The sequence below is a fragment of the Sorex araneus genome, chromosome 10, assembly GCF_027595985.1.
Source record: "Sorex araneus isolate mSorAra2 chromosome 10, mSorAra2.pri, whole genome shotgun sequence".
Classification (NCBI taxonomy): Eukaryota; Metazoa; Chordata; class Mammalia; order Eulipotyphla; family Soricidae; genus Sorex; species Sorex araneus.
This window is the reverse complement of record NC_073311.1, coordinates 46,343,871-46,488,049: the sequence shown is the minus strand read 5'-3', so window position 1 is coordinate 46,488,049 and position 144,179 is coordinate 46,343,871. Positions and strand designations below refer to the sequence as shown.

The 144,179-nt window shown below is 46.7% G+C and overlaps 1 protein-coding gene across 1 annotated transcript; it reads left to right on the top strand.

Moving 5' to 3' along the window:
• Positions 1-87,347: 87,347 nt before the first annotated feature.
• On the top strand, positions 87,348-139,228 carry APPL2 (adaptor protein, phosphotyrosine interacting with PH domain and leucine zipper 2). Its single transcript, XM_055118409.1, has 21 exons — positions 87,348-87,551; positions 96,618-96,716; positions 114,326-114,385; positions 114,870-114,941; positions 117,143-117,230; positions 119,333-119,374; positions 119,488-119,546; positions 121,346-121,492; positions 123,767-123,849; positions 125,941-126,099; positions 127,141-127,329; positions 128,398-128,440; positions 128,535-128,591; positions 128,700-128,788; positions 130,357-130,515; positions 130,654-130,706; positions 132,229-132,403; positions 135,130-135,166; positions 135,380-135,520; positions 136,759-136,806; positions 138,074-139,228. The coding sequence occupies exons 1-21, from the start codon at positions 87,498-87,500 to the stop codon at positions 138,206-138,208; spliced, it is 1,989 nt and encodes a 662-aa protein (XP_054974384.1). The 5' UTR covers positions 87,348-87,497; the 3' UTR covers positions 138,209-139,228.
• The last annotated feature ends 4,951 nt before the right edge of the window (positions 139,229-144,179 follow it).

The following is a 144,179-nucleotide window of genomic DNA, read 5'->3' as shown; positions in this document are numbered from 1 at the left end:
ATCTTCCCATTACTCCTCCCTCTGTCTACTCATCATGAGTATTTGTTGAGTGCCTTCCTGGGCTGAAGCGATAGCACACTTGGGTAGGGCGTTGGCCTTGCACATGGCCAACCAATGTTCGATTCCTCTGTCCCTCTCGGAGAGCCGGGCAAGCTACCGAGAGTATCTCACCTGCACTGGCAAGCCACCCGTGGTGTATTCAATATGCCAAAAACAGTAACAATAAGTCTCACAATGAGAGACGTTACTGGTGCCCACTCAAGCAAATCGATGAGCAATGGAATGACAGTGACAGTGACAGTGACAAGTCTTCCTGGACCACCAACCTTTGGGTTTCTGTAAGGTCACCAGACAAGTAATATCTCGCCTCTTCATCATTCCATTAGGTACTGCTTCTTACTGTTAAATTATCCTAATTGACAAAATATATGGTGTAGGGTGTGCAAGAGTAAACTGCTCAAGTTTATGTCTGCATTTCTTTTCCTTCTTGTCATAAAAACTTCCTTCTGGGTAACTTTCCATCTTTCCCATTCCGTGTGGCCCTGATGAAACTGAGAACCATGAGAGCTAACCCTAGGAAAGACTTGGTTAAATTTCCATTTAACCAACTTGGCGGGGGGCACATAGAGATAGTGCATGAAGCAAGGCACTTGCCTTTGTATGTGGCTGCTTTTGCCATGACCTTGCTTCAATCCCAATACCCCAGGGGGCCCCCGCAAGCATCACCAGAAGTGATGACTTAGCACAGAGCCAGGAAGAAGACCTAGACACTGCTGGGTTCCTTCCCCCACCCCTCTCCTGCCCCCAAAACCAACTGAACAAACACAAAATATTTTTTAACACCTAAATTTAAAAAAAAATAGAAAGGATAAACTGAAGGGCTAGAGTCCAAGTTTGGACAATCCAGCTCTTTCCCAGGAGTTTAAATCTTGAGCAGAGTGACATAGGGAGAAATCAACTTGGAGCTAAGTCATCCTCATGACACTTAAATGCCCAACAGTGCCTGCCATGGAATCCCCAGAGCTTCCTTGGTTACTTTTATCCTGAGATCTGCTGTCAGATAAAAGAGTTAGGCAATTCAGCAAGAACCAAGTCCAAGATAAAGATGATTCGCATACAAGAGCATGCTTGTATCTTAAAATAGCCCATTTCATTTCAAATACTTTACCATTATTTGTTCATGTATGACAAACACTCCCTTTGATTCTGTAATGCTGGTATTTTTAACTTTTAATGAATCTATAATGCTTCATATATTCCAGTTTTTAAGTTAACCTGACTTGATCGCTAGCTGTAACCAAATGAACATAACACATAGGGATTAGTAAATTAAAAAACCAGCTAGAAGCAATCTAGAGCTGGACTCATAATTAAAGTCTGAAAATTCCTCTGGGCTTGGGCCATTGAGAATGTACATTGTTTTTCTTTACTTGTCCTAGTCGCAAAAAAACAGTACAAGGAAGATGACATATAGGCTGAAGCCCTTTTCTGAAGTGGTTATATTTACAAACTGGTTTGAGTGTAGTGCTTTGGATGTTTGAGGCCCTGAGTTTGATTCCTGGCACAGAACACTGTGTGTGTGTGTGTGTGTGTGTGTGTGTGTGTCTGTGTGTCTGTGTGTGAGAGAGAGAGAGAGACAGAGACAGAGACAGAGAGACAGAGAGACAGAGAGACAGGGACAGAGAGAGAGAGAGAGAGAGAGAGAGAGAGAGAGAGAGAGAGAGAGAGAGAGAGAGAGAGAGATTCCTGGCACAGAAAAACTCTGTGTGTGTATGTGTACACACACATACCTCAGAGGACTAGCCCATAAGAAACTTAACTGTTCCTGGCCCCTCTTTCATGAGTAACCATCATAACCACCCTGATACCCTCCCCACCCGCCTGCAATTTACCCTTCTTGAAAAGAGACTTTTCCTATATAAGCTGCTTCTTAGGAGCATGCAGGCAAGATGGTTGCCAGCATGTAAATCCACAGACTTCCAACCTGCTGGCTTACGTGAATTGAGCTCTTTTCAAAATATCATCTTGCCTCTCCGTTGATTGCCCCCCTAGAGTGGCAGCATAATGGAACCTTTGCAGCCACAAATATATTAATTCTTATTGAGAAACCAATCTACAAGTACAAATCTAAATCTGCAATTCTAGTTATCATGGTCTTAATATGCATTCTCACGCAGTTTGACTTCTTAAAGTGATCATTTCTGAAACAGAATGGTCCAAGGGCTGATAAAATTCAAATTGGCATGTATGAGAACATTTCTTGAGAGGGTTCGGCTTCTGTATAGAAAGGGTAAGAAATATGTAAGTTAAAAGATCTCTTGAGTTATGTTTGATTTGTTGTGTTGTTGTTGTTGCTCAGGGCTTTACCTGGCTCTGCACTCAGGAATCACCCTTGGTGGTGCGTAGGGGGCAATATGAGATGCCTGGGATTGAACCCAGGTCAGCCTTGCCCACTGTACTATCACTCTGGGCCTGGGTTATTTTGTCGCTGTTGTTTGGAAAATATCTGTCACTGTCACTGTCAGCCTGTTGCTCATCAATTTGCTCGTGCAGGCACCAGTAACATCTCCATTGTGAGACTTGTCGTTACCGTTTTTGGCATATTGAATATGCCACGGATAGCTTGCCAGGCTCTGCCGTGAGGATGGGATGCTCTCAGTAGCTTGCCGGGCTCTCCAAGAGGGATGGAGGGATCTAACCTGGGTTGGCCACATGCAAGGCAAACGCCCTACAGGCTGTGCTATCGCTCCAGCCCTTGGAAAATATGATGAAGTTAAAGCTATGGAGGGAGTTTACAAAATTGGGCACAGAGGCTCACCTGCAATTATATACATCCTTACTCGAGGCGATTCTTCTACTTCCCGGGGTTCCTCTTTCTCTCTTTTCTTCTTGCACACTTCTCTTTCATACTTCCAAACTAAAACTATTTTTATTATATACACACACACACACAAGCATGTGCACTGGATAAAAAAAAAAGATGAGCTTATTTCTCTGGACTTAGTTACTAAAATACTAAAATACAGAAATCCAAAACCGTGCGGCTGCTAGTGTGGCCTCTCGACCTCATATCTCTTCATTCTCAGCAATGGAAAACAAATTATCAAATGCTTTCTTTTCAGCAGATCGACTTTAAGGAGGAGAAACTCCAAATCAATAATAGTGAGTTTTTTGTTGAAATATTGAATGTAATCAAAGTAAAGTGAAAGTAAAGTGAAATTTACCAGTTACACATGCGGGGTGGGGGGCTGGGGAGGTGGGGGGAAGGTGGGAGGTATACTGTGATTCTTGGTGGTGGAATATGTGCACTGGTGAAGGGATGGGTGTTCGAGCATTGTATAACTGAGACTTAAACCTGAAAGCTTTGTAACTTTCCACATGGTGATTCAATAAAATAATAAATTAATAAAAAAAGATGACTATGCAGAGGTCTTTAGCTAGCCATAGAGATTAAAATAAAATATCTTGTGCTGACTATAAGTGCCCTATAGTTCCAGCTGATCTGCTTTCCGGCTCCCACGCAGAAACAACCTGTGAAGACCAGAGTCAGATGCCACCTACCCACCAATTCCACAAAAAAGAAAAATCATAGCATAGGTTTCAGTCTCTTAATTTGCATTTTCTCAAACCTTAGCAGGTTTTCTGCCTCAAAGATATTTATCTCCTGATTTCAAAATATGCATTTTCTAGTTCAGCCTGGATGTGAAGAATCAGCGTATGTCCCCAATTACCATATGTCAGTTACTTTATTTATTTTTCAAATTTTATTTTAGCAACATGATTTACAATATTGTGGCAGGGTTTCGTGCATAAAAACATTCCAACACCACACCCTCCAGACTGTCAGCTTCCTCCCAACACTCCCCATGCCCCTAATTCCTGTCGCCCACCCCACCCACAGTTAGACGCTTCCTGTTGAAGGCTGGTTCTCAGTTTCTGTTGCCTTTAATCACTTGCTGTTTCTTTACTATGTTACTTTATATACCACACATGAGGGAGATGTACCTGCCCACTCCTCTGACTAAGTTCATCAGGCAAAATATTCTCCAGACCTATCCACGTAGCTGCAAATCACATAACTTTTTTTTCTTTTAGCTGAGTAGTTTTTCATTGCGTGTATGTACCATGGGTTCTGTATCCAGTCATCTGTTATTCTGCACTTGGGTTGCTTCCAGATTTGAGCTATGGTGAATAGTGCTGCAATGAACATAGGAGTGCAAATGTCTTTTTTGGAAGAGAGCGTTTGGGGTAAATGCCAAGTGGAATTGCTGGATCACATGGGAAATTAATTCCTCATTTTTTGAGAAGTATTCATATTATTTTTCGAAAAATGCTGGACCTTTCCCCGAAAGCTGAATACATATTCTTCTCCAGTGCACATGGGACATTCTCTAAGGTAGACCACATGCTGGGTCACAAAATATACCTTCATAAAGTCAAGAGGATTGAAATGGTATCAACTATCTTTTCAGACTATGATGCACTGAAAGCAGAAGTTAATCACAAACAGAAATGGAGAAATAACACATAACTCCTGGAAATTAAATACCTCACCACTGAACAACTAGTGGGTCAGAAAGGAAATCAAAAGATTCTGGAAACAAACAAGAATGAAGACACCAGCTTCCAGAACTTATGGGACACAGAAAAAGCAGTGTTAAGAAGAAAGTTCACAGCTATGAAACATCACAGCTATTAAACAGCTATGAAAGGAAGAAAGGGCCCATATAAATAACCTAATTGCACAGCTTACAAAACTGGAAAATGACCAGCAAGAGGACCCCAAAGCAGATAAAAGGAAGGAAACAATAAAACTTAGAGCAAAAAATTAATGAGTTTGAATCTCCCCCCCCTTAAAAAAAGAAAAATTCAAGAGATTAATGAAAATAAAAACAAGAATGATAGATCACTAGCAAGACTCATAAAGATATATATAGAGAGATAGAGATAACTATAATTAACTGAATCAGAAATGAAAAGGGGGGGTGGATCATCAGAACAGATACCACAGAAATTTAAAAGATCATCAGGGATTACTTTAAACATCTTTATGCCACACAACAAGAGAACCTAGATGAAATGGATAAATTCTTGGACTCTAATAACCTCCCAAGGTTGAACCAAGAAGATATGGAATCCCTGAACAGACCTATCACTAATGAGGAAATAGCAATGATAATCAAAAGTCTTCCCCCAAACAAAAGCCCATGCCCAACTGGATTCACTAGTGAGTTCTTCCAAACCTTTGAAAGGGGACCTACTGCCAAATCCTTTCCAGGCTCTCTCAGGAAACTGAAAAAAATACAAACACTCCCAAGTAGTTTCTATGAAGCAAATATTGCCCTGATAATAAAAGCAGATAGACAGCACAAAAAAGGGAGAACTACATACCAACACCCCTAATGAACAGTGATGCAAAGATCCTCACCAAAATACTAGCAAATTGAATCCAACAACTGATCAAAAGGATCATATACTATGACCAAGTAGGATTCATCCGGGTAATGCAAGGATGGTTCAACATTCACAAGTCAATCAACATAATACACCGTATCAATAAAAGAAAAAATAAATACTTTGATCTTATCAATAGATGCAGGGAAAGTATTTGAAAAGATCCAGCACCCATTCGTGAAGAAAACTCTCCAAAAACTGGGAGTTGGAGGAACTTTCCTGAACATAATCAGTCATTTACCACAAGCCCACAGCAAACATACTAAATGGGAGAAAAAAATAAAAGCCTTCCCCTCTGAGATCAGGCACAAGACAAGGTCGTTTACTCTCGCCACACTCCCATTCAATATAGTACTTGAATAGTTAGAAAGAAAACATAGTCAGAACTCTTCATGACATTGAAGCTAAAGACATCTCCAAGGAGGAAATACCACTGACCAGGCAGTGGAAGCAAAGATAAATAAATGGGTCTACATTAAATTTGGAAGACTCTGCACATCAATGAAATGAAGACCAGAGTACAAAGACAACCCACAGACTGGAAGAAATTATTTGCCCACTACTCGTCTGACATAGGGCTAATTCAATATATATATAAAGCACACACAACCTTATTTCTTGGTTTTCAGGCCACATCTCAAGGTGCTCAGAGATTATTACTGGCTCTGAACTCAGAGATTACTCCTGATGGGCTCAGGGCACCATAGGGGTGTAGAACTGGGTATAGAATTCGGGTTGGCTGAGTGCAGGCAAGTGCCCTACCCACTATACTATTGCTCCAGCCCTACATCCCCAGTGTTTGATGTGAGAAGAGATGAAGAGCAACTTCCTCAAAGAAGAAATACAGGGTCTGGGCTAATAGTACAATAGGTAGGGCTTTTGCCTTGCACGCAGCCCAACCCGGGTTCAATTTCCAGCATCCCATATCGTCCCCTGAGCACCACCAGGGGTAATTCCTGAGTACAGAGCCAGGAGTAATGCCTGTGCTTCGCTGGGTGTGACCTGAAAAGCCAAAAATAAAAAATAAAAACAAAGAGGAAATACAAATGACAAAAAATTTTTTTAAATGCTCTAAGATCATTAATCATCAGGGAAATGCAAATCAAAACAACAATGAGCTATCACCTCACACCACAGAGACTTATCAGAAAAGAACAACAACCAGCGTTGGCATGGACAGAGAAGGAAAAAAGACACTCATTTACTGAAGGTGGGTATGTTTGGAAGACAATATGGACATTCCTCAAAAAACCTAGGAGTTGAGCTTCCATATGACCCAGCAATTCCACTCTTGGGAATATATCCTAGGGGCCCAGAAATATGATGCAGAAAAGACCTCTGAACTCCTACAAGTCAATCAATATAATATAGCATATCTATAAAAGAAAAAATAAAAACTCTGCAGTACTGTGCTTATTGCAGCACTATTCATACGAGCTAAACTCTGGAAACCACCCAAGTGCCCTAGAACAGGTGACTGGGTGAAGAAACTATGGTGCATCTACACAACAAATGCTGCTCATCCATAAGAAAAGATGAAGTTATGGAATTTACTGATACATGGATGTATCTGGAGAGTACCATGCTAAGTGAAATGATTCAGAGAAAGGGGCACTGACAACAGAATAACCCCTCTCATACTGCAGATATAAAAGAAACATAGTTTTAAAAAAGTCTTTTTAAAACATAGTTTAAAAATTGTTTTTAATTAAAACAAACACAATAGAAGCAAAAAACCAAGAGAAGTGCTCCTTACTAGAAAGCTTGCCACTGGAAGTGTAGGGAGGAGGTACAATGGGTCAGGAAAGGGACCAGGATGATAATAATAGAAGGAAGTGGTCACTCTGGACCAGGACTAGGTGTCGACATGCATGATCCCCTATCAGTAACAATATATTAAACAACAGTGCCTAAAAGGGGTCCCCCTGGAGCCATAGCACAGCAGGTAGGGCGTTTTGCCTTGCACACGGATTTGACCTGGCTTCGATTCCTCTGTCCCTCTCGGAGAGCCCGGCAAGCTACCAAGAGTATCCCGCCCGCACGGCAGAGCCTGGCAAGCTACCTGTGGCGTAATCAATATGCCAAAAACAGTAACAACAAGTCTCACAATGGAGACGTTACTGGTGCCTGCTCGAGCAAATCGATGAACAATGGGATGACAGTGCTACAGTGCTATAATGCCTAAAAGGGGTGGTGGGAAAGGGGAGAAGGCTGGACCAGTCGAAATTCCCACCTGCAGTAGTTGAGGATGCCTTTCCCCCACATCACCACCAGCACTGGTTGTTTATAATCTTTGTGATATGTGCCAATTTCACTGGTGTGAGGTGATAGCTCATTGTTTTGATTTGCATTTCCCTGATGATGTGTGATGCCAAGTATTTCTCTCATATGCCTTTCAGTCATCCTTATGTTTTTATCTTTTTCGGTCACACCAGTGATGCACAGGGATTACTCCTGGCTCATGCACTCAGTAATTACACCTGGCAGTGCTCAGGGGACTATATGGGATGCTGGGAATCGAACCCAGGTCAGCCTTGTGAAAGACAAACACCCTACCCGCTGTGCTATTGCTCCAGCCCCTCTTCTGTATGTTTTCTTTGAGGAAGTTTCTGTTCATCTCTTGTCCCCCATTTTTTATGGAGTTGTTCATATTTTTCTTGTAAAATTCTACCAGTGCCTTATATATTGTCAGTTACTTTAAGTGATTGCCTTTGTGTTAATATCTCCTCTATGGAGAACAGCCCAAGTGTTCTAAGTATCTAAGCTCTCTCTCTCTCTCCCTCTCTCTCTCTCTTTCTCTCTCTCTCTTTCTCTCTCTCTCTCTCCCTCCCTCCCTCCCCCACCCCCAGACTTTGGCTCTGAAATGTTAAGTTCTTCCTTTTCTTCATGCAGCTTGTGATTTTTGTCTTGAAATCAGCAAAGTAAATAATCACCAGCCCCAGAGCTCACCATTTCTGCTGCTTTTTCATAAGCTGGGGAGATGTACAGGGAGGAGGGGGGGGACTTCCACTACGGTAATAAATGTAGTAATAGGCCAAATGTTCTCCAAGCCCCTTGTTCACACCTTCATAACCCTTCCTAAGGGAGACCACGAACTCTCACTTCAATTACTACAATTAGTATTCTTGGAAAGTCTTAATGAAACTGGCCAAGATTCATCCTGCAAGAAACAAAACAAAACACAAACGCGTTTCCCAGCTTGTGGATGACAGGCTGCTGATGCCAGGGAGCCCCAGAGAAGCGCCTTGGCAGGCTTACTGACTTTTAATTGTTTCTTAGAAAACTATTCAAACCCTCCACCCACGCCGTTGGATCGTATTGTAAAAAGTGAAAAATTTCCCGAATAGCAGGAAGAAATAAGGCAATTAAACCTCATTAAGTTTAAGGTAAAGATGATTTTGATAGAAGAGAATACTTCTAGTTTTGAAAGGAAAAGCGGAAGGGGGATACAAAAGGGAGTGGTGGTACTTAACATCAAGTACTTTACTATTATTCATCTCTAGCTTCTACCTGAAGACCTGTAAGTACCCTGTTCAGATTGCTTCACTCTGACACTCTCAGTTGTCTTATTCTTATGATAAATTCCATCAATTATCTTTCATATTTACCACTAGTTGCCAAGGAAACTTCTCGTCTTCGTGTATATAAGAGAATGTTATTGTCTATTTTTTAAAAAATATTCTCTTTGGGGGAGAACTGTATACTGCATTGCTCATTCATATTAGGCAATGAAAAGGAAGATGTCATTTCTAATCCTAACAAGGAGAAGATGAATTTTGGTATGGAAATGGAGTGTCCTAAAATGTATTTTGCCACAGGAGCCAAGACTGTTCTAAATGCTAACTCATAGACCAGCTTGCATCAAAAATAAAGGAAGCACTTCTATAAAAAGCACAAATCCAGTGGCCTCACCTGATCCAATGAATCAAACTCATCTTAATGGAAAACATGTCCATTTGAGAAGCTTAAGTGAACCTCCGTATGCTGCATTAAAAGGTTTGCAATTGACAGTGGACTGGAAAAGTGAGTCACAGAATTGGAGATACAGAATAGCCAGGTTTGTGACAAGAGCATTTAACTGTGCACGTGACAGGATTATATGCAAAAGTTTGGGGGAAGGCATTAAATACAATGAGATGTTTCCAGTGGGGCTGTTCAAAGAAGTACACAGGGACAAAAGGGAACTTATGTTCTACTATTTTTTTATCCATCAACACATTTTGAATTATTCTAGTCATAAACACAGGCTAGTTTTATAACTGAAATTAATTAATCACCATTGAAATTTTCATTAAAAGTTTCCCAAGGCATTCTGATCATCAGCCAGTTCTTGGGGCCATTGCACCAGGCAAATAAAAAGCTCGTTAGTTTAATTTCTCAATTAGAGGAATTGAGCTTTCTCTCAAAATGCAAATTCTTCCAATTATCCTCTAAGTACCAGACCTCAAAGCAATGTTGACACCTGCTAGCACCCATCTACACAGAAAGTAATAAAAATGATGGGGAACAAAACAACTCATGTTGAAATTCAAAAAGGGGGAATATTCAAAGCCAGAAGGAAAAAGGTCTTTAAACAATGTTTGGGGCTTTGTTTGTTTGTATATTCGGGGGCCACATCCACAGTGTACAAAAGGTTTTGCTTATTTCAGAGATTTAAAAAATAATCAAGGTGGAATATTCTGATAAAGCTTTAAAATAATTATTGAGATCTTCCAGCACTTTCCACTTTTTAATTTATTGTCCTGTGGAAATTATCTCTTTGATGTCACCTAATATATGGGTACAAATCAGAAAAATAATTGCACTGTAGCACTGTTGTCCCGTTGTTCATCAATTTGCTCTAGTGGGCACCAGTAACGTCTCCATTGTGAGACTTGTTGTTATTGTTTTTGGCCTATCGAATACACTACGGGTTGCTTGCCAGGCTCTGCCATGCAGGTGGGATACTCTCGGTAGCTTGCTAGGCTCTCTGAGAGGGACAGAGGAATTGAACCCTGGTGGGCCGAGTGCAAGGCAAAGCCCTACCCGCTGTGCTATGGCTCCATTTCTGGAGCTCCGCAAGCTACAGAGAGCATCCCGCCCGTATGGCAGAGCCTGGCAAGTTACCTGTGGCGTATTCGATATGCCATAAACAGTAACTACAAGTCTCACAATGGAGACGTTATTGGTGCCCGCTGAGCAAATCGATGAACAACTGTATGACAGTGCTACAGAAAAATAATTAAAGGAATTAATTAAGCTCTGTGGTCAGACGGAATCACTTCTTTTTTATTTTTTATTTTTTCACGACTTTATTTAAACACCATGATTTACAAAGTTGTTCATGATGATTTGTTACAGGCATTCGTATTTCAATATCAATCTCACCACCACTGTCACCTGCCCTTCACCTCTGTCTTCATTTTCCTAACCACCCTCAAGCCTGTCCCCAATATAATATAAAATATAATATATTTTATATTATTTGTTACAACTAACTGGTTAATGCAATTATTAAAAAATATTTTTACAGCACGGGAAGGAGAAAAATAATATTTTCACAGAAGAAAATTTGTGAAAGTTATATCTCACCATGGGGACACTAAGTCCTTGGTGAAGGGTCACTTCAGATGGTGCTTGGGGGACCATATATGGTGTCAGGGATACAACCAGGGTCAGTGGCCTGCAAGGCAAAAGCTTACCCTCTGTAGTATCTCTTGGTTCCCCTAAACTATATTTAATAGGTGGAAAGTGGGAAATTAAATTCCAGCCATCATCTTATTTACCCCCTACATAAAGTTCTTGATCTAAAGCCCTTTAATCAAATAATCCATAAATCAAATTAAACTTTTAAACTTTTTTTTTCTGGTTTTAAGTCAGCTGTGTTGAGTGTCTATTCTTGGCAATGCACTGGGGATCGTACGTGGGGATTGAACCCAGGTGGCCTTTGCGAGGTCAGTACCTTATCTATTGTGCTATCTCTTTAGTCCTCCAACTGAAAATATTTAAAAAAATTTATTGAGTCACCATGAGTTACAAAGTTGCTCAGTATTTATGATTGAGTTTAGGTGAATATTGTTCCAACACCAATCCCTTCACCAGTTCCCACTACCCTCCACCAATGTTCCCTGTTTCCCTCCTGCCCCCCTCCCCAGCCTGCCTCTGTGGCAGACACTTTTCCCCTCCCCCATTTTGCTAGTGCTACCTTCCCTAACTTACCCCCACACTTCTCTCCCAGAGACAAGTTTCCTACAGAAAACCAGTTCTCCTGCTCTTTGTTTCTATTGCCACTGGGCATTTGTTATTCCCCTACAAAGTTTCTTCATATTCCACATACGAGAGATATCATTCTTAATCTGTTCTTCTCCCTCTGACCGATTACACCCAACATGAAACTCTCCAGATTCATCCACGTTGCCGAAAATTGAATGACTTTATCTTTTCTTATGGTTGAGCCTAAGAAACAGTAACAGGTCTCACAATGGAGACGTTACTGGTGCCCACTTGAGCAAATCGATGAACAACGGGACGACAGTGCTACAGTGCTACATGGTTGAGCAGTATTCCATTGTGTATATGTACAATAGTTTCTTTATCCAGTCATCTGTTTGTGGGCATTTGGGTTATTTACATATTTCAGCTGTTGTACATAGTGCTGCAATGAGCATAGGAGTACAGATGTTTTGTCTGATTTGTGCTTTTGGGCTCTTGGAGTATATTCCCAGGAGTGGAATTTCTGGGTCATGTGGCAGCCTAATTTCTAGGTTTTGAAGACTATTCATCTTGTCCCCAAAAAGGCTGGGCCAGTCAATATTCTTACTAGTGAATGAGGGTTCCTTTCTCCTACATCTTTATGAACACTGGTTGTTGATGTTCTTTTTGAAATAATAATCTTTCTTTTTGACAATAATTCTATTCCATTAATCTGAGTCTCTCTTTGTTCTAGTACCACACTGTTTTAACTATTAGCACTTTGTACAACTGTTTGAAGCTGCAGAGAGATACCTCCCATCTTCGTTTTCCTAAAGATTGCTTCAGCTATTTGGGGGGTGTTTAATGTTCCATATCAATTTCAAGAGTGTTGATCTATTTATTTGAAAAATGTAGTATATATCTTCATAGGGACTGCACTTAATGTATATAATGTTTGGAGGAGTATTGCCATTTTGATATTAATCATCCCAATCCATGAACAGAGAATGTATTTTCATTTCTTGTGTTCTCTTTTATTGATTGAAGTAGTCTGTCAGCAGCACTGTTATCCCGTTTTTCATCAATTTGCTCAAGCGGGCACCAGTATAACGTCTCCATTGTGAGACTTGTTGTTACTAGAATTGAAGTAGTGTTTTGTAATTTTCTTTGTTAGGTCTTTCACCTCTTTAGTGAAACCAATTCCTAGCTACTCGATTTTTGAAGTGCAATTATGAATGGAATTTTTAAAATATCTCTCTCTCTCATTTCATTATTTGCATATAGGAAAGTCATCGAGTTTTGTGTGTTAATTATGTAGCCTGCCACTTTACTGTATGAATCTCTGCCAAAGCTAAAATTTTTAGTGCTTTAGTGGCCTCCTGAGAAGTTTGATGATCAGTAGTCAACATATTAATTGCTGTTAAGAACTATTATCATTTACTGTACTGATGAGGTCTTAATAAAATAGATTAAGTCAATTCCAAATGGGACAGTCTTTCGTATTCATGAATGGTAAAATCTGATTGCTGTTAGCCACAACACTGGAAGTTTAGATTCTAGTTTTGAAACACAGGCTTTTACTGTCCTCTGTTTTCCTGCATTCCCTCCATGCCTCACTCTCCACCCAGCATTCTGCCATTCAGTGAGCAAAGAAACTTCTTTACAAGCATGAAGTAGAAATCTCAGGACATTAATTCCTGCAAGTAGGAAATCAGAAAACTAGAAATGATTTTCAACCCAGGTCCTCCATCAAAATGAAACAAGATGGCTGTTCTGTATTTCACTCCCCATGGTCATATCTGGACGTTTGGATTCATCAAGTTCCACACGGGGCCAGCCAATTTGAATTCTAGCCATTGCTCCCCTTCAAGTGACTTTGCTGTGACCATGTGGGAACCATTGTAAAGATGAGAGTTGTAAACTGAGTGGAAGTAGTAAGATTATGTAGTTGAAGTCTGGAGCAATCTGGGTTATTTTGGGTAAGTCATATTCCTTTAATATGCCTTTGTTTATTCTATGCTGAATAAAAGATTCAATTATAATGACCTCTGAGGTCTCAGCAACCTGGAAACTTTTATGATTCTATAAATTAACAGAAGAATCAAACCTCTACGGAAACTCTCTTTGGTCCTTCCTACTCTCTCCATTACTTTTTTGGAGGGTGCTTCCCAAACCACACTAGGGAGCTTCAGTGATCATTGGCCAATTTGCCAGGAATTCACTGCAAGGGTGCAAGGAGGCAGTGCTACTCAAGAATTGCAGTTCTTGGTTACCAGACCATCCTTGAAGGAGATGGAGTCTCTGGGACTGTACCCATTAGTGCTTGAGGGACTTCCAGGGTGGCTGTACCCTGTCATGCTCAGGGGACTATGTGATATATGAATGGAACTAGGATAGGTGCACGCAACGTAACTATTGTACTATCTCCCGGTCCCTCTCTTGTTACCTTTATAATGCAAGAACATTGCATGGATTTTTGTTGTTGTCGTTTTGGTAAACAAGGAATCAACACCCTTTCCTTTCTTTTTTTTTTAATTATCGTAGGCATTGTGGTTTATAATGGAGTTAATGATAGGACTCCAAATGTAATGCACTACATATTCTAGCACCACTGGGGCCATACCCATCAGTGCTTGAGGGGTTTCCAGGGCTGCTCTGCCATGCTCAGGGGATCTCACCAGTGTCCACTTCCCTTCACCATTGTCCCAGTGCACACACCTTCCATCCAATTCCTCCCCCTTCCCGCCGGTTCTCAGTTTATTATTGCCTTTGGGCATTTGTTATAGCCCTATTTTGTTCCTCCACTTATTAGAGAGAGCATTCTGTGTCTGTCCCTCTCCTGCTAACTTCATTCAACATGATACTCTCCAGATCCATCTACATCACAGCAAATTGCATTATTTCATCTTTTCTTTAAGCCAAGTCATATTCCACTGTGTCTATTTACCATAGTTTCTTAATCCACTCAATCTTCGATGTCCTTCTCACTAAGTATCTCTAAATGTTGCTTTTATTAAGGGCCTGCACAGGGACTATTTCTGGCTCTGTGTTCAAGAGTGACCCCTGACAGTGATGCTGGGGAAAACTGGGGTGAGTTGCATGCAAGGCAAGTGACTTAGCTTCTGTACGATCTCTCTGGTGCCAATTACTTTTAAAGTCAGGCCATACTAGACCGCAGCACTGCCCTGGAATGTTGATCAGAAATTCCCAAAGGCCCGCCCTGGTTGTGGAAATCTCCTTGAACTAGTAGGTCTCCTCTGACTTGGCTGGTCACGTGGGTAAATTCCACGGATTAGCTGCTCTAACCAGGTTTCTTTCATCATCTGCTAGTGCTCTAGTAGATAGTAGTAGACTAGCTAACACTCCCAGTCCTACTTCTTTTTTTTATAATGTAGGAGCACTACTATTTACTCAGCCATTGACTAAGCTGATTCAATTGGGTATGGACTCCACATTATTTTTTAAAAATTTTATAAGTTCACAATGTTTGATTACATTCAATATTCAAACATCAATCTCACCACCATTACACCTTCTCACCTCCAAATTCTGGATGTTTCCATTCCAAGCACCAATCCCTATCCCACAACACAACCAAAATAATACATTTCATATTGTCTGTTATGAAGAACTACGAACATGCTTACAAAATGTGTTCATATAGGAAACAGTGTGAAGATTGTTCTATTTTGGCAGGAGTCATTAAGACATTCTATAGGAGAAACCTAAAAGCTCTAGTAAGAAACTCTTAGAAACAATTGACCTATACAGTAAAGTCGCAGGCTATAAAATCAATACCCAAAAATCCATGGCCTTCCTATATGCAAACAATGAGACAGAGGAAAGGGACATGAAAAAAGCAATCCCGTTCACAATTGTGCCCCAGAAAATCAAATACCTTGGAATCAGCTTAACTAAAGAAGTAAAGGACCTCTACAAAGAAAACTATAAAACACTACTCCATGAAATAAAAGAGGACATGAGGAAATGGAAACATATCCCCTGCTCATGGATAGGGAGAATAAACATTGTCAAAATGGCAATACTCCCCAAAGCATTATACAGATTTAACGCGATCCCTATAGAGATACCCATGGCATTCTTCAAAGAAACGGAGCAAGCAATCCTGAAATTTATATGGAACAATAAACGCCCACGGATAGCTAAAACAATCCTTGGGAAAAAGATGATGGGAGGCATCACTCTCCCCAACCTTAAACTCTACTACAAAGCGGTAACAATTAAAACAGCATGGTACTGGAACAAAAGCAGAACGGCAGACCAATGGAACAGGGTGGAATATCCCCACACACAACCTCAAATATATGATCATCTAATCTTTGATAAAGGTGCAAGAGATGTGAAGTGGAGCAAGGAAAGTCTCTTTAACAAATGGTGCTGGCACAACTGGACAACCACATGCAAAAAAATGGGCTTAGAACTCAACCTGACACCATGCACAAAAGTCAGATCAAAATGGATTAAAGACCTCAACATCAGACCACAAACCATAAGGTTCATTGAAGACAAGGTAGGCAAAACCCTCCACGGTATTGAAAATAAAGGTATCTTCAAAGATGACACGGAACTAAGCAACCTAGTAAAAACAGAGATCAACAAATGGGACTACATTAAACTAAGAAGCTTCTGCACCGCAAAAGATACAGTGACCAGAATACAAAGACTATCTACAGAATGGGAAAGTATATTTACACAATACCCATCAGATAAGGGGTTGATATCAATGGTATATAAAGCACTGGTTGAACTCTACAAGAAGAAAACATCCAACCCCATCAAAAAATGGAGCGAAGAAATGAACAGAAACTTTACCAAGGAAGAGATACGAATGGCCAAAAGGCACATGAAAAAGTGCTCTACATCACTAATCATCAGAGAGATGCAGATCAAAACAACCATGAGATACCACCTCACACCACAGAGGCTAGCACACATCCAAAAGAACAAAAGCAACTGCTGTTGGAGAAGATGTGGGGAGAAAGGGACCCTTCTACACTGCTGGTGGGAATGCCAGCTAGTTCAGCCCTTTTGGAAAACAATATGGACGATTCTCAAAAAACTAGAGGTTGAGCTCCCATTTGACTCAGCAATACCACTCCTGGGAATATATCCCAGAAAAGCCAAAAAGTATAGTCGAAATGACATCTGCACTTATATGTTCATCGCAGCACTGTTTACAATAGCCAGAATCTGGAAAAAACCCAAGTGCCCTAGAACAGATGACTGGTTGAAGAAACTCTGGTACGTCTATACAATGGAATACTATGCAGCTGTTAGAAAGAATGAGGTCATGACGTTTGCATATAAGTGGATCAGCATGGAAAGTATTATGCTAAGTGAAATGAGTCAGAAAGAGAGAGACAGACATAGAAAGATTGCACTCATCTGTGCAATATAGAATAATAGACTATAAGACTAACACCCAAGAATAGTAGAAATAAGTACCAGGAGGCTGTCTCCATGGCTTGGAGGGGCTGGTCTCTCATTCTGGGCAACTCAGAGAAGGGATCACCAAGTAAAATGTGGTTGGAGGTCATGTGGCGGAAAGATGATGCGGGCCGAATATAGACTAGAGTCTGAACACAATGGCCACTCAACACCTTTATTGCAAACCACAACACCTAATCAGAGAGAGAGAACAAAAGGGAATACCCTGCCATAGTGGCAGTGTGGGGTGGGGGGAGACGGGACTGGGGAGCGGGGGAGGGATGTTGGGTTTACTGGTGGTGGAGAATGGGCACTGGTGAAGGGATGGGTTATCAAACTTTGTAAGGGAGAAACATGAGCACAAAAATGTATAAATCTGTAACTGTAAAAAAAATAAATAAAATAAAATAAAATAAAAAGACATTCTATAGGATATCACTAACATGTTGTTAAAGTTTGGGTGATGTAAGCCTTGGTATATATATCTGAAAATATGTATATGTACATATATATATTTCCCTCTATGATTTGTTATCTACTATCTGAACCCCATCAAATGTGGTGTGGTGATTATGGGGAATGGGTAGGGAGTATTTTATGATGTGTCGTGTGGCCGCAAAAGCAGCTGCATGGTTCAGGAGTATGTTTCCTCATGCGTGAGACTCGGCCAAGCTCGTGGGGAGTGGCCTTGAGCGTGGAGGTGGTGGAGATTGTGGAGGTTTTAGGCTGTTGGAGCTGGGTCCCTTGTTGCAGGGAGGGCTGTCACCCACCCCCCTCTCATCTACCCCCAGCCCTACTTCTTATCGTTACTCAGAGAAGCTCCATTCTTCTCTTAGTACATTCAAGAGCATTCCATTTCCCAGTTTGCTTTGCAGTGAAAATCAATCACATGACACTTCTGCCCAATGAGAGTGGGACCAGAATCATCCTGAGAAGTAATATTTTTTTATGAATTTGATATTTTTTTAAAAAAGAATAACTCCTGTGCCCTTTTGTACTTGTGCCTTTTTCTTCTTTTACTCAAGTTTAGGTGTGAGGTCCAGAGGCATAGTAGTTATATCGCCACCCCAAATGAAGTGCCTGAAGATGAAGACTTATGTTCTTGGGGCAGGAAAATGTTAGGATTAATATCTGACGGTATAGGTGAACCATCAGAACACTCCCACACTGCTTCCTACCATGAGACAAATGCACTTCGATGTGGAAGCTACAAATGGGGTTTTCTGTGACATGTGGCAGCCACAAAATGCACACACATTCTCACAAATCAAGATCTCTCTAACCTTTAGCAAGTGTCAAACCCGCTAATCACCAATTTCTCTAAAAAGCTTCCTGTCCTTTCTTCTCCCCCCTTCCCCTAAGACTTCTCACCTGCACATTTGTAATTGGAAGGAGCCATCTCTGCTAACTTCGAGAAACTGGTTCCAACTTTTCCTGCCACTGATATTTTCAAAATGTAACTACAACTGAATAAGGTATGTCGACTGAAAGACGGCCTTCTTGTAAAAGAAAGTATAACATAATCCATAATAAATTGAAGAGGTTTTCAAACAATCTCAAAGTTGTTAAGCTTTTAGAATTAAGTCACTAAATTATTCATTCACATAGCCAATGTTTATTGCATGTCTATTAACTGCAAAATGATGTGTAAAGCACTGAAGTATATTCAAAGAGAACAAACGACACCTTCTTCCCTAGAATTAGGGGATGAAAGTCTACAAGAGTTATGTGATAATGCAAAGACAGCAGGTGGTCAAGTGGTTCTAAAAAGAGCTAATGTAGGAAATATACTGCTACTTAGAGAGCCGGGAATTACACTGAAACCAATTTTTAGACAGTTAGGTACTTTTTCAAAATAAAATGTTTGCCTCAGCAAACCACAGTTTTCTGGACCAATTTTTTTTTCAAGTGCAAATAGTCTATTTTGGACAAGGAGAGTTATTTATAAACACCAGAGAGTCAGAAAATATTTGTAGAAAAAAAAGCAAATGTTTCCATGTCCAGCCCTCAGTTCCAAATATTTTCTTATTTTCCCCGAGGGAGTCATTAAGTCTTCAAGTAAATCTGAAGCTGAATTTCAAAACATTATCTGCAAACTGGAAGTGCAAACTGTCAGAGGCAATGATTTCCTTACCCTCCCCTGTCTGTGGAGGGCCGAGCTACCTGCATGGAGCCTGCAATCGCTTGGAAAGAGGAGGGGCTGCTTCCTCCACCCTGTTTCCATGCTCCCTGCTCCGTCTGAAGAGGGAGAAACTTTTTTAATTAAATTATTGAGAGAAACATGTATGGGCCGTGCTGGGGGATGACTCAACTAGAGAGTACCTGGCCCTCAAGCAAGAAGCTGCTGGTTGGCTCCCTGGCATAGATCCGCGTGCCGGGTACTACCCCAGCACAACCGTTGAGGATCCCCAGTGCCACCACCAAGTGTGCCATTGCTGGTGCCCCGTGACCAAGTGTGCCTAAGCCAGCTAAAGACCCAGCGGAGCACTATGGCTTAAGAGGTAAGCAAGAACCGCTACCAAGTGTGTGTGATCACTGGTCATCTAAGAGCAACAAGGGGAAGAGAGGGGAGAGGGGCTAAGAGAAACAGAATATATGTGAAAGTAGAGGCAAGTTAGATAGGGAACACGGGCAGTGGAAAAAACACCAAATGTCAGCCCCATCGCTGGGCAGACATACCCCTCCCAGACATTTTTTGCACTCAGTGGCCAGAATAGCCCTTCCTATCTCACAACCTGCACACACCAATTAAGACCAGCCCAGAGTCACCTGCCACCAACTCACCATTCTGTACCTGTCCCGTCTCTGGCTTGTTCTGTTCAACATGATACCTTCACTTTCGTCCAAGTTGCCAGGAACTTCATGACTTAATGTTTTTTTGTGTGTATGACTGCATAATATTCTATTGTGGACATATGACACAATTCTTTAACCATTTGTCTGTTGTTGAACATTTGTGCTGCTTCCATATCCTGGATATTGGACTAAAAGCTGCAATAACCATACATGTGCACATATTTTTAATTAATATTTTTAGATTGAGGGGGGACACCCAGAAGTATGATTTGTGAGTCAAATTTGAGCTCTGTTCTTATCTTTTTTTCTTTTTTGAGAAATCTCCATACTTTTTTCCACAGAGTCTGAACCAGATGACATTCCCAACAACAGTTTTTTTTTTCTACATCCCTGCCAACACTTATTTTCAATTCCAGTTGAAAATAAGGGTCAAAGTGATGGTACAGCAGGTAGGGCGCTTGCCTTGCATGTGGCCAGTCTAGGTTTGATCCCTGGCATCCCATATGGTCCTCTGAGTACTGCCAGGAGTGTTTCATTAGCTCAGAGCCAGGAGTAAGCCCTGAGCAGCACTGGGTGTGGCCTCAAAACATAAAAAAATAAACAATTGAAAAAGTATGTGAAGAGAAAAATTCTAGATATTCTTTCATCCATGTATCTGGTCACTATTAAAAGGCATTTTCACAAACAATAGTGTTGTTTTTATTTGGCTCTTATTTTCTTTCATTGAAAGTAGACAGTTCATGATTTTCAGGCCTGACCATATATGGTCATTAAATATTTGGAAGACATTTTGTCTGGATTGTAGCTTACATTCTAATGGTGAATTAAATTTTGCCTCTTGAAATCTTAAGAAAATCCTTTACTGAAGTAAAATCCTTTACATGAAGCCAGGATGTTGGCTCCATGGCATGGAAGCTGGCCTCACATGCTGGGGGAAAAGGCAATTCAGATAGAAAAGGGAACATCAAGTAAACTGTGGTTGGAGGACCCGCTTGGGAGGGCAGATGCATGCTGAAAGCAGACTATAGATTGAACACAATGGCCACTCTATACCCCTATTACAGACCACAACACCCCAAAGGAGAGAGTGAACGAAAGGGAATGCCCTGCCACAGAGGCGGGGGGTGAGGGGAGGGGAGGGGGGATGGGATTGGGGGGGTGGGAGGGATACTGGGTTCACTGGTGGTGGAGAATGGACACTGGTGGAGGGATGGGTGCTCGAACATTGTATGAGGGAAACACAAGTACGAAAATGTGTAAATCTGTTACTGTAAATTTTGATTAATTTCACTAATCAAAAAATTAAAAATTAAAATAAAAAAAAGAAAATCCTTTACTTTTTGTAAAATTTGTGGTAAAAGTGTGCATACAACTGCCTACCCTATTGTTGGCCACACAAAGTGGTGTTCAGAGGTATCCCTGGCTTTACACTCAGGGATCACCCCTGGTGGTGCTTAGGGGACTAGATTGGATGTCAGGGATTGAAACGGGGGGCCTCATGCAAGGCAAATGTCCTACTCACTGTTATATCTCTTGAGCCCCATGGCTTTCTGTCTTTGCCAGTTTTAAGTTTTCAATTCAAAAGGCCTTAATTATATTCACATTCTACCCAAATAATCTCCAGAACTATTTCATCTTGCAAAGTTTTGTACCCATTAAACAGCTCACAATTTTCTCCTATTCCCATCCCCTGCAACCACCATTCTACTTTCTATTCCTATGAATTTACCTTCCCTTTACATTTTTTTCTGTTGGGGTGGTTTGGGTTACACCCTACATTGCTCAGGGGCTACTTCAAGCTGAGAGCTCTGGTTGCTCTTGGCTCCTTAGGGGACCATGTGATGCTGGAGATCAAATCTAGATTTGCTGCATGCTAAGTATGTGCTCCGGCCGTTGAACTATTTGCCTTGCAGCCTCCTGAACATTTTAAACTACGTTTCCCCTCATCAAAGCATTAAATGCTCTACAAAGAATTCAGACAATTCAGGGCTGGAGTGATAGCACAGCGGGTAGGGCGTTTGCCTTGCACGCAGCCGACCCGGGTTCGATTCCCAGCATCCCATATGGTCCCCTGAGCACCACCAGGGGTAATTCCTGAGTGCAGAGGCAGGAGTGACCCCTGTGCATCGCTGGGTGTGACCCCCCCCAAAAAAAAAGAGAATTCAGACAATTTGTAGATACGCAAAGTAGAATATTATAGTCCACTGATAACACCTATTAATCGTTTTGTGATAGAATATGTATTTTTTCCATGCCTTGATTCAGGAAAGATTGAGACTGGGAGTTGGATCATACCCTGTTCTGAGTGATCCCCTGACCACCACATCTCTAAATTTCATGGCCAGCCCCTGATCTTCCCTTACTGTGTGTTTATTTTGTGCTCCCACAGATCAGAATTCATGGATACCTTTGTCTCTCTTGACCTATAAGAAATGACCACACCTACAATCCATCCCTCTTGAAGGGACCAGGAAGTACCTAAAGAGAGGAAGGTTCACTTTAGGATCTTAGCATGCTCTCAAAGGTTTAAAGCAAAGTAGCATGCTTTACTTGAGAGAAGCATGAAAGATTTAAAAGAGCTTATAATAAATAGAATAATTTGAAATACCTTATCTACTAAGTAATTCTTTCCCCACTCACCAAAAGTAAAGCGGCCCAGGTGATAGACACATTCTTAGAAGCTCCCCCAAAATTCACTCTACTTTTAATCTTGTCCCTTTCCACCATCATTTCTAGGACATTACTTTTCCCAAGCCTCCACTAAGAGATGATCAGGAAATCACACTCCCTTGCTGACACAGTTATTCTCACTTACACTCTCTCACCCACGCCAGAGTACATGGCCATGATCTAACTTATTCCATACAAAATAATATTCCAGGGAATCTCATAGGATGGTTCCTGGGGGTTTCCCATTCCAGGTTTTCCTGAGCTTAGTTACAAATACATTTCAGTGTTCTTCTAAACCTCTAGTTGGATCAGACACTGCCCATAAAGTACACCCTCCGATATCTCCCTCCCACAAGGTCTCATCATTACCAACATGTACATCCTTTCACAACTACCTACAGTAACATTCACTGGTACAATGAATCGTTCTCAAACTGGTCATCCGGGACTCAGGTCCTGTCCTCCTATGGCTTGTCAGTCTTTCAATTCTCAAAATCCCTAGAGACTCTCTAGACCCCTCTATGGGCCATGAGCAGATACAGGAAAAGAAGTGGAAGTCTGTGTAGGAGTGTGAAGGCTCACATCAGGAAGAGGCATGAATACATCTCTTCTTCTGCTCACATGCCCTGTTCAGAACTCAGCCTCAAGGCCCTGACCACAGTAAAATGGCGGTGTTAGCCTCGTTCTGTGCCCAGAAGGTGAAAAAATGCATTTTGTGAAAACAGTCATTTCTGCCACAACCACCATCATTTCATAGGGAAGCAGTCCACCTCTTCCTGGTAAGCACTGCTGTATTTCCAACTCACTAGGTATCAGGTACAACGGTGCCTTGAACCCTCTGGTTCCGCTGACCCACTGACCCCATCATCTTTACATTCTCCTGACCACTTCCATGTCTTATCTTGCCTTTTCATTTGCTTGGATGCTAAATGCCACTATTTCCATCACCCACTTTGCACACCTCTAACTCTCTCCATTCTTTCACCCTCTGTCTTAGAGTGTCTACTGGATGCTGAAAATCATCTCCATGAAGCTTGAGCCTGTCTGCTTACCTCAAATCACATGAGCTCAAACCTTTTCCCCATATCTTTCTTATGCTCTGCTTGTGGGTGTCACACACTTGCCAGCTCACCTGTCTGGACACATGACCTTTCTTTCCTGATACTCAATCTTCAACTCTATCAACTATTGGCTTAATTAATTAGTAATTTTTGCTTACTCCCTTAAACTTAATGTAAATATGATTTTTAAAACTACGTGCTTTTACTTTGGGCTTACACCTGGTGATACTCAGAACTTACTCCTGGCTCTGCACTCAGAAATCACTCCTAGTGGTACTCAGGGGACCATATCGAATGCCAGGGACTGAATCTGGGTTGGCTGCATGTAAGACATGCACCTTGCCCTCTGTACTATCTCTCCCAATCCCAAATATTATCTCTTTATCATCTTTGTGCCCCAAATCTCCTTAACCAACTCTACTTGTCTTTGTTTTTACCTCTTCAGCTCAGACTGACGATATACAACAAATATACACCATGAAGCTTGTATTTCAACAGATATACAATTAACTAAGGACCATAGTCCACATGACCAGTGAAATGGGGCAAGAAAGCTGATGAGAAGTTTTCAAATTAAAATAATGAGTCTAGGATCCAGAAAGAGAGAGCACAAGGGTTAATGCTTTGAATCCTTGGCACCATATATGGTTCTTCAGTTGCCTCTAAGGATCACTCCTGAGCACGGTGTCAGGAATAGTCCCTGAACACCACTGGATGTGGCCCAAACTCCCCTCCCAGAATGAAAAAGATCCAACAGTGATTAAGTTAGTTAAATGAGGGAGGCATTGTTTTAGGAACAACCACACTGTTGGCTCTGTGTGGTTGAAAACTGTTTATAATGGTAGTTAAAAACCTTCATAATAACTTTCTGAGAGATGTTCAGATGTATTATAAAGTCACAATCACTGTATATCACTGTCATCCCGTTGCTCATCGATTTGCTCGAGCAGGCACCAGTAACATCTCCATCCTGAGACTTGTTACTGTTTTGGGCATATTGAATACACCACGGGGAGCTTGCTGGGCTCTGCCGTGTGGGACGAAGGATTCGAACCCAGGTCAGCTGCATGCAAGGCAAATGCCCTACCCACTGGGCTATCACTCCAGCCCCTATTCCAATGATATTATTTATTATTACTATTGATGCAGCATGAAGGTACCGGCAGAGGAACCCCAGTGTGTGGGACCTGGAGCTGAGACCTCCAAGCCTGCTCGGATAGGGACTGGGCCTCCTCTGCCCAGATTTTCTTCCATTTCCCAGTAGTTAGGCTATCAAACTCAGGGACTGCCCCCAGCGCCATGTAATCCCATCAACAGCCAGCATCCAGAGACTTAAAGGCAAGCTCCTGGAAGAGCTTCTGGGAGAACCTGACAAACTACCGAGAGTTTCCTGTCCTCATGGGAGAGCCTTGCAAGGTCCCATGGTGTATTAATATGCCAAAACCAGTAACAATCTGAGTCTCATTCCCCTGACCCTGAAAGAGCCTCCAATATGGCATCATTGGGAAGGATGAGTAGAGAAAGGCTTCTAAAATCTCAGGGCTAGGGGGCTGGAGCGATAGCACAGCAGGTAGGGCATTTGCCTTGCACGCGGCCGACCCGGGTTCGATTCCCAGCATCCCATATGGTCCTCTAAGTACTGCCAGGGGTGATTCTTGAGTGCAGAGCCAGGAGGAACCCCTGTACATTGCCAGGTGTGACCCAAAAAGCAAATAAATAAATAAATAAATAAAATTTCAGGACTAGGACGAATGGAGACGTTACTGAGACCACCTGAGAAATTCAAATATCAATGGAATGATGATGATGATAATGATGATGATGATTGATGCAGCTGTGTATTGGTACTACTCAAGTAGAAGAACAAAAAGGTTAAGGTAGTACCAAAGCTACAGGTTAGCAGGGCTGGGTTTTTTAAACCGTATTTATAATTCAATATAATTCATATTATAATTTATTAAAGTCACAATAATTTTAAAAAATAGTGTGACCACACATACTGCTTAATATATGGTAGTTAGAGTAACTGAATAGGGAAATGCAATGGTTTAAAGGGAGGATGTCACTAACGTTGGCCCCAGAGCATAGAGAGGGGAAGGAACAAGACCACTCTCTACATGTTCAGACGAGCCTCAGGCATGAAGGAACAAGCAGAGGAACACAGGTGTGTGGGACTCGGGTCAGAGATCTCCAAGGCTGCTCGAATCAGGACTGGGCCTCTTCCACCCAGATTCCCCATTTTCCAGTAGCTAGGCAGTCACACCCAGAAACTGCCCCCGGTGCCATGTAATTCCATCAACGGCCAACATCCAGAGTCTATAAATCCAAGCTCCTGGAAGCACGCAGCCACAACATCTAACAGCCTCGTTCTTCCTCTTGGAGCACCTGACAAGCTACCAATCATCTATTGCCCACACAGGAGAGCCTGGAAAGCTCCCCATGGCATATTCAGATCCCAAATATAGTTAAAGATATATACATGCCTCTCAGAGAGCCGGGCAAGCTACCGTGAGTATCCTGCCCACATGGCAGAGCCTGGCAAGCTACCTGTGGCATATCTGACATGCCAAAAACAGTAACGATAGGTCTCATTTCCCTGACCCTGAAAGAGCCTCCAATCATTGGGAAAGACGAGTAAAGGAGGCTGCTAAAATCTCAGGGCTAAGTGTAATAGAGACGTTACTGGTGCCCGCTCAAGTAAATTGAAGAACAACGGGATGACAGTGATACAGTGTTACAGAAAAGCAGATGACAAAAAAAAGGAAATACACATTACGCCAATATCATGTTATATTATGATACAATATGCTGTTCTAGTATACTACTATTTGAAAACAGGATGGATAAAAATCAAAGGGTGGAATAAGGTCTTGCTTTAATTGGGTGTTACACAAAATATTTTAATGCCATTTTCCTTGGTTTTGAGGAGATGATGTGCTAATGCCAGATACTATCATCAAGGGAAGTTAGGGAACGCCACAGGAACTATCAGTTTTATAGATTCTTGTGATATGAAATCATTTTACAAAAGGAATTTGGGACTGGAAAGATAGTAAACGAGGGAATGTTCATACAGACATTCCAGATTTCCAGCACCACAGATGGTCTCCTGAGCATTGCCAGGAGTGGTCCATGAGTACAGAGCCAGGCATCAGCCCTGAGCACTGTTGGGGGTGGTCTAATCAATCTCTTTTAAAAATAATATAAAAATGAATTGATTTATGTCACACATATCTATTTATTTGTATGAGAATACATAAAATATTGGCAGGAGGACACACAAACAGCTGAAAGCTGGAAAGAATTTAGTCACTAGAGGAAAGAAGAGAAATTTCAGGGCTGGAGTGATAGTATAGTGGGAAGGGAAGTTGTTTTGCAGGGCGGCCAATCTGAGTTCAATGCCCGGCATCCCATATGGTCCCCCACACATCGTCATGAGTAATTCCTGAGTTCAGAGCCAGGATAACCCCTGAGCATCGCTGTATGTGACCCAAAAAGCGAAGAAGAAGAAGAAGAAGAAGAAGAAGAAGAAGAAGAAGAAGAAGAAGAAGAAGAAGAAGAAGAAGAAGAAGAAGAAGAAGAAGAAGAAGAAGAAGAAGAAGAAGAAGAAGAAGAAGAAGAAGAAGAAGAAGAAGAAGAAGGAGGAGAAGGAGGAGAAGGAGGAGGAGGAGGAGGAGGAGGAGGAGGAGGAAGAAGGAGGAGGAGGAGGAGGAGGAAGAAGAAGAAGAAGAAGAAGAAGAAGAAGAAGAAGAAGAAGAAGAAGAAGAAGAAGAAGAAGAAGGAGGAGGAGGAGGAGGAGGAGGAGGAGGAGGAGGAGGAGGAGGAGGAGGAGGAGGAGGAGGAGGAGGAAGAAGAAGAAGAAGAAGAAGAAGAAGAAGAAGAAGAAGAAGAAGAAGAAGAAGAAGAAGAAGAAGAAGAAGAAGAAGAAGAAGAAGAAAAGAAGAAGAAGGAGAAGAGAAGAAGAAGGAAGAGGAGGGGAGGAGAAGGAGGAGGAGGAGGAGAGAGAGATTTCTCTGCAGGTTTTTTGCTCCTTATTATTTTATAATCTTATTTAAAAGTACACATTTTCAATGAACGTTCTGAGTAGCAAATGACAAAAATGAAGGAAGATCCTAGAGAGATAGTACGATAGTACAAAGGTTAAGGTGGTTGCCTCACATGACACCTGATCCCTGGCACCACACACAGTCCCCTAAGCACCTCCAGGAGTGATCCCTGGCTGCTGAGCGAAGAATAAGCCCTGTGCATCACTGGATGTGGTACTAAGTAAACAAATAAATAAAGGCAAAGCAGAAATAGAAATCACCAATGGACCCGCGGTCTCAACCTCAGGATTCTCTGCATGAGTCTAGCAGCAGGGAGGGCAGGACTGACCGAGATCTCAGAGAAGAGGCCACCTGTTCTACTGCTTGTGTGGCTCTTGCTTGAAAACAGATTTGCTGAAATGAGCTTTATATACATATATATAAGCTCATTGATATAAAATATAATGTATATTATATAATAATTATATAGAATTATGTGTAGTTATATAGCTTATTATATATGGTATATCCTTTGATGTAATTTATTTTATATATATAATAAGCTATATCAAAGGAGTACAACTTATTATACATATATAAGTTATGTCAAAGTAGTACCTAGAACTAGAATTGAAGTTGGAGAAATTTCCAGCATGGTCTAAAAATAGCTTGTTCTCCTTTTCAGGAATGCTGACTGCTTCTACATTGTTCTTTAGATTTTGTCACATGATTTTGTTCTTCAGATTTTGTTATCAGGAAAGCATTGGTGATTATTCCAAATTTCTTTTTAGCTTTTGAAACTAATCATTTCATCTTCTGCTCCTTCTCTCTATTATATAGACTAATGGGTTTCAGAAACAAGATGTCTGCAGTGTTTAAAAGTTGGGGACACTTTTGACAATGTCAGAGTAATTTCAAGAATGTGGGAGGGGAGTTGTTCTTTAAATGTCTTTTCCAAATTAAAGATTATCATAAAGGTTAATTTTCCATTTTCTAGTTGAGCTTCATTTTAATCATATTTTATTTCATGCCTTATCTTTGCTAACTTATTTACAGCAAATACTTCTAAAAAAATTCACACAATTGAACCTATACATGGGAGTCTAATTTACCCAAAGCAACATATGCCAGTTGCTATTTTCTCAAGGAAAATTAATAGATGGCTGCTGGCAGCCAAGAGTACTTCTTAATAAATTAGAAATGACTTCCCGAGAAGCCAGTAACTGATACTGCAAGGCCAATCTGAGAGTTAATATTTACCCTTTTACATTTTAATAACATACCCTATTTATAACTTGTGAGTTAATTATAGGGCATTTACAATGGGTCTTGGCAGGGGGGGCGGGGAATTCATCTCTGTTCACTGATGCCCAAGTGTCTTAGCTCATTTGCCTCTTCCGTTGAGGAGATTCCAAAGAAGCCTGAGCAGCTGTGAAGCTGAAATTTTCTTCGGTCTGTCCCTACCCCGCAGTCTCCCACATTCCAGCCTGCTGCCTCATCTCAGCCTCCATCCACCCTCATGCACAGGTGGGCCGTAGCCCTGCAACCACCTTCTGTATCCAACACCTTCAGTATCCAAGCAACCGCCAAGGGCCTGCTCAGTCTCATTCCTAATCCTGTTCTCTCTACCGGATGCTCCTGCTTCCTTGCTTCCTTTTCAGTATTCCAAGTGGTCCAGCTGGGTTGTCATCTCTACCACCCTTCTGTGATTAAGGTCATAGTGCCCTCCACCTAGACAAACCAGCGGTCCCTTCCTGCAGCATTGACCGTGCCCTCATTCCCTGAGTCTTAAGGTCATCTGAAATTTCTCCTGAGGACCAGTTATTTTAACTCTCTCTTGCTTCTCCCCTCTCCAAGATCTTTCTATTTTATCTCTAATCCCTTGACTTCAAATACCTTCTCCTCTGTGTTCATCATTCTCAGTTCCAACTCCCAAGACTAAGAACCAGATATCTACCTAAAGGTCCAACAGGCATCCCAAAATTTCCATAGCCATTAACTAGACTTGTTACAGCTTCTATCCAACTGAACCCCTATCTGCTTACGATTCCCACTCTCAGTGACCCGTACTATAATTCCAACCTCAACTGCCATGGCTAAACATCCCAGCAGTGGCCCTGATTTGGGCCTCTCTGTAAAATCTTGCCTTTAACCCAGTGCTGGATGTTGGCAGCTGTACTTCTACACTCAGAACACAACCCTTTCTCACCCTCCGCTTGCGCCACCCAAGTGGAAGGCATGATTTGATTGATGTCTCCTAACTAGTCTGCCTGACTTTCACCCACTTCCTTCTGCTCACAGTGACCCGAGCTAAGATCAGATATCTTGACTCGAAGGACCCATTTCTGCTTTTAAGTTAGGTGAAGAACCATGGTCCTAATTATGATTTCCAGGGCCTGCAAAGCTCCACCTTCCCTCCCCGTGCTCCTTCCTTCCTTCCTTCCTTCCTTCCTTCCTTCCTTCCTTCCTTCCTTCCTTCCTTCCTTCCTTCCTTCCTTCCTTCCTTCCTTCCTTCCTTCCTTCCTTCCTTCCTTCCTTCCTTCCTTCCTTCCTTCCTTCCTTCCTTCCTTCCTTCCTGCTATTCCTCAGGTTAGAGCCTGCAAGGTCTTTCTACTCGAGACTCTGTGTTTGCTATTCCCTCGGTCTTGAACTCCATTTGACATGTCTTCACACTAAACCCTTGCCAACACTCATATCTTAATTTGGATTTTTCTTCCAGTCCCCCCTCTATTTAAAAGCAGCATTTCTATTACCCCTGATCTCTAGTAGGCCAAGTATTTTGTTTTCATTGCCGGCGACCATCTCATTTTTAAGACACGATTTTGGCTGATCTTTCTCAGCTAGAAACCATCTTCCTGTAGGCAGAGATGTCTGCCTGCCTTCCTGCACTCACCTCTCCAAAGGGCTCAGAGTCAGTTGCCCAACTGACTCACGGTCAGAATCTGTCCCAGGCAGGTGGTGAAGAGGAATATAGAAATAGAACCCCAGACTCTTCCTGTCACACTTGCTCCCATTGGCTCATGGACAGGGATGGACTTAGCCTAGGAAGGCCAGGATATGAGGAGTGAAAGTCGGGAAGAGCAAGACACTGGCAGTGGAGACATCCAGGAACATGCGGTAAGGACTTTAGTGGTAACATCACAACTAAAGTAGAGTGGTAACACTAGAGTGGTAACATCGTGTATGGAATGTGTTTTGCTGGTGAACATGATGCACACTGCTTTTGTAAAGTAACTCACTAGATGTTCATGGCTTCCCTGAGGGATTAGTACTAATATTTTAAATTATGGCAAGTTACCGAGAGTATCTCGCCCACATGGCAGAGCCTGGCAAGCTACTCGTGACGTATTCGATATGCCAAAAACAGTAACAAGAAGTCTCACATGGAGACATTACTGGTGCCTGCTCAAGTAAATTGATGAGCAACAGGATGACAATAATACAGTGATATGGTAAAATGCACATGACAAAAGGATGCCCTTTCAGCCACTTCTAGGTGTGCCTTACAGATCCTGGTGGACACGTTTGGTGACCATCTCTACCATGCATCCCCACAACTCCTCTTCTCGAAGACTCCGTACCTTCTTCCTCAAACTCCTCAGCTCCCAGAACACAAGAATTACTCTCTGTCTATTAGTTCAACCGTTTTGGGTACCTCAGAAATTGGGATTATATGATGTTGTCCTGGTTTATTTAACTTTACATCTTTACAAGGTTGCCCACATTATAATGGATATCAGTGTTTCTTTTCTATCAGTGTTTAAGGTTGACTATCTTCGAGTCACTGTATCTTAAGACCACATGCATCTGGCCATTCTTCCCAGTAGAGGACACAGGTTATTTCTATCTTTAACAATAACGGATAATATTACTATGGCTTTGGGTAGACAAATATCTTTTCTCCCCGCTTTCAATTTTGAGGGTAGATACCCAGAGTGGAGTTGTCGATTCATACAGTAACTATTTTATTTTGAGGAACTTCTAGATTGCCTTCCACAGGGGCCACACAATTTCACATTCTCCCTACCAGTGCACACAGGAATAAGAATTTCTCTCCATTCTTACCAATACTGCTTGTGGCCATTTATCAAGTCACAGAGCGTTGATTATAGAGAAATCATGAAGGGTTGAGGGGGTAGCAATTACACATAGTTGTGGTTGAACATTGACATAAATAATGAACAGATGTAAAGCCCTTCCTTCAGGGCAAGTTCTCCTAGGAGACCCACCCAAGGATGGAACCTTATCCAGGGGCTCAACACTGTAGATTCCTGCTAGGAGATCTGCCCAGGGGTGGGATTCCATTTAAGGTTGTGCTGCTTTCTCCTCCTTCGCTAGTAATCTATTTAAAGAATCATCTTAAATTTACTTCTTTCTAATATTTCTAGTCATTTTGCGTGGACACAGTAAGAGATATTATTAAGCATAAAGGGTGGTTCTTCCTGGAAACATCTCACTATATCTCCCAAACTACAGTCCTCAGCCAGGTTAGTCTTTCCTAACCCCAAACAGAGTCCTTATTCAATTGTTTCTTTTTGGGTCACGACAGAGTTTGTTCTATGACTGTTCTCTTTGTATGCTTCTTATGGCACTTAGATGGTCCCTTTTCAATGCCAGGGTAGCTTGTGGCTTTTATGGCTTGCCCTGGTTCATCCAAGTCCCTCACTGGGATCCCCTCTTTTGAGGCATTAGGAATTAGGGGTAACTGAGGCTTAAGTCAAGTAAATATGACAGATGCCCAGGAATAAATATTATTTGGAGTCAATTAACTCCCATAACAAAAGCAGAGCATTAAGTTTCTTTAGAGCAAAAAGGACGTTGCTCTAAAATAAACTATGTGAAGGACATAAAGGAAAGAGAAAAACAATTCAGAGCCCTCAGAACAATTTGACTTACAGCTTACAGGGCCTGATTTTGGGATATTTGTGACTAACAGATAGGGAAGAAGAGCACAAGGGAGAGGTTAACGAAAAACAAGTAGGATTGGGAGTATCTGATGGAATTGGGTGTGCCTCAGGAGCACTGTGGTGGGTGTAACTCTACAAACCTAAACTCCCTGCAGAGACCTGGGTGGAGGAGAGAAAGGACAGCCCAAAGTGAGAGCTGTAGTCCAACACTACTGTAAACGTAATTTTCCCCCTAATTTCCTTTTCAGGTTAAAATGAGTGTAAAATGAGACCCCCATAGCCATGCCACCAAACTCTGTGCCAGGTTGTTTACACTCGGGGCACCCCAGAGGAGGGAGGGTGAGACCCCTCCTCAACCCAAGGGACCCAGACCGGCAGCCAACCTCCACTACCCAACCGCTGCCACACTCCAGGCCACTTTCTGGACCGTGTGGCCTCAAAGTGGCTGCGTAATACATTATAAGACACTTTCTACCCATTTTTCATAATTACCACATCATATTTGATGCAGTTTAGACAGCAGGCAACATATCATAGAGAGCAATATATATGTATATATATGTATGCATATATACACATATATATATATATATATACACATATACCTCTCGGAGAGCCCGGCAAGCTACCGAGAGTATCCCGCCCACACAGGCAGAGCCTGGCAAGCTACCCAATGGTGTATTCGATATGCCAAAAACAGTAACGATAGGTCTCATTCCTCTGACCCTGAAAGAGCCTCCAATCTTTGGGAAAGATGAGTAAGGAGAGGCTGCTAAAATCTCAGGGCTGGGAGAAATAGAGACATTACTTGTGCCTACTCAAGTAAATTGATGAACAACAGGATGACAGTGACAGTGACAGTTCCTTTTCAGGTTATTCATTGTTAGTATAAAGCAACACAATTGACTTATGCATGTAGCTTCTGTATTCTGCATTTTGCTGAACTCATTTGTCATTTTTAACAGGATTTTCTCCTGGACCTTTTAGAGGCTTTTAGAGTCAGCATAGAAGACCATGTTAATGGGCAAACAGAGATCATTTTACTTCTTCCTTTTCAGCTAGTACTATTGATGTCCTCCCTGTACAAATGAGAAACTGAGAGTTTCAGATGGAAATGTATTGATCTGAAACAAAATTTACTAAGCCTTGACAGATGAATGTTTATTTTTTCCTCACTGAATGTGAAGTTCAAAGTCCAAAACTAGTATCAAGGCTCCATAAAACCATTCAACAATGAGACTCTTTCTATTTTCCACTTCTCTCTTCTTATCTTATTGACTTTCCTTTTCCAACCACAAAATCATTATCACCCTCCAGGATCATGTCAGCATCTGGGCAGGAAGGAAAGAGTTTTTTTCCTCTTAAGAATTTGTTTGGGGGGCTGGAGCGATAGCACAGCGAGTAGGGCGTTTGCCTTGCACGCGGCCGATCCAGGTTCGATTCCCAGCATCCCATATGGTCCCCTGCGCACCGCCAGGGGTGGTTCCTGAGTGTAGAGTCAGGAGTAACCCCTGTGCATCGCCGGGTGTGACTCAAAAAGCAAGAAAAAAAAAAGAATTTGTTTGGGATGGATTCAACTTCCAGTTACACCCATTAGCCAACCTGCCCTTCTAGCTCACTAACCATAACTGAGTTGTGAGCCCACCTTTAGGTGAATCCCTGCACAAAGGAAAGAAACGTTTCTGGTTGTTTTGAGCAACCACAGGGAGGGAAAGTGTATAGGGGCATCTGAGGTCAAGGGATACCGTGCCAACAGCTGAACAGATCCAGACTCTGTTAGCAGGAAGGAGGAAAGGGATGATTTCTGGCGATTGATTGGATTCATGGAACTGAGGTTACGTGATGTGCCAAGATTCTAATCCAAGCAGGCTAACCCTGCAGTCTGCTCTCCAAACCACAAGAACAGCAACAGGAGCCCCAGTGCCCCACAAGCCAAACCGAGTTCATTGCTGTGTCTCATTATGGTTCACACTCAAACGGGAACAGAAAAAGCAGGCGATCTAAAGCCTGGTTGGCTGTTTCGCCAGGATTTTTATGATCTCCAAGAGTCCACTGCCACCCTCAGCGGAATCAGAGTATTTGTGAACCATTGTTATTGACTCTTGACGAAGAGGAAAAGGTTAAGAACACATTGTGCTAGGAATAAGCAAAATATGTATACATTCAATTTGGGTTGGGGGCAGGGGGAGAGCTGTGGAAGTTTGCGCCCACACCCAGCCCACACCCAGCCATGCTCAGGGGTTATTACTGGTTCTCTGCTTTAGGAGTGGATCCTGGTGGTGCTCAGGGGACTGATCATATAAGGTACAGGGGATTAGAACTGGGGTCAGGAGGGCCAGAGCAATAGTAAAAGGGGGAGGGCGTTGCCTTGCACATGGCAGATGCAGAACCGCTCCCTGGTATCCCTTTGGTCGCCCTAATACTGCCAGGAGTAATTCTTGATTGCAGAGCCACCTGAGCACCACCAGGTGTGGCCCCCAAACAAAAACAAACAAAAGAACTGGGTCAACGCCAGGCAAGGCACACACTATACTTCCTGCCCTCTCTCTCCAGCCCTGCACACCTTCAGTTTGATGCCTTTCACTCATTTTGAGAAACTTTTTGCTTTTTTTTTTCACTTAGTATTCCAATATCACAATTTTTCTGAATCTCAGTTGAAATAAGTGAGAAAGGGGTTTGTCTCTACTAAAGTTTTTAGGAAGACACCTGAACACTGACTACTTGAGATCCTTTTTGGAATATGATAAAGAATTTTTGAAAGAATATACAGCTATACCTACACTTAACATTGTTGAAATGTAGTTCATGTAATTCAAATCAACAAATCCTAAGTGTCTTGCTACCGGCATTATACCATGAACAAAGATGAAATGTTCAATTAAAAAAATTAAGTTAGGGACTGGGAGATAGGTCAAAGAATTGGAGTACTGGGTTTGTTCCCAGTTTCCAACACTGCACAGTCACCTGAGCACTTTAGGAGTGATATGCTGAGCACTAAGCTGGGAATTAGCACTGAGCACCATGAGGTCACTGTCACTGTCATCCCGTTGCTCATCAATTTGCTCGAGCGGGCACCCGCAACGTCTCCATTGTGAGACTTGTTACTGTTTTTGGCATATCAATTATGTCACAGGTAGCTTGCCAGGCTCTGTCATGTGGGCAGGATACTCTCAGTAGCTTGTCGGGCTCTCCAAGAGGGGCGGAGGAATTAAACCTGGGTCGGCCATGTGCAAGGCAAAAAAATACCCTACCTGCTGTGCTATCACTCCAGCCCTTGAGCACCATGAGGCATGGCCCAAAAACTGAAAAGAAAAACATCCTGAGAGGAGCTGGGGCAAAAATACAGTAGTAAGTAGGGCAATGGCCTTGCACGCGACCAACCTGGATTAGATCCTCAGCATCAGCATCCCACATGGTCCCCTGAGACCACCAGAAGTGATCCTTAAGTCCAGAGCCAGGAGTAACCCTAAACTTTGCTGGGTGTACCCCCACTGCCCCCCCCACATACACATACACACACACACCACAAAATTCTGACAGCAGTTCGGAACTATGCAATGCCATGATACATATACTCTGAAGAGGTAGTTTTAGCCTTCTTCAGATTCTTGGTATATCAGAGTATTTTGATAATATGCAGAGTTGAATGGCCCATAGCTGTTACTATTGGGAAGCAGAAGTCACAGGGGGCTTTGGGCATCAAAAAGGTATTCCACAAGTAGGTAGCATTATTAGGGTCCCAAGAGACACTACACTAGGCTAAAGGAAAGTTCCAGCCAGTGGGCCAGTGGGCAGAGATGAGAATATGAAGAAGGCTGACAAATGTTCCAGTCATGCAAGGCATGATTTAGCTCTGCCAGGCCAATCAAACACAGCGTAGGTGAGAGAGGAGGCTAGAGTTGGTGGTTCTGTGTGTCAGGTGTGAGTTCAAGTGTGAGACGTGTTTGCTGCCTCCTCAGGCTTCACTAAAGGAGAAACAGAGACAAGGACTCACAAATAGATGGTAAATATGACCCATTTAATGCAGAGCTGTTAACAGCATACTTATAGAACATCTGAGGGGATTTGAGGGGATTACACATAGATGTGATTAATCATTTACAGAAATAAAGTGTTTGATGGAGACAATTCTCTTGGTGGGAGCTAACTCAAGGAGACAGTGTGTCTCCCAGGGGCTATACGAAGAGATTCACCCAGGGGCAACAAACATTATATTGCTTTTCTCTTTCCCTTGCTACTAGTACATATTAAACAATTAAGTTACTTCTTATTGATACTTGTAGTTATTTGGATAAACATGGTAAGATATATAGGTTCCAAAACTTAGTTTTCTGGGCTTCAATGGCAAGCAAGGCTTTTTATTGTAAATCTCAGACTAAGTCCTCAGGCCAATTTAGTTTTTTCCTTCCCCAAGGGGGGTCCTGTCTCTTAAGTCATAATGGCTTGCATCAAGGTCATGCTTTTATGCTTTCTAGACTGTCCCATTTCAATACTGGGTTAGCATTGTTGTTGTCCTGAGTCCATCCAAGTCCCACGGAGGAACACCCCTTTTTGGAGTGTTAGGAACTATTGCAACCAAAGCCTGAGTCAAGTAATTATGATGGATGCCCAGGAGTAGATATGTTTCAGAGTCAAACAAGTCTCAAATATTAGGAGCATATCATTAATGGTCCTTCTGTGTTTAAAGAACACAGAAGTTTAAAAAGAACATTGCTCTATAGTAAAATATGAAAAGGTTATAAGGGAAATCGGAAAGCAAGTAATACACTACAAGTACAAAGTCTAGAGTCACTAGAAAGTTTGACTTATAAGTAATCAAGCCTGACTTGGAGAATGTAGTAACTAACACAAAGGAAAAGTTAAATATAAACTCGGGAGATTAAGGACTGTCATAAGAGCACTGTAAGCTTCTCTGGGGAGAGGAAAATTTTACTGATGAAGCCTAAAGCACTTAGGGTTAACATCCAACATCAGGTCTAACACTCGTCACAGGGAGCAACAGAAACTCCAATGCCTATTTGCTGTACAAACCATTTATTCCTTGTGTTCTAAGACTTGGGGAACTAATATGGACTTGAGAATATACCCGATGAGACTCTTCCGTAGTGTTACTTTAATCGCATGTGTTTTTTTAAAACATCTTAGTAGTTCATTTTAATCTATTATGTTCTCCTTCTTTTCCTTTTGTTGTTGTGTGGTTGGTGTCTAGGAGTTGCGTGCTTGGCTATATGCATTGAGGGTCAAACACATTTATTTGTACTCCCCCGCCCCTCTTAGGCAATGCAATTTGCTATGACTTAGGGATTCTGCTGTCTTAGGAATTGCATTTGGCCATGTGAGGCTGTACTGGGGATCCAACTTTCAGCCTCTAACATGCAAGGCAGACACCCTACTACTAAGACCAGGTCCTCCATTCATGGACTTTTAGAAATGGCTCATTTGTAGTATGGGTTGTTATTCAGAAAATCAAATAATTCCATGGCAAGTAATAACTATACCTCTGGTGAGAGAAGTAAAGAGGGTAAATGTGCAGAAAAACCAGGGGAGAGAAGAGGGAGGAGTTGATGAGTTTAGTTTCATGATCTAAGCAGATTTCTAAGCCTTTTCCATAGACAGACATTGCAGCAAAGTGAAGATCCAAGTGGGTAATAATTGATACTAAGAGACCATAACCAGCATGAACTTCTGAGCAAGGCTGCGTGGGGTCAAGTCCTAGCTTGCCACCTACTGGTCACTGAATTCAGGCCAGTTATGGAACTCCTCAGTGCCTCCGTTACTTCGTGTATAAAATGAGGGCATAACAGTACTTAGCGCAAAGGATTGCTGTGATGATTAAATGAGTTCATCTTTGAAAGGCGCCAGCACACTGTCATATTAAAACTTCAGTATTGTTAAGTGTTGGGTGAGAGCCACCAAATGTGAATTAAGGGACGTGTCATCTGGGTCAAGGAAAAAAATAAAATGAAGCTGTGAAGATTAGAGAGAGAAATGCCTTGGAGGAAAAGATGACCTTGATGAAGATAGAATAAGAGGAGAAGTAGACTCCTGAGACCCTTTTGGGCATGTTGGAGAACATCTGTATCTGGAGAGGGTCCACTGGAGAAACAGCAAGTCTCAAAAGAAATCAGGGAAGCGGAGTTGGTGTCCAGGATCGGAGATGACCGTTACTGGAGCAGAAGGACTGAGGCTTGAGAATCCAGGAGCTCAGGGATGTTTAGTGACTGACCTGAGAGCTTTTCTGAAAAGTGGTGGTGGGTGCAGTGTTGGAATTATGTGCATGATAAACCATTACTGCAAACCACAGAATCTCAGTCAATTACAATTTTAATAATAAAAATATGTAGAATCCCAAAAATAAAATTACAAGTCCCAGACAGTACAATTAAAGCCAGTTGCCAGAGTTTGGGGGGGATCTAGCCTGCTTTCACCCCCCACATGTGCCCTCCTCTCTGACCTTTCCCCATTTCTAAGCCCCCAAGAATCATGCAGGTGGTGTGTTGGCAGCTCATAGGCTTTGGAGTCAGAGCTCCTCTGCAGGCTGACATGGTGATTTGTTTCTTCTCTTTTTCTCAGTAGTACTGTAGCACTGTCATCCTGTTGTTCATCAATTTGTTCGAGCAGGTACCAGTAAAGTCTCCATTGTGAGAATTATGTTACTGTTTTTGGCATATCGAATATGCCACAGATAGCTTGCCAGGCTTGGTGGTGCGGGCGGGATACTCTCAGTAGCTTGCCGGGCTCTCTTAGAGGGACGGAAGAAATGAACCTGGGTCGGCCACGTGCAAGGCAAATGCCCTACCTGCTTTGCTATCTCTCCAGTCCAAACAGAATAATAATAATAATTTTAAAAAATTTTAATACCAGACCGCCTGCCTCCATGCAGTGAAGACAGTGCCCAGCGGGAGGGAGCAGCATTCCCTGCCACTGCGTGTGCCACGAGGCACCGTAGGAGAATGCAGTGTGCAGGGTGGCTGGCCTGGGCCCAGGGAGTCACCCACAGGTGCCAGTGTGAGTCAGCGATCCCAGTGCCAAGAGTGGGAGTGCCCGTGCACGCTCCCTCCCTCCCTCACCCCATCATATTCACCACTGCTGCTCAGACAGTGGCCGACTTGGAAGATAAGCCTGGGAGGAGAGCCAGGAGAGACAGCAGACTGGTAGGTACTTAGTCAAAGTCCTCAAATTCCAAGTCGGTTCCCTCTACAGATGGACCTTGGTTGTCTGAGGAAGAGGAGGAAGTAAAAGACTGGAGCCAGTTCTGCTGGTAGCGCATGGAGCACTGGCGGATGCTGTCTCTGCGAGAGAGACACGGGATCATCCTCTGGGCATAGTATGCAGCAGGAGACAATCTTGCAGGGCCTGGGTACTTTTTCTCAGTAGTAACATGAAACTCACAATGTCTGCTTTCTAGAGGTGCTGGGGATTAAATAAACTCTGTAACGCACTTTGTGCATCATTAGGGCAGAGGAAGCAGCCCTGAGCACCCAGGGCCTGCCTGATGCTCACTGACAGGACACGCGCGTCTCCTTTGAACGCAAACTCTCAGAAGACACTGACACCAGCAAAGGTGTCTGAGGGCTCAGCCTTCCAGATACCAAACATGCCCGCTCTCTATAACAGTGACCGCTTGCTGCCTCTTTACCAGTTACAGCTTGGTTTTGTAGATCTAACCTAGGATCCCGCATGTGCAAACCAGTCTCTTCACCATAAAGTCACATGACCACCCTCCAGCTACCATTTCGCCCCTTACCCCAGTCTGTACTTGCTCGACATAAGCTTAACTGAGATGCTTCATTTTTCAGGGGCATTGCCATACTGTGGTGTTATTCTATATCTGTGAGAAACTGTGGAGAACCAGAAAATTGAGACTCGAACTTGCATATGACCCAGCAATTCCACGTCTTGGCCTCTACCTCAAGAGCTCAGCAATTATAGCTCGAAAGGATATTTGTACTCTCTGTTCACTGCAGCACTCTTCACAGTAGCCAAGATCCGGGAACAATCCAAACGCCCAAGAGCACATGAAATGGGTAAAGAAATTATGGTGTATATATACACCACGGAATGCTACTCAGTTATAAGGGAAAAAAATGTAATCTTCTAGTTCGCTGCGATGTGGGATAGAAGAAGAGGCACAAATCCGGAATCATTTGTCTTGTGCATGGAATATAAAGAAACATATTAAAGAAAATTAAATATGGCCAAAGGTAACCTAAGAGTCAGCCTGCAGAACTGAGTTTGCCAAAGGGGATTTGGGAGAATGGAAGGGAACTTGGGGACCTCTGTGGAAGATGCTGGAACTCTGGTGGTATATGTGGTATTGTAACTTATGTGCCTGAATCACTATTAACAGTATTGTAAATCATGGTTCCCAAATTAAAAATGGAAAAAGAAGAAAAAACTTATTGAGATGCCCAATGTACAAAGAACTCTTGTTTCACTACCACCTCACCAATTAACCAACGAGTGCGCGGATCATGATCTTTCAACTGGTTCTTTCTGACACCCTTTTGCTGAGATATCCCATGCTTTCCTATGATGTATGTTCTCTGACTGGTTAGTGAAACAAGCAGTAGACCCTGTTGTGTTTAGCCTGGCAATTTTAGCAGGTTCTGCCGTTGGTTGGAGAATGTTGATTAATAGTTATAATGACTTGGTCGTTTGATTTGTGGTCAAAGGGATAACCCAGGACCTTACACAAGTAAACCAAGCATGAGTTACATTACCAAACCAATAATTATTAGTGTAGGAGTTAGTTTCTCTTCTTATGTTCAAGCATAATTGAACTTCTTTGGTGTAAAATTGGAAAAATCCAAGATGTTCCTAGCTCTTTGATTTTGAATATCCCCAATTCTAAATTTGGCACTCCTAAAGACAATTCTCACTCATTAGTGAATTTATAAGTACATAAAGAACAAATACCTCCTTGATAAACCCACATAGTGTCATTGTTTCTGAATTTTGCTATAGTGAAAATAAATTTCAGAAGAGTGGCCAATTTCATGTGTCCTATGTTAATCTGATGACATTGTGGATTTACTTCGTTAAACACACACATAACGCAAACAAATCTTGGTGCTATTTTTAATGTCCTCTGGGATCACTAAGTTCCAGCTTATCAGGGATCTCAAAGTATCATAAAGTATTTTTCTCTTTATCAAAAAGAGCTTCCTACACAGGAAGTACTGAATTATCATTTGACTCCTAGTCACTCTTTGTTCATTGTGTCCCCAATCTGAAATGATGCAACAGTTTAGGTCCTTTTTGCTCAGTGTGTCCCCAGTCTGAAATGATACAAGAGGCTGGCCCTTTCATTTAAAAAGCCCATTCCTTATCCCAGTGCAGGGAACAGTCCAGAGGAGTGGTTCACGTTGACTCCTGGAAGTTTAGGCAGTCAAGGACTTGGAATCTATGAAGAGACATTGAAGCAATGCTGATATATTCTCCCACTCTCACATCATTGCTCTGCTTATTGTACCCATTTGATGATGGTTATGGTTCCTTCAATTATGAAATTCCAGACGCCAAACATTAGAGTTTGAGACCCATGCACTCACTGACTGCCATTTTCTTTTTCTTGACCCTACAGGGGCAAATCATTTCAGCAGACATTTCCTTGAATCCACTTCTGCATAATGCATGATTTCAGGTGCTCCAGAGACAAGAAAGATGAATAAGACATGGCCTCAGTGGAAAAGAATGAAGGAAGAGTGGACAGATGGGGTGGGCGACAGAAGGATGCAAGTGGGTTCAAGCAGAACATGAAAGAGTCATCTGCCGAACTCTGCTTGAGCTGTCTCGTCAAAAAAACTTTGAAAGCAAGATGCTATCACGTAAGTGGTCCCGGCAGACTTGTGGTCTGCTGAAGACTTCAGGTTTAACTGAACCAGAAATAGGCGACCCCCCACCCCCATCTCCCTCCTGTTTCTGGCAGCTTGGCAATCATGCTCACCAGCCACCTCTGGCTGGCACCAGATAAGCTCATCAACGGCCGTGATCTAGAGACTTATTATAAATTTCTCGGAAGAGAGCATAAAACGACTCGCCATAGCCATGCCACTGGACCCCATACCACACTGTTTTATTAGGGGCAACATGGAGGGGACCGGGTGAGTTCCCCTCCCTGCCCCAAGGGACCCAGCCCCGGCAGCTGAAAACCTCTAGAACCGCCAGGCCGCAAATGCTCATACCTCACACCACTCATATTCCAAAACTAGCGCGCCACTTGATGAGGTTTAAAGTAAAAGGCAACCAATCTTAGAGGGAAATATATTTTACAGCTATATATGTGAAATATATAAATGGGTATCACTGTCACGTAGTACTGTCATCCCATTGTTCATCGATTTGCTCGAGCAGGCACCAGTATGTCCACCCTTCATTCTTTTCCATCAAGGCCATACCTTATTCATCTTTCTAGTCTCTGTAGTGCCTGAAATCATACATTATGCAGAGGCGGATTTTAGAAAATGTATGCTGAAATGATTTTCCATTATAGGGTCAAGAAAAAGAAAATGGCAGTCAGTGAGTGCATGGATCTCAAACTCCTTTTGTCCTAGCCCTGAGATTTTAGCAGCCTCTCTTTACTCGTCCTTCCCAACGGTTCCAACCTATATAAATAGGTAAATAGGAAAAAACTTGCTACCCAATATTTTGGGAAAGGGTATCTGATAAAGGCTGACAAAAATAATAAGTGCTAGAGTCAGAGAGATTGTACCGTGGGTAGGGCACTTGCCTTACACATGGCTGACCCAGGTTTCATCCCTGCACCCCGTACTGTCCCCCAAGTCCCACCAGTAATGATTCTTGAGTGCAGAGCAAACTCTGAGAGTCATTAGATGTGGCCCCAAAACAAACAGTAAAGGTAATAAATGCTGTTAAGGAATTTGGGGGTGGGGCAGGAGGTCCTCCCAAATGGTACTCAGGATGCCTTGGAGTCACTCCTCTCAGCCAACTGGTTGTTTGGGTCATGTGGTATCATGGATCAGCTGGGCCACCCCAGCAGTGCTCGAGAGCCTTGAGGGCTATACCTAGTGGTGCTCAGGAGGCTATGAGATGCTGGGAATAGAACCTGGGTTCAGTGAATACAACACATGCATCCTAACCCCTATATTACCTCCCTGGTCCCTAAAATACATCTTTTTATAGGGTCAAAGAGGTAGCAGAGGAGTTAAGGAACTCACCTTACATGTACTTAACCCCAGTTCAATCCCCATCAACACCCTTGGGATCTGCCAGAACCACCCACCTGCCCAACACACACACACAATTCAGAATTTAGTCCTCCTCTTCCCTTCATCATTGTTGTGATAACTATGGATCTCTCGCTGTCTCTGTCTGTCTGTCTGTCTGTCTGTCTCACTCTCTCTCTCTCTCTCTCTCTAACACACACACACCTGGCTGTGATGCTCACATACTTAACTGGGATGCTCTACAGGGAGTCGCACATCATCTTGCAGTGCTCACGGAGGGCTGCACTTCTTTCATTCTGGCTCTTGAATGCATGTTAACTGGGGTTGGGGTGCTCTTGCACGTTCTAATTCTAGTGCTCAGCAGGGGGTGCTTTGGTGCTTACACACTTGCTCTCCTGGTGGTGGCACTTGACAGTCTTTCAGTCACAGGGCATGCCTTTGTCGTATTATCACACAACCCTGCAACAATGCAGTCAGAAATTCCCTATGGCACCAGGGATCACAGACAGCAGAGCTCCCGGGACCATGCTCAGTGTACGTGGCAGCACTGGGGGTTGAATTCATGACCGTAAGCAGTCTAAAACACTGGGCTATTCCTTTAGGTCCAAGAGTAATTTGTTAGAGAAGACATAATCATTACTCTCGTGCTAATGTAAAGTCAACACTTGTCAAAGACTCAACATAGTGAGACTCATTCACTAATCCTAAGATGTCCACAGGAATGTTCAAAATACCACGCTTGCAAAGGTCAACCATGAATGCTAAAATCAATCTATAAATTGATGAAGAATTGATGTCTTTTGACGAGGAGGGCGGGGCATTGTCCTTTAACCATGTTGCTATCAGTACAAATTACAGTTATAAGATTCTTCAAAGACAGTAGAAAGCATTTACAATCAGAAAGTCCAGCAAGATGTCCCAGACAATATCTTCTTTTACACGAAGAGTCTCCCCCAATCATTTTTAGGCCCATTTAAAAATCACTGGCAATAATTCTTACAGACCTCTCTGGGACAATAAGAGTTGCCTTAATGAAATTGTACCAAAAGGCAGCAAGGGGACAAGAAGAAATTCTCCAGAAAGAAAGGGAAATAAATGGGGCTCGGTGGCTCAGATTAATTATTCTCTCAGCAATTCACTTGTGTGAGTCTTCCCAAAATATCCCCAAAGCATTCAAAAGAGGTTTCAGAGGAACAACTCTCTTTCCGAACTTTTGGGTTTGTATCTTAATTATTTATGTACTTACATTAACAAGCAAACCTGGGGTACTCAGGCTTGGGACCCTTTGCAGTCAAAGGTTAAGGACAGAAGTGTTTTGATATCATGTGTGGTGCGTTGTGGCTATCTTTCAGGAGAGAATGGAGCAGGGATTTAGTCAGACAGATTGGCTAAAGACAGAAGTTAACAGAGTCTCTTTGAAACACATGGCTGATTGTAGGCTTGCTCCGTCCAGGTGCCTGGGGGGTGCCTTAGCTTTATCTCAGTTGGTGTTCTCAGAAAACAATGAAATCAAATGCTAATTTCAGAAATGAGAAAACTGGAGTTCAAAGAAGTTAAGTCATTGGTGCAAGAACACACAGAGATAGTAAGCAGCGGAATCTAAGTACAGTATGTTTCATGCCTAAACTGATATTTTTTTCATTCCTTCTGTATACTATTCCATTTTGAGACTTTGAGGGGTGAGCTGGAGGAGAGAAGATGTGATAGTTAGCTTCAGGGCGAGAACAATATCAACTGTATTCTCTAGGGGATAACTGGGGCTTTTTCTTGGGGATAATACCCCTTATTGTTCTCTGGCTCAAGTACAGTAAATACAATTTACCTCCCTCCCTAGTTTCCCAGGGTACCATGTGACCCAGAGGCAGCCAATGGGAGTACTTTATTCCCTTAGCCACAGTGATTGGGTGAGAAAAGAGTTAGGTGACTCAAGTCTGGCCAATGAGGGTCATGTCTAATGCTGTTTCTGGTACTGATGGAAAAGAAGAATTCTTTTCCACTCTTACTCTCCCCCCTCACACATACAGCCCCCCTCCCGTTTTACTAGTAATGATTTTGGAAGCATCTTGGATATGATCAGCACAAGAGAGTTGAATAAAGATGCAAGTAACGACCAGTTTTTCAGCTTCTGAATCCAACCATGCCTGAATCCATGCAACACAAGATCCTAAGGATATTCAAAACCCAGGTCCAATCTTCAAAGAGCTGATGATTGAACTCAGATCTTATAGATCATCTCAATTTATACCCAAAAGAGTTTTAAAATGTACTCTACAGACCAGAGCCATAGTACAGCAGGTCAGGCGCTTGCCTTGCACGTGGCCAGTCCTGGTTCAATATGCACCTGCACAGCCCCAGGACCCACCAGGAGTGAGCCCTGAGCACAGAGTCAGGAGGGAGCCCTGGAGCACAGTTGGGCGTGTCCACTCCCCAAGTTGTACTTCCTTACTCAACTATGCCTTGCCTGTTTATCTTTGTTCACCTCTCTGTTTTTCCTTATCATCCTCTTGATTCCTCCAATACTTTTCTGACACAATGCAAATAGCTAGTTCGAATTTTTTTTTTCCTGTCTGGGATTATGTTTTGTCACTATGTCCTCAGGAAGATGTGCATGTGTAAAAGCACCTATTTATTTATTTATTCTATTAAGACACTGTGATTTACAAAGTTGATCGTGATAAAGTTGTTTCAGGCATACTACGTCCCAACACCAATCCCACCACCAATGTCCCCTTCACCAGGTTCCCTTCCCACCTCCCAGCCTACTCTCTTGGATATGATGCATTAACAAATGTATTTCCTATTACTTGCGCCAACAAAGCTTAAAGGAATGGCAAATGGCATTATCAGAAAATCCATCCAAAAAAGTCAACTCGTGATGATGGGTATGTGATTTTAACCCACGGAAAGAAAAGCAAGTAATTTAATACCATATAGTATATTGCCTATACTCATTTACATAACTATGTTTTCAACTCTGACATCTAAAATATATTCCATTAAATATTATTTTGTACTTGAGAATTTCATTGCTGCAATTATAATGTTTTCCCTGTCAGAAATAAATCTTAAAAAATATTCTGTACTAATTATTTTAGAGTGCCCATAAAATAGGCAAAACCTACGAATGTTAAATTTAGTAAGAGTGAAGGAAATTAATAAAATTTAAATGGGAAAATATGACTAGGCTTATAATAGTACAAAAAATTTATCTTAAGAAAGAGAATATTGATTATATATTTCAATATTAATATAATCAACAATATAATCAATATTAATAGAAAATATTATATAGATGCTACTTAAGTGCCTATAGTAATAAAGATTGTAATAAAATATTATACTATAGATATTACTTAAGTGTCTACATTAATAAGTAAAAGATTGTAATAAAAACACTTCTGATGTAAAAAATTGATCAGACATAGAATAATTAGTATAAATGAGACATTAATTTATTGTTGAAAGTGCAAAAAAGCTCTTCACAATCTGGGAGCAAACGGACCTTTGGTAATCTAGTAGAGGACATGTATATGCACCATTCGTGAGTGCCACACTCAATGCCACATGTTGGGAAGTTTATTCTGTCCTTTAAAGAAACTCTTTTAATGCTTCTTGCAAAACTGGCTTCAAGGCTGTGAATTCCCTAAGTTGTTGCCTGTCCTTGAAGCTCTGTATCGTTCCTTCAAACTTGAATAATAACCTGACTGGATAGAGTATTATTGGTGAGATTTTGTACAATATCCCTCCATTATCTTCCGCTTCTTAGAGTCTTATTTAATAGATCAGCTGTACATCTTATGGGCTTTCCTTTGTATGTAATTTCCTTTTTTATTTTTTTGGTTGCTTTGTTTTTTGTTTTGGAGCCACCCCCAGCACTACTCAGGTGTAGTGCCCTGGCTCTGCACTCAGGAATTACTCCTGGCAGGGCTCAGGGAACCATATGGGATAGTGGGAACCAAATCGGGGTTGACTGCATGCAAGGAAGAGCTCTACCTCCTGTACTGTTGCTTTGGCCTGTAGGTTCTTTTTTTAAATATTGCCATAAACACACACATATTTTAGCTGTGGAAATTCTCTGTAAAATTTTACTTGGAATTCTTGTATGTAAAATTATAGCTATCCAGATTGAAGGTGGTATAGGGCACTTGGGGAGCACAGACTAATAAATCTTGCTATGAAAACATTCCTGGGACAATCCATCAGATTTGTAACACACAATCGTTGGTCTTGGCAAATTGCAGAGTAGAATTTTGACAAACTATCAATTTTTGAAAAATGTCATTTTTGTCATGTACTATGACAGTGACAGTGACAGTGACTATGAGGAGTCACCACCAGGACTATTTGCACACTCTGTCGTCATCCTTATATCTTTAAAACCAGTAGAAACTTCGTTACATTAAATTAAAAAAGGAAATGGAGAAAGACATGCCTGACACCAGCTCTAATTCTCTCTGTAAACAATTATGTGACATGAAATAGGATGCAGATATAAAACCAACATGAATTTAGCCAGGTCAACTATTTCCAAAAGACTATACTAGAAAATAGAGATAGGAAGACCTTCAAACAACTCATATCTGTACTTTTAGCACCTGCAGTAGCAGTTCCAGCAACTCATGAAATAGACGTGAATAGTTCTGGTGGCTAAGGATAGACAATTCTTAGAATTCTAAGCACAGTAAAGCAACAAAAATCATCACGACCACCACCACCATCACCTCAGTTATTGCCAGTACCAACACCATTATCTCTACTATTATCATCACAGGAATGGAGTGATAGCACAGTGGGTAGGGCATTTGCCTTGTATGCAGCCAACCCAGGTTTGATTCCTCTGCCCCTCTAGGAGAGCCCGGCAAGCTACCGAGAGTATCCACCTGCACGGCAGAACCTGGCAAGCTCCCCATGGCATATTCAATATGCCAAAAATAGTAATAAAAAGTCTCACAAGGGAGACGTTACTGGTGTCCGCTCAAGCAAATCGATGAGCAACAGGATGACAGTGCTACAGTGTTTATCACCACAGCCATCACTACCACCATAATCACCTCTATCCTAACCAACACTACCACCATCTCCGTTAAATCACCCGTACCACCACCATCCTAATTACCACCACCACCACCACCATTCCCATCCCCACTCCCTCCCCAAAAAGCATTTTAACCACTTTTTCTGTCTGACACTAAGTTAAATGAGCCATGTCCAACACGCCATTTCAACATCATCATGGCCCCCTGTGTTACATCGTGTGACTATCCCTGAGAGAGTAGATTTCAGACTCAACGCCACATAGCTGCAAAGTGGCAGAGCTGAGATGAGACATTAAGTCAAACTCCCTTTATTTTTTATTTTTTTTTATTTTTTTTAAAATTTATTTATTTTTAATTAGAGAATCACCGTGAGGGTACAGTTACAGATTTATACACTTTTGTGCTCATACTTCCCTCATACAAAGTTCGGGAACCCATCCCTTCACCAGTGCCCATTCTCCACCACCCGTAAACCCAGTGTCCCTCCCACCCTCCCCAATCCCATCTCCCCCCCACCCCACCCTGCCACTGTGGCAAGGCATTCCCTTCTGTTTTCTCTCTCTAATTAGCTGTTGTGGTTTGCAATAAAGGTGTTGAGTGGCCGCTGTGCTCAGTCTCTAGCCCTCATTCAGCCCGCAACTCCCTTCCCCCACATGGCCTTCGACTACAATGTAGTTGGTGATCGCTTCTCTGAGTTGACCTTTCCCCGGAACGTGAGGCCAGCCTCGAAGCCATGGAGTCAACCTCCTGGTACTTATTTCTACAGTTCTTGGGTGTTAGTCTCCCACTCTGAAGTCAAACTCCCTTTACATGTCTTCAGTGTGGGCTGGAGAGCTGGTTCAACAGGCCAAGTGCATGCTTTGCTTGCCGGAGGCCTGGGTGGAATCCCCAGTATCGCATCAAACCCTTGTAGGGGTGATCCCAAACACCAAGCTGCGAGTGTTGGTGCCCCAGAAGCACCTCATGGTGTCCCTCCTCCCTAAAATAAAGATTTTTGCTCACCACCAACGCTTGAGTATACGTTAGAATTACACTGAAATGTGAGGGGCCTGATATCCCTGCACACGACCACAGTCGGCGGCTTCTGCACCTGCCATAGTTTGCCTCAAACTCTCTTTCTCACCGGAAGAGAATGACGGCGCAGACACAGCTGCACAAATCTTGGATTCACGACACCTTCTGTAGCACTGTTTAATTCAAAGACCTTGAGCAGAGCTGCCTTCTTTGTTTTCTCAGCCAGTGTGTGGGTTAAGGAGAAGCAGGTTTTTAAACTCATAGAATAGGGATGAGAGCGGCGGTAGACAGGGGCTTAGGAGGTGACAGGAATGAAAAGAGGTTGATCAAATTGTACAGACATCTAGTTATGAAATGCATGCACCCTGGACACCTAGTGCACTGCATGGCGACTATCGTTGGCGATATTATTTTATATGCTGGGAAGTTCCTGAGAGTACATCTCAAATGTTCTCAGCACATACAGATGGTAACTATGACGGGAAAGAAGTGGAAACTAACCTATTGCTAGTGATCATTACAATATATACCTAATTCAAATACCACTTTGTACATCACACTTACACAATGTTCTATGCAAATATATCTTCATTAAGGTGGAGGACAGGAAAGGCAGGTGTTGTTGTTTTTTACACCTACCCTAAAGAAGAGAAAACAGAGGTACAAAAGGAATCTTTACTCATGCAAATCTCTCTGTGATAAATCACTGGATTCCATGCTGGAAAGAACTTTCTTCCTCACCCTGATATTTCTGGTTCCCAATATGTGTACTACAGGCTTTAAGAGAGACTTACAAAGTATAATCATAATAGTTAACCTGTGCTAAGCTTTTTTCTTAGATGGGTATATACATGTAAGTCACACTTCACAATAGTCCTCTGCTACTGTGTGTGTATGTGTGTGTGTAGTATATAGTAGATGTATATAGTATACTTATGATAGAAGAAAAAGACTGAGCTACAATATAAATATTCTTTATTCAATGAGAATCAAATTCTTGGATCCTGTATGTACAAAAGCTTGGAAGAAGTGTATATGTCTTATTCAGAATCTTTTTAGCTTAGCTATTTGTTTTGTGAAGAATGAAGTTTGCTTTAATACCTAAAATCTTGCATGCAGCTGACCCGGGTTTGATTCCTCTGTCCCTCTCGGAGAGCCCGGCAAACTACCGAGAGTATCCCGCCCACACGGAGAACATCGCAAGCTACCCTTGGCGTATTCGATATGCCAAAAACAGTAACAACAAGTCTCACAACGGAGATGTTACTGGTGCCCACTTGAGCAAATTGATGAACAATGGGATGACAGTGCTATAGTACTACTCTCTCCCCATGCTGGACAAAAAAGAAAAAAAATAGAGCTTGAGAGTCCTTAAAAATATTGTTCAATGATCTAGAATGAAAGTCTGCATGTGAATACATTTGTCTTAGTTTTTATTTTTATTTGTTGAGCCATGTGCTCTGAAGTATCTCCTGGAATGGTTCTCAGGGAACAATGAGACAGCAAGAATCCAATCCAGTTCTCCCAGATACAAAGCAAGCACTCGAGTCTTTTGAGCTATCTTCCCACCTTCTAATTTATTTTGCTCTTGTTTCTAACCCCAGGTTCTTCATCAACCCACTATAAATCAAGCATACACAAAGGTTTATGTTCTAATTTGTTTATCTGTTTAAAATGGGAACAGGTTTTCTCATAGAAACATGAAAAATTATTGAGCTTACGGATACACTCTATTTATGTTTTGGTGTTGTTCAAATTCTACTTACTAGCTGGAAAAACTGCAGGAACAACATGTTTCAGTTATGGTAATTTAAAAAAAATGAAAAATAGGTCATGAATAAGGGACTTGTTTTCTGAAAGCCTAGGTGGGGGAACTCAAAAATGACTAGAAGAGGTCAAGGAGGTAATTGAAAATTTTTGCAAAGATTTTGAAAATACATCCCAATCAATTCCAGGCACTTGAGAGATGATTGCCGTGAACAGTTTGTTAAGAATTCTTCTCTCTTGGCCTTGATGCATCAGCAGCACTAATTACACACTCATCAAAAAGGAGAAGGCAATTTTATAAACGTGTACTTAACTGGAGAGAAAATTCATGAACTTTAAAACTAAATGGAGAAGGACTAAATATTAAAGTATCGGCGCCCAAGCACGTGCGTTGCATGCAAGAAAACTGGGTTCGAGCCTCAGCACCAACTGCTCCCCTTAACCTTGCCAGGCCTAGTCCCTGAGCACTGCTGGATGTGGCCCAATCTCTGCCCCGGGCCAATTGATCAAAGTTGCAGGACTAGAGACGGAGTACAGGAATGCATGTGGCCTTCCCTGGTTCAGTTCCCAGAACCACATGGTCCTCTGAGTGCAGTTCTAGGTACCCCGAAGCACCAACAGCTGTGACCTAAAAGGTCCCAGAGCATCTCTGGGAGAATCTCTAGAGAACCCCAGCTCCGAGGGGGTCACCCGGACATCCCCCAGCACCGCAGACCCAGAGCAGCACTGCATCCTCAGGACCCTGCATTGAACCACCAAACTGATTGCATAAGAATCACAAGGCGTGGCCCCCAGGCTCTCTGAGCACTGTCTGGTAGGCCCCTCAAAATTTTTGCACTGAGCTGTTGCACTGTCATCCCATTGTTCATCGATTTGCTCACGCGGGCTCCAGTAACGTCTCCATTGTGAGACTTTTTGTTACTGTTTTTGGCATATTGATCACGCCACGGGTAGCTTGCCAGGCTCTGCTGTGCGGGCGGGGTATTCTCAGTAGCTTACTGGGCTCTCCGAGAGGGACGGAGGAATCGAACCCAGGTCAGCTGCATGCAAGGCAAACGCCCTACCCGCTGTGCTATCGCTCCAGTCCCAAAATTTTAGAAGACTCAAAATTTTAGAGGCTAGTAAAAGCAAAGTGCAGATCCCTTAGGACCACAGGCTTTGCTTACCCCTGACTTCCCCTGCTCAGATGCCCAAAGCAATGAGAAGACCTTCTCTGAAGAAGACATAAAAGACACAAACATAATTCTCCCACTGTAGAGAAACCTAAGGAAGAACGTCAGGTGGAAATAAGTGTTTCTTTGACAGCAGAGGAAAGTCCCAGGAAAACAATGCGTCTGGCCCCAGTCCTCCCTTCCCACGCTGGCCATTCTGCCTCCAACTGCTCCACTTCCTTGGAACGCTTTGTGGAACGGGTGTCAATGATCTCATTTAAGTGCCAGTGGCCAGAAAATAGAAGTTTATTAGTGGCCCGAGTAGCATGCCTGTTGTGAGAATAACCAGAACATTCCTGAAACACGACAGGAGGCTAGATCACAGTCCTGTTCAAATAAAGGCAAGATCTTCAAGAAAGCAAAAGGGTTTATTAAAAAAAAAAAAAAGTAAGATGAGTTAGAGAGCAAGCAAGAAAGACTGGGGTAACTGAAGCGATGGCTTCCAGCTTAGGGGGCCTAGTTGGCAGCTGTGCAGCGATGAACGCCCAGCCAGTTCCTTCTGTCGTGCAGACTCCTCTGCCTCAAGTCTTTGGCATTAGGACGTGTGTGGTCGTGGCAGCAGTGTCGGTAACCCAACAGAGGCTTGGGGCAGCTATAATTTCATCTAGACAAGACACTTCCAAGGGGATTATTATTCTTTTCCTGTTGTCTACTTGTATATTCTCACTCCCAGACTATAATCTGGTGCATATATTATGGTATGCCCTTAAATGTTCCACAAGGAGTAAGAGGATAATTCAAAAATAATTGCAACAGGAGGGGCCGGAGTGATAGTACAGTAGGTAGGGCGTTTGCCTTGCACATGGCTGAATCAGGTTCAATCCCCGGAATCGTATATGGTCCCCCAAGCACCACCAGGAGTAATTCCTGAGCGCAGAGCCAGGAGCAACCCCTGAGCAGTGCTGAGGGTGACCCAAAAGGCAAAAAAAAAAAAAATTGCAACAGGAAAGGGAGAAACAACTTAACCAGAACATGCCAATGTGATTTCTGCTGCTTTAAGTGTTTCATAATATAAGATACAGTTTGGGTTTGTTTTAGTGAATATATTTTTTTAGCAATTATAGGATTTAAGAAAAAATAGGGCTAGAGCGATAGCACAGAGGTAGGGCGTTTGCCTTGCATGCGGCCGACCCAGGTTCAACTCCTCCGCCCTTCTCAGAGAGCCCAGCAAGCTACCAACAGTATCTCATCCGCATGGCAGAGCCTGGCAAGCTCCCCATGGGGTATCCAATATGCCAAAAACAGTAACAACAAGTCTCACAATGGAGACATTACTGGTGCCCGCTCGAGCAAATCGATGAGCAAACAGGATGACAGTGATACAGTGAGACAGTGAAGAAAACTTAAACAAAAATATAGAATTATTACTCCCTTCTCTCCTCTACGTAGCGTTTGTCTTACTGAGCAACCTCTTGTACCACAGTGGTGCTTTTGTTGAACCTACATGGACTCAGTGATATCACCCAAATCCCTTAATCTACTTTAGGAATTTAATTTTTATTTAACTTTATTTGAAATTTGAATTTTAATTTGTGGCTATATCTAATTACCTGAATCAATTGAGTAGTTAGATGACAACACCTACTTGCCTAAGTCAACCGTAAGAGTCAGACAAAAGTGCTCACTGCTCTGTTAATTTCCTATGCTCCATCATTTCAACTCTTCTCTTAACCCCTGATGACAATTGATCTTTTTATTGATTTACAAATGTCACATAGTTGGAATTCTATAGCATGTAAGATTTGGTTTAGCTCTTAGAAACATATACCAAAGTTTCTTTCATGTCTTTTAACGGCTAGGTAACTCTTTTCAGTGTTGAATAATATTCCATCCTAGATGTTCCACAATCTTGTTTATTTATTCATCTATTAGGGACCATCTTGATTGGCTTCAAATCTATGAAATATAAAAGATCTGCTAGAAATAGTCACATACAGTTTTTTTCTGAACTCATTTGGATATATACTAAAGAGAATAATTTCTAGATCTTACAAGAGTATGTTTGATTTTGAAAGAAAAATTTCCAAACTGTATTGTAAAGTGGCTGTACCATTTTGCATTTCCACCAGTTATGAATTAGAATTCTCCTTATTCCACATTCTCATCAGCATTTGATGTCAGTACTTCAAAGTGCAGCCAATTTAATAGGTGTGTCAAGTTCTCTCATGGATTTGATTTGCAATTCCTTAATGAGATTATGTGAAACATCTTTCCATATGCTTCTTTGCCCTCTGTATATCTTTGGAGAGGTGTTCATTCAGGTCTTTGATTTATAATCAGACTTAATTTTTTTTAGCTTAACAGCTCTTTTTTATACTTTGTTTTTGTTTGATTTACTACTAATTTTAATTAATTTTAACAAAATCAAGCTTTGTTGATTTACTATTAACTTACAATATTGTCAACCTTTGGGAGTACGTCTTTTTCTATTTTTAATAAATAGTGCTTTACCAAAGTTGCTCTGTGTAGATATTTTTCCAAGTCTGTCATTTCTTTGTTTGGGGGAGTAGGAGTGCTTTGGAAAGCGGGCCGTACTTTGGAGTTACTCCTGGTCTGCGCTTGTAGGGCAGAGAGGGCCACACTTCACAGTGCTAGGAAGCTCACGTGGTGCCCTAACTTGACCTGGGGTCAGTCACATGGAAGGCAAGCAATTTAACCCCTGTACCATCTCTCTCTCTGGGCTGGAGCGATAGCACAGCGGTTGGGTGTTTGCCTTTCACGGGGCCGACCCGAGTTCGATTTCTCCGCCCCCTCGGAGAACCCGGCAAGCTACCGAGAGTATCGAGCTCGTGCGGCAGAGCCTGGCAAGCTACCTGTGGCGTATTGGATATGCCAAAAACAGTAACACTAAGTCTCTCAATGAGAGATGTTACTGGTGCCCACCCGAACAATCGGTGAGCAACGGGATGACAGTGACAGTGACAATCTCTCTGGTCCCCCCGCCCCCACCCGAGTGCTTGTCTTCACTTCCTATTGATTAAAGTTTAGAGTGATTATTGACATATAGGTTAATTTGTGTTGGTTATTGTTTTCATTGCGTTTTCCCTTGACTTCCCCTCTTTTCTTTCAATGGTCTCCAGCATTTTAGTATGATGACAATTTTTATTTTAGTAGATGATTATTCTTGTAGTACTTTTAGATACATTTCTTGGTTTTACAGTAGCTATATGTCTATCTAGGTCTCTTTCAAATAATATATACCACTTGATGAGTACTGAGGCACTTTGTACACAGCACCCTATTTAGTCCTCTTTTTTTCCTTAGAGCATCCCTGTCATTCACTTTATTTATGCATCATCATCTATACTCATTTACTTAGTATAAACTATTAATGGTTCAAGTAATTAAGAATTAAAATAGGGGGCTGGAGTGATAGCACAGCGGGTAGGGCGTTTGCCTTGCACGCGGCCGACCCGGGTTCGAATCCCAGCATCCCATATGGTCCCCTGAGCACCGCCAGGGGTGATTCCTGAGTGCATGAGCCAGGAGTGACCCCTGTGCATCGCCGGGTGTGACCCAAAAAGCAAAAAAAAAAAAAGAATTAAAATATTTTACTTTCAAGATAATCAAAAAGTTATATCAAAAATAGAATCTAGGGTGGGGCTGGAGTGATAGCACAGCGGGTAGGGCGTTTGCCTTGCATGTGGCCGACCCGGGTTCGAATCCCAGCATCCCATGTGGTCCCCTGAGCACCGCCAGTAGTAATTCCTGAGTGAAGAGCCAGGAGTAAGCCCTGTGCATCACCGGGTGTGACCCAAAAAGCAAAAAAAAAAAAAAAAAAAACCCAGAATCTAGGGTGGGGAGATAGCACAGGGATTAGGGGAGATAACACAGGGATTAGAGAGGCACATGGGGACCCAAATTCAAACTCAGCTTATATGGTTCCCTTTAGCCCCACTGGGATGGCTCTGATGGTCCTTGGCATCGTCAAGCTCAAGCAGTATTGTGTTCTCGGGTCTTAACATTGAACTACCTAGCCCTGTTGACCAAAGATCACCAAGAATGAAACCCAACTCCTATGAGCACTGTTGGGTAGACCCCAGCCCCTTAAAAAAATAATAAAACAGAAACCAGAAGAGAGGGAGGTGTAGGACAAGATTCATTACCAGGGGCATGGGGGATAAGTGCACAGTGAGGATAGAATTGGACTTTCAGTGGTGAACTTGAGTTAGTAGATACTCATGTTGATTTCAGTGATTCACACCTGAAACATAATCTACTATAGTGTCACTCCAATTAAAAAGGAAGAAACGGGGTGGAAGAGATAGTATAGCAGGTAAAGAATGTTCCTTGCACACTGCCAACTGGGTCCAATCCCTGTCACCACGCACAACTACCACCAGGAGTGATCCCTGAGCGCTGAACCAGGGGTAAACTCTGAGCATTGCTGGGTATGGTGGGGCCGGGGGGAGGGCAGAAGAAGGGGGGAGAAGAGGGAAAAGAAGAGGAAAGGAAAGGAAAGAAGAGAAAAGAAAGAGAGCACAATGGACGGAGTATGCACTGTCTCCCAAACACCACTGTGAGCAACCCCATCCCCCAACACATTTGTGGTGTGGCCCCAAAACAAAAAGAGAAAACAAACCCCAAAGAAATTGTAGTTTCACTTTAGCCATACTTCAGTGTGTTGTAAATGCCAAGTATTCAATTTGTCATTTTCTGATATTTCTCTGAGAAAAAGAGGCTGTGCTGGCACCAGAGAGAGCGCCCAGGAATAAGGGTGTTTGCCTGGTATGCAGCCGGATGCTGGTTTGATCCTACCAGAGCATGACAGAGTCACCTCTTAGCACAGAGCTGGGAGTAGCCCCCAAGCTCGTGGCAAAAAGTAGCCTCTGAGTACCTTTGGGTGTCGCTCACAAAACAAAACCCAAGGTGTGAGACCTGGATCTCATATGCAATAGATCATTCGAGTAATAGGGTGGCTATGTTAAACAAAACAACAAAAATAAGATTAAGAAATGCTAACATTTATCATATTTTATAATGGAAAAGCAAAAATGAGTGTTTTAAAAAGAAAAAAAAAAGAACAGCCCTGGCTTCAGCCACAAAAGAAAACACTGAAAAAAATTTAAAAATTAAAAAAAAAAGAAAACTACTACTTTTCACCATCAGGAGAGTCCTTGGGTTGCAGTTTTCCAAGGAATCTTTGCTGAAGTATTATGTGAAAGCAGAGAAGAAGGAACAGAAAGGGTAGGAGTTACATGTTCTGGTTCTGGCTCGGATGTCACATTGGAAATCAGATTTTGTCCCAATTGCTCAAAATACCCAGATGACAGTGCAAATCCTTTCTCAAAGCAATGGCTAGGAAGTAATGTTCTTTGAAAAACTCAATAAACATCTCCTGTTACTGAATGTTTTCTTCTTTTCATTTATACTCTTGCAAAGTGCATCTTCTATCATGTTCATTGGGAGACTGATTACCTTTTAAATCAAATTATGATTCTGATACTCGAGAACCAACCAAATGCAACTATTTGCAGATTATTTTATGCACTGTCTATAGCACTGTTATTCTGTTGTTCATCGATTTGCTCGAGTGGGCACGAATAACGTCTCCATTGTCAGACTTGTTGTTACTGTTTTTGGCACATCGCATACACCACGGGTAGCTTGCCAGGTTCTGCCGTGTGGCCAGGATACTCTCAGTAGCTTGCCAGGATCTCTGAGAGAAACAGAGAATTGAAGCCGGGTCCGCCACGTGCATGGCAAACACCCTACTCACTGTGCTATCGCTCCAGCTCAGCTTATTTTATATTACCAAAAAAAAAAAAAAAGCTTAACACATCTGGGCTTTTCTCAAAATGTCAATGAGATAGTATAGTTTAAAGATAAGGTAGAATGTTTTTTGGTTTCATATGAAAAATGATTTTCTGTTTCAAAGATAATACTTTGAGTTGGGGCTAGAGAAATGGCACACTGGGTAGGCACTTGCCTTGCATATGACCAACCCAGGTTCGGTCCTTGGCTTTGCATATGGTTCTCTAAGCACCACCAGCAGTGATCCCTGAGCACAGAGCCAGGACTAATCCCTGAGCACCATCAGGTATAATCCCAAGACCTCAAAATAGAAAAAAAATTTTTTTTTTACTGCAACTAAATACCTGCTCCTCTGCAAGAGAAAAGCACAGCGTGGAGGAACCTCTGACCAGCTCCCACTTGAAAAAGAAATACCCGGGACATTATGAAGCATGCATCAGATGTGAAAGGCCATATATAGCTTTTCGAGATGACTATTAAGCACCCAATAAATATCTGTAACTTAACTGAGAAATGGTTCAGCTTCCTAGCCTTCACACTCCCTGTGACTGAGAAATTAGAGGCCAGGAAGGGTCTGTGTTCTACCTAAGGTCACACATTTAGAAGGTGGCAAAGTTGAGCTTCAACTTGGATCACGTGGCTTCAATAACGGAATACTCCACTTCAGCACATGTTATGTTAAAGATGTTCAAGAGGCAATAAACAAACATCAATATCCTGTTGGGATCTCAGAACACAATCTAACAGTTCTTGGAACACTCTCTACATGCTCGTATTTAGACAAGTCAACACATCCCAAAAGTAGTCACTTAGTGAAGTCCCAAGTCCCCCTTAGACTTCATTATTTTTCGCCTCTCCCAGAAATGAAATCTGAACTCTTAAGCCACAATCACATGGTAGCACTAGCATGAAACTCTGCCAACAGAGTCCCGCTTGCCCTGTAAAGCAAATCATCCTGGCAATGTCGCATCTACCATTGGACCTACTTCAACTTCCTTAAGTCCAATCCCTTCTGCCCTTTGAACTCTGCCTTTTATCCTTCTTCGGCAGTCCTTTCTATCTGTTGGATTGGAGCAATAACACAGTGGCTAGGTCATTGCCTTGCACGAGGCTTACCTGGGTTCCATTCCTCTGTCCCTCTCGGAGAGCCCGGCAAGCTACCGAGAGTATCCCGCGCCTGCATGGCAAAGCCTGGCAAGCTCCCAGTGGTGTATTCGATACGCCAAAAACAGTAACAACAGGTCTCACAATGGAGACATTACTGGTGCCCGCTCGAGCAAATCGATGAGCAACGGGACAACAGTGCTACAGTGCTACAGGTGGAATGCTGCCCAATTAATGACTTTTTTTAAAAATCCAGTAAGATCTTTCTATCTTCCAAGTTTGAATTTCTGTTTGCTAGCAGGATGCTCACCCACTCCGTGAGGTAAGTGCACTCAGTCCTCCCTTTGACGGGAACGCACTGCAGCAGAGTGGCCACCTTGCCTGCTGAAAATCCCACAGCTGGAAACTCACAGGCAGGGGTGAGTTTCAAATCCAGGTCTGCGAAAGCTCCCATAGCCACCAGGCTGCATTGGCTACCTCCAACCTCTAAGGTCGGCAACACCTGCAGACTCGGGAGAGAAAGACCCCGGGTGGGAGAGTGGGGGTTCCCAGGAGTTGTGGAATCAGTCTCACCGAAGCAATCAGCTGTATTTTTCTCAACACGCCCAGGGTAAAACTTTTCCCGAAAGTGTCCCCTTGGTAATCATATCATGATTTTCTTTGAAAATAGGTCATTCCACTTTATTAGCAGTAAAAATCCTCTCCAAAGTGATAATAAAACAGTTCTAACATTAAAAATAGAATAAAAATCCTCTTCAAAGTGGCACAGCACAGTCTAAAGCTATTATCACTTTTATTTCATTTGTCCTTATATTTTCAGCTGAAAGCAATATATTTTATCCAAGGGCCTTGGATCTTTCTCTGTACAATCTCTGGGATTCTCAAAGACTCCCAATGCTCAGAGATGCTTCTAATGGCTAGCTATATTTTTTCTACTTCCCCAGGTTCTGATGAACCAGAGTCATTCTGTCATCTTTTGGGAAGACTCATCTTCAGATTATTTTCACTCCAGTTTTGACACATGATGGCTTCTGCATTCGTGGTGATGGTTTCATAGCATCATTATCCATGCTGACAGCCAAATGTGATCTAGATAAAAGCATTATCTGAGAGCATCCATAATTGACTACACAGGCTTCACTTGTGAACCTAGAATGTCTGCATGCTGGAGTAAACAGAACACAAAGTAAATTGAAGTACTGCAGTATATAGAAAGCAAATCTACGTCCACATGCAAAAGAGATTTAGTTAATCGCGAACTGAATTTTCTTGATTAATTTTCTGAACATTCCATTTGCCATGTTAGGTTTTGTTGGAATAAGTAGTATGAAATAAATGTGTCGGATGCCTGCCAAGGGGACACACTGGGAAGTGGAAGGGAAGTGGGAACACTGGTGGAGCAAAGGTCACATTGGTGATGGGATTGGTGTTGGAACACTGTATGCCTGAAACAACTCGATTGTGAACAAGTTTGTAAATCACAGTGTCTTAATGAAATAAATAATTGTTTTAGAAAAGAGAGACTTAGTAACTCTGGTAACAGAGTTAGTTCTCCTCTCTGAAAAGAATCAGCCAGTGTTGCTTCCACAATAAGTAGCCCTATTTGGGAAATCTTCGTAATATTATCATCTCATTTTTTTCATTTGTAACAATAAACTAAGTAGCTTTTGTTTTATCACTACAGATTTCCCTCCAGAGCTCTGATTACTCACTCAGTTGTATTATTTTGATTATTGTAATAGAAATTTCCTGTTATGTATATATCAGCTAATTCTGCAGTGTAATACTTTTTGTTTATCTCTGAAATGGAAATCTTTGCCCCCATGCACATTTATGCTAGATTTGCTCTTCAGAGTGAAAAGGATCCAATATTTAAGGAAGGAAAAATGGACTGGAGGAATATTCTAGCTGAGCTTCATCACTGCACTAAGATCATAAATATTACATTTCATTCTGGCTTTTTAGTGTCCCATTGCTTTTTAATTCTTTGCCTAAATCAATTTGTTTGAGCCAAGACTCTTGCCTGCAGCTGTGAACACTCCCAATAGTTGATTTTGGGCTCATTTCTAAGAAAGTTCTCCTAACCTGCCAAGTTCCCCCAAAACAGTTGTGGTCTATGAAACCCCATCTCCTAAAACCTCCATTTTAAAAGAAGGTTTATCCTCCTTCCACATTCTTACAACACTTTGTAACTCCCACTGACCAGCATACAAACTCTTGTGCAATTTTTATTGGATAGGAACTATTTCCTTTTTATCTTTGTATTCCCAGTCTCTAGATTTACTGCATATAAACTATTGCCAATAATATTTCTGGGCTTTACTTTTTAATTTATTAAAATCATATTTAAAGGAACACTAAGAAGTTTCAGGATCTCCTAGTTTATGAATATCATGAAAAGGAGAGGAATAGATGAGTTTTTAGTGGAATTTTAAGACTATTTTCAAGACTCATTTCCCTTTTGTCTCATTTTTTTCATTTCCATTCTCAGTAATAATAATCTGATTCTTGGCTGGGTACACAGAATAAATATGGCATTCCTTGGGATCCTTAAATTTAGGTAAAGTTATATAACTTGAAACCGGCCAATGAGAAAGAAGTGGAACTATCACTTGGCAGCTTCCTTGAAAACACTCTTTAAAAAAATTTTTTTAATATTCCCTCTTGATATAGTTTTAAAAAACTTAATGAAATGAAGGCCTTACCAAGAATACTTTACCTGGCTAGACTCTCATTCAGATTTCAGGAATGATACACAACTTCATGGATAAACAACAGCTCAGGAACTTCATAGATTCAAAATCAACCTTAAAAGAAGAACTGAAAGGGGCTACTGTAGGGTAAGACAAACCTCACAAACATAATAAATTTCTACAGAAAGATGGCACAAAACCCCATGACAATAGTCTCTCTCAATGTCAATGGACTAAATGCACTGAATAAGAGACACACAGAATGGCAAAATGGAATAAAAACTGAACCCAATTTTCTGCTGCCCACGAGAAACACATTTGTGTAGTCAGAGGAAATACAGACTCAAAGTTAAGGGCTGGGAAACAATTCTGCAAACCTCCTTGCCACCTCTTAATAGATCAATGAGACTAAAACTCAGCAACTGAGTACTGGCTCTGAAAGAAGAAATGGGAGAGAGAGGGTTAGTGGATATAGACGGGCTTTTCATCCCTCAAAAGCTGAATACACATTTTTCTCCAATGCCCATGGAATTTCTCCAATATAGACCACGTGCTAAGCCACAAAACATACCTCTATAAAATCAAGAAGATAGATATGGTATCAAATGTCTTTTCAGACCATGCACTTAAAATAAAAGTTAATCACACAAAGAAGTGTAGAATCAAATCAAACACTTGGAAATTAAACAACTCACTATTGAACAACCAGTGGAATATAGAGGAAAACAAAGAAGAAATCAAAAGATAGCTGGCAACAAATGAGAATGAGGACACGAGCTACCAGAACTTATGGGGTATGACAAAAGCATTGTTCAGAGGAAAGTGAATAGCTCTGCAAACTTTCATCAGGAGGGAAGAAGGGCTCACATGAATAACTTGGCTTCACAACCTAAGATCTTAGAAAATGATCAATGGAAGGAACTCAAACCAAACAGGAGGAAGGAAATGATAAAAACTTAGAGCAGAAATTAACAAACTGGAATCCTAACAAGCCATCCCCCAAATCAATAAAACCAAGAGCTGGTTCGTTAAAAAAAGAAAAGATAAATAAGATTGATAAACCACTAGCAAGACTCACTAGCAAGAGAGGGCCCCCTAATAAACAAAATCAGAAATCAAAGGGGGTGTGATTTCAAAAAGCGTGGGCACGATGCTTGCATTGGGTGGCCGAGAACCACCTCCCCAGAACTGCCAAAGGCTACAGGCAATGAAGGAAAAAGGAAGTGGGGGACTGAGAAACTGGGGCCACAGGCTGGTCGGTAATCAGGGACCATTTTATTTCTCTTTCCTCTCCTCCTTTACAGATACTGATAACCTTTCAGTATCTGTATTGCAAACCATAGGCCCAAAAGGAGAGAGAGAAAATGAAAGAGAGTGTGTAAGAGAGTGAGTGAGTGAGTGAAAGAGAGAGAGACAGAGAGACAGAGAGAAAGAGAGACAGAGAGAGGTGCCTGCCATAGAGGCAGGTGGAGGGGGGAGGGGCGGGAAGTAAACCTGGACATTGGTGGGGGGAAATGTGCATTGGTGAAGGGACATTATATGACCAAAACCCAATCATAAGCCACTTTATAACTGTATATCTCACTGCAATTCAATTTTAAAAAATTTTAAATATTTGTTATGGTATTTGGAAATTATATGCACTGATGATAAAATATGAGATTCATTTGAGAAAACATCCCTCTTTTTCCTTTTGCACCTTTCTACATCTCACTTTAGTTAAAAAGCTCAGCTTCTTACTAAAATTAAGAATACTGTTTTCTAGGTGTGTTTCTTCTCTTTCTCTCTGTCTCTTTCTGTCTCTCTCTCTTTTGCACTCTCTCTCTCTCAAACATACACACAGTAGCTATGTAAGATAACAGATAATGTTGTAGTTATCATTCCGTGGCGCATGCATATATCAAATCTTCAATTTGTATACCTTAAATATATGAAATCTGTTTGTCAATTACACCCCAATAAACCAGGAAGGGTGAAAAGAGAGAGAGAGAGAGAGAGCATAGAGCTTGAAGCCCTCCCAGAGCAAAGACAGAAACACTCACCCTGCTGATTCTGGACTTTCAGGAGAAAGAAAATTTGCACCTTTGTGTAAGTTGTGGTTTTTTGAGGTCACTTACTCACAGCTGAAATGAACCCTGATTTGTGTTGTGGTTTGCTACTTCCTGGTTCATGTGTTTTGTAATATCTTATCAAAACTACCTTCTCCCAGAAGGCTGGATGAGTCATATCTGAAATTACTAGACTGGAGAATGTAATTTGTTAATATTACTACACACACACACACACACACACACACACACACACACATCCCACCACTACCACCACAGTTTGGCCATCAATTAGTAACTTATTATTGAGTGCTTATTATATGCAGATACTATTATACTTGCATGATTTAGTGTCATGATTTAATCCCTATATTAAAAATACTCATGATGCAGGGACTTTTATTGCCTTTACTTACCAGTGAAGAAGCTGCAAATGAGCGATGCTAAGAGAACAGTGGGGGCTAAGGCAGAACCATCTCCCCCATCATTAACCGGTGGCAGGAGAAGGAGCTCAGCGAGCCTTCCTCTGTCCACCAGTGAACTTCACTTGCAAATCCACCAAGTACCAACCCTGCAAGTTCTGCATTATCCAAGAATGGAATTTGCAATCAGCAAGATGCTCATTGAACATATACGAGGGAGAGGCTGAGAAAACTCAAGAATATGAGTCTCGGGACCAGAGCAATAATACAGCAGGTAAGAGGCTTGCTTGCCTGCATGCAGCCTACCGGGGTTCAATCCCCAGCATCCTATATGGTCCCCTGAACACTGCCCGGAGTAATTCTTAAGTGCGGAGCCAGGAATAACTAACCACTAAGCATCACCAGGAGCTGATAAAAAACATACAAAGAAAGAAGAAATACAGATCTCTTCAGCTGGCCTCTCTAAAGAGCCATAGGCCTAAAAAAAATCCATTCAAGAGTAAATTTGTGGTAGTTTTTGGATACAGGATTGAGTGAGTCTCACAGCCCAAGTAAAGCCATAAAACTAAAGCCTGAACTCAGATACAATGACTCAGGCACAGAAACTACCAAGTCAAATTGATACTGAGATCACAACTGAAATTCATATTTAACAAGAAAAACAACTTCCCAGTTGCTGTGACCAGTCACCTCATAACCGGGAGTTATTCGAGAGATGGCAGCAGGAAGAGGGGAGAAGAGCAGAGGTCCAGAAAACAAAGTTGAGCTCTTAAGGCAGCCCCGAAACCTTCCCCTCTCTGGAGTTAATGTCACGTGAGATAAAACTTTCCCTTATTGTTTAAGTCACTTTAATAAGGCTGTTTCTTTTTGAAAAAAAAAATTTTTTAATTGAGACATCATCAGATACACAATTAAAAGTTGTTGTTTTTTGCTTTTTGGGTCACACCTGGCGATGCTCAGGGGTTATTCCTGGCTCTGCACTCATGTTTGCTGTGGTTTTGTGGTAAATGGTTTTAACTATATTGAGGAAAGTTACTTCAATTCCTATTCTGTTGGGAGTTTTATCATGAATAGGTGCTAGATCCTGTCAAATGCTTTCTCTGCATCTATTGATATGTTTTATAATTTTAATTTTTTTCTTTTATTGATGTGGTATATTATGTTGATTAACTTGTGTATGTTAAACCATCCTTACATTCCCAGGATGAATCCTACTTGGTCCTGATGTTTTTGATTAATTGTTGGATCCCATTTATTAGCATTTTGTTGAGGATCTTCGCATCTGTGTTCATCAAGGATATCCGCCTGTAGTTCTCTTTTTGGTGAGTCTTTGCTGATTTTGGTGTTAGGGTGTTATTTGCTGCACAGACTCGAAGCAGATTAAAACACCCCAAACCCAGGAGAAACTGATAAGAATGTGGAACATCATCAGCCTTTGCATTCTGCCTGCAGCGAGATTCTAGAGGCAGGGATACATCCTTACCAATAGTTGACTGAAGTTTTTTTAAAGGGGTTGGGGACATAACATGTATGAGGTCCTAGCTTTAATGTCCAGTACTGCAAAATAAAATAAAGTAAAATAATGTGAACATGTGGGTGGGGAGGGATAGTATAGGGGTTTAGGGATGTGCTTTGCATGTAGTCAGCCTGGGTTTAATCTCAAGGACGTCATATGGTTCTCCAGACGCTGCCAAGTATGATCCCTTAACACAGAATCAGGAGTGAACCCTGAGTACCACTGAATGTGGCCCCTAAATCAAAATCTTAAAAAAAAGGTTTTTGATAAAGTTTCTATTCAATAAACTCAAAATGGTTTTCAAAGAACAACATATTAAATATAGAAACTTGGAAACTTGAAGAGTTGGGAGGTATCCTGAGAAAAACTTCCTTTGACATCTGTAAAAGTGACAACTGATTGCATAATAGGAAGGAGTAACGTGCCTTGCAAGCCGCAACCCTGTTCCAATCCCAAACACTGCATGGTCCCCTGGGAACGGTTGGGCACAATTCCCAACACAGGAGTAGCTCTCAAGAACTGAGGAAGGAAAAAGAAAATAATTAAGTCAAGCCAGAGAAATCTGTGCATTTAGAGGTAAACATTCCCAAACCACAGCCCACATTAGCACCTTGGATGACAGTATGTTAGACAATGAAAATTCATATCTATACAAGTGGCCTTGGAATACCAAGCAAGAAATTATGTCCTGTCTGCTCTGTTTAATAAGGCAAAGAAGAACAAAGGCCTTATTGTTCTGAGATTTTCTAACCTTTCTCAAAAGAGCCTTATCATAATAACCAGTCGAGAACACATGCTGTTCCCTATATGCTAGATCACAGGAGTCTTTTTCAGAGAAGTCTTCTTCTCAACACATCTTCATTGTTCCCTGGACTAGCAGCTTATTGTTTTCTCTAACTAGCAAACATTGAAGCAGTGGTATATGCGCACAAAAGTAGAATTTAGGTATAGAATCATATATTTGGTGCAAAAGGAGAGTGCCTTGTGAGAATAAGGCATGCACATTACTTTAAAGTCAAACCTACCGATGTTCAAAGCTCAACTCTATCTTCAACTTACATATGCAAGTATGTTTGTTTCCTAACATAGGAACAGTGATCTCTCTCTCTCTCTCTCTCTCTATATATATATATATATGTATGTATTGCATGGCTTCTATAAGTAGATGGGGATATATAGGTAGGTGCCATGAATATAGATAGAAGTGATAGATTTTACAGTACAACCTCTGACATATTAGGCTTTATTTATGAAAGATATCACTGCTATTATTTCTGTCTTTTAAATTATCATCTATCTATCCCAAGAATTTAAAAATGTTCTATTCAACAAGTAAAGTTGCTGAAGATACTTTCAATCTGGAGTTACTAAAGATACTTTCAAACTATAATGTTGTTTGCTTTGTTTAAACAAGTGACCCTGAAGGGTATCAGTGGGCCAAGTGCTGTGATGAAGAGTCTAGGTAAAAATAATTATAATTTTAATTTGGGAGCAGAAAGATAGCACAGTGGCCAGGGTGTTTGCCTTGCATCCTGTTGATCCTGGTTCAAATCCCTGGCACCATTTGCTTTTTGAATACCTCGAGATGCACAGGGGTTACTCCTGGCTCTGCACTCAGAAATTACTCCAGAGGTGCTCTGGGAACCATATGGGATGCTGAGAATCAAACCCGGGTCAGCTGCGTGCAAGGCAAATGCCCTACCCACTGTGCTATCGCTCCAGCCTGCACCACGTATGTTTCCCTAAACACCATCAGTGGTCACTCCTGAGCACTGACCCCTCTGAGAGAGCACCAACCTTTTCTCTAGTCAATAATAATCACAATAATGGTTTGAGGACCAGAGAAATAGTCAAAGGGCTAGAGTACATGCTTTCCCCAAGATTTGATCCATGACACCAGGTTTGATCCATGATACTGTATGGGCCCCCCAAGCTCAGTGGAAGTAACTCAACCATTGTCCAGTGTGGTCCCAAAAAGCAAATCATGATTTGAGCTGGGGAATGAGATTCATAAGTGTGAGACTTGAGTTCAATCTGCAAACAACAAAAGCAAAAGAAAACAAGATTTAACAGTACATTATTCTTTGAATATCAGCCAAGTGTTCTCAATTACCTTAATTCTGACACTACTTTCCCAGGGATGGCCTCAGAGACCACAAAGTCCACAAGGATAGATTTAAACCTACAAGATTGTGTGCACACACTCAAGACAGCATGTGCATGCACATGTGTATGTGTGTACGTGTACACACACACACACGTACACACTCTTCCGGTGACACTCTAAGCTCAAAGTGGTCAACTATTGTTTCTGATCAACTGGCTATAGAACAGTTCCTATGATTCCTTCCTTGGGTTGACTGATTTGCTAGGGGAGCTCACAAAATGCAAAGAAACACATCAACTAGTTTGCTATAAAAAGGCTCTGGTAAAGGATGCAGGTGGAACCCGGGGTGGAAAGAGGAGTAGAGCAGAGTACGTGGGAAGTTGGTGCCAGGCTTCAAGCTTTCTCTCCAGAGTGCCATTCTCTTGAGCAAAGTCGTGGTTACCAACTTGGAAGTTTCCAAAGCCAATGTTGGGTGGGGGCGGGGGTGGGGTGAAGAAGGTGGGCAGGAGGAGGGGACGGAGACTTTACGAGGTCAGCATGACCAGTCATCAAGTCCACTTGCAACCCTTCTCCTTCCCCAAGAGAATGAGAAGTGGGGCTGAGAATTCCACATTTCTAGTCATGCCTAGGTCTTTCTGGTGACCAGGCCTCAGACAAGCATCTAGCTGCACCCTCTCAGGATAGAAGACGTCCTTATCACCTGGAGTTGCAGAAGTTCTGCGTCAAGAATTGGAATCATACACCACATGTTAAGATAAAAGACGACACTAGATATCTTAGCATTTAAGAAATTACAAAGGTGTTTTTTTTTTCTTGAGTTCTGTGTCTAAAACTGGGGCTGAGACCAATAATATCACAGACCCTCACACACCTCATCTAACTTTAATTACCTCCCTGAGGGCCCCTCTCCAAATATTATTACCTTAGAGGGTTGGGCTTCAGAATTGGGAGTAGAGCTTTAGGCAAATCTGTTTGCCTAAAAATCCTTTTACAACCCAATTGTCTAAGTCATAAATCACATCTGAAAGGGAGCTTACTCAGCCTTTCCCAAATATTTATTCTTCTAGCCGACATCTAAAACAGCTGAATAGAAAAGAAGGGTCTTACTGGCACGAAAGCAAATTATATTGGGAAGCAAGTCTAACCATCACAGACTGTAACAGAATCTTCAAAGCGAGGAAGTGGAGATCTGTTTTCATGCCTGGTAGAGTGAGGGTGATGTAACAGTTGGAACACATTTAGCACTTTTCCAGGAAAACTCAAACATAGTTTATGGCATGGTGGGGGTGCGGGGAGAACATGCATTCTAGGAACATACAATGGACATACATTGCAGGTAGAGAAAATGGGATGGGAAGCATTGTCAGGGCATGGGTTTTAGTATGGCAGTGAGGAGAAAGGTGGCTGTAGATTGAGGAGGGACGACTGTCCAGTGAACCAGTATTGTCCAGCCAGGGGTCTGGGTCCTTATCAGAATGAACGTATCTGGAAGGGTCATCTTGGCTTAATCATCGCCATAAGAGCATAGCAAGGTGACTTCTCCCAGAGTGCAGCTGTCATATCTTTTTACCTACAAACCCAAGCCAGTCGGCTTCAACTTTTATTTTATTTTATTTTATTTTGTTTTATTATCTCCCGAGAATCCTTCGAAGCTTTGTAAGGAAGAGAAGGGATACAAAAATGCCAAAAAAAAAAAAAATCCTTCGATTTATCCTATTGCATAGCCAGGATTAAGCATGCAAACTTTCATCTTGCTTAGGTAAGAGGTTCTCAGGGAAAAGAAGCTCTGTATGAAGGTATTTTACAAAGAAGCCCTTCACAGGGCCAGAGGGCAACTCCGGGCCAAAAGCACCAGCCTGAGGTCAGCAAGGATGCCACTGCAGTTCCCAGCCCCACTGCACATGGCCTTGGTTGTTGACGATCTCCAGAATCACAACAAAGTGTGTGATCTCTGGGACGGGACAACCAAGGTTGTGCGATGTACCACAATGGATGTACATGAGCCCTATAGTCACCACAACCCAGAGTGTGGTGTTTCCAAGTCATGGCAACGACAAAGGGAAGGGAGGGGTAGCACTGTCTGCACTGTCATCCTGTTGTTCATCGATTTGCTCGAGGGGGCACCAGTAACGTCTCCATTGTGAGACTTGTTGTTACTGGTTTGGGCATATCAAATACACCACAGGTAGCTTGCCAGGCTCTGCCGTGCGGACGAGATGCTCTCGGTAGCTTGCTGGGCTCTCCTAGAGGGACGGAGAAATCGAACACTGAGAGTATGACCCCCAAAGTAAAAGGAACTTTCGATTTGTGAGCAGAAATTATTAGGTGAGGCAAAGAGACTGAAAACTAGAATCAGCTTTTGGTGACTTTCTTGAGCCCCAGAGGACTAATCCCTGGAAGAGTTTAGAAAGTCTGAGTGGTGCAGTTGTTACAGAGGAAGTGAGGAGGGAGGATGCACACAATCAGACCACTTATTGGTCCTTCATCAACGTATGTCATATACATTGGTCAGTACCAGAAGCCTTCGGTTGGATAGGGCATTAGCCAATCAGATAGCAGAAACAGCAAAGGGGTGGGGCTATGGGACACAAAAGCACAGGTCACTGTGTATGGTTGCTTGGTTGCTGTCTCTAAATTCAAGGTTGTTGTTATTGGACTTTTGTATCTATTACCATGGCTGCTGCTGCTTCAGTTAAAGAGTCAGTCCACAGAGATGTACCTAAGCGTGCTGTAAATAAACAGCTTAAGACATCTGGAGGTCAGCATTCTCCTCTAAGTCATTGTCTACAAAACTTGAAGCAAGTAACTGCAACTCAGGCACTGAAAGGCTGGTTTCACATTAGCTCCGTGTTGATCTCTGCAGTAGTTGGTGGGGGGAAGACACAAAACAATTCTGGTGAGATCAAACATCCATCTCTGGGTGCCCAAGAATGGAGCAGAGAAAGGGAATCCTGAGCAGAAGGTGGAAGCAGAGAAAGCCTTAAAATATGCATGACTGATTCGGTTACCCTTTAGAAGGTGCACAGAAAGGGGCGGATACGGAGTGATATTCACTGAAGTCAGCTAGAATGGAAGGCCTTAGAAGGAAGGGGCCCTGCCTGTCTTGTTCCCGGGTGTTACCCTAGACCCTGACGCTCAGGAGATGCTCAGTAAATGTTTGCTAAAGAGAAGACAGATGTGGCACAGAGCCCTTTCTCAAGTGGGTGCTCAGTAGATAGTGTGAAAGAATCCGTCAATACTGTAGCAAGCACAATGCTTTATTCGTTCCTGTAATTCGTAAGTATTTGCTACTGTGAGCTCTTGTGATTTAAGGAAAGAGACAACTCCTACCTTGAAGAGCTTTGCAGTCTTGGAGAGATTAACAGCCCCTAGCCCCACCAGTGGCCCTCTAGGCTATAGCAGAATGCAAGGAAACACAACAAGGACCTCAGTCTTATTGTTGCTATTGCACCCCCCACTCCCATCTCCCACCCCCACATTTAAAGGAGCTTAAACTCAATCTCCAGAAAACCAGGAGCAGGTCCCACTTCATGGGTGTGTGTCCTGTGGTATCATACAGAATCCCATCCTCAGAAGGTCCCTGGGCTTGACACAATGCCTTTCTGCTCATTATCTTGAATTCTTTATTTTTATTTCTATTTTATTTTATTTTATTTTTGCTTTTTGGGTCAACCCGGTGATGCACGGGGGTTACTCCAGGCTTTGCACTCAGGAATTACTCCCTGTGGTGCTCGGGGGACCATATGGGATTCTGGGAATCGAACTCAGGTTGGCCGCATGTAAGGCAAACGCCCTACCCACTGTTCCAGCCCTTATCTTGAATTCTTAATAATTTTGTTAGTGAAGTCCAGTGGGACCCTGACCCATGGCAACGAGAAGAGACATGTCTGCTTCTCTTACTGCTTGATCACACTGTGTCCAGGATGTCCCACAAGGGTGGAATTTCAGCGAACCTACTAGGTCTGGAGAGGAGCAGCTCAAAGCAGGTACAAGGGAAGCATATCATGGTGGCCAACTCCCAGTGAGTCTTGGTGACTTGTACTAAGGTGCAAGATGAGGTGCTTTAGTTTTGTGCAGCGGGTTATGAAATACAAATTGTACCACTTTGAATGCTCTTCTATTGGCCTGTGAAACTGACATTGGGGCCCAGTCTACTGTGGAACCACTCTCAACCCAGCTTGGGTGCATCTTTCTTTCTTTTCTTCATGGGATTTTTTTGTCTCTCCTATCTATCTCATACTTCCTAAATAAAACGATTTTACTTCCTAAATGAATAATAGTGAAACTGGAACTGCCTGATACAAAAACAAATAGCATTTGTACTGCTTACTCATCATGTGATGTTTTTCCCTTTATGTAGAACAACATTAAGAAGCATTTGAAATGGAAAGACAATGAAAAAGAAAAGTGGAGGAGAGGAAGCTTTATCTTCTTAGTGCAAGTAATGGCACCTTTCCTTTGCTTTCAGAACATTTTGCACCGAAGCTTCCCAAAATGAAGTAGCTGGCCTGAGTGGAGAGCCAATTTAGAAATCTCCAGTAGGGAGGAGACACAAGACTATGATTGGGAGAGGGGGGACCAGCTCTCATCAGAGTGTGGAAGTTGGAACAGAGGGAAGTACTAGGACAAAGAGAATGGCGGCACAATCAAAGGAAGGTGCAGTCCAGACAGAAGCATGTGAGGAGAGAAAGAACGGACAGAAAAGGAGTTTGTGGGTCAGGAAAGTAATCCAGTAGGAAAAGCAATTTATTTTGTACTAGGAAACCCAGGTTTGGTCCCCGGGACCCTATACGGCACTCCCCAAGCGCAAACAGGAGTGATCCCTGAGGACAGAGCCCACTGGTGTAGTCCCAAAACAAAACAAAACCCCCCAAAAATAAAAGCTTTGTGTTAGAAGTACTAGGGCTCCGTGATTCTTCCATTGGAGCAGTAAGCTGGCGGTGCAATCTAAGGCATCCTGCCGTGCCCACTCCTGCCACTTTCCCAGCTTCTCATGGGCTCCTGATGCTCTTTGGAGTTCAGGTTCTGTCATTCTTTGGAGTTCAGGTTCTGTCATTAGTGGCTGCGAGACTCCCGATGATCACCGGAGGTGTGACTAGGTGTCCATGGAAATAGCTGATCCTGTCACCCTGTACCACAAAGGAGTGAGCTTAGGACAGTGAGAACATTTACACAAACTCTCTTCTGGGCAACTGACATGCCCTTACGGCACGTCACACTTCCTTCCTAACCCGTTCTTTATTCTTCACGTTCTTTTCTAGAAACACTGGCTTTCAATTTTAGGAACGTTTATGCCACCGGTCTTCTAAGTTTCATTCTTATTGCCCAAAATGTATGAGGGTCAAACTGCTTGTTCTGGAGCCTTTCCCAGGCTCTGACTAGCCCCTTTTCAAAAGTCACTGGTAGCAGAGGGCAAACTTGCTAATTTTGAAGAGAGAAGTCAGTGACCTGAGAACCAAAACGAAATTTTTCTAAATTTGGTCTTGTTTTATGAGTTCAAATGGAAAGTCACATCCTAACTCCCAGCGAGAGTTATGAGAAGGTGATCTCCAGGCCTGACGATCTCCCGGCTTCACCCAGAGAACCTCTGGGTGACCTTCTCGAGTCCCCGCCTCTGTTCACTGCAGTGCCCACTGTGGAACTTTCTTTCCCTTCTATTCCTTTAACCCAAACATAGCCTAAAGCAGTGTTACCCAAAGTGGGCAACATGACCCCTGCAAACAATTCAGGGTGGGTGGTGGTAATAACCTGGGGTGCAATGGGGGTGATTTCAAAGGAGTTACTGAGGGGCTGGAGCAGTAGCACAGCGGGTAGGATGTCTGCCTTGTACACGGCTGACCTGGGTTCGAGTCCTGACATTCCATATGGTCCCCCGAGCACTGCCAGGAGTAATTCCTGAGTGCAGAGCTAGGAGTGACCCCTGAGCATCACCGGGTGTAACCCAAAAAGCAAAAAAAAAAAAAAAATTCAAAAGGGGTTACTGAGTAAATTTTTTCCCTGAAAACCGGGAACAGTAAGCTGAATAAATCTGGGGACCACTGGCCTAAAGAGAATCCCTTTTTGCTTTGTTTTGTTTTGGGGCCATACCCAGCTGTGGTAAGGGCTTACTCCTGGCTCTGCACTCACAGTGTGGAGGACCCTTTGTGGTGCCTAGGATGGAATCAGGGTCAGCCACATGCAAGGTAAGTGCCCTCTCTGCTCTACTATCTCTCTGGACCCCTAGGGAGAATCTTTTCTGATAAATTCCTTCTAGGGAGTTGTGGTAGATGCCATTGCTCCTATATTGCTATTCCATCTGCTTAAAAAAATAAATAAGTAAATACGTATCTAGAACCCTGCTTCGTTATGTTTTGTGTACTTGTTTTGTTAGGGCGCCAATATCCAGTGGTGCTCAGGGATTACTTCCACTGCACTGTTCCAAAGTGCTCCCAGTGGTTGCAGGGGGAACGTGCGATGCTGGGGATTAAACCCAGACTTCTGGAGGCAAAGCATGCAGTTCGGTCCTTTAAGCCCTGTCCTTCATCCAAACCCCTGAGTTTTTTAAAAAAAAAAAACTATTTTACTATTTTGAATTGAGGAAATAACTCACATACCATGCAATTCACCATTTTTAAGTGGACAATGCGATGATTATTTTAAGTAGATTTGCAAGATGATTTCTAGATAAGAGGGGGCCCTCATCACTTGCTCTCCTTCTCCCTTTTTCTAGCCCCTCTGGCAATCATTAATCTCTTCCTCTGGATTTTCCTATCTTAGACTTTTTCTTATCATAGGGTCATATAATATGGGGCTTTTTGAGTCTGGCTTCTATTTTTTGGCATATTATTTCAATGATCTATCCATATCATATTATATACTATATACTAGTACTTCATTCCTTTGAGTTGTATCAGATCATAATGAGAATAATAGCATCCACTGTTTGGGTATACCTGAACATACTTTGTTTATCCACTTGTGGCTGACAAGTACTTGGACTGGGTTCCACCTTGGGGTTATTATGACTAATGCTGTGATGAACATTCATGTACAAGTCATTATGTGAACAGGTGTTTTTCATTCTTTTGGGTGTACACACCAGAAGGGAGTTGATGGGTCATATGATAACTTTACGTTGAAGCAATTGAGGAACTGCCAAAGTATTTTCTGCGGTGGTTACATCACTTTAAATTCCCACCAACAGTATACAACAAAAAGCCTTGGGGTTTTTACCACACCGAGCCTGGTAAAAGTCAACTTTCAAACTCCCCCTGCACTCTGGCTGTCTGACCAAGTAATGACTTCCAGCCTAGCTTGTAGCAAGGGATGTAAGTAGAAGCAATACATTCAATTTCTGATAGAAACATGACTGAACCAGCTGTTTTCTCTGACCTGCTGGGGGGTGGGATTTGGGGGGTTGGGGGCGGTGTCTATCTTCGCCTTTTTGCTTGCTTTGTGTTTATGGCGGTACATACCTTGAGAACCTGAAAAGTACTCCCACATGTCCCAGGTGACACTCACAGCACACGTCAGATAAGCGCCTTAACTCTTGTATTTCCTCTCTGGCCCTGGAGATTTGTCTTAATGTCTGGAGGTCCAGCAGCCATCTTGGACCACAGTGTAACCTTGGGACTGACTCCAGAGCACAGGATAGAAGGAATCCATGGACAGACTCCGTAAAAGTTCATGCTAACCCTGAACTGACCACATCTAGATTTGACAATAAGATAGAAATAAACTTCCAGCATGCTTAATAGACTACTTTTTAAAAAATGGTTACAGTCAAATCTAACCTGACTGTTACTATTATTTCAAGACCACTTTTAAAAGGTTCTTAAAAGTCAGGTTCTGGTGCTAAAGAAGTAGATCCATGAGATAAGGCCCTTAAAATCTGGAGGCTCGGGGCTGGAGTGATAGCACAGAAGATAGGGCTTTTGCCTTGCATGCGGCCGACCCAGGTTCGATTCCCAGCACTCCATATCGTCCCCCTGAGCACCTCCAGGAGTAATTCCTGAGTGCATGAGCCAGGAGTAACCCCTGTGCATTGCCGGCTGTAACTCAATAAGCAAAAAAACTAATCTGTAGGCTCATAGCTAAGAGGGATAAGCATAAAATTACTAAGGGCAGCAATATAAGAGCATATTTCAGGTTTCACAGGCAAAGAAAAACAAAGGAATAAACTAGGAGCAACCTAGTGTGCTCTTAGTGTAAGGTCTTCAATCCACCAAATGTGTTTCCAAACTATCCACACATATTAATATTTGAGATTTTGGAATAATAAATCATAATAGTAAATAAATCATCATAATAAATCATGATAAAATTCCTATTATCATAAGCTATAAATACTTTCATTCTGTGTTCTTTATATATTATTATAACTCTATAAAATTAGTTAATAAATAAGAGAATTCTGTTTTGTGATATTTATAAAAAAAGCTGTCACCTATAGTGAATTTTGAAACACCAGCATTGCCAGTGAATGCTATTAGTTGATATCTGAATAATGAAATACTACTACTCTATCTCCCAGAAGTTATGCTGTGTGTTCAAGCACAATTTTGGAATTCATTTTCTTCCCAAAACTTGTTATTTTTTGGAGTACCACCCAAAGTACCACTTTACATAAGGCATACTTAGACATGTAAGCATAAAAAATATTTTATTTGCAAGAAATACTTATTATAACCTTTTAGAATATCTATTGCAAACCATAATGCTCAAGAGCAAAGAGAGAGAGACAGAAAGAAGAAAAAGCTGCCACAAAGGTAGAGGGAGGGAAACTGGGGTTATTGGTGGTGGGAAATGTACACTGGTGAAGGGATGGGTGTTGGGACATTGTATGAATGGAATCCAATCATGAACAACTATTTTTTTACTGTGTACCTCACAGTGATTCAATTAAAGAAAGGAAGTACTGATCATTAGTCACAGGGTCACAAACATGGCAACAGCTCTGAGCAAAAACTGGTGACCCATGGTACCCCTTCTCTTGTCCATGCTCCTCTTCTGATTCCCAGAAATGTTGACTTCAATCCTCTACTGTATCCTGGTTGCACCTACCAGTCCACTCATTGCTTATCTGTACTGGGACAGCACGTGCTCCACATTGACAAGGTCCTAGGTTCAGTGTCCGCATCAGAATAGCAATAATAGCAGAACCAACCATAAATGCATTGAATCACCTGTCATTATTAATGCTGTGGGATTTTAAAAGGCAGGAACGGCACCTTGTTGCTTTGGCATTATTGGATTTTTTGAAACTTTAGTTGAGATTCGGAACAAAGTTTGTGCTTCATGAGGAAGCCCTGGATTGAATTTCCTTGAGAACAAAATGATGTTCAAGAGAAGCTTTAGATGACGAATTTGGGAAGAGTGGGACATCCAGCTCTGAGCTTCATTTAGTGAAACAGCAATTTAAAAATGGTTTAAAGGGGGCAATGAGATGTTTGTCCAGAGTGTGCCCAGTGCCTTGCCACGTAAGGGAAGGCAAACATACGACTGAGCAAAATCTTCATGGTCTCTTTGGGTGAAAGACAGTCCAGGCCACTTCGGTCTCTTACACACGGGCCAACAAGGACAAAAGTATCACCTAGGAAGAAGAGACATTGTTGACGGATTGGGAGAATCCCATGAAGTACATCCCCAGAGAAAACTTGACCTTCGGTGGCACTTAAAAAGTCAGAAACGAAAGAGTTGGTAATTTATCTAGTAAATTGGCACTGACTTATTTATTGCAAAACAGAAATGTCTCACGGCATTTTTGTGTCGTGCTTAAATTGATCCTATGTACCAAAATTTAGATCACTAATGGCTGGTAGAACACTTTGGTTGGATAGTTCAGATTTAAATAAGATTGGCTTGTATCGGGGCCTGAGCGATAGGGCGTTTGCCTTGCAAGCGGCCAACCCGGGTTTGATCCCCGGCATCCCATATGGTCCCCCAAGCACCGCCAGGAGTAATTCCTGAGTGCAAAGCCAGGAGTAACCCCTGAGCATCGCTGGGTGTGACCCAAAAAGAAAAAAAAAGAAGATTGGCTTGTAGCTAAATGAATACAATCTGGGTTCTTTTTCAGATCCAATCAGAGAGTTTAAAAAAACAAAAATAGGGGGCTGAAGGATAGCACAGCGGGGAGGGTGTTTGCCTTGCATGCGGCCAACCCAGGTTTGATTCCCAGCATCCCATATGGTCCCCCGAGCACCGCCAGGAGTAATTCCTGAGTGCAAAGCCAGGAGTAACCCCTGAGCATCGCTGGGTGTGACCCAAAAAGAAAAAAAAAGAAGATTGGCTTGTAGCTAAATGAATACAATCTGGGTTCTTTTTCAGATCCAATCAGAGAGTTTAAAAAAACAAAAATAGGGGGCTGAAGGATAGCACAGCGGGGAGGGTGTTTGCCTTGCATGCGGCCAACCCAGGTTTGATTCCCAGCATCCCATATGGTCCCCCGAGCACCACCAGGAGTAATTCCTGAGTGCAGAGCCAGGAGTAACCCCTGTGCATTGCCAGGTGTGGCCCAAAAAGCAATCAATAAATAAATATTTTAAAAAATAAAAATAAAAAATTCCTGGGTTTGGGGGGTTTGTTTTGGATGAAGTCGGGCGGAGGGAAGATGATGGCCACACCCAGCATCGCCCCAGGGCTACTCCCAGTGTGCTCAGGACCACGTGGTGTGAGGCTTGAACCCTACATATAAAGCAAGCACTGGCATGTTGAGCTATGTCCCCTGCCCATTACCAACTTTTTACATTTTGATACTAATTCTGGCTCATGTACTTGGATGCCAATTCATGTATTTGGATACTAATTAATGTATCTTGATACTAATTCATGTGTTTTGATACTAATACTGGCTCATGACTCTCTCCCCTTCTAAAGTGATGGTTTCACTTGGTTAGTAACATTTGCCTTTTTCGAGATGGGGGAATGCCATCCCATCCTGTGGGATTACTTTTCTATCCAGATTTATGTGACCAATTACACTATTATATCTAAATACTGAGGACACCACTTCATTGTTTCCTGAAATAGAAGAAAGCTCATCTGCATTTCTGGTTGTGTTCATCAGCCTGGTAAGCAGGCAGCTTAGACAGACGCTGGCACGGTATCATTTGGGTCCCAATTATGCCAATTTAATGAAAATTCACTGTATCTAAAAATGCTGCCTACAGGCACTCACAAATGAAGCTTGGAATCAAGCTGCAGAGATGGCTTCGTACCCCAATTATTTTAAATTTTAGAATCCCAGGAGCGCGAGGCTGCTTTTTGTGATATCTCATACAATTTTTTTTTGCTTTTTTGTTGAATTACTGTGAGATAGACCCTTACAGACATCTTATACTATTCATAACAAGTAATACAAAATAAATTATCTTACATCTGCCTGTGGGGCAGGTTTGAGTGGTGGTGGGAAACTTCAAAATACTGGGGGGGGATGATGTAACCGTGGTGGGATTGGTGTTGAAATATTGAATCTAATCAACTATTGTGAAAAATTTTATAAAAAATAAAATTGAAAAATTATAAAAAATTAAAAATTAAAATGTTACCTATTGCTTATTAAAAGGTATTTCGGGGCAATTTAGGTATACTATTAAAGACTATTCAATGCTTAAAACAAGAAGATGATGAATTTGCTAGTGGCTCCTACAGCATATGAAGCTGAGGGAAGCAACACCTGCAAAGACATTGGCGGCCATATACTATATTGTCAATGACCTTCATCTGGCAGGTAGGTGGCCAAAGGGTCATGGCGGAGATACTATCAATGGAAGAAATGGGGTACCTGCTAAAGAAAAGAGACACTTGAAGGAGGTCTCAGAATAGGTTGAGGGAAAGAACAGATTCTGGAGACACTTTTTTGTGGCAGGGTGCGGGGGGGGGGGGGGGTCACACTTGGTGGTGCTCAGGGCTTCCTCCTGGCAGAGACTCAGGAATCAATCCTGGCAGGCTCCAGGAACCATATGAGATGCTGAGGATAGAACCAGATCTGCCACGTACAAGACAAGTGCCCTACCCACTGTACTACGACTCCAGCCCTCTGGAGAACAGTTCGAATCTCACCTTTGAGATAAACTAAGTGTGCACAGGTTTTTCACGTGTCCACGGCAGTAGACCAGAAAAAATTACTGCCATTATGCGAATCAAGGATTAATGAAAGAGAAACTTACTAAAGAGTTTATCTGGGGGAAAATGTGGTCGGAGGTCATGCGGGAGAAGGGTGATGTGTGCCGAATATAGACTAGAGACTGAACGCAATGGCCACGCAACACCTTTATTGCAAACCACAACACCTAATCAGAGAGAGAGAACAAAAGGGAATACCCTGCCATAGTGGCAGTGTGGGGTGGGGGGAGACGGGACTGGGGAGGGGGGAGGGATGCTGGGTTTACTGGTGGTAGAGAATGGGCACTGGTGAAAGGATGGGTTCTCGAACTTTGTATGGGGAAAACATGAGCACAAAAATGTATAAATCTGTAACTGTACTCTCACGGTGATTCACTAATTAAAAATAAATTAAAAAATAAATAAAAAAGAGTTTATCTGGGGGCAGAGAGGTAACACAGCAAGTAGGGCACTCATCTTGCACGCGGCCAACCTGGGCTCAATCTCTGGTACCCCATAAGGTCCCCCAACACCAGGAGTGATCCCTAAGTGCAGATCCAGGAGGAAGCCCTGAGCACCACTGAGTGTGACCTGGAAACAAAACAAACAAAAGCATTTATCCACAGCCTCACTGAGGACTTGCCCAGAGGAAGCTGTTGACTAGTGCAGAGAGAATCCCGGCTAGCTGCACCCTCTTCCCGCCTTGCCAGTGTGATCCAGTTTACCTACCACTGGGAGAGGCAAGTTGATCTCCATGGGTGGGGGGAGTGGGAAGGTACATCAAAGTGACACATGAAAGTAACCAAGTGAGCATAGGGACGCATACTTGAACTCAGGAGGTCATCACCTCTGTGGCAGATGTTGTCTGAGAGGAAAGCAAGCCGGGGGGGGGGGGGGGTGACGTCTATCACCAAGCACTCAGCTTTTCCTTAGTCCGTGAAAGGTGGGCATGGGATCCTCAGGGGGCTCTGCCCTCTTCTGATTGCCCCAGTTGGGGGCTGGAATGGAGGTGGGGCAGAACAAGCAGGGGGCTTCTTTGCCAACATCTGTCTCTCCCATGATGGACTCCATCAATACCTCTGTGATTTATTGCCCTGTGACTATGTCAGTGAATTGTCTTCCGCGTCTCTACAAGCTGTCAAGTGGAGATTAATACAGCAGAGAGGGCTAAGGCTTTTGCCATGCAGGGGACAGTCCCGTTTGATGTTTGATCCCTGGCACCACAGTAGGTCGCTTAAACATTGCCACAAGTGGTCTGTGAGCATAGAGCCAGGAGTAAGCCCCACCCTTGACAAAAAATTTTGAAGTGGGGGTTATCCCTCAAGCATCACTGGGTCCAAGCACACTGGTTCCAACTGGGGATTATCCCCCACACACTAGTGTTCCTGGAAATCCCCAGAAATAGAGTCCAAGCAGTATCACATGTTAGAGCCCACGCATTGAATCATCTGGCCTAGTGAACTAAGTATTTGGCCCCCCCTGAATACTGTTTGAGAGTCACCAAACTTGGAATAAAGTACCAGGAAATCAAGTTTCCTATTCCCAGAGGTACAACGGAGTCTGGTACTTGGAACTTTGGCTCTATTATCTTTGTACACCACCTTTCAGCATCTGTAAAATGGAAGCACTAAATTTATGTCTTACTAATGTTTCAAGAGAATTATTTCATTCCAAAGAGCATCTAATCCCCTGTCTCATCACTATTGCTTTAAGGTGATGGTCTTGTATTTTTTCTTACCGAGGGAAAAAAATTTAATCAAAAAAGAATTCCTTTATCCTCCACAATTTAGTCTGTGAAACCACCACCACAGGATTGGTTCTGAATGCACTGTCCCTGCTTCTATCTTCATCACATGATCTAGATCACATTCCTCTTTGTCTAGAAGATTCTTCTCCTGCAATTATCACAACCTCCTCCTGTATCTTTTCTCTCCTAAAGGCAAGCCCCTTATCTCCTGTACTCTCTCCGCCCCGTAACATTCAGTTTTTTCAAGGCTACAGTTTCTGCTTGCTGTAGGCGATATGCTCAGCTTCTCAGAATAAACTGGTGCATGGTACATGTTAAATGGTGTCTGAATGATCGGGGAGAATGGCTATCATTGAGGCCACAAATGAAACGAAGTTGATTAAATCGCTTCTTCAGCCCTGGAATGAAAATCATATGTTATGATAACACACATTATTTTTAATGAGCATGTCTCAAGCAACTGCTGTTGTGTGAGGGAATGTTCTAGGCACTAGAAGTGAGACAACGTTCCTGCTTGCAATACATGGGAGATCACGGAGGGCAGGAAAAAATAGAGGTAAACGTTATTTGAGAATTATCTAGCCACGTGTTAGAGTTATCTAGCCACACTGAAAGAAGAGGTCAATTTTGCTTAGATGATATGAAAGTGAGTGAGGGTTCACATACAAAAGCCACCGCAAGCTGGAATTTTGTTTATAGTTGAACTTGTCTGACAGAAAAGTAAGAGAAAGGTCATTGCAGGCAGAGGAAAGAATCCTCAGTCTGACTTTTCTTCCTCACTCCCCAGCTTCATGTTTCCTCTGACCGACCCTCCTTTTATACCTGAAAGGTGGTATAAAGAAATAAAAATACCCCTTTATTTCTCTGTGATCTTCTCTGGGGAAAGGGGACGGTGTCTTCAAAGAGTAAAAGGTATAAAAGCTCCACAGAGCCCATAAAGAAGTAAAATCTCCACTGAGTTTCTGATAAGATTTGGATCTTCTTTTCTGAAAGTAAAAGAGTAAAAACTCCACAGAGTCCAGAATACCTTCTCTTCCTGAGGGCATGGGTGACATAAACATGGTCCCTTCTGTTCTTCCTGAACTGCCCAGGAGTTTCAGAAAAAAGTGGAGCAGATTTGAAACCTGTTGAAGAGAACAGTTGGCTTTAGAATTAGATGAGTCATAATAAATATAGCAAAATAATGTTTAGCAAGATACAGTGCTTAATATTGAGCAGTATAAGCTGACTCAATGAATGAACCTAATAATTTAGAAATATGTTTGGGGCTGCAGAGATACTACAGCATGTAGGGCACTTGACTTGAACACAGCCCATCTGGGTTTGATCAAAGTGGTCCACCAAGTCCTAGCAGGAGTGATCCCTGAGTGCAGACCCCAGAGCACTGCTGGGTTTTGTAATGTAATTGTTTTGAAGCTGGGATGGCTTCCCCAGAGAAACAATGTTGGAAGTGGTAGTTAAGTCCTGAGAAATTCCACTAAAGCTATTAAGCCCGTAAAGACACTGCAAAATCGGGGGGCGAGGGATAATACAGTAGGTAGGGTGCTTGCCTTGTATGCAGCAGACCTGGGTCCAATCCCTGACACTCCAGATAGTTCCCTGAGCCCAGCCAGGAGTGATCCCTGAGCTAAGGGCTAGGAGTAGGCCCTGAGTACTGCTGAATGTGCCCCTCCAACCCCAAACCAAATGAAAATGGACCTGAAAATGCTGAAAAGTGATGGCATTTTGTGAGAAATGGCTTAGGCAATGTCCATAATAGTACTTGAGGAAAATCAGCTTTAATGAGAAGATAAGGTGGCACATTTAAAAAATGTGGTTCCCAAGAGAGACTTCTGAGAGCTTACAAGAGTTCTGGAGAGGATTGACTTCTTTTCACCTCTATTTTCTTTTTTTTTCTTTTTTTTTTTTTTTGGTCATACCTGGCGAAGCACAGGGGTTACTCCTGGCGGTGCTCAGGGGACCATATGGGATGCTGGGAATCGAACCGGGTCGGCCGCGTGCAAGGCAAACGCCCTACCCGCTGTGCTATTGCTCCAGCCCCTTTTCACCTCTATTTTCTAATTAAGATGTATGCATTTTTTTCCCTATAGGACAACCTCATATTATTATAACCAGGAGGGGCTTTACTCTCTGGGAGGCAACTAATGACTGGCATTTTTAATTGGATGGAAGGGAGAGCAAAGCAAAAAGAAGAGGGAAGTTCCATTTAAATAATTGGAGAGATATGAGAACAATGCTCTTAGGAGGCTGTTTCCCGGGGGAGTAAGAGCTGTCTCGATGAACTAACCTAATAATTTAGAAATATGTTGGACCTGCAGAGATACTACAGTATGTAGGGCACTTGACTTGCACACAGCGGACCTGGGTTTGATCAAAGGCACCTGTATGGTCCCCCAAGTCCCACGAGGAGAGATCCCTGAGTGCAGACCCCTGAGCACTGCTGGGTTTTGTAATTTAGTTCTTTTAGGAATGCACTGGCAGGAAAGAGCAGTGCACCTCGTCCGCCGGTCTATGGACTGAGGGGCTGCAGGTGTAGAGAGCTTGGAGACCACTGGCCTACCGCCTGGGTTAGGACTGCGGGGTTCTGGACAGGCAGGTGCCAGGCTGCAGGAGTCAGAAAGCTTGAGGAACACTTCTTCAGCAGAGGGAGATTCGGGTGAGTGCGCGCAGAGGAAAAGCTAGAGTTTGGCTTTCTGGAAGAGGATTTCTGCTCTCAAGAGAGAATTAGGTATGAGCTGAACTGAACGGTACTTGACTGAAGATAGAGGAGACTTAAGAAATGAGGCCAGAGCGTGATTCCACCCAAGCGGAATGAGGCACTTGGGTGAAAGGATGCCAGATGGTCTCCCCAAGGACCCCATCCATGACTGGGGAGTTGGGGAGGGGGATGGGTGGCAGAAAGAGGTTTATGCTGGCCAGAACAACTGGCAGTAATTGACTTGAGGTTTTCAAGAGATGCCGCGGCATGCCACAGGCTCCCAGAGGTGTCTGTCGACCATGCCTTCCCTAGGCTTCAGTGTGTCTTTGGAACACAAATCTGTATCATTTCATCACATTCCTGTTGATTTGTGTGACATATGTCCAATATATTGGAGAAATCTGACTCCTACAGAAGGCACTTCTGATTACCTCGTAAATTCAAAAATTCAAGTTCCATTTTCCTAGTCTCCCTATCACCCTTTTCTTCTTTCGTCCAGCTTTCATGACCCAACCACACCACTTTATTTATTTTTTAGTAAGTCATGTCATTGCACTTTTATTTTTTTATTGAATCACTGGGAGATAGTCACAACGCTTTCATTATTGAGTTTCACTCATATAATGATCGAACACCCATTCCTCCATCAGTGTGGATTTTCCACCACCAATGTCCCCAGTATCCCTCCTGCCATCCCACCCCATCCCATCTCCCTGCCACTGTGGCAGGCACCTTCCTTCTCACTCTCTACTCTTTGGCATCATGGTTTGCAATGCATATACTTAGAGGCCATCATGTTTGGTCCTTTATTTACTTTCAGCACACATCTCCCATCCCGTATGATCCCTCCAATCATCATTGATATTGACTTAGTGAGTGATCCCTTCTCTATCCCAGCTCCCTACTCCCCCAGCTCGTGAGGCAGTCTTCCAAACTGTGGAGCAATCCTCCTGGCCCTTGTCTCTACCTATCGTTCTTGGGTGTCAGTCTCATATTATAATATTTTATATTCCACGAAAGCGTGCAGTCATTTTGTGTGTGTCCTCTCGTTCTGACTCATTTCACTTAGCATGATACTCTCCATGTCTATCCACTTAAGTTCATCACTTCATCTTTCCTAAAAGCTGCAAGCATTCCATTGTGTGACTGTACCATAGTTTTTGTTTATTTGTTTGTTTGAACCAGTCATCTGTTCTCAGGCACTTGGGTTATTTCCAGATTCTGGAGATTGTGAACAGTGCTGCAATGGCTGTACCGGTGCAGATGTCATTTCTACTCTCCCTCTTTGCATCCCGGGACATATTCCCAGAAGCTGACCACACCACTCTGCACCCTTTCGCTCCAGGTCCCTAAGTTAGGGCACGGATCGAGATCTCCCTATAATGACAAAGAGACTCCAGAGACTGCAAACAGCAAGCAGGGTTTATTGTAAGACTGGCTAGCCAGGGTCCAGCCGCCTACATGGACACGCAGGTCCAGCAGGTTGGGCAAAGACGCCGAGCTTCCCCAAAGGAGATCTTATATAGGCCTTCCCCGGCCGTTACAGCAGAGCCCGAGCAATTCATAGCCAATGGATTTGTAATATTACAAACTTTCTTGACCAATCCATTTAAAAGGGCATCACTCCTTAGCCTATGGTTTTAGACATCAGTATTCGCGCCAAAATGCAGGAATGTCCCAGTTCTGGGGGCAGTCCTGGGTCTTGTGATATGGGTCTTGTGATATGGGTCTGGTTATGTGGTCTGAGCACCACCCTTTTTGTGACCCGGGGTGCCTGTATCCGAATTCCTTGCTCAGGGGCAGAAAATCAAGTTATTCTGCCATTCGGGCTCCTGTAAAAAGAGTTTTGAGAAAGCTAAATTGATTCCTGTGGTCTGTTCTGGGCCAGTTCCTCACACCTAATCTCCACCTGCCGGTTACAGACCTAATCAGGGACCTCCTCCAACTCTGAAAACGCTGTCACACCCTAATACTTAGGCAGTTTCCTCTAGAAAGGTGACAGGGTCTCAGGATGGCCTTGATTTCTCTCTCCAAATTGTGGGCGAGGTACAGAGTGGTCCTCCTGGTTTCAAAAAGAAAAGAAAAAGTGGGTGGGGGCGGTGAGAAGAGACACAGTAGCAAAACCTAGCGGCTCTATCTCCCACCCAAAGTCTCCTGGGGGGTCGCCACATGAGAGTCAAAGCTTGTCTTTTCTCCTTCTTGGGCGCCCAGACAGAACCGGCGGGGCCCTCCTTAGGGGAAAACACCCCCTAGAGACCCCCTAGGCGCGCGCGTGGCCGTGAGGGGGTCTGAGATTCTCCGGGTGGCGCGGGCCGGCGGAAGTGGGTCCGCCACACTTCCGGTGGTGGCGGGCGCGCGCCAGGCGCCACACTTCCTGTTGATCGGACTCCGCCGGGGGGCCGGGCCGGAGGGGCGGGGCGGAGCGGGGAGGGCAGCGGCGGGGCCGGCGGGCAGCGGCGGCGGCCAGTGGGCAGGCGTGGACGCGCGCGCGCGGGGCAGCGGCGGGCACCGAGCAGCTCCGGTCGTCTCTGCAGAGCCGCGCCTCCCCGTCCGTGCGTCCGTCCGTCTGTCCGGCACCATGCCCGCCGTGGACAAACTCCTGCTAGAGGAGGCCCTGCAGGACAGCCCCCAGGTACCGCCCGCCGGCCCGGGAGGCCCCGTCGGGTCCGGGGTGGACGCCGGGAGGAGCTCGTGGGGGGGGCCCGGGGTCCCCACCTCGACCCCGCGCTGCCTGCAGAGCCCGCGGAAAGCGCCCCCCCAGCAGCGGGGGCGGGACGCGTGTGCAAACTCTGCGGAGACCGACGCGGCCCGCCCGCCCCCCGCCCCCGCCCCTGCCTCGGGGCCTCGACTCCCAGCGCCCCTGGCAGAGAACGGAACCTTTTTTTTCTTGCTTGCTATTTTAATTGCGCCTCAGTTTTGTCATCTGTAAAATAGGGGCAGTACTTGTCCGCAAGGAGGACGGAGATGCCTGCCCAGTGGCTGGCGGGCCGGGGAAGACCCCGTCGTGGGGGATGATCCTGGGTGGGCAGCGGCCGCCTTGGAGGCCAGGAGAGGCGCTGGGACCCCTGCCCGCCGTGCCAGCCTGCCTTTGGCACCGAGGCCCGCCAGGGGGAAAAGGGACAGCACCCGGGGGTGCTTCATTAACTCTTTCAGGACTAGTTAAGCGCTCCCAGCTCTGCAGCCCTGGGGGGTGGGGGGAGTGGGGAACAGAGACCGTCCAAGGAGTGCCCAGGGGCCCTGCCTGCGAATTTGGTGCTTTGTTGTGAGTAAACGTTCCTCTCTGCTCTCCGGGGGGGGGGGGCCCAGCCCCAGGTTCAAGCTGCGCCTACCGCGGAGGGGCCCTTTCTGAGAAAGGAACGGGACGAAGCCCCCGCCTGCCTTTCGCAGGTTCCCTTCTGTGGGGTGCCTGCCTTTCTCTCTGCAGTGATGTGTGCCCCCCTCCCGGCGCGGGGGAGTGGTCGTGCCCACCCTGCGCCTCCCGAGGTCCGTGCCACTGGTTTAGAAGGACCGTGTGCGCCCTTGCGGTTTGCAGGTTTCTTCCTCATCTGCCGCCTCGAGTCGTTTTGTCCATCCTCACATCTCCTATGTATGATCTGAAGATACTGATGTAGAGTTCCTTCCTTCCTTCCTTCCTTCCTTCCTTCCTTCCTTCCTTCCTTCCTTCCTTCCTTCCTTCCTTCCTTCTGGGGTGACTTCTGTTGGCACTAAGGAGACCTTATGGGGTGCCAGGGATGGAACCCTTGTCAGCTGCGCCTCCTCCCCCCCAAGCTCTCTACCCACGGTACCATCCCTCTGTTCCTACTCCTGTAGAGTTGCTAAGGATTTCAGTTTGTAGGGAAATTTTGACTTGCTTTATAATGGGAGAACCCAAGATGGAAAAAAAACCAGTGTTTTTCTGTTGTACTTGATTGAATAGAGAGGTTGCACTGATTTTCCTTGTGTGTTTTTTTTTCCCTCCCGCACTTGGTGGTACTCAGGGCTGACTTCTGATTCTGTGCTCAGAGATCACTTTTGAGTGCTCTAGGGGGTTGGGTACTCAGGATGTAACCATGTGCAAGACAAATACCTTAATCCCTGCACACAGTCGTGTTCGTTCTCTCTCTCTCTCTCTCTCTCTCCCTCCCCCTCCCTCCCTCCCTCTCTCCCTCCTTCCCCTCCTTCCCTCCCTCCCTCCCTCCCTCCCTCCTTTCCTCCCTCTCTGTCTCTCTCCTTATTCTCCATTTTTCCCTCCTCGCATTCCGAGTGTCCCAGTCCCACCTGAGGGAATCCGTGCCTCCTCATTTGGGTCACAGGGTTTGCTCAGCAGACAGCAGACCGCTCAGGGGCAGGAGACCTGGGCCCTTGACGAACTGCTCGCCAGGGCTGCAGTGACCGGGCACATCTGCCCGCCCCAGAGCTGGCTGCGTTTCCCAGGCTTCTCTGCAGACGGGCCACAGAGCCAGGGACCTAGGAAGTGCTCCAGGAGCTGAGAGATCCGCACCCAGGAAGCTGGAGGTGTGGCGTGGTGATGATTCCTGGCACCGCAGGGAGTCCCTCCCCGCCGGAGTCTGGGCGGCCTGGTTGATGACATTGAGGTGGCATGGAGAAGAGGAGGTCTCGCTGCATTGCCGGCCCTCCTTACTGCTCCTCTTTACTTAGAGAATGCGCCCCCTTTTGAGAGTGCTCCGTCTCCGTCCAGGGGTTAGGCAGAAGCCCATTCCCAAGATGGTTTTCCATAGTCATGAGATGGTTTTCATTTGGAACTTTTGTGTCTGTTTTCTCAGGGAGACTCATAGATTTGGAGCTGGGAGGAATTGAATCCAACAGCATCGTGTATGTGTGAAGAGTAGGAATAGCAGCTACCTCTACCAGGCACGGGTGGTGTGTGCCCGGCTCACTTCTAGATATTTTGGGTCGATAGCACAGTGGGTAGGGCGTTTGCCTTGCACGCGGCCGACCCGGGTTTGATTTCTTCGTCCCTCTCGGAGAGCTCGGCAAGCTACCGAGAGTATCTCACTCGCCCAGCAGAGCCTGGCAAGCTGCCCGTGGCGTATTCAATATGCCCAAAACAGTAACAAGTCTCCCAATGGAAACGTTACTGGTGCCCGCTCGAGCAAATCGATGAACAATGGGATGACCGTGCTACAGTGCTATGAACTCACACAATCCTCCAACTTTGAAGTCCTCTGCTGAAGTTATCAAGGCGCACAGGGGCTATAACTCAGAGATCAGACCCTTGCTTCCCATGTACGAGGCCCTGGCTTTGAGCCCTGGCACCAAAAAAAGCAGACCAGATACATTACCCGGGAGGAGAGAAGTGACGTGACTTGCCCAAGGTTGCCCTCCGGAAAGCGCCAGAGCCAGGCTCTGTGCCCATATTGTTGGCGTTTGCCCGGCTACCTAGCACCTGGCTTGTCTGTCACCAGCGACCTAAAATGTTCTCCTGAAAGGAGATGACCTTCAACCCTCTATTGTCTGCGTGCCCCGGTGTAATGGAGTCTGAAGGGTTGCCGCAGTAACCTGGTTGCCCACGATTCATCAAGTGAACAAAAAAAGCTTTTGTATTTGAACTCTGACCCGAGAAGAGCTGAATGGCAGTTGACTGACCTCACGAACGTTTACTCGGTTTGGTTCTTTCAGTCTGCAGGGCTGCACAGCGCACTGTAAGAGCAGTCCGTGCACACACGACTTCCGGATAGCCCCGGGGTAGGGGAGGCAGAGGGCTTGAGGGATGAAGATGAATGTTTGCACCGCCGGCTGCTGGGGCTGCAGTGCCAGGTGAAATGCCCCCTCTGGTTCACGGCCTGTCCCCGGAGCCAGATAAGGCCGGCCACAGTTCCAGTGCCCTGTGGAACCTGCCGAGTTAGTAGGACAAGTCCAGCTCTGAGCCCGCCGTGGTGGCCGGTGCTCCGAGGCTTGCGCTGTTTCCTGTAAGTAGTATGCTTCGAGATAAGGAGCACACAAAAGCGCCAGTGCTTGCTGTTTGGATTTTGGGGGTTTTGTTTGCTCCCTTTGCAGTCGGCATAACCGAAGCAGAGAGAAATCAGTTCAGAGATTATGCCGTGAGCAGCTCAGCCGTTGCCCCCTCACGCAGCAAATCGGGTCTTTAATTCAGGGTTGCTCTAAACATAGCCTGGCAGTTCCAGCTTTATTGTGGAGGGCTGGGGCTTTGACTCTCTCTCTCTCTCTCTCTCTCTCTCTCTCTCTCTCTCTCTCTCTCTCTCTGTCTTACACACACATATAAATACTCATACATACATTTGTCTGTGTTTCTTAAATAGAAAGCATTTTAAAACAATCAGTTGAAACATACATCATGTCATTATGCAGCTAGGTGCTTCTTAGGTTATCGAGCATAAAAACAAAACTCTGGGACCGTTTTATCAGAGGGCGTCCGGCACCCTTACTCGAGGACAGAGGGGGTGACCCAGCGCTCCGGCTGTATCCATAGTGTTTGCTTTTGCGACTAAGTAGATCTTCTCGGGTGTACAGGCTGTTAGAGACAGGACGGGATTCTAACCCTGATTCTGCCACTGTTACTTTAGGCAAATCATCCAACCTCACTGAGCTTGTATTTGAACAAAATTAGAATAACACTGCGCCCACGTGGGGTTGTTCCGCAGAGTAAATAACCTAGCTGTCTTCGTGTCTGAGCGTCATAGAAACTCCCGAAGTGAAGGCTGTTCAGGATATCGCGCTCTCAGTGATCGCCGCCAGTGTCCTTGACCTTTACCTGGAGTTTTGAGCCGCAGCTGCACCTTCATCTCCTTTGTCCTTCTCGTCTCAGAACATCTGTCTCGCTCCAAACATACGTCTGCGCAGATGTGGAGCTGATTCTCGTGGAAGTTAGAGCAGGGAGAGCAGCTGTTCTCCCCTGGCTCCTGGGGTGATCCTGGCCTGGCTGACTGCGACAGGGAGGACAGGGCTCCTGGTGGGTGTCGGGACACACCCCCGAGTAGTCAAACCACAGCAGCTAACTGCGGGGCAGTGCCCTGCCAGCTGTCACTGCTGGAAGCACCATAGTGGCCAGAGAGAAGCCGGTGGTTCCTGGAATGGGGTCCTACCCCGCCCCCCACCACCACCCCGTGCGGTGAGTCAGGGTGCAAAAGGCATGCCTGTCAGAGTCACAGAGCAGAGTGACGGGAGCCGTCCTCTGCTTTCACGTGCCGCCTCCTGCCTGTAGGATGCTTGGGCACTGAGCCAGACACGCCTCTCTTCTGCTCCCCAGCCCTGGCACGTGAGCAAGTTTAACCTGGGTGAGCCTCAGTTTCGTCACCAACAAAATGGGTTTGTGCAACCGAGGCGTCTGCCTCATGAAGTCCTGGGCTCAGTGAAGTTAACTCGTGTTCAATGCCGACATGCTGACACACGGCAAATGGTAGTTGTGAGTTGTCTTTCTGTTCTTTCAGTGGGGGACATTTATAACATCCCTCTTTTTCACATCCCCCCTTACAATTTCCCCTTCTATTTTATTCCAGAGAATATTACAAACAACAGTTGTTCAATCATAAGTAAATCCCCCTTTGTTTCAACTGCCGTCACTAAAGGTCAGCACTTAACAGACTCCTGTCAGTTAGAGTTGGAGCTTTGATTTGGACCTTACCGTAAATTAGTCCTGTAAATGAGTTGTCAAGTCAATTAACGCAGAGAATGAAGGTACTAAACATAAATTGAAATCCACGGGAAAAAATAAATATCAGGGGCTGGAGTGATAGCACAGCGGGTAGGGCATTTGCCTTGCAAGCGGCCGACCCGGGTTCGATTCCCAGCATCCCATATGGTCCCCCGAGCACCGCCAGGAGTAATTCCTGAGTGCAAAGCCAGGAGTAACCCCTGAGCATCGCCGGGTGTGACCCAAAAATAAATAAATAAATAAAAATATCAAAATAACCTCAATCCCGTGGTCCCCTTTCTCTTCCCACTCTCCTAGACATAGTGGTTATGCAAGGAAGATGCCAGCCTGCCAGCTGGTGGTTCCCTACAGCACTGAGAGAATGACTACATGCCAGGTGTTGTGCTAGGAGCCAGGGTGGCAACTCGAAGGCTAGGGAGGTATAGCACAGGGAAGATGCTTGCCGGGCCGCAGCCAACCTGGGTTTAACCCCTGGCACCCCATACAGTCCCCCAATTATATACTGCACTCAAAGAATCTGGGAATTCCCCCCCTACACACACACACACACACACACACACACACACACACACACACACACACTTGGTAAGGTCCAAATCCAAGCTCTAACTCTAATTGACAGGATTAGAGTCTGTAAGTGCTGACCTTTAGCAATGGCAGTTGAAATAAAGGGGAATTTACTTATGATTTGCAATGCTAAGGTGCTGTGCGTATGCAGCTTCATTTTAATACTACAGCAACACTGTTATCAACACAGTTTTGTTTTGTTTTTATAAATGTCACCGAATAGAAGGGCCTTTAAAAGAATTCTTTTCTGGGGGCCTCCTCGTGTTCAGGGCGTCCCAGGGACAGACCAGCCCCAAGGACACTCTGTCAACCAGGGTGATGAGTTCAGGGCTAAGGCCTGGCTGTGTCCAAGGCTGCCAGGGCCATCCCCAGAGATGCTCCAGGGGTCAGTGCCTGGGGATTGAACCCGGGACTTGACACAGGCAGAAGCATGCATGCTCTCCAGCCCTTTTTTCATTTTGATTTGGGGGCCACATCAGCAGCGCTCAGGGTTTAGTCCCAGCTCCGCACTTGGGGGTCACTCCTGGCAGTGCTTGTGGGACTCTTTGGGGTGCCGGACATTGAACTGCGGTCAGCCATGTGCAAGGCTACCTGTTTTGGCCCCTGCCTGCTCTGGCCCCTCACTGAGAGCTTTTTAAAAACCACTTTCCTGTCTTCCTTCCTCGGTGCACTCATATCAGGGTGAGTACTGGGGAGAGTGCTTTGGTCTCAGAGCCCTTTTAGCCTTCAGACATTGCTTAAAAGATTTTTAAAATGTTCTTATTTTAAAAATTTTTTAAGTTTTTTTATCTTATTGAATCACCATGAGATGGTTACGAGCTTTCATTCATGTGTGGGTTCCAATCTCACAGCGATCAAACACCCATCGCTTCTTCAACAACTGGTGCTGGGAAAACTGGATCGCTGCCTGCAAGAAAATGAACTCTGACCTCTGTCTAATGCCAGGCACAAAAGTCAGATCAAAGTGGATTAAAGACCTCAGTCTCAGACAGGAATCTATACGGTTCGTAGGAGAAAATGTAGGCAGAACTCTCCATGACATTGAAGCTAAAAGCATCTTAAGAGATTTTTAGGGGCTGGCACGATAGCACAGCGGGTAGGGCGTTTGCCTTGCACGCGGCCGACCTGGGTTCGATCCCCAGCATCCCATATGGTCCCCTGAGCACCGCCGGGGTAATTCCTGCGTGCAGAACCAGGAGTAACCTCTGAGCATCGCCAGGTGTGACCCAAAAAGCAAAAAAAAAAAAAAAAGAGAGAGATTTTTAGCCCCGAGGTACCCCTAGCCTTAGAGATGTCTGGCCAGGCCCGGAGCGAGTCTGTACAACACACCCGAAGGTGGACCCGTCTCCGTCTCCGCGCCCAGCCTTCTGTTCCAGTTTATTGGGGTGTGTCTCAGGTCGATAATTAGGTTAGAAATGAGTTAAAATTGTCTTGCGCCTGAGCCTTAATGGATTGTCCTTTGTAAAGTGCTTTGAACACACCTCATTAAAGGCGTTTCGAGAATTTACCGTCCATTCTGTGTCTAAAATTATGTTTCAAAGCATCCCATTATCATAAAATTGGTATTTAAAATCCTCTCTGTGCTGGATAGATTAACAGTCCCTCGACTGGGTAAGGCCTTCCGTGTGAGCTTTGAGGTTTTATTTTCAGACCTCCTTCAGCATGCAGTGCTCGGCGCCTCCCGGGCGGTGTGCAGGAGAATGGGGAGCACCTTTGTCCAGGGCCGTTTCTCGGCTGCTGTCGGAGGCAGCCCAGTCAGCGTTCCCGAAGGAGCCGTGCCGCCAGCATTCTTGTTTCATTGCCATTTGAGTTTTGTGCCCAGATGGATCCCTGGTAGGCCCGGGGTACGTGAAGTTTCCTGGCCACGAGTTTGGAGAGTGGTTGAATAAACTGATGAAATATATGGAATTAACTGTAGCGTGTCAAGGGGAAAGAATGACACACGCTCCTGTACGACGTCCAGAGCTGCAGAGAACCAGGCAGAGAGTTTACTGCTGACATGAGCCGCTCCTGGGTGGCCACATCTCAACATCACGGTCAGGCGGGATGTTTAATTTCGGGGCCTGGATGAGAGAGGATAGAGGATACTCTTTAGTATGTGAGTGTGTATGTGTGTGTGGGGGGGAGGGGTGCTGGGAATTGAACTTGGATCCCCTCACACGCAAGGAGAATTTTCTGCCCCCGAGTATTGTGGCTTTAATGTGTTTGTTTGTTTGTTTGCTTTTAATTAGCTATCCAGTTCTTTTACTTATTGATTTATTTGTTCTTTGGGTCACACCCGGGGATGCTCAGTGGTTCCCCTTAACTCTGCAGTCAGGAATTACTCCTGCCTGGGCTAGGGGTACCATATGGGTTATTGAGGATCGAATCCGGGTCGCCCACATGCAAGGCAAGCACCTTACCAACTCTGTACTATCCCTCGGGCCCTTTGGCTTTATTTTTTTTTAATTGAAATTTGCTGCTACTTCATTTATGTAGGGACTAAAGAGGGGATAATCATAACCCGAGAATCTTAATCTTTTAAAAATTGACAACAGTGAGATATCTCACAACAGTGAGAATACCACATAGAGAAAAACTGAACACAACCAGTGTTGGTGCAGATGTAGCGGAAAGAGGAACTGCCGTTCACTATTGGTGGGAGTGTCATGTGGTTTAGCCTCTGTGGGAAACATGGGGATTCCTCAGAAAAATAAGACTAGAACTCCCAAACGATTCCAGTTCATGGCCTTCAAAACACACTCATTGGAAAAGTTACTTTGCATACCTGTCTTTATTGTGTCAATACAATAGTCAAGATACAGAAACTACCTGGATGTGTAGCAACTGATGAATGAAGAAGTCGTGGTGTATAAATACAAATAGAATACTATGCAGCTGTGAAAAAGAATGAAGCCATGCATTTTGGTGCAACATGGATGAAACTGAAGAGAATCATGTTAAGGAAATAAGTCAGGGAGAAGAATAAATACTGAATGATCTCACTCATCTATCGAATACAGAGATGAAACAAGAATTGGCAGTATGGAATAATGACAAGCCCTTAGCCGTGGATTACAGAGCATATGAACTGTGAGGGGGGTGAGTGATAGGAGCCATGGAGCCTGGACCAGAGGTGGCATAAGGACTGTGATGGAGGGTCCCGGGCACCTTGGTGGAGGTGGGGGGCAGTAACTTTGTACATCAATACTATAAACTGAAACACAGTGTGACCATACTGCCTAAACTCTAAAAACTTACTAATAAACATTGGTTCTCTTGCTCTGGCTCAAACGGTGTCCAGTCCAGATCTTCAGATGGTGTTCTGTGTGTCCTCCCGCCGTCGAGTGGGTGAGTGGGTCCGGAAAGGGCGTTCTCAGCGAAGGGAAGCAGTGTGTGTGGCATTGTCGAGATGAAACACAAGCCGGAGCCGACACCTGACCGCGCGCGTTGATGTGCGACCGTGTGACTTCTGCCCCCTCTGCAGCTCTGCAGCCACCAAGGAACTAAATATGCGTCTTTTCCTTCTTCGTTTTGCAGACTCGCTCTCTGCTGAGTGTGTTTGAGGAGGATGCGGGCACCCTCACAGAGTACACCAACCAGCTGCTCCAGGCCATGCAGCGCTTCTACGGAGCCCAGGTAGCCTGCTGCCCTCACCCTGGGTGTGGGGGGTGCGGGGGGGTGCCACTGAGTCAGACCAAGGCCAGTTAGTATTTCCAGATGAGCCCCCTTGTCCCTGGTCGCCTCCAAGGAACGTGCGGCTGGTGGGGGAGGGGGAAGAGACGGCTCAGAGGGCTGGAGCGCATGCTGTGCTGTGCAGCTCGCCTGGTTTCCATCCCTGGCTGCACGGAGCCGCCCGAGCATAGAGCTAGGAGTAGCCCCCTCCCAAGTACCTGGGTTGTAGCCCGAAATATTTTTTTTTCATTATACTAATTTTGGGCTGGAGCGATAGCACAGCGGTTGGGCGTTCGCCTTTCACGCGGCCGACCCGAGTTCAATTCCTCCGCCCCTCTCGGAGAGCCTGGCAAGCTACCGAGAGTATCGAGCCCGAGCAGCAGAGCCTGGCAAGCTACCAGTGCGTATTGGATATGCCAAAAACAGTAACAATAAGTCTCTCAAGGAGAGACGTTACTGGTGCCCGCTCGAACAAATCGATGAGCAACGGGGTGACAGTGACAGTGATACTTATTTTATTGAATCATTGTGAATAGCAAAGTGACCAAGATATTTACGATTGAGTTTCAGGCATATTTTGTTTCAACATCAGCCTCTTTGCCACTGCCCACCACCAGTGTCCCCAGGATCCCTCTCACCCTGCCTCTGTGACAGTCACTTTCCTGCCTCCCCCACCCCCACTGTCCCAGTGGCAAACATTTTACTGCAGACCAGGTCTCCTGCTCTTCATTTCTGTTGCCTTTGGTCATGTGATATTCTTCTGTGGAGGAATAGCCCACCTGTGAGAGCGAATTTTTAAAAGTGAAGGAGGCAAGGGAGTGGACCAGAGAGATTGTCTCCACACCTGGCCCCTGATTGATCCCTGGCACCACATGTGGTTCCCCGGAGCTCCACCGGAAGTCATCCCCAAGCACAGAGAGAGGAGTAAACCCTGAGAACAGTCTGGTATTTTTTAAAAAAAATTTTTATTAGAGAAACACTGTGGTGTACAGTTACAAACTTACGAACTTTTGTGTTTGCATTTCACTCATACAGTGATCGCTTACCCATCCCTCCACCAGTGCCCATTCACCTCCACCAACGATCCCAGTATCCCTCTCACCACCCCCACCCCATCCCCCCACCACCCCACCCTGCCTCTGCGGCAGGGCATTCCCTTTTGCTCTCTCTCCTATTGGGTGTTGTAGTTTGCAGTGGAGGTATTGAGTAGCCTTCACGTTCGGTCTATAGTCTACTTTTAGTTCACATGTTCCAACATCCTCTACTTGGTGTTCCCTTCTCTCTCTGAGCTGCCTTTTCCCCCAGCATGTGAGGCCAGTTTCCAAGCTCTGGGGCAGACCTCCTGGTCCTTATCTCTACTACTCTTGGGTGTTGGCCTCCCACTCTGTTATTTTATATTCCACAGATGAGTGCGATCTTTCTATGTCTGTCTCTCTCTTTCTGACTCATTTCACTTAACATGTTACTTTCCATGTTGATCCACATGCATGCAAATTACATGACTTTATCTTTTCTAACAGCTGCATAGTATTCCATTGTGTAGATGTACCAAAGTTTCTATTACCAGTCATCTGTTTAGGGGCACTCTGTTTTTTCCATATTTTGGCTATTGTAAACAGTGTTGGAATGAACATACAAATGCAGATGTCATTTCTACTATACCTTTTTGCCTCTCCAGGACATATTCCCAGGAGTGGCATTGCTGGGTCAAATGGGAGCTCAATTTCTAATTATTTTGAGAAGCATCCATACTGTTTTCCAAAAGGGCTGAACCAGTGGTTTTCCCCACCAGCAGTGAAGGAGAGTCCCTTTCTCCCCACATCCGCGCCAACACCGGTTGCTTTTGTTCTTTTGGATGTGGTCCAGTCAATCTTTTTTTTAACAATAACTGGGAACTCTCGGGTTGGTGGACTTGAAGATTTAAAGAGAATTGGCAGCCCTAGAAAGAGAAGAGAAGTGCTCCTGACCTATGTTTCTCTTCCATCTGGTTCTTTCCATCCTTTAGTCTCTTTTGTAGTAAATCAGTGGGCTGAGGAGCAAAAAAAAAAAAAAGCATAAAGACAAAAACAATGAAAATAAATGTGTTCCCATTGCTTAAGAGAGAGGGTAATTTTCCTATAGCCAATAGAACCAGCAGAGAAGCACCACATTAGCTGCCTCTAATTTTTTGGTCCAAATTTCAGCCCCAGAGAGAGAAACATTGGCTTCTGTCTTTCTGCTTGGGAGCGAGTGGGCTCGGGAGCAAGCCTTGTCCTTCTCCTGACACAGGCAGCATGAAACGCTTTTTCACTTGCTTCCTCTCGAATGACTTGCCACAGTTTTGAAACAATTGCTTGGCTTTTTGTTTTGAGGAACAAATAGCTTATCTGGCTTGCTGAACTATGGGAAATTAGTTGCTGAGTTGCAAAAGTGGTTCTTTGTTCCCACCTGCCTTAACTTGCTCAAAGAAGACTTCCGAATCCATTGAAAAGATGTCTCAATATGTTACAGAAGGATGGTGGCAACAGATACATTTTACTGTTAATTGCTTGCCGACTTAAATCTGTGTTACTGGATTTGTTTTTCATTTTTTCCCATCCTGATCGCTAAAGAAAACACCAAATTGATGGGGCCCAAGCAGTAGCCCAGTGGGTAGGGCGCCTGCCTTGCATAACTGGGTTCAGTCCCCAGCATCCTATATGGCCCCTTGAGCCGGCCAGGAATGACTCCTGAGTGCAGAGCCAGGAGTAAGCCCTCATCAGCGCCAGGTGTGGCCCAAAATCCAAGAAAGAAAAGAAACATCACACTTCGGAGTGTGTTGCTTCTGAATAGCCGTATATAATCATCTATTATTTCATTGTCTTATTAGCCTTATGTTCAGATGATATAGAGGAAGAAGGTTCCGTCTTTCATTCAGGAGCTCACAGTCAGACTGGGAGACAGACAAAATAATTACCAAGGAGTGTTGCTGGTGCTCCGAGAATCAGGTTCCCAACCCAGAGGAATTGTGTCGAAACCCCCAAAAGAAAGACAGTTGTGATTGTTGAGATTTATCAAATACTTAACCAGTTACAAGCCCAGTTCCAAGAGTTTTTGTGGGTTTTATATATATATGTATATATATATGTATGTATATATATAAACCTGTAGCACTGTAGCACTGTCGTCCGTTATTCTTCGGTTTGCTCGAGTGGGCACCAGTAGCGTCTCCTTTGTGAGACTTGTTATTATTTTTGGCATATTGAAAATGCCACGGCTAGCTTGCCAGGCTCTGCCATGCAGGCAGGATACTCTCGGTAGCTTGCCAGGCTCTCTGAGAGGGATGGAGGAATCGAACCCAGGTCAGCCACGTGCAAGGCAAATGCCCTACCCGCTGTGCTATTGCTCCAGTCCTAATATAAATCATTTCATTTAAATTGTGGCTGGTGGGTATTGTTATTATCCACATTTGAGCTAAGCAGACCTAATATTTCTGATGTTGAGTAGCTGCTTACCCAGGTCGACCCCATTAGTACATGGCAGAGTAAGGTGGCTTTTGAAACCAAAGCCCAAGACCCCAGCAGATAAGCTTGGGCTAAGTGGTTTATACTAGGAAAGAGGTCAGAGCGATAATACAACGGGTGGAGCATTTGCCTTGCGTGCGGACAACCCGGGGTCAGTCTCTGGCATCCTATATGGTCCTTTGAGCACTGCCAGGAGTAATTTCTGAGTGCAGAGCCAGGAGTGACCACTGAGAACAGCCGGATGTGGCCCCAAACAAAAAACGACAACAAAAAAGAAGTGAAAAAAAAGTAGATGAATTTTCAGAGAGATTTAGGAAGCATGATGGTGACCGGGGTGAAGAAGCTAGGCAGTGAATGATGAATGACAAATGATACGCAGATCTTTAACTTGATTGAAATAGGATGGGACAGGAAGAGGAGTTGTGCGTGTGTGTGATTTGTGTATGTGTGGATTTGAAAACTACAGTATTTTTCAATACTACTTGCAACTGAAAAAGGATCATGTGCTTATTTGTGATTTTGCTAACTGGTGACTGGGTTCGTTGGTTCTTTAGAAAGCCCTGTTTCTTTGAACCTTTGTATTTCTTTGAACCTTTGTATTCCTCCCTTCCACCCCATATTCAGAATTTTGATAAAATAAAAGTTTCACTGGGCTGACATCTGAACTTGCTTGATCTTCAGTAGTTTAAATGTTGCTCTTAAATGGTTTGTCTCCTATTTAAGGCTTAAGAGCCCCAAGATTTAAGGGACTGAGTCTGCCACTCCCAATGGTCTTCATTCAGCCGTTCCTCTGTCTGTCAGAATCGTTTATTTGGAGACATCCAAAAACTCTTAAGCGTTTTCTTTTCTTTCCTTTGAGCCAGAAAATGACATTTTGCCAAAACTAAGTGGGTCTGGTCTTGCATTCCAAGAGCTTCTAACTGGCTTTTCATTCATACCACATGATCCTCACATGGGTTCTCCTCCTGCCCAGAAACCGGCCTCTACTCAGCGTTTCCGACAGCTGAGGAGTTTGTTCGTGCCACCAACCCCAGGGGTGGACTCCAGCAGTGGCCAGTGGCATTCAGATGGCTCAGTTGGTCAGGGGTGGCTTCAGGCTTATCTGCAGGCTCTGTTTTGTTGTTACTTTCTAAGGAAAACAATTAAACAAGCTATTTCTCCCAGCACACCCTTCTCCATGTCTTTTTTCAGATGTTTTTCTTCTCTCTTGTATGTTCTCGGTCTTTGTTTCGGATTTCCTAAGTACTTTATACCCCGAGATATTGAGTTAGGTTCACTGAGTCTTATCATTTCTTTTCTCCTTTCTAAAGTTTCCAACGTATTAAAAAGCAACACATTATGGCCCAAATGCTGAGGATCTAAAATCTTTCAAGAAATAAATTTGAAAGCAAATTATCTAATGAAAGGAAATGAGCCATTTTTTGATACATAGGCGTGTTGTTAAACAAAATTTTTAAATCTTTAAATCAGAAAATGTTTACATTTTTCAAAAGTGGCACACAAACAAAAAATAACCTGTACAATCTCCACAATTCAGGGTGGCCTTGCCCCCAAGTCCTAGGCTCTGTGAACATGTTAAAAAGTTTAAAGTTTGTGTGAATGAAGCAGCAATTAATTAAGGCCTTCACCAGCCCTTTCCTCATAAAAAGTAGACTTTCAGTAAAACATTTTATCGTTTTATCTGATAACATATTTTTATTCTTCCTGCAAAAAAAAAACACAACATTGTATTTTTATGTTAAAAAAATCCATTTGGAGATATTCAACTTCCTGAGTGATTTCAGTTATACATAAAAAATGACTTAATAAATTTTGGAAAATACAGCATGTGTAGATTTATATTTGTATTTTTAATTAGGGTTAAACTCAAGAGTGTATGCCTTAGAGAACTTAAATTCTCTAAGGCCTATACTATTTCTCCCAAAACTTTACCAATAAGCTTTCTTTTTTTTTTTCTTTTTGGGTCACACCCAGCGATGCTAAGGGTTTACTCCTGGCTCTGCACTCAGGAATTGCTTCTGGCAGTGCTCGGGGGACCATATGGGATGCTGGGAATTGAACCCCGGTCAGCCTTGTGCAAGGCAAATGCCCTACCCACTGTACTATCGCTCTAGCCCCAATTTTTTTTTTTTTTTGCCAGTAAGCTTTCTTAAGTACAATGCAAAATGATTCACTGAAACACTATTCTCACTTAACAAAATACTGAGTCATTTTAGACTATAAACTTGAGAGTTTTCTGTCATGTACTCCCAAATCTGAGTCACTAACAAGAAATTTTTTGTGATACAAAAATAGAACAATTAATTAAAATATTTGCTTTATAATACAATAAACATATATGCCGTATCCCTTTCTCAGTTGTCTAAACCGATTACTAAAGGTAACACTTTGTTTTGCATTTCCTTCTCCTCTGTATAAAACCCTGAGGTTGAAAGGTTGTTATTAATGTCGATAAAACGGGAATCACCGTTTTTCTCATTTCCGTAAGACTGTAGCCACCATCTATTAGAATTTTATCAGGCAATGTGGAAACTTGTACAGCTGCTCTGTAAAATTTTTCAGCAAAATAATTCCAGACCAGTGCTGCCAAAAGGACCTAGCGTGACCTTATAAAATGTCCATTTAACACTCTTAGTGGAGCTGGAGCCACAGTACAGCGGGTAGAGCTCTTGCTTTGTGCACAGCCAACCCGGGTTCGAGCCCCAGTGCTCTCCCCAGCACAGCCAGCAATCAGCCCTGAGCATAGCCAGGTGTGGCCCCCAAACAAAGATCAGAAAAGTAGAAGCCAAAAAAATCTGTTCATGTCTAGATGAACCCCTTTTCCCATCTCTGTGACTATCTCTTCCTTTTTTTTTTTTTTTTTTGCTTTTTGGGTCACACCCAGTGATGCTCAGGGGTCACTCCTGGCTCTGCACTGAGGAATTACCCCTGGCAGTGCTCAGGGGACCATATGGGATGCTGGGGATCGAACCCGGGTCGGCCACGAGCAAGGCAAATGCCCTACCCGCTGTGCTATCACTCCAGCCCCTGTGACTGTCTCTTCTATTGTCATCGTCATGATCCCAGCTGTCGCCACCCGAGAAATCCTCTCTGCTTCCTCTGTAATGAGGGTCAGGGCCACGGCCAGTGGGCCGCTGCTCAGAATCTCCGTCACGCTCTTCGAGATCGGGGTACCACTGTTCACAATAGAATGTCTTACCCGCTACATAGGGAGGAGCGTTCTGTCTGGCTTTACGCTGGGGGTGCTGGTGTATCCTGGCACCATGGGCAGCTCTGTCGTAGCACTGTCGTCCCATTGTTCATCGATTTGCTCCAGTGGGCACCAGTAATGCCTCCATTGTGAGACTTGTTGTTACTTTTTTTGACATATTGAATACGCCACAGGGAGCTTGCCAGGCTCTGCCGTGTGGGCGGGATACTCTCGGTAACTTGCCAGGCTCTCCGAGAGGGACAGAGGAATCGAACCTGGGTTGGCCACGTGCAAGGCAAACGCCGTATCTGCTGTGCTATTGCTCTAGTCCAAGGTCAGAAATATCGATATTTATCTTTGACACTCCCTGCTGTGACTCTGATTTAATAATAATACTAGATTAAAAAAAAAAGAGAGAATCCCTGACTAGGAGAGTCAGTACAATGGGTACGACTCTAGCCTTGCATGCAGCCAGCTTGGATTCGATCCCCGGCAATACATATTTGTCCTGTAAGCACTGCCAGGAGTGATCCCTGAGCACAGTTGGGTGTGACCTAAACCCCCTCCCCATAAAAAAAAAAGCCTTCATAATTTTTGACAGATAAGTAGCCACAACACCACAGCACGTGGCAAGGCGTCTGGCGTGTATAACCTCACTGAACATCCACAGCTGTGGGGAGGAACTAGCCCAGCGTGTGTGTGCAAGTGGGCTGATGGATGGCACAACCAGAATTTCAACTCAGGTCTGTGACCCCCCCAAACCTGCACTCTTCATGCCGATTTCTATTTGTGGGGCTTGGATTTGGGGGGCCCTGATACGTGGCAGTACTCGATGGGGACTACTCCCTGCTCAGTGCTCAGGGGACCGTGAGGTGCCAGGGACCAGACCCAGGGCTCCAGCCCTGGAAGCCTGCGGTCCCATCCAGTGCTCCCCACCCTGGCTCGGACGTGATGGGTCTGTGGAAACGGCAGCAGGAGCGAAGGCCTCGCGGGAGGCCGTACCCGGACCCTGGAACGGGCCCCATTTGTCAGCCCGCAGCTTGGTAGCATCGCAGAGGTGAGAGGTCGTTCCCAGAGTGACTTTTCCTTCTTCCTTTTCTATTTTTTATCTTTAAAGGCATAATCTGTTGAAGCCAGCGCCTTTTCAGCCAGGAAAACCTGCCAAATGCTGCTTATGGGATAGGGAGGGCCTGGGAGAAATGCATAAGCAGCTGAGCACGGGAGAGCGAGCCTGCCAGGCCTCTCACATGGCTCCCCCTCTCTCCCCCTCCCCCTCTTCTTCTTTTTTTTTTTTTTTTTTGCTTTTTGGGTCACACCCAGCGATGCTCAGGGGTCACTCCTGGCTCTGCACTCAGGAATTACCCCTGGCAGTGCTCAGGGGACCATATGGGATGCCGGGGATCGAACCCAGGTCGGCCGCATGCAAGGCAAACGCCCTACCCGCTGTGCTATCACTCCGGCCCCCCCCCTCCCCCTCTTCATCCTCTTCCTCCTCCTCATACCCAGCTGTGCTCAGGGCTATGCCTGACTGAACTCAGGGATCCCCCCGGGGGCTCCGAGGCCCCTATGCTGGGGATGGAGCCCAGGCCCGCCGAGTGCACGGCCAACGCCCTCCCCTCTGTACCGCCGCTCTGGCCCCGATGCTGCCTTTCTCCAAGGAGCCGCTCGTACTTGCTTCTTGCGCTTCCTGCCTGGAGGTTTGGCACCCGCTTGCCAGGCCGCCGCTCTCCCAGCTGCACCAGTGCCTCGATGTCTAGTTTGCAGTCCTGCCCCCCCTCCCTGCCCGCCCCCTGCCCCGCCAGCCCTGTTCTCCTTTGCCTTCCCCCGTTGAAGCCGCCTGCCTGACCCGTGCCCGGTCTCCCGTGGGCCTCCTGGCCTCCGCGCCTCATCCTCGGTGCTGGTGGCTCTTCCCTGCCACCCTTTGCGGCCTGATCTCAGTTTTCTCCACTTATTTCTGTCTATGCCCTGGGCACACTCACCTCAGCAGTGCTCGGCCGCTTCCAGGGTCTAGAGCCAGTCCCTGCCTTGGCAAACAACTCCTGTGTGTCACCCCGAAGTGGGCTGAGCTCTCGGCCCTTGCTGGCCTCTGACCGCCCTTTCCTCATCAGGTCGCCTGCCTCCAGGGCCGACTTCCCTGCCCAGCCCCTGCTGGACCGTCCGGCTAGAGGACTCGCATCCAGACCCCCCCTTCCTGTCTGCAGATGCTTCTGCGCTGACTCCAGCTACTGTTGATCAGAGTCTCGGTCTCCTCCTCCGGCCTTGGCATTGGCTCTTCCGGAGTGTGCCAGGCTCTCCGCTCCTCAGCTGCCTCGAAACCCCTTCCTGGCTTTTAAGGCTCACCCGAACCTGAGGGGGACTCTGATGCCCTGTCAGGCACAGCAGCCTTCTGCCCCGCACGCCCATGCCGTTGGCCCTGGCGGGCCAGTACACTTACACTGCAGCAAGGGGCACCGTATTGTCCCTCTCTCTGGACTCAGCGGGATTTTCCTGCCTCTGATGTCCAGCACTGGGCCTGGCCCCGTCGAACGTTCGCTATATTGACCCCGAAGGCCTGAGTGTGAGTCATCCCCAAGGCAACACGAGCACATCCAAACTAAACCTTATTTTTTTCTTCTTTTTCTGGGGTCACACCTGGTGGTGCACAGAGGTCACTCCTGGCTCTGCACTCAGGAATTACTCCTGGCAGTGCTCAGGGGACCCTGTGGGATGCTGGGAATCGAACCTGGGTCGGCCGCGTGTGAGGCAAACGCCCTACCCGCTGTGCTATCGCTCTAGCCCCAAAACTAAACCTTGTTGACCTTCCCAAGTCTCTGTCCCCTCCCCAGGCCCCTAGCCCGGGGTCCTATCCTCTACATGGTCACCACTCTTGGCCCGGTTCTGACTCTTCCTTCTTCCTCGCTCACTCTCCTTCTGTGTTTTGCTTGTTGCTGGGGATCAATCCACGACTCGGGGCCTCCAGCACTGCGGCACTTGTGGTAACCTTTGAGCTCCATCCCCAGCCGGTACCCTCGGGGGTTCCTTGTGGGTCTGTCCTTTTGCCTCGGGAAGTCCTTGTGGATCTGCGCCACTTTCTCTACCTTCTGGTTTGGGCTCAGCCTGTGCATTCCGTCTCCCTGGGCTTCTCCGGAAGGTCTTTGGATCCTCGTGCCATTCTTGCTCCCTTTGTTGTTTCTCTCAGCCACTCTTGACTGAATGTTTGCTCTTCTTCTGCCCCTGTTCCCCAGGGCTCCCTGTCGCCCCTAGAGTAGTGTCCGAGTCCCTCGCAGGCACACCCTGAGGGCCTGTCCCAAATGCAGCTTCTCTCCCCGTTCCTCCAGCAGGCCTCCGCCTCCCCGTGTGTGCCCTACCCCAGGGGCACCAGGGCCTGGCTTGGCAGGAAGCACCAGATAAGGGGGACATCAGATGATGATGATGATGATGATGATGATGATGATGATGATGATGATTCAACATACCAAAAACAGTAACAAACAAGTCTCACGATGGAGACGTTACTGGTGCCTGCTTGAGCAAATCGATGAGCAGCGGGATGACAGTAGTGGTATTATTATTATCATGACTGAAGTAATAGCACAGCAGGTAGGATGTTTGCCTTGCACGTGGCCGACCCGGGTTCGATTCCTCCGTCCCTCTCAGAGAGTCTGACAAGCTACTGAGAGTATCCTGCCCGCACAGCAGAGCCTGGCAAGCTACCTGTGGCGTAATTGATATGCCAAAACCAGTAACAACAAGTCTCACAATGGAGACGTTACTGGTGCCCACTTGAGCAAATTGATGAACACCGGGACAACAGTGCTAAGACAGTGCGACAGTGCTATTATCATTGTTGGTTTGGGAGCCACCCCCTGTGGTGCTCAGGGGCTACTGTGTGTGCTCAGGGGTCACTCCTGGTGGTGCTGGGGGACCATCTGGGAGGCTCGGGGTTGCAAGGCAAGCGCCCTGCCCCCCGTGCTGTCTCTCCAGGGCACCTGGGCCTTTGGCCTTGACAACATCTCCAGTCACTGTCAGGCGAGATCTGAGCCCACGCCCACTCTCTGACAGACTCCTGTGGATTTTCCCTGTCCTTTCCGCAGCCTCCATTCCTGTTCCCCTCAGAGGCATTTGCATTCAGTCTCTGGCAGAGCCACAGTGCTGTGTGCCACCATCAGAGACACATTCTCTGTGTGTATGGGCATGGGGGCCACACCTGGTGGTGCTCAGGGCCTCCCCGTGGCTTCCCCTCAGGTCACTCCCGGGGGTGCTCGGGACCATATGTGGTGTTGGGGATTGAACCAGGGTCAGAGTACCAAGGCAAGTGCCTTCAGCCCTCTGCTAATCTCTCCGACCCCGGGGTGAACATTCCCTTGCCCCAAGCTGGAGTTTCCCTTTGGGTTTGCTAAAACCCACTGGTCTTTCTGCCTTGCCCGCAGCTGTGGAAGGGCCCCTCCAGCCTTCCAGACTCTTGGTTTGTGAATGCTTTGTCTCGTTTGTTTGTTTAAAAGAAGCCACATGCGGCCAGGGAAGTGGCTCAGCATAAAATGCATGCTTTGCATGCATGCGACATGGGTTCCATCTGCAACACCCCCCCCCAAACACACACACACACACACACACACACACACACACACACTTAGAAGCTACAGTCCCCCCACTCCTGCCCCAGCCATTCCTAGTGACGCTCAGAGGCCACCAAGGCCAAAACCCAATGGTGGTCAAGTGACCAGGCAGTGCCAGGGGTCCAGCTCCAGTCCCAACACGCTGAACGTTTGCTCTACCCCTTGAGCCACATTTATGGCCCTCATTGATTACCTCTTGCAGAATTCTCATGAAACATCAAATAACACAGAACTGTGCCAAACGTGTCATCCTCTTGAACTCCATATGAACTGAATGTTTCCCCGCCCTCCGCCCTTCTGCTGCATGGTGGGATTTTGGGGTTGTCCCCAGGTGTTGCACTTGCGGAGCTGCTCACCGAATACCAGCTAGAGACAGTTGAACTTCGGGTTTTTGCTTTGTTTTCGTGGCCACACCTGTTGGTGTTCAAAGTTACTCCTGGCTCTGAGCTCAAGGATCTCTTCTGGCGGGGCTTGGGACCACAGATGGTGCAGGGGCAATCGAATTGGGATTAGGGCCAGCTGTGTGCAAGGCAAGTGCCCTACCCACTGCACTATCTCTTTGGCCCCTACATTTGAACTTTGGATCCCGTTTACATGCTGTCGAGTTCCTTTAGCTCTGGGTTTTGAGAGAGTGGATTTTATTGGGGTCTTTGCCTTGCCAGGAATTAGTTGTGGAACTGTAGAAAGGTATTACCCTCTCTGAACCTTAATCTCCTCATTTGTCCAATAAGAAGACTACGGCCTGCTTTGAATTGCCGTGGTAAGGATTAAGTGTGCTTAAGAAGGAAAAGACTAAAGCTGAAATAAAGCCAAATAAAAACTGAAGCTCTGTTTTAAGGACTAAAGGTGCTAATGTTTGAAGAACTTTTTCTTTTTAATTAATTTATTTATTTTTAATTCGTGAATCACCCTGAGGGCACATTTACAGATTTATACACTTTTGTGCTTATGCTTCCCTCATACAAAGTTCGGGAACCCATCTCTTCACCAGTGCCCATTCTCCACCACCAGTAAACCCAGCATCCCTCCCACCCTCCCCGATCCCATCTCCCCCCACCCCGCCCTGCCACTGTGGCAGGGCATTCCCTTCTGTTCTCTCTCTCTAATTAGCTGTTGTGGTTTGCAATAAAGGTGTTGAGTGGCCACTGTGCTCAGTCTCTAGCCCTCATTCAGCCCGCAACTCCCTTCCCCCATATGGCCTTCGACTACATTATAGTTGGTGATCCCTTCTCTGAGTTGCCCTTTCCCCAGAATGTGAGGCCAGCCTCCAAGCCATGGAGTCAACCTCCTAGTACTTATTTCTACAATTCTTGGGTGTTAGTCTCCCACTCTGTTATTCTATATACCCTAGATGAGTGCAATCTTTCTATGTCTGTCTCTCTCTTTCTGACTCATTTCACTCAGCATGAAATTTTTCATGCCCATCCACTTAAATACAAAATTCGTGACCTCCTTTTTTCTGACAGCTGCATAGTATTCCATTGTATAGATGTACCAAAGTTTCCTCAGCCAGTCATCCGTTCTGGGGCATTCGGGTTTTTTCCAGATTCTGGCTATTGTAAACAGTGCTGCGATGAACATACATGCTCTACATCACTAATCATCAGAGAAATGCAGATCAAAACAACCACGAGATACCACCTCACACCACAGAGACTAGCACACATCCAAAAGAACAAAAGCAAACGCTGTTGGAGAGGATGTGGGGAGAAAGGGACCCTTCTACACTGCTGGTGGGAATGCCGACTGGTTCAGCCCTTCTGGAAAACAATATGGACGATTCTCAAAAAATTAGATATTGAGCTCCCATTTGACCCAGCAATACCACTGCTGGGAATATATCCCAGAGAGGCAAAAAAGTATAATTGAAGAACTTTTTTAACAGTACTGGCAAGTACTTTGAAAGGACCCAGCAAATGTTAATCAGCGCCCTTTATTGCTGTTCTTACTAATATTTACTCTTCACCCGAGCTCCGGTTTGGCAGGTCTGTTGCAGGGGTAATTGCCGAGGCTTACCTCACAGGGCGTGGGTAATTAGGGGATGTGGGTCAGACTCACATGAAACCTTTGTGTGCCATGGTTGAAGCGTGAGTAAGATTAAAAGTTGGTCGAGTTCAAAAGACTTTTTTCGTGGAATCTTGCCTGCCCGGGCGAGGGCTTGCTTCTGGGCACTTGGCAGGTCATTGTGGACACGGGACTTGTTCTGCACAGAACCGGAACAAGCAGAGCAGAATCTGGCAGCCCGACCCCCCCCCCCCCCGCCAGCCCCACCCCTGCTCGAGAATCCCCAGCATTTCACGAGGTCTTCCTCCGCTCGCCCTGGCGAGTCCAGTTGTGTCCGGGGGCTTCAGACAGCAACGGCCGGGCTGGAGCAATAGCACAGCAGGTAGGGCGTTTGCCTTGCACGCGGCCGACCCGGGTTCGATTCCCAGCATCCCATATGGTCCCCTGAGCGCCGCCAGGAGTAATTCCTGAGTGCATGAGCCAGGAGTAACCCCTGTGCATCGCCGGGTGTGACCCAAAAACAAACAAACAAAAAAAGACAGCGACGGCCGTGCGCCCCTCCCCCCATCCCCTCTGAGCTATGGTGGAGTTGTCTGAGTGACACGTGGTGTCACCCTCCCATAGGCCTGGGTGCGGTGAGATGGCAGCAGCCTCCTCCCCGGGTTTCTGTTGCCCGTGGACCATGGCACCGAGGGTGCAGGCAGCCCCGCAGCTCCTGTTGGCGTGGAAGGCGTGCAGGGCCGATAAGCCGTCGCCCCTCTGAAAGGTCCAGGGTGGTGGGGGCGGCATCGCTTAGATTTAAAGAAAATGAAGCAAAGAGCGACTCAGAGGAGCAGAAGACGTTCCTGGAATCGGAAATACTGTGGCTTCGTGAAAACGCACACAGGGGCGGGGTGGAAGAGGCGTCTTTCGAGACATTCACTGTCAGAAGCAGGAGCAGAGGTTTACTGGCCAGGATATGAGGGGCGGGGAGGGAGAGAGAGGGAGAGGAAGAGAGGGAGAAGGGGGGAGAGAGAGGGTGGGGGGAGAGGGATGGAAGGAGGGAGGGGGGAGGAAAAAGAGGAAACACTGACGTCTTTTTTTTTTTTGTAAATGAAGTTTTAAAGTGTCTGTACTGTGCCTGCTGCAGGGAAGGCCATCAGCCAAAAAAGAAAGACTTTTCTGGACATTTCCAGAAAAAGTTTGTCAACTGCAGTCTAAAGCGTAGACTAGACTTCTGAGTTCTTCCTTCTTAGCAAGAAGCTTAGTGTTGGAGCGTGTGGATTGGAGGGTCAGACGGGCCCGGATTCACACGCCACTCCTGCTGTGCCATCACAGGCGAATGACTTAACGTCTCTGTGCCGCTCCGTTTCTTCTTCTGTAAGACTGGCGGAGCCATCGGAGGCTGCCCAGTGGGGTTGTCAGGCTCCGATGAAGCAGCGTATGGGATGCCCCGATTCCTCGGGCACCGGGCGGGAATAAAGTGCTCTGTGGCCGGGGGCTGTTTTCAAGATTCTGTGGGCCTCAGAATCATTTTCCACAGGGCAGCCCCCAGACAGATGCCAGGGTGGCAGGGACCGAAGACCCCTCGCTTCAGATTCTGAGCAAAGGAGCAAGGGGCTTTCCAATCTACAGTCCCCGGGGCTGCAAAACCACACAGCCGAGGGCGGGCACTGGATCTTATGTCCGACCTATTGCTGCCTCTCTGTTCAACCTTTGGGTTTGGTTTATATTTGGGTGGGTGGGGGGGAGGTTGAAGGAGGTGGCCACACCTAGTGGCTCTGCACTCATAGGTGACTCCTGGCGGGGCGCTGGGGACCATCAGCCTTTGCATTTTGTTGCTCTCTCTGATGCTTCCCTGTAGGATGGAGGTTTCCTTTTCCCTCCCTACCAGGCCTCCAGAGTACGCAAGGGTCAGTGTATGCAGGCTAGCGCCTTCACCCCTCTGCTGATCTCTCCAACCCTGGCAATATTTATTCACTTGCCAAAAGCTGGATTCTTAAAAAAAAAAAAATTTATTGAATCACCGAGATAGTTACAAGCTTTCGTGTCTGAGTCACAATCTTACAATGATCAAACACCCATCCCTCCACCAGTGCACATTCCCCACCACCAATATCCCCGGTATACGCCCCCTTTCCCACCCTCCCCCTGCCTCCATGGCAGACAGTATTCCCCATACTCTCTCTCTACTTTTGGGCATCATGGCTTGCAACACAGACACTGAAAGGTCATCATGGTTGGTCCTTTATCTACTTTCGGCATGCATCTTCCATCCCAACCGATTCCTCCAACCCTCATTTTCTTAATGATCCCTTCACTATTCCAGCTGTCCTCTCCCCGCCCACTCATGAGGCAGACTTCCAGCTATGGAGAAATCTTCCTGACCCTTCTATCTACTGTCCTTGGGTGTCGGTCTTGTGTTATGTTATTTTATACTCCACAAATGAGTGCAGCCCTTCTATATCTGTCCCTCTCTTTCTGACTCATTTCACATAGCACAATACTCTCCATGTCTATCCACTTATAAGCAAATTTCATGACTTCATCTCTCCTAACAGCTGCATAGTATTCCATTGTATAGATGTACCAAAGTTCCTCAAAAACTAGAAATTGATCTTCCATATGACCCCACAATACCACTTCTGGGAATATATCCCAAGGCTGCAGAAAAAGCACAGTAGAAATGATATCTGCACCTATATGCTCACTGCAGCACTGTTCACAATAGCCAAAATCTGGGAACAGCCCAAGTGCCCGAGAACAGATGACTGGAGTTTTTCCTTTGGGTTTGCTAAAACCGCTGATCTTTCTGCCTTGCCTGTAGCTTTGGAAGGGCCTGTCCAGCCTTCCAGACTCTTGGTTTGTAAATGCTTTGTCTCCTTTGTTTGTCTTAAAGAAGTCACATGCGGCCAGGGATGTGGCTCGGCCTAAAATGCATGCCACACCCCAGGTATTGTGTAAGACACGTATCTAGGTGGCTCTTTTCTTTGTCCATTCATTCACCAAACATTTGCCGAGAGTTCACTGCAGGCCCTGAGTGGTGGCCCACCCACGTCCCGGCCCAGGACACAGTGCACTTTCGTTCGTTCGTTTGTTCCTTTACTTGTCTGGGACAAGCGGCTTCTGGCGGGACTGATTCTTGCAGGGGAGCACTCCAGCACGTGGGCCAGACCCACAGCCGGTGTTCCATCTGCCTGACTGTATTTGGAGGGGAGAGGGAGAGAGCCGCGGGAGGGTCTTTTCATTCGCGCTCCTTGGAGCAAGTGAAGGGGAAGTCAGTGAGGAGGAACTGTGTTATTAGAGTTGCTTCATAGATCGGTTTACTGACGGAATGACCTGAAGGAGGGGCAGTTTGTACGTGATGAGGGAAAGGAAAGCAAACCTTAACCTTTTTTTTGTTTGTCTTGGGGGCACACCTAGTGATGCCCTGGGGTGACTCCTGGCTCTGCATTCAGGGATCACTCCTGGCGGTGCTCGGGGGACCCTATGGGATGCCCGAGATTGAACCCGGGACGGCCGCATGCAAGGCAAGCGCCCTCCCCGCTGTGCTGTCTCTCGGGCCCTAAGTCTTAACCTTTTGATAAAGAATTGTCGAAGCTGGAGATCTCGTCCAGGGGATAAGGCACTTCTCTTGCCTGGGTCCGACCCTGGTTTGATCCCTGGCCGTGCACAGGGTTCTCTGAGCTCCACCGGGCTCACTTCTGAGCACAGAACCAGGACTGAGCCCTGAGCACCTCCAGATATTACCCAAGACAAACTCCCCCAAGTGGGTAAATAAATGTAATAAAGTGACCTACTGTGGGAGGCTCCCTTGGCGTGGCTCTGCCCAGGGGCCACCAGGACCGTCAAGACCATGCCTGGGTGGGGCTGGGGATGCCGGGTGATGGCAGGGAGCCAGCCCAGCCCCTTGCACTTGCTGGGGACATCTCTGGCCCTTGAGCCACAGCTCTGTCCCCAAGTTTAAGCTTTTCATTTCTCCTGCTCTTGTCTTCCAAATAATTTCTGAGCAGAATAGTTCTGGTTTTTCTTTTTTCTTTTTCTTTTTTGGTCATACCTGGTGATGCTCAGGGGTTACTCCAGGCTCTGCACTCAGGAATTACTCCTGACAGTGCTCAGGGGACCATATGGGATGCTGGGAATCGAACCCAGGTCAGCCGTATGCAAAGCAAAACACCCACTGTGCTATTGCTCCAGCCCCGAATATTTCTTATTTTATGAACAAACATAATTTTCAGGGGTTGTCTGAGGTGACTTCCCCCCTCCCCCAATGATTATATCTGCATTGTGACAAATCTTCCTTGCTCTTTTTTCTTCCTACAGAATGAAATGTGCCTGGCCACTCAACAGCTCTCTAAGCAACTGCTGGCGTATGAAAAACAGGTAACGTGGCGTGCACGTGGCCGGGGCTCCCCTCAGTGGGCTTCTTCCCGTGGCATTCCCTCCAGCATCCTTCAGAGACTCATTCATTGCTTTTTTCTCCAAAGTCTGTTTCCATTGTCTTTTCCTATGGACTGATAAATTCAGAGTAGTGATTATTCCTGAGAGCTGTACTATCCCCTAGAGGCGCATCATCTCCAGAGGACCACAGGTCACCCCACACAGTCAGGGGACGCACTCCATTCAGACTTAGGTATTCTCCAGACAGAGGTGGGTGATGGACAGCACAGGCTGTCTGAGGGGCACTCGAGGGCAGCCCCACTGAGAGCAAGAGGAGGCCTCGAGCTTTCTGCAGGTGCACACTGACAGGATGTGCTCCGGGGAGGAGGAAGGAAGTTGATGTGGAGGCACGGGGCAGGGCGGACTCTGCTCTCGGGCATTCCCTGGCATTCTCGTAACACCTCGCTCTTCCTTTCTTTGGTCTCAGAATTTTGCTCTTGGCAAAGGTGATGAAGAAGTGATTTCTACTCTCCACTATTTTTCCAAAGTGGTGGATAAGGTAAGATAGCAGTGTGGCAGGCATGCCCCTGGATTCTTTCATCTCTTTATTTTGGCCCGCTGTCCATTTTCTGCCGTCTGCTTACATATCTGAGATGATGTCTCCATCAACTTGCTGACAGTATAATCCAAAGTTTATTTTATGTGAGAGGTTCTGTGCAATTATGGTTGTTTCCGGGAGAAATGCTTTAAAGATATGTGGGCCGTAGACCACTCATGAGAATTCTCTTTCCTAAGGAACGCGTACTAGTTTCTCATGGGTTCCATAATAAATTAGAAACCGGTGTTCTAAAACAATATATAGTTTTGTCACAGCTCAGGGGGCCAAAAGTGTGAAATTAAGCTATCAGCAGCATTGAGTGTCCAAAAACAGATGACTGGATAAAGAAACTAGTGACACATCTACACGGTGGAATACTATGTATCTGCCAGGAAAAAATGAAGTCATGAAATTTGCTTATACATGGATGGACACGGAGGGTATCATGCCAAGTGAAATGAGCCTGAGGGAGAGGAACAGACATAGAATGATTGCACTCCCGTGTGGGATGTAAAAATGACATACTATGAGACTCTTATCCAAAGACAGCAGAAATGAGGGTGAGGAGGAGTGGTCCACGGTTGGACACTTGCCACAAGTGCGTGTGAGGGGCAGTTGGGACACAGAAGGGACCACTTGGCAATGACAGTTGGAAATGATCACTCTGGACAAGAACTGGGTGCTGAAAGGAGGTAAAAGGATATATATGATAAGCTTTCAGTATCTGTATTGCAAACCATAATGCCCAAAAGGAAAGAGAGAGAGAGAGAGAGAGAGAGAGACAGACAGACAGACAGACAGAAAGAGAGAAAGAGACAGAGAAAGAGTGAGAGAGACACTGAGAGACAGAGAAAGACAGAGAGAAAGAGACAGAGACAAAAAGTGTCTGCCATGGAGGCAGGCTAAGGGTGTGGAGGGAGGGGAGTAGGAGGGAGTAGGATGGAGTCTGGGGACACTGGTTGACGGTAGGAAATGTCCACTGTGAAGGGACGGGTGTTGGAACATTGTGTGACTGAGACCCAATCATGAACAACTCTAACTGTGCATATCACGGTGATTCAATAAAAATAAGTACAATTTCTGATGCAAAGGAAAAAAGGAAAGTGAAAAACTCTCGGCATTGCCATGCCTCTTTGGAAGGCTCCAGGGAAATTCTTCCCTTAGCTCTCCTCAGTCTCAGCAGTTCCCAGAATCCCTTGGCTCACGGCTGCATAACTCCAGCCCCAGCCTCTGACTTCACATGGCTGTGAGCCGCCCCGCCCTGTGCTTTTCTCTGTGGCTGTGTCTTTCCACAAACGCGCACACGTGTTAAGGGATTTAGGACCCCCTGGATAATCCAGGATGGACTCTTTTTTGGGGGGGGATCACACCCAGTGATGCTCAGGGGTTACTCCTGGCTCTGCACTGAGGAATTACTCCTGGCAGTGATTGGGGTAGGGCATATGGGAAGCCGAGGACTGAACCTGGGTTGGCTGTGTGCAAGGCAAACTCCCTCCCCTCTGTACTATTGCTCCAGCCCAGGATGGGCTCATTTTAATACTTTACATTTTATTTCAAAGATCTTCCCCCCTCACTCCCCTGCAAAACAGAAAATTTACATTTCTTTAGGGAGGGCACAGTTCAGTCTTCTTCGCAGGTTTCATGCAACTGTTCCTATAGTTGTATAATACGTCTGGAATATTTGCAGAAAAAAAATGTAATATAGGAAAATTACATGGATTTTTTTTGTGTATGTGGTTTGGGGGTCACCCCCAGTGGTATTCGGGGCTTTCTCCTGGCTCTGCACTCAGGGCTCACTCCTGGTGGGCTTGTGGCACCATACGAGGTGCCAGGGATTGAACCCGGGTCCGCCACATGCAAGGCCAGCGCCCTCCCTGCTTTAATGTACATGCTGTGGTGTCACTCTGGCCGCCAACACGCGGGACCCTTCTCTTCCCAAGGAGCTCGGATTGAGAGCCAGCGTCTACACTGTAAACCGCCTCTGGTCTGGGAGACCCCGCTAGCAGGCAGTAGGAGTGCCCTGACTTTAGCCTTTGATGCCCGCTGCCCCTTCTCTGCCGTATGAAGGGCATTATTGGCCGCTGGATCTCGTGAGCCCTCGGTGGGATGGACGGCGTCGGGAGTAGCCAGAGTTTTCTCCAGCAGATTCCTCTCTCTTCCAGCTGAACGTTCTCCACACAGAGCTGGCGGAGCAGCTGGCGGGCACGATGGTGCTACCCATCATACAGTTTCGAGAGAAGGACCTCACAGGTAGTCTCAGTGCTTTCAAACTGTGGCTTGTGTTGGGGATGAGGCTGAACTGCATGCTTTTCTGTAGACAGGTGACTCACTGGGGACTGTCCCCCTCCCCCACCTTTTCTTTTTCTCTCATTTGACTCACCTGGAGGGCGTAACAGGTGAATAAGCAAAGAGATTTGGCCATAGCGTTGTGGTTTGTGATGAGGGTAACAGGGCAGAGATGTGCAGGACGGGAGGAACACACAGAAAGGTGCGATTCCTCTCACCTGGACACGTCTCAGAAGGTGCTCTCGGAGCTGGGTTTTCAGAAGTGAAATACGTCAACAGAGGTGACCGGCCTTGGGAGACACGAGTAGAGACACTGTAGGGTGCCGGGACCCATTTGAGATATAGAGCAGGAACTTTGGAAGAAAGGACAGAAAGAGCCACAAGGCTTCTCCTTGCTCATACTGGAGGGCTCCTGTCACAGTGCTCACCCTGGGGCTCCTGTCGCAGTGCTCTCCATCTCCAGAGCACGTGTTGGGGGTAGTCGAATACTCCACATAGCCTGGCTGACATTGGCTCTTGAGCAGAGAGAAAACTTTCATGGCATTTCGCCTCTCTCAGAAATCAAGATAGTCACAAGACCCTTCTAGGAAAATTACAGATTATTTTATTAAAAAGTATGGAAAACCTTGGAAAAGTATAGCCACTTACCAAATTTCCTGTTCCTTGTCCTTATTTCATTGAAAAGGTTCACTGCTTAAAGATTGGTGGATTATTTTCTAGAGGAAATTGACATTTTAAAACATGACTAGCAAAACCCAAGTCTAAACCCGAGACTCGGTCTAGTACTTCCTTTTGGAATTGTGTCACTTGGGAGGGGTCGAAGGGATAGTTTAGGTGGTAGAGAACATGCACCGTGTGTGAGAGGCCCCAGGTTTGGTCCTTGACACCGTGGGGCCTCCCGTGTACCACCATGTGACTGTGGCCCCTGGGCACTGCTGAGTATGGCTGGTTCTGGTGGCAGCCCAAACACCACTGCCCCACGCCAGGCTGACCTCTGCTAGGCATGGCCCTGGGTCCCTATATGAAGAAAATCACTGTCACTGTCACTGTCATCCCGTTGCTCACCGATTTGTTCGAGCGGGCACCAGTAACGTCTCTCATAGAGAGACTTATTGTTACTGTTTTTGGCATATCCAATACACACGGGTAGCTTGCCAGGTTCTGCCGCTCGGGCTCGATACTCTCGGTAGCTTGCCGGGCTCTCCGAGAGGGGCGAAGGAATCGAACTCTGGTCGGCCGCATGAAAGGCGAATGCCCAACCACTGTGCTATCACTCCAATCACCGTGAGATAGTTACAAGCTTTCCTGTTTGGGTTACAATCTCACAATGATCAAACACCCATCCCTCCACCAGTGCACATTCCCCACCACCAATATCCCGGGTGTACTCCCCGTTCCCATTCTCCCCCTGTCCCCATGACAGACATTATGCTCCTTACTCTCTCTCTACTTTTGGGCATTATGGCTTGCAACAGACACTGAGAGGTCATCATGTTTGGTCCATTATCTACTTTCAGCATGCATCTGCCATCCCAACCGGTTCCTCCAGCCATCACTTTCTTAGTGATCCCTTCTCTATTCCATCTGCCTTCTCCCCTCTGCCCATGAAGCAGGCTTACAGCTATGGGGCAGTCCTCCTGGCCCTTGTATCTACTGTCCTTGGGTGTCACAGGCTGGAGGCCCTTGTGGAGGCAAGTCCCAGATGATAGGAGCTGAACCACACACAGGCCAAGGATTGATGATGTCTCTGAAGTGTCACAGCCAAAGCTGCCGTGATGCCCGTGACCTCGGGCGAGTGTATGGGAGGGCTGGAGGGCCACAAGAGGACACGGAACTAGGGGCTGGGGGGGAGGGACAAGGTTCTTTGTTGCTTCTGAGGTTTTCAGTTGCAAGGGACAGTCACAGCGGCTGTGGGTGTCATGGCAGCTGTGGGTGGGGCTCAGGTCACAGGTGGGCTGCCGGGGCCCCTCCATCAGCCTCCCCCCCTTCGGGCCCAACGCTTTGCTTCTTGCCTCTCTCCCTTTGGCTTCCCCTCGACGCTAAGGCAGTTCTTTCCTCTTTGGCAGAAGTGAGCACTTTAAAGGACCTCTTCGGACTGGCCAGCAACGGTAAGCCCCTCCACCGCCGCCGGGGTCAGGGCAAGAGCTAAGTGGTGGCGTGGGGCGGCCGGGGCGGCGGGCTGAGGCCCCGGGTGAGTGCTCTTGTCCTCTCTCGTCCCCAGAGCACGACCTGGCCATGGCGAAGTACAGCAGGCTGCCGAAGAAGAAGGAGAACGAGAAGGTGGGCGGGGCCGCCTCGCTGTGCAGCCACGTGATTCACTCTGTTCCCGTTTGGTTCTTGGTTTCCCTTTGTCTGCTTCTGTGGCTTCCGCTGGCGAATTTATGGGGTTGGGACTATCTGGAGAAGTATTGTTTTCTCTTTATCTATACATGGATTTTTTTTTCTTTTTGGGTCACACCCGGCAACGCACAGGGGTTACTCCTGGCTCTGCACTCAGGAATTACCCCTGGCGGTGCTCAGGGGACCATATGGGATGCTGGGAATCGAACCCGGGTCGGCCACGTGCAAGGCAAACGCCCTACCCACTGTGCTATTGCTCCAGCCCCTATACATGGATTTTTAAAAATATATATACAGCACTGTCGTTAGCACTGGCGTCCTGTTGTTCATCAATTTGCTCCAGCAGGCACCAGTAACTTCTCCATTGTGAGAGTCGTTGTTACAGTTTTTGGCATATTGAATACGCCACAGGGAGCTTGCCAGGCTCTGCCGTGTGGGCGGGATACTCTCGGTAGATTGCCGGGCTCTCCGAGAGGAGCGGTGGAGGAATCTAATTAGGGTCGGCTGCGTGCAAGGCAAACGCCCTACCCGCTGTGCTATCTCTCCAGCCCAGTGACAGTGCTAACAGTACACTATAAATATATATGTATATATATGTATATATATACACATACATACATATATATATATATTAGTCCGAGTATATAGATTCCAGCTTTGCGAGCCCATTTATTAATTAATCACCAACTTAGAATTGCTATAAAATTACACTCACACATTTTTGGGGGAGTGGTGGGGAGAGATGTCCACGCTGTACTCAGGAGACCTGGAGCCCTTCCCATGAGCCACCTCTTAACATGAGCAAGGACACATCACTGCATGGAATAGGTAGGGAGCCAGGGCAGCACCCGTACCCATGTCTCGAGGACCATGGTGACTCGGACTGAACCAGAGTCTGGCGCATTCCAGGCAAGCGCGCACCTTGTCCCCTGTACCGTCTCTCTGGCCCCGTGCACACGACAGTTTGCATTTCAGCCCAGCCCCTCGGTGGGCATCCACTTCATCCCCGATTTGTTGCTTGGCCAAAGAGTTGCTTGGGCTTCTTTCCCCAGGGGTGGACTCTGATTCTTTCTCTCAGGCGTCTTAGCTATTTTTGTTTTGTTTTGTTCTGTTTTTTGCGGTTCCAGATAATAACCAAATTCTTTCATGTCCGTGCCTTTGTGCTTCTTTTTTTTTTTCTTTTTGGGTCACACCCGGCGATGCACAGGGGTTACTCCTGGCTCTGCACTCAGGAATTACCCCTGGCGGTGCTCAGGGGACCATATGGGATGCTGGGATTGGAACCCGGGTTGGCCACGTGCAAGGCAAACGCCCTACCTGCTGTGCTGTCGCTCCAGCCCCGACTTTGTGCTTCTCCCACCTGATTTCCCTCTACTTTGGTTCCGTGGGCCCCTTCCATGGTCGCCAGGGCATGCTGCTTTGCCTAAGGGTCCTAGCGTTTTGTGGTATTCCTGGTGGGGGGGGGGGAGGGGAGAGTCGGCTCGGTCCCCCCGCGCAGCATCGGATGCTGTGATGCCGTGCCCACCCGGGGCGTCTCTCTCGCGGCACGGCGGGGTCTTCCCCGGGGACCCCTCAAATGCCAAGTCTCTTCCCTGGGCACTCTTTGGCCTCTGCGAGGGAGCCTTCTCCGCTCCTCGTGTTCCTTGCGGAGAGAAAGGGGGGGAGGGGCTCTCGGGCCGGCCGCGCCGGGCACCGCCCCGGCCGGGCCACTCCAAGGCCGCTGCTGCTCGCTCCACCAGGTGAAGAACGAGGTGGTGAAGGAGGTGGCCGCGGCGCGCCGGAAGCAGCACCTCTCGGCCCTGCAGTACTACTGCGCCCTCAACGCCCTGCAGTACTCCAAGCGCGTGGCCATGATGCAGCCCATCATCGGCTTTGCCCGCGGGCAGGTGAGGGGGCGTCTCCCGGCGGGGCGGGGGGCGCCGCCAGCCAAGTGGGGACAGAGAAACCAGGGGCCTGAGACCAGGAAACCACCCGAGCGTAGCTCAGATGACGATGAGCTGGACGTGGCCGGTTCCGCACATCTCCGTGGAGACGGCCTCGACCTCTCACCTCTCTCTGGCCAGCAGAGCCAGGCCCCACAGTCCGGAGCTCCGCCCAGGCCTTTGCTGCTCTGGGGTCAAGCTCGCCAGGGGTGGCGTCATTGGGGCCCAGGGAAGCCCGCGTCCGTCTGTCGCCAGGAAGGGGCTCTGCAGGGAGGCGCCCGGGCTTAGAAGGGGGCGAGACCCTCTCAGGGTGTGACCCAGGGACATCGGGGAGCCAGCTGCGAGGAGGAGGCCGGCAGCCCACGGGAAGCAGCTGAGGCCTGCGTCATCCGTGTTTCAGAGGAATCTGTTTTCACGAGGGCAGCGTCCTGTCCAGTTCTTTCGGGGGAGGGGAGGGAGCAGATCGGGAGACTTCCGGCCCCAGGGGCCCAACCACCTCACTCCGGTTGTGGCGTTGTTGAGCAGCGGGCACATGGAAGTGAGCTTTTGCTTGAGGGGGGTGGAGGGGGTGATGGTTAACGGGCCTTTCAGAGTCCCCCCCGGCCAAAGCTGGGTTAAACCAAACCCCATGTGTCCCTGGGCCCCTCACAGAACCCCAGGTGTCCCATAGTCTCCTCCCGAGGCCCTCCCTGTGCACCCTTCTCCCTCCGCTGTCCTGGTTCTGTTAGAGGGGCCGGGCTCCCTGCACCCCGTCTCATGGACGCCCGCCTAGGTTGACCGAGCTGGTGGAGGCCCTGGGTCCAGGCGGGGCCTGCAGTCAGAGTGTGGAACCAGGGGCAGCCCTGGGCCTGCTCAGGGGGGCCCCTGGAGGAGCCTGATAAGTTGGGACGGGACCTTCTAGGGCCCCCAGGTTGGGTTTCACTCTGCTGGTTTCACTGTGTCTGGCTAAGGGCCACCCGCTTCCCCTAGCCGCCGGGACGGGTTTTCTGGTGGGGAGTCAGGGGTTTCCCAGGCGGCCCGTGGCCAGCCAGGCTGTGGGCTCCCTGCGAGGGTCCCGCCCTGCTTTGAGGGTCCCACAGTGCTGAGGACCACCTGGAGGGCCATCTGGGAGTGCTTGGGGGAGCTCCCAGGGGCACACCCAGAACTGCACGGGGGACCTTGGGGTGTCAGGCCTTGAACCGAGGGCTGTGCATGTGCAGGACTGCGCCTTAACCCTGGACCGCTTCTTTTCTTTGTTTGTTTTTGTTTTCTCTTTGGGTCACACCCACTGATGCTCAGGGGTTACTCCCGGCTCTGCACTCAGGAATCACTCCTGGCAGTGCTCGGGGGACCATATGGGATGCTGAGAATTGTACCAAGGTTGGCTGCATGCAAGGCAAATGCCCTACCCGCTCCTGTCCTGCAGGAAGGTTGCAGGGGCTGGTCCAGTACAGAAAGTGTCCACCGCTCCCTGGGCCCGCCCCAGACATCCCGGGGAGGAGCACGCGGCGTCCCCGGAGGCACAGTCCTACCTCCCCAGGCCGAGCAGCTGCTGTGTCCTCTTGGCCCTGGGAGTCCATGTCCGAGCGCCGGGAGCAAGCGGGGCCCCACCTGCGCCCCGTTCAGACTCGGGCCCCCTTGTGTGGGAGTCCAGGCGGGAAGAGCTTTTCAGGGGGTTCAGCCTGTCGTCCCCCCTGCCGTCCCCCGGCCGGTCCATTACGAAGCCCCGGAGCTGCCCATTAAGTTCTGTTGACCTTCCTGCTGCCCCCAGGTGGGCCATAGCCCGGCCCTGCGAAGGGAAGGCCGAGCCCAGCACAGCTGGCTAGCGTCCACGCAGGGAGACTTCACGGCAATGAAATCGAGAGCAGTGATCAGGGGCCAGGGTGACAGTCCAGTGGGTAGCGCCCTGGCCTTCACTCGGCTGACCCGGTTCAGTCCCTGGCACCTCATAGGGTGCCCTGAGCCCAGCAGGAGTGACTCCTGAGCACGGCCAGGTATGAGCCCCCCACCCCCCCAATATAAAACAAAGCAAAACAAAAAAAGAATTACTAGTCATGATTTTCGACACAACTGGGCTGTTCCAGGTGTGTCCACGATTCTGCCGCCTCGCTTAGATGACGCGCCCGGCTACGGCCAGGTGCCCTCAGTGCTCGGGGTGGGGGTGGGGGCCCTCGAGAGATGCCGCGGGCTGTCAGGGACGGCCCGCCCTGGCCATCAGCTTCCCAAGGTGACTCAGAATTTCTCAACTCTGTCTTTCAGATCGACTTTTTCAAGAAGGGAGCCGAGATGTTTTCCCCGAGCCTGGACAGCTTCCTGTCCTCCGTCCCGGGCATGGTGCACAGGTAACGGCGCCCTCCCGCCGGGCTCTCCCGCGGCAGCCACGTACCTCCCTGGGAGGCGGTTGTGGGGGGCGTCCAGCGAGCACCAGCCCCTCAGCACCCCCCCCCCCGAGTCTGTGCCCTCAGCCGTCGGTGCTCAAGAGCTTCCTGGCTGAGGTTCCCGGCGTGGCTGAGCCTGGAGCACTGGCCTCCACGCTGCAGGCGGCGGAGGAACATTTGAACCCCCCCCCCCCCCCGCACAGGATACCCCCCCCCGATACATTCAGCTTCCTGTTCTCCTTTTATCGTCTTCACATTTCATGAGTGTCGAGCCTGTGCCCAGTCTGGGTCTGTCTTCGAGTGGGGCGCGCTCTCGGCCCCTCGCTCAGAGCCAGCCGGGTCCCCAGCAGGCAGCTGCAGAGCTCCGTGCACCTTGTCAGGACGTCTTAGCACGCGAAGAGAGATGGAGAGCGCGCCCCAGAGCCATGGTACAGCAGCCGGGCTCGATCCCCAGCATCCCACATCGTCCCCTGAGCCCGAAGGAGTAACTCCGGAGGGCAGAGCCAGGAGTCACCCCAGAGCACTGCTGGGGGTGGCCCCAAAGAGAACAAACAAGAAGAGGCAAAAAGGCACCAAAGCCTCACTTGAATTAATTGGCATCAACAGTTGAGCCACAGAGACGCTTATTCGGGAGAGTCCTGCAGGGGGGGCCAGAGAGCACAGCGGACGGAGTCCCAGCTCTGCGTGTTCGAGGCCTGGCTCCAGCCCCAGCACCCACTTCCCTCCCCGGCGGTCTGCTGGCGCCACCCCTGAGCTCAGAACAGCCACCCCGGGCACTGCTGGCTGTCCCTCGCCCCCTCCCCCCACCCCCTCAGTATAAGGCCACAGGGTCATGTCCAAACTTCGCTGTCGCCATCACAGTTTCTGGTTAGGGTCGAGGGTTGACGGGCAAGAGGTGGTGCTAGGGTTGAAACTGAGGCATGCGTTTAAGCCATGTGTCCCCCTACACACACACACACACACACACACACACACACACACGCACGCACGCACAACCACACATGCAGAAACACACGCACACACATGCACATATGCATGTACACACACGCACACATGCATACACACACGTGCATTCACACATATAGAAATGCACGTGCACGCATCTGCACACATGCACACATGCACATGTAGAAACTCACGCACATATATGGACACACATAGGCACACATGCATATGCAGAAACACACACACACACACACACACACACACACACACACATGCATTCCATGCTGCAGCTGCCCTGAATGTCTCAGCCTTTGATACGGCCGGGAAGGACCCCCAGGCTCCTCACATAGAGTCTGCAGGAACGTGCCCGGGGGCTTCCCATGATCCCCCGGGGCACAGCACTGCAGCTCTCTCGGGAGAGTTGGTGACCCAAAGCACACAAGATGGGAATGCGTGTCTGAAGGGTGTTGTTTTGTGTGGGACAGTGCAGAGAAAGCCAGCTGCCTGGAGAACGTTGCGTTGGGAGACTGAGCAGCACAGCTTAATTCAGGCTGAAGCCAGCCCCCACGTGTTCGGAAAACAGAGGCTCAATCCCAGGCAGAACAGTGGCGAGGGGAGAAATCCCGAGTGCGTTGCTGAATGAAGGCAAACTGAGGGGCGAGTCTGCCCGTCCCCCCACGCCCCAGCCCCCCTCTGAATGTCCCTGGGCTCTTTCCCCCGCTCTCCGGCAGCTTCCGTGGGGAGTCTGTGGAAAGCAGTTGGGGAAATGGCATTTTGGTGCCCTGCCTCTGCAGTGTGAGCCCTGGGGACGTCAGGGGAAGGTACCAGGAGCTGGCTAAGCTGTCACCTCAAAGCAGTATCTTCCTCCCTTATCCTGCCAGCTCTCCCTCTCAGGCTGCTTTAGATCTAAGCCCCCGCAACCCACCTTGTTTCTGGGAAAACTCTGTTTTTCCACTCCCCCCCCCCCCACAAATGAGATTTTTTTAATTTTTTTTTTTTAATTTCTGGATTTTATTTCTGGGCAGCCGCGCCTCTGTGCCCATATCTGAGAGCTCCCTCTGCCGGGGGTCCTGGCGGGGACCAACCTGCCCACCTCTCTCCTCTCCCAAGCATCCAGGAGGAGCTGGACGCCGAGGCGGAGAAGATGATGGTGTCGCAGCAGGAATTCCTGTCCTTGGAGGATTCCGCGTACATGCCCGACGCCGACGTGTCTGCACCCCAGATCAACAGGAACCTCATCCAGAAGGCGGGGTACCTGAACCTCAGGAAGTGAGTGTGCCCGGCGGGGGCGGGGTGGGGGGACCTCAACAGCCACTGCCCCATCACCTGTGGGGAGACTGAGGCATGGTTTCCCTCCCCGCTGCGCTGAGCTGGAGCTGCAGCTGTGGAAGGGAGACCCTTACCCCACTCGCCCGGGCCTCAAGCTGAGCTGACTCCCGGCGTGCCTTGCTGAGGCTTCTGGGCGCTCACTGTTCTCCTCAAGTGCTCACAGCACGTCTGAGTTTGAATGGATTCTGGACTTGGTCCGCTCAGAAGCCCTTGACCAACCAAGTCACTCTGGTGTTCGCTTTGCAAACCCCATCCTCCCATCTCCAGTGCCCGGGGCCTGGGCCAGTGTGGAAGTTTCCAGCCTTCCTGGTGGCTGGAGAGAGAGTGCAGGGGGGAAGGCGTTTGCCTTGCACGCGGCCCACCCGGGTTCGATCCCCAGCATCCTGTACGATCCTTGAGCACTGCCAGGAGCGATTCCTGAGTCGAGGGTGGCCCAGAACCGAACGGAATAACCAAGTGTCCGTCCTCTCGGCACTCACGCCCAGCCCGGAGCTCTGCGAGGGGCCTCGGAGCGCTGAGCTGCAAGCACAGTGCAGTTTCCCCTCGGCCCGTGTGTCAGGCAGCGTTTCTGCTGGTCCTGACCGGGGGGCTCCCTTCCGACCTGCCCTCCCACCCCTCCCCTGCCCTCCTGTCAGCCCGGAGCCCTATGCAGTCACCCCATGGACTGATTTTTCCCCGTGGCCTCCTTGGACCGTGCTGGGGGCCTCTCCGGGGGCCTTGTGGCCCCTGAGCGAGAGATACTTGTCCCGGTTTCTCGCGCTTGAGCCGCTCTGAGCTCCTGGCGGTGGTCAAGAGATCGTCAGGGACCACGGGGTCAGCCACGGGCATGGCCAGCGCCCGCCCACCCGCCCGCCCACCGTGCTGTCACTCCAGATTCCCCACCTCGGACCCCCGCCCCCAGGGAGGCCGCCGGCAGGGCCTGGCGCCCGCCCCGGCAGACCCCCCTCCCAGCGGGCCCTTCCGCACACTCGCTTCTCGCAGCAAAACGGGGCTGGTGAGCACCAGCTGGGAGCGGCTGTACTTCTTCACGCAAGGCGGGAACCTCATGTGCCAACCACGGGGCACCGTGGCCGGGGGCCTCATCCAGGACCTGGACAACTGCTCGGTGATGGCGGTGGACTGCGAGGACCGGCGGTACTGCTTCCAGATCAGCACACCCAGCGGGAAACCGTACGTGTCCCCTCCCCCCCACCCCTATGCGTCGTCCGGGGACACTTCGTCTGCAGTGCGTGCACGGGACCGTGGCCCTGGGGAGGGTGTTCGGGGCTGGTTAGCTCAGAGCTCCCGACACAGGCCAAGGCCGGGCCCCTCTGGGCCTTCCTCCCTGTGTGTGGGGTGGGGGAGCAGCCAGGGGAGGTGAGTGGGAGAGGGAGGGGCGAGGAGGGGCCGTAGTCCTACCCGAGGACCCATCTCCTGAGACGAGTGGCCAGCGCCCTCTGCGGCAGAAGCGACCCTCCCTAGCACGCCAGACTCGAGACCCCGGCAGCTGCCACCGCAAGCCAGGCGGCCCTCCCGGGGGGCAGCGTCCCCGCCATGCGAGGCTGCTCAGAGGTCCCCCTGACATGCCCCAGATGGGTCTGGAGTCGGGGGGTGTCCAGGCTTCCCTTGCGCTGCCTTCCAGGGTGGGGGTCCAGAGTGGAGATTACCTTTGAGTATTAGTATCGTCGGCAGGGCAGGGGCTCGTGGGCCCGGGGTGTGGGCAGTGCCCCCTGGACTGCGGGGGCCACACCTGGTGCTGCTCGGGGTTACTCCTGGCGGGGTTCCAGGGACCGTACGGGAAGCCAGGTGGGCCGCGTGCAGGACGAATGCGCTACCCACTGTGCTATCGTCCCCCCCCCCCCCCCCCGCCCAGGAGGCTGTTTTTGGTTTTGTTTTGGGGTCACATCCTGCGGTGCTCAGGGCTCACTCCTGGCTCTGCACTCAGGGTTACTCCTGCCGGGGGCCCAGGGGGCCGTATGTATGGGACACGGGGCTCGAACCCGGTCGATGGTGTGTATTTCAACTCAGCCCCGGTGACAGGAAGAGACCCGGGGAAGGAACCGGCATCTCCGTGTCGGCTCCCGCCCTGGGTGAGGCGGCCCGGGGACGCGCTCACGGGGGTGTCACAGAGAACCCCCACAGGGTGGGAGGGCCCCAGCGCTGGGTTTGCAGGGACAGGTGCTCGGTCCTGGGCCGGGCCCCGTGCTCGGACCTTTTTGCACCCGACGGAGCACTGACTCGGGGGGGTCTGTGTTCCAGGGGCATCATCCTCCAGGCCGAGAGCAAGAAAGAAAACGAAGAGGTAGGGACCCCTTTGGTTCGCGCCTCTCCCGCCCTCCCCCAGCGGAGCGGCGGGGGGCCCTGGGAGTCAGCCGGGTCTCCCCTGTCCCCCACAGTGGATCTGCGCCATCAACAACATCTCCAGACAGATCTACCTGACCGACAACCCTGAGGTACCCGGGGTGGCCCTGCCCCCCCCCCGACCCCCAGCCTCCCTGCTGCCCCCAGCCCCGCCCACCCCTGCCCGCCCCCAGGCTGAGCCGTCTCCCTGGCCTCCTCAGGCTGTGGCCATCAGGCTGAATCAGACGGCCCTCCAGGCGGTCACTCCCATTACCAGCTTGGAGAAGAAGCAAGACGGCCTGTGCCCCAGGTAAGCCCCGGGCAAGCCACAGGCAGAGGGTTACCCGGGCAAGCCACGGGCAGAGGGGGACTCGCTGTCCCGACACTGGGCGTGTTTTGGTGTTTGGAGAGGGGGGCGGGGGCGGGGGCGGATCATTTGCCACAACGCTCTGGGGCGGTTCTGCCTCTGTCTGCGGCTCAGGTGTGGCCCCTGGCCCTGCTCTCCAGTTGGGGGGTGGGGGGGGCGGATGTTTGTGGCGCCGGGGGTCACATCAAGGTCTGCCGCCTGCCGCCTGCAACCCATCCCGGCTGTCCCCCCCACACCCCCGGCTCTGACAGGTCATGGCCTCCCTAAACCGCCCTCGCTTTAGGGAGCAGCAGCCAAGGCCAGGAAGGGGACCGTCCTCCCGGGGTCCCACCCCACCCGGTGGCAGAGCCGGATTCAGACCGGGGGCCTGTCGCGGCTGCCTCCCCGGGCCGGGGCGGCGGGCGGGCACTCCTGGGCTCTGCGCCAGCCTCGAACCAGAGCCAGCGCCAGCAGAGGTACAGAGTCCCCTCGGCGGGGCCCCTGGAGTGTCCAGCCGGGCCTGTGCCTGCGTTTCCCGTGTTCTGCCTCCCGTGACCGGCCCTGCACCTGAGCCCGCCTGAGCCCGCGCTTTCTGTGGGCTCGGCCCTCTCCTGTTTGCTCGTGGCTGTGTGCCGGGAGCACGCACACGCGTGGAGCTTTTCTGTTTGAATCCTCCTGCAGGATTCTTCCTTTCTCCCTTTCTCCCTTTCTCCCTTTCTTTCTCCCTTTCTCCCTCTTTCTTTCTTTCTTTCTTTCTTTCTTTCTTTCTTTCTTTCTTTCTTTCTTTCTTTCTTTTTTTCTTTCTCTCTCTTTCTCTTTCTTTCTTTCTTTCTTTCTTTCTTTCTTTCTTTCTTTCTTTCTTTCTTTCTTTCCTTCCTTCTTTCCTTTTTTTTCCTTTTTTTTTTTTTGTGGGGTTAGGAGGGTTGGGCCACGCACGGCAGTGCTCAGGGCTTACTCTGGGCGCTGTGCTCAGGAATCATGCCTGGTGTGGCTCGGGGAACCTTCCGTCATGCTGGAGATCGAACCCCAGTCGGCCACGAGCAAAGGCAGCACCCTGGCGGTCACTCCTTTGTCCTGCAGCGAGCTCCCGAGTTGGAGAAATAGCCCAGGGCTACACCATCACTTGTCACCTGAGGCAGCGTGGCACGGAAGGGAGAACGGCAGCCTGATGGCGCCGAAACGTTCGTCTCTCGTGGGCTGCTAGAAGGAGCCCCGTCACCCAGCGGACAGATGTCAGCTAACGAGCCCCGCGAGAGATGAGCCTTTGGCTCCCGGCCCTGGCCGGCTCCCCACCGCCGCAGTGGGCCCGCGGGAAGGGGCGCTGGAAGGCGGTGCCGGAGAATAGGCCTGAGGGGGGCGGGCGGGCTGGCAGAGCGTGGGGGCCAGCAGGGATTTTGACCCAAAGCTTTCATTTGCAGAGAGGGCTGAAAGCTTCCTCAGCCATGCGTAAGCGCAGTCAGTCCCGACTGGACCAATGGTAAAGGCATCTAGTTGAGTCCCCCCCCCCCGCCCCTCCCATTTCTATACTCCAGCCAGACCCCAAAGCATTCCGAGGTGGGCAATGACAAGAAGGTCCCCCCAGCCGCAGCCAATATGCCCGAAGCCGAACAGCTCATCGCCCCCGGGACCCCCATTCAGTTCGACATCGTCCTTCCCGCGACAGAGTTCCTGGACCAGAACCGCGGGAGCAGGTATGGCCTCAGCGTACCCCCCACCCTGCGCCCCTGGGGCTGACTCCCGTTTTCCCTGCCCCGGCCAGCCGGGCCTCGGGAAGCTTCCTTGGCGCTGAAGATGCTGTCCTGATCCGCTGACTCTCTCTGTCCCCCCAGACGCACCAACCCTTTCGGCGAGACCGAGGACGACACGTTCCCCGAGGCCGAAGGTGAGAGCGCGGGGGGGGGGGGGGGGGGTCTGGCGGCCGTTTAGCCACAGCCACCCGCCTCGCAGGATCCTGGCCGGACCCGCATCTGGCCGCTCAGGGACGGGGTGCCTGAGCACAGGGCAGCAGCCGCTGGCTCTGGAATGCCGACGGCCGGAAGCCGGCAGGGGACGCAGGCGGGGCCAGCCTGGGCTCCTGCTGGCCCCCTCCTGCTCTCACCCCGCCCTGGGAGCATGATGAGAAGAGCCAGGGGGTGCGCCGCTCAGCTCCAGGGTGGTCTCGCCGGTCAGGGGCCGGGGGGCTCAAGCCCAGCTGGAGGCACGGGCACTGTCTGGGTCTAAAGCAGGGCTCGATGGGCCACAGGACAGCACGGAGGGCGTTTGCCCCACACGTGGCTGACCTGGGTTCGAGTCCCCGGCATCTCAGATGAGCGCCCCCAGGCGTAGTTTCTGAATACAGAGCCAGGAATGACCCCCCTGAGCATCATGGAGGGCGGCCCGAGAGGGAAAAAGATAAGGCTCGAAAGTTGGACTTGACAGCTGCAGGGGAGAAACCCCGGGCCTCAGACCAGCCCCTGCTCCCGTCCTGGCTGGCTGACCTTCCCCCGAGTCCACGCTCGAGACAGCTCGCACGAAACACTTCCAAACTCCTGAGCACAGCCATCTTCACCAGAGCAGCTGGAACGTTCTATTGTTTGTACTTTTTAGAAATGTATTCATTTTTTTAACCTTCAGGTTATTTATTTAATTGTTTAGGGCAGCAGTACTGAGAGGGCAGGTGAGGGTAAAGCAGCAGCTTGGTGTAAAATGATACGGAAGTAGATGACTCAGGGGAAAAGGGAGCATCTTGGACACCTTGTTTATGGCTTTGCCCTCCTGGTGGCTGCCGGGCCCCTCCTCCCAGGGCCTGACCCGTCTCTCACCCAGCAGCCAAAATCAGGGCTGGGAGACCGAGCAAAGGGCTGGCGCCAGGGCCCCAAGTTCAGCCTCAGGCACTACGCGGTCTTCCCGAAGCACTGCAGGGCTGAGAGCCATGGGAAGGGGCCTGCAGGGTCCCAGGCACAGTGGAGAGGCTCTCGCCCACTCCAGGTCCACACTGGCAGCTCATCAGCATCAAATAAGCCAATTCCTGCGCGCGCGGAGGGCTCCCGCAGTGCGTGGAATACGCCACTGCCTTTGCGGATTCGTCTGTGCCTGGACTCACCAGCTGACCGGAGTCGGTCCGCTCAGGGTCCCGCACCGCCCCCCAGTGTAGCCTGTCGGAACTGCAGTGCGAGAAGGGTTGTCTGGCCCCACCTCTTCATTGCAGTGATGCAGGCCAAGGGCCACCTTGCTGCTGCTCTGTTCAGACAAAACAGGGACCATCGGCGATCACAGCTCCGGCTGTCTGCGGCTGACAGAAGCTGTGAGGAATCTAGGTAGATTAACCACAGCCAAGAGGCTAAGCCCGAGGCATCCAGGCTGGTGACAAGCCAACAGCGGGGACGGCGAGAACGGGGCCCCGAACCGGAAACGCTCTCTTGCAGATTCACTCCTGCAGCAGATGTTCATAGTCCGATTTTTGGGATCGATGGAAGTTAAGACGGACAACACGACGGAAGTGATTTACGAGGCCATGCGGCAGGTGTTGGCGGCTCGGGCTATTCACAACATCTTCCGGATGACAGAATCCCACATGATGGTCACCAGCCAGGCGCTGAGGTACCAGCGGTTTAGACTTTCTCGCAGCTCTCATCAGAGGCCCCCGTTCGGGAACATTCATTCTCAGGCCACGGGGCTTGTTTCACGAGACTGATCCAGCTGCCAAATTTCTGAATCAGCTCCCCGAATACAATACAGTATCAGACAGTGATTTTCCATCACTCATCTGACGCTTCCTTTTTTCCCCCACTCAGGGCATCTCACCCCCACGGCACATCTTTGGGAAGGGGGAGGAGAACCAGATACCCAGAGAAAAATCTACAGACATGAGGAAAATGGGCCAACACAGAGCAGCTACTAGTCTTTCCCGCCCCCCCATCATTAGAATAATGTTGAAAAAAACATTATTCAATGAAAAAATTATCGTAGTAGCCAAAAGATGGAAACACTCCAAATGTCCAGCCAAATGTCCGGTTATAAGGGACTGTGACAGTGGAAGAAGAAGAATAGAGTCTTAAAAAGGAAGGCTAAAACATGAACCTTGAAAATATTATGCTAAGTGGGGGGTGGGGGAAGACACTAAAGGTCAGGTCACATTATATGATCATTTATGTGAAATTTCTACAGTAAGAAAATCCGGAGACAAAAAGCAGGTCAGTGAGTGTCAGCAAGTGAAGACAGGTATAGAGTTCCCTTGTGAGGTCACTACAAATGTTCCTGATGTCAACCTGATATCTGATATTTTAACCACAGTAGGCACCACCTGGACCACACAGTCCCAGGTTCTGCAGTGGAGAGATCATACCAAAATTCGGATTTTTGGTTCAGATTACCTAACAGAGATTTAAAGTTACTTACAAAAGATGACAAGTGTCTTTTCATTAGTAGAAAATGTGTAAGATACCTAAGTGAAAGACAGTAGGGGCCGGATAGTACAGTGGGTAGGGCACTGGGCTTGCAAGAGGCTGCCTCGGGTTCGATCCCAGGCCCCCCTGAACATTGGTCGCCTGAACATTGCCAGGAGTAAACCCTGAGCACAGAACCAGGAATAAACTGAGCACAGAGCCAGGAGTAAGCCCTGAACACTACCAGGCATGGCCCCAAACCAATATCAGGTAAAGGGAATCTTAACTTGAGGGAAATTGTTTATGGTATCTATTTTAAAGCGATCAAATTCACATCCACAAGTACATAAAAGTAACTGTTTTGGAGTTCACTTGAAATTTCATAGGATTTTAAGGATCCTCATCCCAGTTTCCCAGATGAAAGAAGTGTGAGGACTCAGTCCTGAGCCCCCCTCCCCCACCCCGCCCTACCCCTCATCACAGCCCCCCTGCCTTGCTAGTATCTCAGCCTGCAGCCGTCACACACACCACACCGCAGGCATTCAGACTCCGGTGTTCCCTATGTCAGAGCTGGGCAGCATCACCACGATTCTGGAACATTTTCATCACCCCTCAGAGAAACCCCCATCCCTGCTAGTGGTCACTCCCTTCCCAAGCCACCTTGCTCGAGGCACACGTTCGCCACCAACCCAGTTGCTTCTCTGTCTGCCTACTCTAGACATTTCAAGGAAGCGGAGCTCTAGAGAGCCTGCTAGCTTCGTCCACAGAGAAAGCTCTTGCTTTCACCGATAAAACTTAGAGCAGGTCAGAATAGCTTTAAATACATTTATTTAAATATTAGTGTTATTAATTTGCACCAGATGTTACTGGTGCCCGCTTGAGTAAATCGATTTTCAACAGGATGACAGTGACAGTGACTAATTTGCATCTATTGATAGTAGATAGCAGTACGCTTTCGACTGCAGTTAATTTTCTTGACCTGTTAACATGGATGTTTACAGTATTAAGGAATATATTCTAGAATACCCCCTTCCCCATCCTCTCCCCGCCCCCAGGTCGACTGTGTGCAAAATAAGCAGCTCCCACTCCCTCACCAGCCTTCTGGAGTAACTCTCTTTTTGGGGGGTCACACCCGGCGATGCACAGGGGTTACTCCTGGCTCTGCACTCAGGACTTACTCCTGGTGGTGCTCGGGGGACCATATGGGATGCTGAGAATCAACCAGGGTCGGCCGTGTGCAAGGCAAACGCCCTCCCTGCTGTGCTCTAGCTCCAGCCCCTAGAGTGCCTTCTTAGACATTATTTCTACACCAAAGTGAAATAGGAGTTTGAAGATTTAAAAACAAAAGGGCCAGATAAGATAGTACAGCAGGTAGTACTGGCCTTGCACATGACCAACCTAGCACTCATACGGTCGCCCGAGCACATATCCCCGGCATACGTACGGTCCCCCGAGCCCGGCCAGGAGTGATCCCTGAGTGCAGAACCAAAGGAAGCGCTGAGAACCACTAGGTGTGGCTGAGAAACTCGAAACAAAACATCACAGCCAATAACAACAACAAAAATACGATTCTCTCACCTCCCATTTTTTTTTTCAAAAAAGTAAAAGAATCAGTCGATTCAAAGGAAAGACAGTAAATTATTATTTTACTGTACAGGAGACGGTTCATCTGGATTATACAGAATTATAGAGTATAGTCAACTTCTTGAATAACCAATACCTACAAAATCCATGCTGTCTTCACCCTGTCCTTCCGTTCAAGGTGCACCAAGTTTCAGCACAGTTAGGAAGGGGGCAGGTGTGCTTTTCTGTGGATGATCACCACCGGGCCACCAAGTTTCACGTTTAAGAGGGTGACTTCACGTCTGAACTTGTGCACACTCTTGTAAGAAGAGACGTATCCAATGCTTGTGGTATAACAAGAATCTCTTAAAATTTCAGGTTGATAGATCCTCAGACTCAGGTGACAAGAGCCAATGTAAGTACCTCGTGCTGTTTCACTGGTTGCTCCTTGCTCCCCTCCTAACCGCCTCCCACAGGGATTTGGCACTGGGTGACTCCTGGCGGCCAAATCAAACGTCACTTCCTGTACGCTTGCAGGACTTTCTCCCAGGCCATGCATGACCTTGTGTGTTCGTGAGTTCTTCGCTACCTGTAACATTCAGTCTCATCCTGTTTGTCTTTTTTCCAGTTTGAACTGACCAGTGTCACCCAGTTCGCGGCTCATCAAGAAAACAAGAGGCTGGTTGGTTTCGTTGTCCGAATGCCCGAATCCACAGGGGGCCCGTCTCTGAGCACTTACGTCTTTGAAAGCAACTCAGAAGGCGAAAAGGTCTTTATTTTCTCATCTTAAGGTTTCTTAGTATTCTGGGTCCAGATGAGTCTTATGGTTTTTGTGTTTACTTTTTGGTTTGGGGGCCACCCACCCCCAGCGGTGCTCAGGGCTGACCTGGGATTCAGGGATCATTCCTGGCTGGGCTCTGTGGGTAGAGGGTGCCAGGGATCTAGGAAAGTGCCCTAACCCATTCTACTGTCGCTCTGCCCCCTCAGATGAGTCTGTTCAAAAGGCTTTTTTTTTTTCCTTTTTTTCTTTTTTTTGTAGTTGACAATTCTGAACACCCTCGAGGGATGCAGAGTCCGTTTCTCTTGGGCCTGGGCTGACACTCGAGTGCTAGGCTCTGGGTCTGAGTCCCAGTAATATGTGGCCCCAAGTGAAAACTGTGATATAATATACCTATTCCTATAAGACCCTAATAAAATTAATTGGGATATAATTATCCCATGGAAAAAATAGTGAGTTAAGACCATGTGCATATGTGGTCAAACCCTCGGCTTCAAGACTTTCAAAATGTGTCCACTACTCCAAGCCCTTTCCGTAAGAATTTTAACAGGGGATATAATTATTCAGTAGAAATAGCGGGAAATGTCAAAAGCAACTCCCCTTAATTTTTAAAAATTAAAGCAAAAATGAATAGAGGAGAAAATCTGGTCTGAGAGTATGCATTTATTAAAAAAAAAACTTAGAACCAATGGAAAGTCATCAACTTTTATTTCAGCAAGTATCTGTACACCGCAGTGTGGAAGGACTTGCTCTGGCTAAACATACGGTTAAAGAAAGGAAACGTCTGCTATGCATTTGAACACTGAAATCACCAGTTTTCACTTACCTGGATATTCTTTTTTTTTCTTCTTTTTGGGTCACACCCGGCAATGCACAGGGGTTACTCCTGGGCTCTGCACTCAGGAATCACTCCTGGCGATGCTCAGGGGACCATAATGGGATGCTGGGAATCGAACCCGGGTCAACCACGTGCAAGGCAAACACCCTACCCGCTGTGCTACCGCTCCAGCCCCTACCTGTATATTCTTATGAGACACACAGTGGCACTAGAGGCCAGGCCAGGGGGTGCCGAGCTTAGGACCCCCGTGATGCGCCCGGGTCAGGGCCTGTCTCCGTGCGGATGTGAGCAGTGACCCCACTCACTCACTTCCATCACGTGCTGTCCTCCCCGTAAGCCCTGGACTTTCGCTGGCTGCCTGTGACAAAACCACTTTTCCTGTCTTCTGCAGATATGCTATGCAATCAATTTGGGAAAAGAAATTATTGAGGTTCAGAAGGTAAGGCGCATTTTGTTGCTGGTTTAACTACTCAAATAATACTCGCACCCGTGCTAAGCTTGCGCCTAGAAACGGAGCCTTCTCATGGCCCGTGCAGCATCCTGACCACCAGGGGGACCCTCGAGTCCTCAGTCTTCACAGCTGCTGCAGCTCTTACTGCCTGTTACAACGTCCGCTTGCTGCTGGCTCGACCTGCTCTGTGCCATTAAGACAAAGTGTCTAGCCCTTGCTGAGGCCTTTGCTCCTCAGAGCAGGGCCGGGCCGGCAGGACTAACTCTCGCGCCTCCTCGCTTCTCAGCAGCTGCCAGGCGGTCCCTTCCCCGACACTGTTGGGACCCGAGTCTGTGTAAGGAAAGCCCCGGGATTCCAGCAGGGAGCAGGACAGGGACTGTCCCTCCCCAGGGGGCCTGAGGCTCCATCCTGTTTGCAGCCTGGCTGGGGCCCGCAAGTCCAGCGAGGGTCCTGGTCCGTGACCTCGGCCATCAGGGCGGGGTCCTGGCACCCAGATACAGGAGAGGTGCCAGCCCGCTGGTGCTCAAGCGGCTGACAAACGCTGACCCAAATGACCCCAAATGCCACTGCTTGGTCTGTCGGCTGAATGTCACTGGAATGACAGAGGGCCTGGACTGTATTTTTTTATTGGTGGTGGGGGGGGAGCGTTAAATCTGCATAGTTACATTGAGTCATAGGTGCCTGTTGATACAGGTCAGATGAGGGCAGGAGGACCAGGGCCTGACACCAGCGGACAGGAAGGGCGGCCACTGCATCAGCCTTTCAGGCTGACAAAAGGCCCAGGTATAAAGCCCCTCAGGTGTCCTGTGTCCCTGGCCCACTGTTCCGCTCTGCTGCTGTAACAAAACCGTCCCAGTATGAAAGAGAGCGGGCAGAGCTTGAGCGGCAAAACCTCAGTGGCAAGCCATATGGTCTAGTCTGTCCTGGAATAGACTGAGAGGAAACAACAGGCTTCCAGGATAGAGAAGACAGCTATTGTGAAGCGAGTGACCCCTGCGCCTGGGAAGATGGCACCGTGACGTGTCAATAATGACCTGGTGGCCCAGGGGGAAGCTCGGCCTGGATTCTAGAGCAGCGACGTGTCCGAGTTCCCCCAGAAAGCACGGGACCCAGAGCGGAACCTTAGACAAGAGGTGTGGGGGGGCGCGGAGGCTGGATGACAGAACCCAGGGAGAGCCACACCGGGGGGGGGGGGGGGGCGCTTAAGTGCATTGTAAGCTCTTTTCTTTCCTTCTTAAACTCCCGTTAACTTCAGGACCCGGAAGCACTGGCCCGGTTAATGCTCTCCGTGCCACTAACCAATGACGGAAAGTATGTCCTGTTAAGCGATCACGCCGATGACCCTGACGGCAGCCCGCGTGAGGACAGAGGCGCAGAATCTGAAGCCTAAACTCTCTGGCGCCCCGGGGGAAGCGCACCCAGGAAGGCGAGCCGCCTCCTGAAGGGTTTCCAACTTCTCTGACACACAGGCCCACACCCCGCCCTCAGACTGCTGACAGTCGCTTGTGGAACACACGCTCCGCCCCTCCACCCTGCCCCTCGGAGGGAGAGGCAGAGACGGCTGACCGCACCCCTCCCCATCTCCAATGTTCTTTTAGGTGCTCTGTTGGTAAGTCCTTTTCCTTAGACCACGCCGGTCCGGGCTCAGGATGAAACTGGTCACGAACAGCAACACAGACCAATAACGCATTGTTCACTTTATCGGGATGCCCGCTCTCCTTCCCGCACCCGTCATCCTTTTGCAAAAATGACAGCAGCCTAGATTTGTAATTTGATAAAAAAAAAAAAACACTAAATATTTCCTATTAATATAATCTATTTTTGTATTTTTTACCTAATGAGCTTTAAGTGCCTGTCGTTCTGGAAACTATTTATACTCCAGCGTGTCTCCTAATTGGACCTAACAGCATGTTATTAACGTGTGCAGTCAGGGAGTGAGCCTTGCGCGGAGGCCCAGATGTTCTCGTTTGCATGGGGACTCCAGGCCTCACGCAATAAAGAGACTTAGCAGATGAGTACCCCGGGGGGGCGTGTAATTCTGCACGGGCGCCCCTCAATGAGCCAGCACGCAGCGCCCGGGCCTCTTAGATATTAACTATTCTCGGTGGCGAATCACGGTGCACGGCCGGGTGCAGCTCCTTCAGTTCCTGTTTCTCCTGAGCCAGACTCCTGGAGGAAGGGACCAATGAACTTCAAAACATACCCAAAGTACAGCTGGCCGGGGGGGCTTGGTACGGAGTTCTTCCAAGCCCACCCTTTACACATCCCACTCGCTCCTACGAACCAAGTATAATGAGCTTGAATTGGTTACCGTGTGTTTAATTATAACCGTGTTAGACAGAGTATCACTGTCTTTGTAATAAATTAACCTAGCAACCAATGCTAGCAAATAAAAACTGTTAACTATTTATTTCTTTTGCTTTTCGGTGGTTATTTTCTAGAATATCCCTGGAAGAAAATTAAAGCCAGTTCTATAGCTACCAAACACAATACAAACAGGACATACTATCCAAAAACAAACAAAAAACACTTCTGGGTCAGGGAGCAAATACAAGAGCTAAGGAGCGCCCCTTGCACGCGGCCGACCCTGGCTTGATCCCTGGCCCCACCTGATCTCAGGAGCAGAACTGGGTAGAGCCCAACCCACACAAAACTTTCAGAAGGTGTTCCTCTTTTTTTTTTTTTTTTTAAGATGGTGGGTTATTAACATCCTCTGCAGCACAAAAATTAGGTTAATGTTATAGGTCCTGTTGGAAGAATCCACTCCTGTGTGTCTATCATCAGGGAAGGGGTTAAGCTGGTCCAAGATTACAGAGCATACCAGGTTCAATCATAGAAAGTGCTCCAAGAGGAAGATCCAGTCCTGGGTTCTTTTCCTTGCCTGGAGTCATTTAGAGCGGAAGACTCTCAAGTCATGAACACGATTAGGCAGCGAGCTAATGTTTGAAGCACTGTGAAGCAATGTGTGGCTTAGGTCTGCAAACGGTCCGAGACTGAACAGCTGGGGGCGGGGACAGCCGTGAGGACACAAGCCCAGCAGGCACCCGGCCCAGGTTCCATTCCTGATAGCACAGGGTCTCCCTCGCATCACCAAGGCAGCCCTGGAGACCCCCAAGCAACATGGGGACACAGGGCCTGAGCAGCAGCTGTGGGTCCTGGGCCTGTTGGCGAGCATCCCCAGCGGGACCCCCCGGGACTCTGCACACCATTCAAGACCCCTCCCCCCAAAGAGGACTGACTGTGTTAAAGCTACACCCAAAAGTACTGAGCGAAAGCACTAAGTTAACATACTGGCAAGCACACAGAACCAATCAATATGAATCGGAAAGTGTCAGTAAGAATTAGTGAGAAAAAGATAAATTAAAAAACCAGAAAAAGTCACAAAAGCGTTTCCTAGAATGAGGAATAGAGCCCATAGGTCCCCCCCAACCCCCGCCAGCCCAGGGGGTTTGCCCAACAAAACTCTCCCCCTCCTGGTCATGAAGGAGACGCCAGTGAGCCCACCTGGGGCCCTGCACGGAGCAGCCAGATTTCCTCTGCAGGGGGGAGGGCACAGTGGGCGCTGATGCCCTCTGCAGAAGGGCAGCGGTCTGCGGTCTATCTGGGCACCCGTTGCACACTCGGCCGTCTCACTTCCGGGCATGTGCCTGGAGAAGCCAGCAGGAGGCAGCAGTGAGTGAGGTGGCAGCACTCCAGAGGGCGCCCCCAGGAACTGGACCTCTTCAGAAATCACCAGAAAACTAGAAAGGTCAAACCAAGTCAGCTACAGCCTCTGACAGTCACAGAAATCTCCTAAAGAGTGAGTCACATCATCAGCATGTGTAAATCCACGTATGAATTTATAAATAATAATAGATCTATGTAAGTGCAAATGTCACACATGCAAAATGACATTCAGAAAATAGTTGGTGTAACATTCACTGTCATCCCGTTGTTCATCGATTTGTTCGAGCGGGCACCAGTAACATCTCTCATTGAGAGACTTATTGTAACTGTTTTTGGCATATCCAATACGCACGGGTAGCTTGCCAGGCTCTGCTGTGTGGGCACGATACTCTCGGTAGCTTGCTGGGCTCTCAGAGAGGGGCGGAGGAATCGAACTCGGGTCGGCTGTGTGAAAGTCGAACGCCCTACCTGCTGTGCTATCGCTCCAGCCCCCAAAACATCGAAGCATGTTTAACTACCAACAACCTGCACCGTGGTTTCCTCAGACAGAACCACGAGGGTCCGAAGGCTGGTGCATTTTAACCTAGTTGCTGCCCGTGTTTTATCTGGGGTGTGGAGCACCCCAACAGTGTCTGAGAGCCATGAGGGTTAGAACCAGTTGTCCTGGGACGCAAGCAAAGCATGAGGCCTTATTTTCCTTTCTTCAAAGCTGCGTGCACACACACAGTTCCGTATTTCTAAACTTCGCTAAGTTTCTAGACGCTGCCCTTTCCTGACTGCAGCATATCACTAACGTCGGGAAGCACTCAAAGTACAGGTGCGGGGCACGTCGGTGGACGCGCAGAGGGAGGGTTAGGACCCTCGTGCTGGCTGCTTCTTCCTCAGCCGCTAACAAGGAGCTGTTCTTCCCTCGATGGGAAGACGCGCGTATGACAAACCCTCAGCCAACATCACGCTCAACAGGGAGTAGCTGAAAGGTCTTTTCCTCTAAAAATGGGAAGAAGGGCGCCCACGCTCGTCACTTACCCAGCCTAACCCCCAAAGTCCTTGCCAGAATATATAGGTAAGAAAAACTAAAAGCATCCAAATCAGGAAGAAACAAAACTATCCATAAATGAAATGGTTTTATCCACAGGCAACCCTTAAGATTCTGTATTAAAAATAAGAAAAAAAAAAAAAACACCTGTTTGATCTAATGGAAAAAATTCAGCAAAGTTTCAGGACACAAAAACGCTAACATGCAAAAATCAGTTGCATTTCCAAACAGGACTAAGGAAAGTTAAGAACATAATTTCACAAGTGCAGCAAAAAAACAAAACAAAACAAAAAACCTAGGAATAAATTTAACTCAGAAGATAAAGGTCCTGTACACTAAAAACAACAGACATTGATCAACTGAAAACAGCATAAATAAATGGAGAAAAATCTCTGCTCCTAAATTTATTTGGGGTGTGGAGCACCCCAACAGTGTCTGAGAGCCATGAGGGTTAGAACCAGTTGTCCTGGGATGCAAGCAAAGCATGAGGCCTTATTTTTCTTTCTTCAAACATACTATTTTTGTATTTTAGTATTTTTAATATACCATGGACTGGAGCGATAACACAGTGGGTAGGTCATTGCTTTGCACAGGGTCTACCCAGTTTCCATTCCTCTGTCCCTCTCGGAGAGCCCAGCAAGCTACCAAGAGTATCCCACCCGCACGGCAGAGCCTGGCAAGCTCCCTGTGGCATATTCGATATGCCAAAAACAGTAACAACAAATCTCACAATGGAGACGTTACTGGTGCCCGCTCAAGCAAATCAATGAACAATGGGACGACAGTGCCACAGTACAGTGCTAATGTACCATACCACCCTAGCAATCTACAAATTCAGGGCAATTATCCCTATTAAAATTCCATGCAAAGTTTTACAGAAATAGAAGTCCAAAAATTTGTATGAGAACTACAAAAGACCTCACTATGCAAAAAAGTACGAGAGTTTCACATAACATGAAAAATATATCTAGCAAAAAAATCCAGCAATCTCTTTTGGATATTTTTCAGAGGAAATCAGATATTCTCAAAAAGGTATCTGCACCCCTGGGGCTGGACAGGCGGTCACGCAAGGCAGGCCGCTGGCCCCAGTCCCAAGCCCAGGAACCAGCTTCCCACCCCAGTCCCAACCCCCAGCACAACTTGGAGTAGCACAAGAGCCGGGAGCTGTCCGCAGCATTGCCAAGTGTGGCCCCCCACTCCCACCCCCGTATATATAAAACATACACTCCTGCGTTCACTACAGCACTGTTACAGTAGCCACGGTACGAAGCACCCTACCTGTTTATCAGCAGATGTACACTGTGTGTACATATACACACAATGGAATCTTATTTGGCCAGAAAGAAGGAAATCTTGCCATCTGCTGCACCACAGATGGACCTTGAAGGCATTGTGTGTTGTAAAATAAGACACAGACACTGTATGATCTTCTTTATATGTAGAATCTTAGAAAACAAACAAACAAAAACACTCATACAAAAAAAGAGATTGGGCTGGCTGACTGAAATGGGTTAGGGCTGGAGCGATAGCACAGTGGTTGGATGCTCGCCTTTCACGTGGCCAACCCGAGTTCGATTCCTCCGCCCATCTCAGAGAGCCCGGCAAGCTACCGAGAGTATCGAGCCCGCTCGGCAGAGCCTGGCAAGCTACCCGTGCGTATTGGATATGCCAAAAACAGTAACAATAAGTCTCTCAATTAGAGACGTTACTGGTGCCTGCTCGAACAAATCGATGAGCAACAGGACGACAGTGACAGTATAAACTTTCAGTCATGTACTAAGTCCTGAGATGTAAGAAAACCTTCTGATAAAACCTTCTTATATTTGAAAATTGCTGTAAGTAGAACTTAAGTTATTACCACAAAGAGAAGTTATTACTTTGGCAACAGATGTTAAGGGTATTCCAGTAATCATTTCCCTGAACATACAGGTATCAACTCACTGTGTTAAGGACCTAAAGCTAACACAATGTTTGTTACTTAAAACACCAACAGGAAAGTTTATTTTGGCTTTTTGGGTCACTCCCCGGCGATGCTCAGGAGTTACTCCTGGCTCTGCATTCAGAAATTACTCCTGGAGTGCTCAGGGGACTATATAGGATGCTGGGAATCGAAACCAGGTTGGCTGTGTGCAAGGCAAACGCCCTACCCGCTGTGCTATAGCTCCAGCCCCTACAATGGAACTGTTCTTATGAGATCTCCTTTGGATCAGTTTCAGTAGCAACTAATGTGGGAAGTACATTTCTAAGTATATAATATGAACAATAAGCAGTTTACAACTTCTCAACATATCAAGTGCCTTACAGAAATTAATTCAATCTTCAAACACTATGCACTACAAAGACACTATTTTTATTAAATTTTGTGTGAGGAAATGAAGTATGATGTGAATCTGCTGGTAAGCACCTAGTCAGGATTCAAATCACACTCTGGCTTTCAGTCGACGCTCCTAACCGCTTTGTGCGTGTCTCCAGACAAAAACAAAACTTGGGCCCCGAGAGCAGCACCCGGGCTGAGAACCAGCCCCGTGAGCGTAGGGTCATGAGTGCAATCCCACTGTCCGCTCCCCCACCCCCGACACACACACACACACACACACACACACACACACACACACACACACACACACACACACACACACACACACCCCTGACTCCTGGC

What these genes read in the sequence shown, in the direction of transcription:
- APPL2 (XM_055118409.1), top strand. Translation starts at nt 87,498, where the DNA reads ATGCCCGCCGTGGACAAACTCCTGCTAGAGGAGGCCCTGCAGGACAGC. An exon ending in GGGTACCTGAACCTCAGGAA is followed by an intron (nt 126,100 to 127,140) that starts GTGAGTGTGCCC and finishes CGCTTCTCGCAG; the next exon opens with CAAAACGGGGCTGGTGAGCA. An exon ending in CACGTTCCCCGAGGCCGAAG is followed by an intron (nt 130,707 to 132,228) that starts GTGAGAGCGCGG and finishes GCTCTCTTGCAG; the next exon opens with ATTCACTCCTGCAGCAGATG.